At 38.8% G+C, this 144,179-nt stretch overlaps 3 protein-coding genes and 1 pseudogene across 5 annotated transcripts; all 4 read right to left on the minus strand.

The window, feature by feature from the left end:
* The window catches only part of LOC114455027 (serine/threonine-protein kinase 24-like), a 13,568-nt pseudogene extending 13,223 nt beyond the window's left edge, over positions 1-345 (minus strand).
* Positions 346-5,247: 4,902 nt separating this feature from the next.
* LOC114455026 (solute carrier family 15 member 1-like) lies at positions 5,248-14,254 on the minus strand. Its single transcript, XM_028436026.1, has 23 exons — positions 13,901-14,254; positions 13,667-13,707; positions 12,550-12,637; positions 12,180-12,321; positions 10,986-11,105; positions 10,789-10,888; positions 10,283-10,373; positions 10,100-10,183; positions 9,918-10,000; positions 9,747-9,833; positions 9,556-9,645; positions 9,425-9,469; positions 9,298-9,330; positions 9,123-9,211; positions 8,495-8,576; positions 8,203-8,322; positions 7,960-8,106; positions 7,801-7,847; positions 7,543-7,650; positions 7,322-7,433; positions 5,881-6,018; positions 5,686-5,793; positions 5,248-5,568 (listed from the first exon to the last, which is right to left on the minus strand). The coding sequence occupies exons 1-23, from the start codon at positions 13,905-13,907 to the stop codon at positions 5,338-5,340; spliced, it is 2,193 nt and encodes a 730-aa protein (XP_028291827.1). The 5' UTR covers positions 13,908-14,254; the 3' UTR covers positions 5,248-5,337.
* Positions 14,255-14,339: 85 nt separating this feature from the next.
* On the minus strand, positions 14,340-107,068 carry LOC114455025 (dedicator of cytokinesis protein 9-like). 3 transcript variants are annotated; one of them, XM_028436022.1, is made up of 54 exons: positions 106,687-107,068; positions 64,883-64,999; positions 57,123-57,212; positions 55,247-55,329; positions 53,857-53,926; positions 52,000-52,095; positions 51,333-51,467; positions 49,413-49,587; positions 37,479-37,531; positions 36,650-36,724; positions 36,425-36,565; positions 34,768-34,980; positions 34,560-34,682; positions 34,281-34,363; positions 33,204-33,326; positions 32,937-33,016; positions 32,629-32,816; positions 32,411-32,476; positions 32,219-32,311; positions 31,951-32,074; positions 31,681-31,799; positions 31,208-31,294; positions 31,007-31,096; positions 30,228-30,343; positions 30,021-30,090; positions 29,812-29,937; positions 29,636-29,707; positions 28,628-28,774; positions 28,405-28,488; positions 28,200-28,311; positions 27,535-27,561; positions 26,805-26,983; positions 26,602-26,718; positions 25,875-25,986; positions 25,647-25,780; positions 24,346-24,460; positions 24,200-24,266; positions 23,958-24,005; positions 23,242-23,378; positions 22,147-22,262; positions 21,900-22,037; positions 21,634-21,816; positions 21,129-21,242; positions 20,803-21,018; positions 20,605-20,662; positions 20,387-20,493; positions 19,947-20,069; positions 19,751-19,864; positions 18,396-18,542; positions 18,101-18,311; positions 16,793-16,983; positions 16,593-16,693; positions 16,373-16,511; positions 14,340-15,315 (listed from the first exon to the last, which is right to left on the minus strand). In XM_028436022.1, exons 1-54 carry the CDS (start codon positions 106,801-106,803, stop codon positions 15,190-15,192), a joined length of 6,288 nt encoding a protein of 2,095 aa, XP_028291823.1. In that variant the 5' UTR covers positions 106,804-107,068; the 3' UTR covers positions 14,340-15,189. The 3 variants fall into 3 exon arrangements, with proteins under 3 accessions (XP_028291823.1, XP_028291824.1, XP_028291826.1); XM_028436023.1 differs by lacking the exon at positions 27,535-27,561; XM_028436025.1 differs by lacking the exons at positions 27,535-27,561; positions 106,687-107,068 and adding an exon at positions 71,983-72,390.
* Positions 107,069-109,895: 2,827 nt separating this feature from the next.
* On the minus strand, positions 109,896-119,476 carry LOC114455128 (FERM, ARHGEF and pleckstrin domain-containing protein 1-like). Its single transcript, XM_028436170.1, has 12 exons — positions 119,456-119,476; positions 118,585-118,635; positions 118,280-118,517; positions 118,078-118,208; positions 117,878-117,946; positions 117,509-117,598; positions 117,275-117,357; positions 116,121-116,230; positions 115,739-115,899; positions 113,444-113,551; positions 111,245-111,396; positions 109,896-111,161 (listed from the first exon to the last, which is right to left on the minus strand). Exons 1-12 carry the CDS (start codon positions 119,474-119,476, stop codon positions 111,080-111,082), a joined length of 1,296 nt encoding a protein of 431 aa, XP_028291971.1. The 3' UTR covers positions 109,896-111,079.
* Positions 119,477-144,179: the final 24,703 nt, after the last annotated feature.

Genomic DNA, 144,179 nt, shown 5'->3' on the forward strand with positions numbered 1-144,179 from the left:
CGTGTCCGTCCCAAACTTGGCTGGGTTTGAAGAACTGGCTCGTTCAGACAGCTTCTACCTGGGTCCTCCTGCCTTCTGCTCGGTCTCCTCCCACAGTTGAAGTAACAGTACTAGCGACGCTAGCCACTTTAGCAGCTAGTTAGCAAACAGTTAGCCTGAGAACCGAAAGTTGCAACTTGTGGCGTCCGACCTGGTTCCTGGTTATAATGCAAATGTCTCCTGTGAAACGGAACAAACTTGTAAATATACGCCCACTGCTGCAGAGTTAATTTTCCTGTTCAGTTATTCTTTCACATCACTTTTCTCCGTCATCCGGCGCCATCTTGGTTAATGTCATAACGTTATCCCAACAGCCAATCACAGTGAAGCACAAGGAGCCGCGCGCACCGGTCGTCATACATTAACTAAAATACGTCACACAAGTTTATAATTACAGCTTTATTGCGTATTTCATACACAGGGAAATGCAATGTGCTTTACATGATTAAAAAGTGCAACAGAAAACGTTAAACAACTATTAAAAACATAACATTAAGCAGAGTTAAACAACAAACAAAGAAAGAAACATTGAATAATCATTTTACATCCTATACTCCTTATTTTATCACAATTTGCTTTGAATCTGAATTTGTTTTAAATAAGTTACAAGCTACTATCTACTTGAAATCCAAAACATACAAACACAAAAAAAACAACTATATGCTGGAGATACCTGGAAATTAGAAGAATACGATACCAAAGTTTGATAAAACTGGATTTTTATCAACAATGCCAAAGGAAAGATGGGAAAATTAATTAAAACAGAAATTTTCTCTCGTTATTGTAAATAAGCCTAACACAGCACCTTTAATGTAGTGTTTAGGCCCAGGTGAGTAAATAATAAATGTCTAGGCTCAATTTCATTTTTTTTTTCAAATGCTAAAATGTGGGGAAGCTTAATATGAAACATATTGTAGTAATGTGTAGAATTGTACGTAAAACGAACATTAGTTCGAGCTTGCGCATGAACATGGCAAAAACCAGACGTTAGACAGAGAGATAGATCTGAGGGGTATTCCATAAAGCGAGTTATGTTCAAACTCTGAGTATGTTCGGGCTCAAATGAGGGAAACTCTGAGTAACCCATTCCTAAACGCGAGGTATGTTCTTCTCTGAGTATGTTACCATGGCAACATTGTCCGTGAACTAAACCTGGCAGGTTTTATCAAAGAAACCCTGGGTTTCTACCTGGCTCCGCCCACCTGAACACCGTTTCTGAACACTTTAATGAACCTTAACTTTTCTCTGAAACACATTAGTAACATCACACACCACAGACGTGTTCACATCATTACTAATGTTGTGTTGCTTTACGTTTTTTTTTTCTTTATCAAACTGTAGTATTCTTTATAACACTGTGGATACAGAGCATTAAGTGAACGATACTGAGAGGTTGATCTGCATTAAAACCTCTACTGACGTCTGTAGTAAAGTTCCCTGGATACAAACCTGTGGAGAATGTAAAGGAGGAGATGTCCACCTACAAGGTATGATGGCGCAGTGAATTGAGACGCTACTCTTGGAAGCGATGGGTCACGGGTTTGCGTCCCGCTTCAGAAAATTTTTTATGACATTTTTTAGGACGTCGAGATGACTCTAGCGACAATATTACATTAAAAATCAATATAAATGATTCGATATCAAGCGGCAGTCATTGTCTTTATTCCCAGTGTAACGGGAGGGCTCTCTATGCAGTCATCCTATGCTGCTGCCACGTCTCCTCAAACACATTTCATTCATATTATTCACCGCTTGTCACGTCACTGAAGCAATAAAGTAATAAAGTGACCAAAAAGTGTAACTAATTACGGGTGATTTAAGCCACTATAGTCACTGAAGGCATGTTCAGTGTGAACACACCTTTAGAACAGGCTCATATTTCTCAAACACCGACTTACTTCACCCATTAAGGTGAATAAATCTCTCTCTCTCTTCCGGGTGGTTGCCATGGCAGCTCGAGTCATCTCTGATCCATTGATGATGGCTTTTTATCGCGCGTGTGCACGTAAGTAACCCAAAATTTACATACTCAGGGTTGATTAACCCACTTCAAACCAGCTGTAATGGAATCCGATACCCAGAGTTTTCCATTGCGAGCTATGTTAACCCAGAGTTTATGGATAGACTCAGAGTTTTTAAACCCTCATTTATGGAATACTTCTCTGGAGCGTTCCATTAAGCAGACAAGTTTTTCAAAATGCTACAAGGTAAAACACATTTTAATTATTCTCATAGGCCTAACTTATTTGATCATTTTAGCAGTATGATTATGCTGTGGGTCAGAGTTTCCCAAATGGGGCTACGCGATGGCACTACAGGGGGAAAAAAAGTGGAAAATGTACAAATAAAGTGTCAGTCTAAATAAAAAAACTATGAAAATCAATTTATTCAGGAGCTACTAAATCAGTGTTTTTCAACGTGGGGTCAAGCCCTCATGTAGGGTCACCTTAAATTTCTGAAAAATTAAAATAGATTTTTAATTTTTTTGTTTAATTATTATTCATTTTTTAAATGAAAATAGCACACAATCTTAAACAACTGTTTTTCTATACTTTCACTTTGTGAAATAATAATCTTTTTCAACAGTGACAGTGTATGTGCATAGGTGCAGCTGATGCGCATGCATGTGTGTGAGAGGGAACGCACCGAAGAGATTGAGAGAGTCCCACACGGCAACCAGAAATGCACAAAACTACACTAAAAAGATCAAGAATCACAGTACAATGGCAACAAAAAACAATAATTATACAAAAAATGCACAAAAATACAACAGAAAGACACAAAAATACACATGACGAGAGTTCTCCATTAAATTGTTGCCAGGATACAGACTAAACATCCTGAGGCACTTAAAATAATATCAGGTGACTTCAATCATGTGATCCTCTCCTCCCACCTGACTGGATTTATCATTCTAAACAACACGGATCATCCACTTCATAACATCGTGATGGGCCTTTTTCTTGACTGCAAGAGAGTGAGATATAGAAGATCTTTGTACCCACAGCCATCAGGCTTCATACAGTAATTCTATAGCAAGTAGCAAATGAATAAAGTAATCTGAATCTGAATCTTTATTGAAATTGAAAACAGCAGTACTCAATTTTTACTTACAATGACAATGAGTATTTCAGATAGCTGTAATAATGTTAACAATAACAATACAGTTAACATTCAAAGACAGCAAAAGCTATTCTAACATTATTATCATTATACAATCTGAACAGGCTTTTTTGAACATGGTCATTTCAAAAAATGTCTGTCAGTACGCAACATTCAATACTTTACAGTGTTGTGGCCCTGATGCAGCATTTGTTGATTAAGGCTTTTTTAACCTTACTTTTCTCCACCAGTGTACATCCATCCAGTGTACTACAGCGCATGATGTAAGCTGCAAGAAGAACAGAAAAACAAAAGCACAAATTACAAATGGTATATGAAACTGCAGTTACCATGACAGTATTAAGAGCTTTTTTCCAATATCACAAAATTCCCATCGAAATATGTCTATGGTTCACACAGGAGGATGTTCAGTGAGGACGCTGAAACGATCACGATGTGTAAATGTAGCTATGTGATACATGTGGTTCCAGCACTTCAGAAACTATGCCAAATTTGGCCAGATATGGTGATGAATGTTAGAAGGGGCAGAAGAAAGAGAGAAAAACTAGAATTAGAACAAATTCATTTTTGAAAATAATTTGTGCTTCACGTTGCTGCATCGCAACAAAGCTCGAGCGCTAAATTCAGATTGAGACCTTTTTTTTTAAAAACCCAAACAAACAAGGTGTTGTTGATTCCAAGCTCAGAGCACGGTAACGAAGGTTTAAACATGACTTGAAGGGTATTAAAAACCAAGAAGTGGGACTCTGGGTTTGTTTTTACCACATCATTGTTAAGCACAATGTCCGTGATGTAACTTTTGTCCATCAGCCCCAGTCGTACTTTTGATAACAGAGTAGCAATGGCTCTGTCGTTCCTTTGGCATGTGGTTTATTCATTTTAAAATGCATTGATAAACTGTGCTCTCCCAGGTCACAGTAAGGTCATCCCGACCCAGTATATTAGCTACTGCAACGCAAGCTGCAAAAATTCTTCACAGAGTGGAACCTCCTTAAAATTCTCACAGATAAAGTGAAAGGCCTCATATTGCAGTTGTCGAAAAATGGAAATATAACTGGCATTTGAAAAACTGCCGCAGCCCGTGCAGTTTTCTGGGCAGAGATTATTAATGTTTGTTCCAGGCTCTTTACATTGAAGTGATGCACTTCCATCATTAGATAAAACATATTGCTGTTGTTGAGTAAGTAAAGTCCAAGGAGTTGTGAAAAGTTTGCTCACTGTTGTGACAATGAAGATCATGTGAAGATGAAAGCAGCTTATAACCTAAAAGATGAACGCAGTTTATAACCTAGAACAGTGATTCTCAACGGGTGGTTCGGGACCCAGACGTGTACTGGGTCGTGGACAGCTGGTTAAAAATTAAGAAATACTTAATGTTTCTCAAGTTGGACTTTGTCTTTTATTTGAAAAGAACCTTTTCTTTTAGCAAGCATACTGTAAAATGCATGTTGCAAGGAAAAATATATGGATTTGTATTTAAAAAAAACATATATGTGTGTGTATGTTTTCAACAGGTATTTTTGAAAAACTAAAAAAAAAATGGTGGTGATTTAATGACCTGTGGGACCCAGGGTGAGACCAGTTGAGAACCCCTGACCTAGAAGATCAAAGCAGCTTAGAACCTGAAAGTTCCACAGTGTTACCATGGTTTCCAGCAGGAGAGCTTTTTCTGAGTGTTTTTAAGTTGATAATTTGTTAAATTCTTAAGTATTTTTTGTTATATTTCAGTTTAATTTTAGACACCCATCTGATATCATATTTGAGCATCAAGTGATTCATCATCAGTTAGAATTATTTATGTAAAGCTTATATCTAAGAATTATAATTGGGAACAATTTTCCTGCTTGGTTTCATCCAGGACATTGATGAGAGACAAAGTGATGGATAAAAACAAACAAAATACATTTATTTCTGTTGCACATTTTTATTTCACAGACACCATAAAGAGATAAATATAAAACACCAGTTACATCTATACATGTTGGTCATATGAATACTGTAGTCAGAAATGAAACCGATTTCATGGTATTTTATTATGAATATGATAATCAACACACATGCTGACTAAACTCACAGATGCACACAGTCCGTAACACACACACATATCTACACAAATAGTGTAGGCTACCTCTCTCCATGAGGACATGATCATATTTTGGATAAAGGAACAGATGTTTACAGTCTGGTTTGTTTCTTATCTTTGTTAAAATGATCTTTCTGATTAACAGAACCTTTCTTTAACATTTGAATCTCTCCGTTCTTATGCTTCTCGTCATCCTCATTTGTCATCGTCTTGAATTGGGCCTCGATTTCTGTCGGGTCAATGTAGGTGTAGAAATATGCCATGATGGAGAAGAGAACGCACATTGCAATCAAGAGAGAGGCAAACAGGACGTACTCTGCCCACTTTGAGGAGATAAGAAACAGAACAATGTATTTAAGTTCATTAGATTACAGTTTAGCATAAAATGTTAACACAGTCGCTGAAACAGAAAATTTGATTTTTTTTTTTTTTTTTTTTACCTTCAAAGGTATCTTAGCAGCCTCAGCCACTATCAGGACAATAAAGTTACCAATGGCAACAGTCAGCAGCCAACCAGCCTGCAACACTGCCTTCATGTTACTTGGTGCCTTGAAAGAAAAAGAAAGACTTGAGATATGCAAAAAGACAAAGCAATACATATAATCTTGTCCTTGAGATAATCAAGGCAAGCGAACCTGTGAGTACGAGAACTCCAGACCAGTAACAGAAAACATCACTTCACCAGCGGTTATGAAGAAGTACTGAGGGATCTGAAGGGCCATGTGGACCGAGTTGGGCTTAATCTCTTCAATCACTGTGATAGACTCCTGACACTGAGAACAACAAACACAGCAACAACAAAAAAAAGAGGTTAGATGGCTCACAAAGGTCTTTGACAGACTAACACAGGGGTTTTTCAACCTTGGGGTCATGACCACACGTGACAAGTCACCTGAAAATAACTACTGATCATTAAATTCATTAAATTGTTTTCTAATTAAAACACGACACACGACCTTGAACAACTGTATTCTATACTTTTCTCGTTTCTCAGATATAAATCTAGTCAAAATAAAATGCAGAATGAAAATGTTTCAGCTGGCACTGGGTTGTCACTTTGTGCACTAATCATGGCTACTCCATAATTGTAACATAGTGTAACAAACATTACCAACAACTAGAGAAAAAATGTCCTAGGGGTCACCAGAAAATAGTGGTATCAAAATAGGGTCACAAGTTACAACCCGATAAAGGTTGTAACTGAAGCACAGTAAATAAAGTCCATTTACACATTTTCGTTCATGTATTTCATGTTGAGACCAAACGTCACAAAAGGAGTGACTTTTATATCACAACTAACATACTGTAAATATATCAAAAGGGTTTTTGTTTTTGTCAGTCGAGTGTTTTTCTTTCTTATTATGAATTTTATATTTTGATAAGCTCATTGAGATGACTTTGTTGTAGTTTGCGCTATACAAATAAAATTGAATTGAAATTGAATCAGAGGAATTTGACAAAACACCATGTAGATGTAATAGAAATGTTATTAAAGAGTAGAAATAATATTGGAAATAATAGACAGTGGACAAAAATCCCCTCTTAGACCTTAAATATCACAACAAAATAATGTATTTAGATAATGTACCCACACAGTCAGAATATACAGATTATACAAAACACCACGATTTCCAACTGAGACGTGACATCAAACTAATGCATGAACTATTTTTCATTTTACATCTCAGACCCTGAAAGGCTGCACCTACAATCAATTGATAACTTATCACTGGACTTCAACACTTGATTATTATAGGGTCCAATCTCACTGCTGTTTAACAGTTTAAAGATCTATACCAAGCAGATAAACGATTAACAGTCTTTGCAAATCATTTTTTAAAAAACAACGAAATAATAATTATTAAATAAACGAACATAAGCCACGTCATCACACACACACACACACACACACACACACACACACACACACACACACACACACACACCCACGTTACATGACTACACAGTAACCTTGCAGGAATTATTTTATGATTTGTGATCAGCAGAAAACAGAAAGCCATTAGTTTGATGATCTTTAGATTTCAGAGATTAATTTATTGAAGTTTCCAAACTTACAGTTGGTCCAAAGACTAAAGTGCTAGGGATGAAGAAAGCATATGAACTTCCGTATCCAAACTCCTTGCTGAATTCACAGGACTGTGAGCCACTCCTCAGAGTGAACGTGGTCCTAAACATAAGCAATCAATGATTTTTTGAGAAGCCAAATATTTACATTTCAAACCACTGGTTTAACTCATTTGAGAGTAAATCATCAAGTTAATCCATTTATTTCTTACTTTCCATATTGCACCAAGGAGTAGGTGGTGTAATTAAGTGGTTGGATCAGGCCAAAGTCCACAGCAGGAGATGACACGTTGACTGCAGTCGCTAATCCATTTATAAACCTGAAAAGTTGTAAAATTAGGGAAATGATCATCTGCAATCATGTTACACTGTGAGAAATATGAACTGCTTTTTAATATGCAATGGGATCAAAGAGAAACAAATAATAGTGAATGAAAGCAGTTCTGATTAAATGAATGAAAGTGACTCGCCGGATTCCATTGTATCCCTGTTCAGGTTTGGAGATCAAATCCTCAGTCTGAGAAAATAAAACAGAGACTCATAGTGCCAATGATTCAAGTTCACATATTTTTCCCTTAAAAAAACAGTTCAATTTTAATGTTTCATGTTTTGTTTTTGTTTTAACTCACCAGAAGCCAAGTGTCGTTTATTACCGAGGGAATGAGAAGTGTGTGTCGCATTTGTTTGGTCAGTGAAACATCTTGGCTCACTGGATGATGGTTTTCTACTGTAACCAAGATCTGCTCTCCTTCAAAGGTGAAGTATTTTTCACTCACCTGCAAATTAAAATAATGTACCGGAGTTGATTCATCACTCGAGTTGTGAAAGATCAAAGCTACCTTTGCACAGAGTTTCTGAAAAAGGTCACCTACCTGAGCTGCAGGAACCGTGAAAGGGGGATAACTTGGTAAATTTACTGTAACTGGATTACTGTCCATGTTGAGTATTTTCAGCTGACTCTCAGAGGAGGATGGGAAGACGGGCAGCGTTTTCTACATGTGAGCACACAGCAAACATTTTTCAATTTTCCTCTTCACTGGGAGAAGGTTTGACAGTTTAGGTGAGTTCAGCTGCTTCATTTTCACGTTTAATTTAAATGAAAAACAAAAACAAAAAAATATGATCACCTACTTGGTGATCAATATGTTTCTGTTTTCTACTTACATCAATCTGAAGCTGGACGACAGCTGCACAGAAGAAAGCAATGGCTGCCATGACCATCCCCACTGTCATCCTTTTAAGAGGGCTGGTAAATAAATAAAAGAAATAAAGCATTTTAAATGACTGTGACTTAAGGAGCATTAAAGGAACAAATATAAAAAAAAAACTGTTTTCCCACTTTAAATCTTTAAATCCCACTTTAAAGCTTGCTAAATATATCATAATATAATGTATGGATGCTTTCTTTAGCATTATACAGTAATATGATGGGAGATGTGATGAAACTTCTTTGAATATCTACTAATGTGTAAAAACATTAGTTTAAAATTTCAAAATGAGCTGAAGACTGAATATTATAACAAATTTCAATCAAATATAATTCGTTTTTAATACCAATAATTGCTTTTGTCTCCATTTAGACTCACTGGCTCTCTACCATTTTCCAGTGGATGATACATTTAGTTTAAAATCTGCTAAACACATACAACATTATATTAAATTCTCCCCTTCAAAATTAAGTAAATACTGCGTCAAACCACATTGTTTCAACATATGAAAAAAACTTGTTAGACCTTTGAAATGCGTTTTTATAGTTTGTACTGACACATATCGATATGTTAAATACACTTACGTGAAATTGAGTCCACATTTTTTAATGAGAGGGTATACGACGCTGTCCATGATGGGAACCAGAGTCAGGATCAAGATGGGGTTTACAGTCTTTCAAGAAATAAACATTTCACAGTGAGCATCCTCTTAATACCACTTAATCGGCTCATCCATCCCAGACTCATTATTCAACGTACCTGCATCTGATCCGGCTGTATGACAAGCAAGCCCTGCAGGCACAGAGTATGTTGTATTGAAATATGCCCCCCATTACTTTAGTAAGAATATGTTTTGATGTGTTATTTATCAAATGAAATAACGTACAAAATTTCCGTCCATTGTAGTGGCCTGCAGAGTCCACCTTGAACCCTTTTGAAATGCCAAAGTTAGCATAATTTAATCAAAAAAACAGAAGATGTTCCTTTCTTTTTAAGAGGAAAACAAAGAGTTTGTACCTTTTGGTCAAATAAAGTCCAGAACACAGGCAGTGGAATGTATAAAAAGAGCACTTTCAGCACCATTTTGATTTGAGCGATTAGTAGTTTCTACATTAGGATTAGAGAACAAACAAATACATGTTATTCAAACAAAAAAACTAATAAAATATGCATAGAAATTATTGCTTTCCAAACAAATGAAAACTGACGTCATATTTTTCTTCTGCCCAGTCCATCCAGTGCTTCCTCTTTGGGAATTGTTTGCTTCTGTGTCTGTAGCGGTTTTTGATGGCAAACTGATTGAAATGAGAGTTTACATTTTTTTTTAGAAATATTTACATTATAGATGATTTAGAACCAGGCTGATATAAACAACTCACCCCGATACATTTAGAGACGTCCAGCATGATGTTCCCCTGTGGTTCAGCTTTGTAGTACATCCCACTCCCAGCAATGAACACCACTGTGAAGAGATCACAACACACACACGGATCTTCGCGTTCAAGTTTCACACTTAACTCCTACATTTGCACAGATTTATCCCCATTTATTTTACACGTACCAAGTGCAACAACCATGAGGGCAGCAGGGACACCAAAGGCCAGAGAGTAGCACTTCTGCTGGCTGTAGATGCCACATTCCTGAGCTGTGGACACAGACCAACAGCTTTAACTCAACTGTACTGGTAGTATATTTATAATTGAGACATTTGTCTTCATAGTCATGATGCTGCTCATGTGCGTACCTCTAAGTATTGGAGTTATAATGGTGGACAGGAGACTCCCGCCATTGATGCACAAGTAGAAGACGGAGAAAAAAGTTCTTCTTTGCTTTTCCTGCACAGATAGAGCAGGTGGTGACCGTTTTTGTTATGTATTGTATACATATTAGGATAATGTAACAGTAATTTTGTTTAAGCATAGCTTTGGGAGCCAAGGAGGTGAAAAAAAAAACGTCCAGCATTGTGATTAAATTAATTGCGTTTCATGGAAAGCCACATACATTTGATATTATCAGCCATAGTTAGACTCAAATCAAATCAAATTTGTAGTAGCTGTTTACTACTGGACAAGTTAATTTTACTAGTAAAGCAAAACGTGTCACTAGTAATCCTTATATAATATTAAGGGGGTGGGGAAAAGCAAAATCAGTCTTTTGAAAATATCACTATATATATATACTGTATATATATATATACTAATACTAGTTATTGATTAAAAACTAGGAGCTGAAGATCCCTGATAGTTCAACCTGATGATCTCCAAATTGGTCTCCACCAAAAGCAGCAACACAGGGTTTGATGCCTCCAGTGCCCAGAGCGATGAGGAAGAGGCCAACCATTGACATCACACTGAATGGAAGGAAGGACATGAATATCAGGTAGATAAAGAAATGCATGGAAAACATGATAATGAATCATCCAGTGTACCAGGTGTATAAAAACCCACACGTGAAAGATCATGTTGTCAGGTGTTCCATCTCTGTCCGTATCGGTGATGTCATGGATAGCACTTACTGCCATGGCCACCTGGCCAATCGCATAGACAATGGATAAGTAGATGATCGTCCTGAAAGGGGAGAGTTTAAGTACACTGTATTTATTTACTGTACATTATTATCTAAATCTCAATATAAACATTTCCCTCCATAACATAGGTCTCTATTCTGGAGGTGGTTTTGCTCAGAGCCGTATAGAGAGAGAGAGAGCTGGGACAACTCCGCTCACTCCAATGGTTCCTGCAGCAATGGCGGCTCATGGAGCCTCACAATTGTTCCCGGAAGTGATCAGTTTATTATTGTAGCTAATGGAGCTGGAGCGGATTAGACGGTTTGTGATGCACTGTTAAATGATAAGACATTGTTATTATTATTATTATTATTATTATTATTATTATCAGCGTATCTAAACCCATTAACGTGTGCATTAAGGCATGTTAGTTGATTATCCCCCGAAAAACTAGTACATTTTTATTTTTATTTTCATTTTTTGAGTTTTGTATTTATAACAAGTGGAGCATCCCCATACTGCACAGCAAACTGCATGACAAGTTATTAATGTTTCTGACTTTGTTAGACATTTATTTAATGAATTTATCTTGGTACATAAGTGCACAGTAAAAAAAAAAATCGAATGTCTATTTTTATATATGTACGAACATAATAAATATGTTTTCAATGTGTCCTGTCTGGATGTGGTGTTTTTTAATGACCCCTTTTTTAAAGAAAATTCAAAGCAATACGTCCTGTATACAATACATAAATTAACAAATTAATGTTGGCCTTAACTATGTCAAAAAAGCAGGTAAGCCGTTAACACTAATTATTAATACAAATTTACGTGAGGAAAAAAAAACTATTCATGGAACTACATAAACATATATTGTATATACACATACTTATGACGATGTACTGTATAAATATTGTCAATCAATGCAGTTATTGATGACAAATTACCAAAAATCACAGTTATGTCACTAAGGATCAATGGATTGGAATGGCCCGCCACTAACTTCTGGGAACAAATTCAGTCTTACATGAATCATGTGACGGTCAAGCATTTTGGACTTCCGTTGTCGCAACTCTCTCTATACGGCTCTGGTTTTGCTCTTTGTGCAGTATTTTATTTTGAAGCAGACACTCACTTAAATTTTCCCAACCAGGAATCTGCCACAATAGCCCCAAGGATAGGGGTCAAATAACAGAGAGCCACAAAGGTGTGGTAGATGGATGTAGACAAGTCATCATCCCAGCGTAAGAAGAACTTAAAGTACAGAACCAGTACGGCTGTAAACAAGAGGAGGAAAAAAACAGACTTGGTCTCACGTTGAGTCATCTCTACGTAAACTGCTGATTCAATGTAATGTTGATATAAGAAGAAGTTGTACTATTACATAGGTGCATGCTTCCATTTTGGCAATAAAATGCTAACACAGTAAAAAATGGTAAAGAGAAACATTGACTAAATGAAATCATTTAGTGCAGAATAAACACTATTTTAGGAAATGTTCTCACCTCGCATCCCATAGTAGGAGAACCGCTCACAAAACTCATTTACAACAATGAAAAAAATGCTGATTGGGTAGCCGCACACCTCTTTACTCTGAATGAAGAGACACAACACAAAAATAAAGGAAATAATGACAATACTATTTGCTCTCAATGGGTTTTTTTTTTTTTTTTTAATTTGATGTTATTTTATTCTGTTTTATTGTTAGTTTAAATAATTTGTTGCATAATGTTACAGATGTCGGGTGAATTCACAAAGTAAGTTTTTCATTTAAAAAAAAGAAGAAATTACAGTTTCAAAGCACATGTACGAGGTAAAGTCCTTTTACGGATTCTGCTGAGGTTTTGTTATACAGGCTTAGTTAAACATTAATATCTTTACAGAAATATAATTGAGCACAATTATATTATTGGATTGTTAGAAAATTGTTCAAATTAACATATCTTTAATATCACGTATCATATTCAGATTTCTATGTTGTTTTTTTGTTTTTGATTTTATATAACACTGTAGTCCTTAATGGATGATCATATTCAATGCACGCCGTTTATAGTTAGGGCTGCAGCTGTCATATATCTTGGTAATGGAGTATTCTGTTGGTTATTCCATTGATTAATCAATTTTTTTATTTTTTTTATTTATTCAGTTTATTTCCGACATGGTTACCTTCACTTTTTTTTTTTTTACATTTTTTTTTTTTTTTTGTACATGCCGAAAAAGGCATGTTTTTTCAATGAAAAAACATGTTTTTGCTCAACTAAAGCTGAATTTCAAAACAAAATAGAATCCATCAGTTCATAATACAAATCAATTTGTTTACTTTTTAAGAAAAAAACAAAACGTTTATTACATATGTACGCAAAGTAGAAAAAGAAAACAACCTAAGATGACAAATACAAATGTGGTAGGAAAAATAAATATATATTTTTTTTTAAAATTAAGAAGAAATTAAATCATTCTTTTTTAATTAAGTTATTCGATGACTTTGAGGAAGCACTGCAGCCCTACATGGTATACTGTACAACCAAAACCCAACGCATGACATTGTAAAAAAACACATGTTCGATATGGTTATAATTGTATGAAAGAAAACACTGTGTATATATTTTTATAGTTTTTTACCTTCCCTCTGTTCTTCCTCTCCTTCTTTGGATCTTCATTATCTGCATATAAATAAAAACTGTTTGGCTTCCACAAAAAAAATTCACATGAAACAAAACTACAAAAAGCACAACACAATCTTATTATATCAGCACAAGCACTAATGAAACATTTTCTCAGGATTTTTTTTCATTTTAATAATAATGTTGCAAATTAAAATGTCAATATTAAGATTGGTTTGCTTTTCCATCTCACCTGCCATGGCGCCTTGTCTTGTTGAAGTGTGTATTTGTTCCAGCAGGTAATAATAAATTCTCTGTGTGTTGAGCGGTGGGAATGAGAAGGTGTTTACATAGTGTTGCTCCTTATTAGCACTTAAGCAGTTGCCCACACTGCTGACTGAGTTACTTTTATGATGGGAGGGAACATGTGACGTAGAAGATATGAAAGCAGGTATTTTTCAGTTTCTTAAGCTTCAATAAAAAGATCCCACACAGTTTCCAGACCATCACAATATTCACAGACTTCAGCGAACACAGCTCAGTAGTTCAGGCTGTGTGTATTTTATTCAAAAGCATAAGCAATAATCTCTGTTTACAGTAAAGAACAGTGATTTTAGTGTTAAATAACAAAGACTAAAAAACATTGCTGCTCAAATATAAGACCTTTTTGGACATTTTTTTTTAAAACATTTTCATTAACACAAACTGGTAAAAGCTTCATCTTACGACCACAGTAGGCATACAGACTTTCCCCCACTCCTCGTCGCTTTGGCAAGACGGTGAACGTAATCTTTACAGTGTATGAGCCCACAGCAAAGTCTTTCAACAAATATTGCACACAGTCCATATTTATATACAATAATAAACAACTCAATATACTTTTTTTGTATTCAATGGCTTTAAATACTTTAAAAACTCTCCCATTCTAAGACATTGAAGTGAATTGATGTAGAATGTAAGTCATGGTCGACCCTTTTTTGCAAAGAATGCATTTTAGTAGAAATATATTTTTATTCACAGGGAGCTGACGGTCCTTGTCTGCAGCATATGTTTTTCATCAATACAGTGGTTTATAAAAGTGGAATACTGCACATACAAAAAAAAAAAAACACACACACAATGTGAAACATCTTGGATTGCTCACAGCCTGTGGATGAATTGTCATGAAGTGCATGAATAAAAAAATCCAAACAGGAATGTCTCCGGAGACAAAACGATGCTCATTCTTTGAGGAAAAATCCAGTGAAGACACCACAGCAGGAACAACGTCTATGTCTGACATCTCTCTGTGACCTTTTGTAGTGCTTGAAACTTTGTCCCATTGAAATAAAACTGCCCCACGTAGCACAGTCAACATGCCATGGGTCGATAATAAACAGGTCCTGTGCCTTGGGCATGTAAATAAAAAAAAAAGAAAAGAAAAAGCTTGGTTTCTGCTCTCTGTGGCCCTTATAGAAGACTGGAGTAAAGCAGGATAATGATATGGCATCGTTGGCTGGTGGGTAAAGGCAGCTCTGAGGTCAAGGCTAAGCCAGGTTAGCATCATACCACAGATGATGAGCTGGGGATTCCCTGGATAGTAGTGCTAGTTGGTGTGCCGCTAATGGCGTTAAAGATGTGGAGGGAGTCTGGGAGAATGCTCTTCATGCCATCTTCCACGGGACTTATCTGGAAAAGAGAGGAGGGCGTGGGAAAGCAGTCACAACACAGCTAGAGTCAATCAGAATCAGAATCAGAAATGTTTTTAATGACCATGTACAGTTTTAAGGACAGTACAAGGAATTTGTCTTGGTAGTTGGTGCACAAAACAAAAAAAAAAACAAAAAAATCATCATCATGGTGGGTGGAAACAAAATGGATTCCACTAAAGATAGTTTGAATTTCATTACATCCACAATTTCTGCTAAAACCAGTGAGAGGACACAAGCAAGCAAGTCCACAACAACACCAACAACACAATGCATGAAACACATTTGTGCATGTATACATACACAAATTTTAACACGCACTGTCAATTAACAACATATTTACATGCATACATATCGTATACATGCAAAATAAAATCCTTGCAAGCTGAACAAAATAAGCAGATGAGTAATTGTTGTTCCAGCCAGTTGACATGGAGATTGTTTTGATTTTTTCTGCTGTTTGTGCTGAACTGAGTGAGACAAAAATACAATAGCATGACAAACCAGGAAGTTTAGCAACCCCAGACGTTATGTCTGTCTGCTTAATAAGTGACATTTTAATGTTTTAAATTGGATTAAAAAATGCAATCAAAAGGACAGCTACTCCAATCTATTGAGTGTTTAAGATCAAGACATAATAAATGAGTTTCCCCTGTGTCTCTGTGTGTTTAGGTCTCTTTGTACAACACTATTGGGTTTTTATAAATGCAGCAAAGAGCAAGTTTTCTAATTGTTGACAGATGCACATTTCAGTGTTGATTAGACATCTTCATCTGGCTGGACCAACAAGTACCAACTCAGTCTTTATTGCATATCAGTGCTTCTTGCATTACCATCATATCTGCTCTTGTCAGCACAAAGAAAAAAACAGAGAACGGTGATATCAAAGAGTGCATCATCACTTTATTGAACATGTGATAAATGACAATTAATTTGCTTCACTTAAAAGGGTGCACCTGTGAGGTGTAGCATGATCAATCCTCAGTGATTACCCTTTCGTAGCAACAACAGATACAGTAGAGAAAGATCGTTTTTACCTGCTCGTGCATGATGATAGATAGCTCTCTAGCGAGGTCTCTATAATTGGCTTTCATCTCATCATGATACTCCTGCTGGTCCTCCTTGATCAGACGTTCATTGATGCCTAAGCCGTGGCCACACGCCTCGACAAAGTGCCTGCTCACAAAACAGTATCAGCAAGTGTCGGGGGGGAAATTTTACCAAAGGAAAGTAGCAAACGATAAAAAAAAAGCCCACCTGAACACTTCTTTCAGTTGTTTCACCTTGTTATCTGGATATTTTTTGGCAGTCGCTTCATCCAGAAAAGCTCTGGCGTAGGCCAGCGGTCCTGCATTCACCTGCAGAGACATGTTGAGAAGCTCATGAAGTTGTTCCTGGATGTTTAGGGTCGGTGTGTGTGTGTGTGTGTGTGTGTTAGCAAAGTCAGCGTGAAGCACCTGCACACTGATGCTGCCTTGCAGTTTGAGCTGCAGTCGGATCATGTCCACCTCGTTGGCCGAGCAGAGCTGTTTGATCTCTGCCACCTTCTTACTCATCTCATCAATGGCCACCTCGATGGGGCTCAGGTCAGTGTGGTGTTGATACATCACTGCGATACGCTTCTTTACGTAGGGAAAACAGTGCGTTGCTGTGGAGAGAAGGCACATTTTATGCACGTAAACAGGTTTCCTCTTCGCCCATGAAAATGCATACATGCCATTTCCCCAGTTTTATTGCTCAAGTTTGGCTCACATGTGAACTGTACTGTATGTCTTAGCGGAGGGCCAAAATAATAAAGATAATATTAAAGATAAGAGGAAACCATTGTGACCTTTTGGATCTTCGTCATCATAAAACACCACACAGCTGATTAGGATTGTGAAAAGTCTAAGACAAATAGCTGACAGGTGCAAAACCTTATCACCGTTTCCATTCACATGCTTAAATGTTTTGCTGTAAACAACAAGAAGAGTCAGCCTTTGATCATAAATAAATGCTTTGATTTGGCCGTTTTTTCTGAAATCATCAACAATGGCACCTTTAAAAACATACCTTGTTTTTAAGGAATAATGAGATGATTTAATGAAAAAGACAACATTTTCTAAATGTAATTACAGTATTTAAATAAATAATAACAAACTACTTGTGATAATAGATTAGAGATTGAATTACTGCAAAATTAGCTTCATTGACTCATCTTAAAGCTGCTGGAGATTGTAAGTTGTTTATCAGATAAAAACATAGTGTAGGCCTCATAGATCAATAAATAGAAGGTCAGAAGATGTAAAGGTAGAATTTGCCACTTAAAATGTTTTGATCTTCACTGTAGAGACTCGGTTTAGTGACACTGTCAAAAAAGTTTTGCACTTTGCATTATGGGATGTGGAGTCTCGTAGACGATGCATGAATTTGTTTTTACTTCATTCTTCATTCCATTATTTCTTGTGTTTGCCCCAAAAAGGTCTGATGAAATGATTTCCCAACACATTTCTGATGTTTTCACAAACTAATCACGGTAAGAATAAAGTCATAACATCCATCTCCAGGACTCCACATCCCACAATGCAACACACAAATTTTCCCGACAATGTCAAAAAACCGAGTGTTTAGTGTGGCAATAAAAACAAACTTTTGAGTGGCATTTCCATATCTGTGTTATATTTAGGTCGTTGTTTCCTGTTCCCCTTTGAGGTTGCTTGATTTCCTCCCAAAGCACAAAATAATGATTTTGTTTGAGGATGTGTGTGTGTAAAGAGATAATTTACTTGTTAGGATAGTCCTGCGTTTGCACTGCTCGTCCACGCCGCCCTGCTTTTTGCCTGATATGGTGAACGGCATCTCAAACACAAATCTACGGATGTTGTGGCTTTTTTCAAAGTCAGTTTTCCTGTCGGTGAGTTCCTTCTCCTCCAGGTAAGGCGTCACATGTGTCACTTGGATGTATGCATACTTTGAGTCCAGATCTTTAGGGTTGATCTGGAGAGAACATTAGATATTACAGGACGTAGCATAATAAAACACTGCCTTCCTCCTCATACACAATCAGCAATGACGACTTACCCGCCCAGAGTCCTGAATCATCTTTACGTTCTCCTGTCCGAACTTATCGGAGTACAACTTTAGGAGCCTCTGCGATATTTCTGAAAGAGGAGTGAATTTAGGTTCTTTATAGATGTACTCCTTTCCGTCCTCGTCCTCAAAGAAGCCCTGAAAGACAGAATGGTATTACAATGATTTCAAGTTTATCTAAGAAAATCCCACCAACGTAAGCAACCAATTTATAGGGGTTCTGGATTGGAGTCATTTAAAAATTGTCAATTAAATTAAAAAAACTTAGAAGAATAGTTTGACTCCAGGATACACAACCCTCGACCATATTGCCAAGCAGATTAACTAAACACTACAAAAAACAACCTACGGTTAGTTTTTTTTTTTAATATAACGGAGACTAAAAGTGGGAGGAGCAGGTGATTATTTTGTTTATAATTGATAATAAATTCCCACTTAATGGATGGGTGAGATCATGCACATTTTAAGACAAATCCTGAAACAAAGGCTTTCACAGATTTCCAACTATGGTGAGCACAACACTGAGATTAGGAGAGGAGTTAAGGAGCTAAAAGATAAGAGACAACACAGCACAGACTGCATTAGTGAAGGAGAACACCACAGCAGTCCCAATGGACATGTCGCCTTTACCTCTGCCTTTGAGTCAGTAAACTGGTACTGCTACAGGAGTGTAAACAACACAAAATATAATCATCGTTATTTCCTAGCTAACTCAACAGCATAGCATCGCATTTAAAAAAGGCATTACACTTCATACTCCAGCTTCAACCTTACCAAAACATTATCTGAAGATATTTGGATCCGTAGACCAAATAGATATTTCATAAAATACAGTTAGAGGCAATAAAAGTCAAGAAACACGAAGGGTTACTCCCATTTCTTTTGAAAACAACTCACACCACAAAGGTAGAAAAAGTTAAATGGGTGCTGATGTGAATGAGAGCCATGCAACACAGCTTCTGACAGAGAAAAGCAGCAGTGTTGGCTGATTATTAATATAATTTAAGGCAGCAAACTGTGGCTAATGAATACAGTGGAATAAACAGCAGCACCAACAACAGACAAAGACTCAGGCTCTTTGAAAGGGCTACAGCGTGACTTACCGCTGCCTTCATAGAAGATGTTTAAACAAACAACAAAAGTAAAAGTAAATGTGTGTTAGAGAGGATCACAAAAGATGTGGTCGCATGTCATTTGAAGTGACAGGAAATGCCCTCTGCAGCCATTCTGTGAATTCAGCCTGAGTTATTTTTCGATGAGAGCAAAACCATCACAGCCTCGGATGGTAGCGATACTAAAAACAACACCAGAGAGTTTCCCTGTAGCGGTTTTTGATTTGTACTCACCTGGCCAAAGAACGCCACACGGAAGTACGTTCCAAGTAACCTCTTTCCTGTGTGCATGACCTCTGTCACTTTGCTGTATGCACGATGCAGTGTGTCATACAGATGGGCCAGTTTCTACAAAAAGCATCAACATTTGAATGATAAAACCTTGATGTGCAGACCACAAAGTTGTTCTTCTGATGTGAAGAGTTTATACCCCAAAGTCCCTATGGGTCTCATAAATGGGGATAATGAGCTTGTAGATGTCGGAGATTAACTCGTAGCGCTCGGCTTTCCACAGTCCATCTGCGCACTCCTCCAAAAGCTCCATAAGGACATCCTTGGAGGGCAACAGAAACACTTAATATTTAAAAGGTCAACATCCAGGCAAATATGTGCTGACTTTTGCAACAAAAACGTCACAAATGTCACGAACATCAGCATAAATTTCACTCATTGTGATTGTGGTTTAATTTTAAGAGGTTTCGTTCCTAAATGTATATAAATATATGTACCGTATGTAGCACAGTGTCAACAGTTTAAAGATAAAAGCTTAAGAACAAAAAACAAACAAACCGTGAATTATTTTTTCATGCATTTAGATTTTATATCATCATAGCAAGTCTTGTCATTTGCATTCACTGTATATCTTTGTACCTCATTGAAATGGACATCCTGCATCCCAACATCCTCCATCATTGCTGCTTCTTCATCAATGTTTGGAGTGACGACTCGAAAAGCTGTGCAGCCCTGTTTAAACATGCCTGCACATATATAGAGAGGAAACACTATTATGCAATTGAAATGTAACTATTACGCCCCGTTCAAACAAACAAATAAGACAAAGACAGACATGATAAAGATCAATGAAGCACCTTTTCTTCGCAGGTATTCCGATACAAGAGCTGCAACGTGCACATAGCACATGGCCGCCTGTAAAAACAACGACAAACAACTGTTGTAAATGACTTTTTCTTTCAAAATGGACAACATTAATTCCTACAAAATAAACAAATAGGTCCACCATCACTCATATAGGCCCTCAACCAGCTGCACATATTGCAAACACGGACCTCTGATAGGTCTCCGTTCTTCACGTGGATTCGGGCCATGCTGTCCAGCCAGGTTTTGCGTAGCTCTGGTGTGCTGGCGTAGGACTTGGCGAGGCTGTATTGCAGATCCACCAACATCTCTGGGTCTCTTTCATGCTCCTTCATCTGAGCTGTGGCCATCAAAACAGTTCTGATGCGTTTGGTGAGATCTTTGACATCGGATGGAAACGCTGTGTTCTGTTAATCAGGATGCAGATAACAGAATGTCAGCTCTGGTTTATTTAACAATGATTATCTGATAAAACAAGAGTGAAAGAGCCTTAACCGGCCCCTTAAAGGTTTCCCACCTTGATAGTTTTATCACTGTTGGCACAGTTGTTGATTATAGACAGAGAATGCTGGAAGCGCGTACTTCCAATACTGATGACATCAGCGATCAACTGACTGACAGCAATCACAACCTAAAGAAAAGATAATACATATCTGAGACTTTATTCTCTTTGGTGTCATCTCAGGTGACAACATTCACAACAAAATTACAGCATTTTTAACTTTTAATTTTGTTCTGTTTGTTCTTTATCGCATGCATGTGATAATGCACAGATTAATGTACAATTCTTATTATTTTATCCTTTAAACCAGTGTGGAAACTAACAAAGATTTTTTATTATCTAAATTCATTGTGAAAGACATATTGGGATTAGAAAGATATAATATTCATCCCTAAATAAGAAAAGTTTTTATACCACATACAACATACTGTACTGTATGTGGAATAAAAACTGTATATGCAGAAATAATTAAATCATTGGACAATAGTGCATCACCCATACTGTAGATTAACCATCTCACCTGTAGGTGAGTACGGACAAATGATTTGCGGCCGGTGTAGTCAAAGTTACTCTTCATGAGGAAATAAAGCAGATGTGCTGCGTCGCTGCGGATGGAGCTCAGCTTGGAATTACAGCATTTTAGGATCTCGTAGCAGAACGCAGCACACATGTCTGCACGCCCTTCGAAAAAAGTGCACGGAAACTAGAAAAGAAGAAGACAACATCAGGGCTCGTCCAGTTACCAGCTGTGGTTATTCTCAGGTAGGATAGACAGGGCGTTCTCACCTTGTAAATAAAGGTGCGCAGTGATGTGAAAACCTGCTGAAGTGCTGTTTCAGACTGGTTGATGCGCAGGAAGCAGAGGTGGACTTCAAAGACTTTCTTCATGAGGGGACTGTGGCCGTGGTCGGAGCATAGCTGTGTCTGTAGAGAGAAAGGAAGTCACATCAGGAGAAGTATCTCGAGAGCAACAATACGTTGAGAAAAGCAGAGCTATCTATACAATCATTACATAAAACAGTAGAGAAGGTACCTTAAAACCTATGATGAAAATACTAAGCGTATCCAGGACAGTCAGGCACACCTCAGTGGCAATGTTGGCCTCCAGTAGGGACTGGTTTAACACGTCTGCATCGGAGTGACTGTAGGCTGAAGAGACACAATCAACAGCTGCAGTTTAGTCAGGCTCACCAGTGAACGCAATGCAACACTTGTTTCAGTATTTTATGCCCACTAATAGGGAACGAGAGCTGGTTTAGACAGGTTAGTTTTACCTCACTGATGCTGTGCTGTTGCAATAGTAATTTAAGTATAAAGAAAAATCCCCATTTTAAAGGCATTTTTTGCTTCACACAAACTTGCTGGTGTCAAAAATAACTAAGTGGAATTTTAAAGCCAAGTTTAGAGATAAAAAAAGATAATCGAGGCTGAATAATTAACAGCGCTGGTGACAAACTTTGTGCCATGCTGAAACATTCTTTCCATGGTCTACAGCAGTGTTTCTCAAATGGGGGTACGTGATGGCACTACAGGGGATACTTGAGAGAGGGTAAAAAATTACCAAATAAAAGCATGAAAAATATGGGGATTTTAAAATGTGTATTTTTGGTTGAAAATAATAATCATGAAAATACAATGGTCATTTCCTCAAACACCTTTTCCCACTTCGGAAATGACAAAAACTGTGGAGATAAATCTTTTCAGGAGGCACTAAATAGTAAATACTGTTTCATTACACTTTTTAGTTAGATACTTGAAAATGTGTGTTATCACTCATTCATTCCATCATTATGGTCAATAGTTGTTTTTTTTAATAGTATTCTGATCAAAATGGACAAAAGGGGGTACTTTGATTAAAAAAATAAGAGAATGGTGGTACTTGAGCCTATTAGTCTACAGAATTTCCAAGAACTTTTATTAAATTGAAAACACAGAAATACTTTATTTAAAAACTTCTGGTCATCTTTATGTAACACTGGCCTCAAGCAGCTAAACAGCTGAAAAAGGAGGTTTCTGACTGACATCATTCTTATTATGCCCTGAGTAGTCAGACTGCTGAAAGTGAGGCGCAGTAGGGTGATAATCCTCCACTGGATAAAGAAAGGTGGAGGAACTGAGAGACACTTACTGTGGTTAAACGTGTATGAGTTATCCAGGCTGCTGAGCTGCTGTAAGCGGGCGTGCATCATTCCCGCCCTGTTGCGGGACACAGGCAGAGTCTGAGACTTCCGCTCATGTGCTACGAGTCCTGCCCCGTCCTGGTTCCTGACGAGGGAACGAGACAATCATTAGATTCACACCTGATAACCAGCAGAGTCACATTAGCAAGCATCTCACTGTCAACAACTACCACTCAAAACAAAAAATGCAAAGTGAAAGTTTGCATGCTCAGCAGTAAGTGTAAAGTTACATCTTTTGATGAAAAATAAGCAACGACAATGAAGTGAGTACATCTGAAGCCATGCATGGAAAAGCAAGAATGACAGTGAAGCCACAGCACGCTGCTTTAAAGTGATGAGAAGATACTGTACATGCAATTACAGAGAGTCAGTTCAACCGTTCGGCTTACCCAAGCAGGAGAGGGCAGGAGCCCATTTTTATGTCATTATTTTAAACTTGCCAGCATTTAAGTGGATAGAGATAGAAACATTGGTGGGAGGTAAGAAAGACATAAAGCCTTCAGGGAGCCGAGGCCCGATCTCCCTATGTTTTGTGTTTGATTCCTGATGATACAGTACAGTCACATATATCCATCATACATCGCCTAACAATATTTGGGAACATGCTGTTTGGTCATCACTGCACTACATTTTAGATATTACATTTTTGGTTCAATTACGTTACCTGGCAATGTATCGCTTTCCCATGTATCTGAACTGATGAAGGCAGACTCTGTAATACAAAACCACAAAAACTATAATCCCAACACATTCAAGATTTTTAAAACGCCATAGAAAATGTTTTTTTTTATTTATTTTTAAAAAAAAAATTACTTTAAACATATGTTATTTGAATATCTAAAGAAAACACACATTTTAGAATGAATGTTTTTACACCTTCATGGTAGTATGTATACATTTTCTTACTCGACTAAAGTAAAGAAGTCCATCAGCTCTGCAGGCGAAGCCTTGTTCCAATATGTGAACAGAGCATCTGGAAAGAACAGAAACAGTGTTCAGTACTTCTTATGGTGGTTTGAGTTTAATGTTCCGTGACAGGGATGAGAATTTACCCTCAGACATGCTTTTGAGCACGTGTAAGAAGCACATGAGGAGACTCTTGATCTCAGCTTGGTCGAGCTTATCACACCGCAGCAGAGAGCTTCCCAGGGTGGATGCAGCCTGACTCTGTGGGATAAACAGGCACTGAGGGTCAAAGGCTTCTTTTTGGTGCTTAACGATAAACTAAACGTGCACAGAAATGGCAACACTTTTACTTATATATTAAGAATTTGTCAATGCTTGGGTGTTTGTCTGACATATAATACAAAAACCTCATTCTTTTTCAAATTAGAGTGCTTTCACATGATAATTATGGAAATTTCATGTTGTCTTGGATTCAGTGCTCACACAACACTGGTGAAATCCTTCACTCAGCTGTTGTTGGGTTTTTTATGTACGCTGGAAAATGTGGCTTCTCAGAAACAAACACCTTTTTCCTCCCAGTGAGACAGCGAGCAGTCAAAAAAGAGAACCAAACAGCTTTACCACAGAGTGTGTCTGGCAGTAAACCACAGCACTATCTGTGCCAGCTGTCTGGAGTCTAGACTGTCAAACTCTGGGAATGACTTCATGGAAAGCATGAGGCTACTGCCACTGTTTATTAGAGTATTTTTTTTGCAAAGTAGAGTGATTCACGGGTGAAATTGGATTTGCTTAGATGTGGACGTATAATTCGAGGTTGTAGTGTAATTAGAAATGTGTTGAGTTGCTGAGAGAGTGTTGTCGTTTTTTTTTCCTCCATGCTGTAACGCTGTTAAATCCCAGAATTTCAGTGTTAGCTTGAGGCTGTTTATGAAAGTAGGAGAAGAGATTACATCGCACACGCAATACAAACTTAGAGAAGGAAATGATTCTCAATCATGCATGCTATAAGGATAACAGGGGCCTCCAAGGGACAAACAACCCTAATCTCCATCATCTTGTGATGAAGATGAGGTTTAGGGTTTAGAGCCAACACACACATATTTGATCATTCCCAGATGGGACACGCCTTGAGAGGGACTGAGTGAGAAAGGTAGGAGGATTCTACTTGAAGTGAAATGGCGGATTGCCCAGTGCCATCAGTCACACAAGGGACAGTGAGCTGGGAGAAGTCTATGGTGGCACGCTTTGTGCTGACGGACAGCACGGGATCGTCTGTCTCCGTAAGAAAACGCAGGACATGTACAGAGTGTCTCCGTGGAAATTTCTCCTTCTGTCATGAGGCAGTGGCGTGGAATAAAAGCGGTGTTAAAAAGTCAGTAAGTTAGTGGCAAGAAACCCATTGAGGCATGTGTAACCACACGCAGATCTCGACGTGCATGGTCCATACCTTGTCCAGAGAGTTGGTTTTATCGTTGGTCCTCTCAGACAGGCTGTTCATAGAATCAGTGCTGACGAGAGAGCCGCGGGAATCTGCATGACGCACTGAGTTAATGTTGGGAGTGGACGATGTGTGAGGAGAAGCTGAAAAAAAAAAAAACAGATTTTTTATTTTTTTTATAATTAAAAAATACAACTGACTCCCTTTGAAATGTTTCTCTTATAACTTGTGTCTCACCGGTGCCAGAGATGACTCCAAACACATCTTTGTGCAGGCTTGTGTCCAGGAATGTGCTAGATCTTGGAGGAGTCGTCAAAGCATTGGTGAGGAGGGATTCATCTCTCCCATTCTGAAACCAAAATGAACATCACGTAAAAATCTACATTAAGAGCTGATTCATCTAATAATTAATCTAATGATCTATCCCCAGTACATCATGCTTCAGATACCGCATGCCCCAACATCATTAGCCTTAAATGCAGAGCTGCATGGAACACATTGATTAGTTTCAGATGTGCTGGACCAGTGAGAAAATAAAAATAAATGCTGGATTGAGTCCAGAAAAGAAAATCCTTGGAAAATAACTGAAACTTAGACCTCATGCGTCAGTTCAGTGACCGAGAGTTCAATAAAGTTAAATAATGTTCAAATTAACATAAAATATCCCAATTACATTAATGTGGTTTGCCATGCAAGTTAGCACAACAATATGTAATTAACAAAGCTTTATATCCTGACTACGAATATTTCATTATGTATAAATACCTATATCAAACACGAATATGCAGTATGTAGTACTGTTTAAGATCACGTCATATAAGAAAAGGAAAGAAAACAAATCATGCAAAGATACTGTAGATGTTCGTCCTTTACTTTATGCTATTTTTGTTGTAAAATGATGCTATTATGTCGATATAAAGATAACACTTAAGTAGTCCCACAATGGGGAAATTGTCTCCCTTACATTGTTGATGTGGTTGACTATGAATGGAGACACCTCCTTCACATTCAGCCTGTTGACGTTTTCTTGGAGGAGACCAAACAGAGGCAGGTACAGTGTGGCCAACCTGGCCTGCTGGCTCTAAGAAACCAATGCAATCTTGGTCAGAGCATCTTAAAGATCAGTGAAAGAGCAAAAGAGAGCAGCATTTTAAAGGCATTGTTTACCTTGGAGGTGTAGCGGTCATCATACGTGTGCTTTATCATAAGGTTCTTCAGCACGTGGATGGCTATCTGACGGACCTCTCTGAACTCATGTAGAGCTGCACTGACGTCCCGAAGCAGCAGCCCGACCAGGAAGTGGTTCTTACAGAAGTCATCTGTCAGCGCGTAATCCAGCTGGAGGTCTGGGAGGGAGAAAAAAAAAAAAAAGAAAGAAGATGAAGAGATCAGGGTTAGATCACAAAACACAGGGATTATCCATGTCAAAAAAAAAGGAGCCACAAAGTGAAGATAAATATTAATTTCAATAAAAGTTAGTGCTGTAAATCAATTTAAAAAAAAAAAAAAAAAAAAAAAAAAGAAATCAAGGATTTTTTCATAACTTTAATAATGAGGGAATCCTCATTCCTGTTGGATACTAACAGGTGATTAAAAAGCCGTAGAGTTTCCAACAGGAAACCCAAAGCTCTTTATTAACAAACACATTTTTCTTCATTCATTTTTTAAAGCATTGTGCATGCATTAAAAACAGCAGAAAATAACATTGTCGCATTCGCAATCAGACCTTCAAAAAATAAAGACCTCATCGCATCACAAAGTAGCATTTTGATTGTAATTTGGAAAGGAAGAGAAATGCTGCTTTTTCTGTTTGAAATGACCCATTCATGGCTGAAAAATCACATTTAAAGTTGGCCATAGTTGTAGACAACATGCAAGTGGCACACTTTGCACCTACCTATTAAAGAGTTAGTATTTGACTCCACTGTATCAGATTGAGAAGAGAAAAAAATACATTGTATAATGAAATAAGACTAAACCAACCCTAATATTGACTTAAAAAACCCAAAACATGACAACTTTTGCAGGGTTTACCACTGGCCACTAGGGGCCACTGTAGGCCTCTGCTTCGTTGGTGTCTGAGTTAGTCAGAATATGGCAAGCCCTTTTAACATTTAATAAGATATCTGAAATTCAATTTTTACATGTAACAATTGAATTGCAGATATCTGCAATTGTTCTCACATTGCAGATATCTGTAATCTAATTGTTACATGTAACAATTGAATTGCAGATATCTGCAATTCAATTGTTACACGTAACAATTGTATTACAGATATCTGCAATTGAGCTGTTCCACTTATTTCATGTGAGTTTGCTCATTTATATTTGTTCTCTATGTTCTTGTACATGCTTTATCTTTATATAAGTGTTATAAGCTCCTGCTTAGCTGCACTTTTGTATTTGCAGGTCTCATTCATCTCTGTCATTAAAGAAAACCATTTGACATAGAGGAGTGTGTTTCTTCAACTTTATTCAATATAGTGCATTTAAAAGTTAATTAGGCAATAATAACATTTCATCCATTGTCTCTGTACGAGCAAAACACAGTCATTTTCTTACCTTGGAACCTCGTTATCCTCCCTTTTCCAAAGGACATCGGCAAGTTTAAAGGGACATAATGCTCGTGGTTGCAAACGACACGCAGGAATTCAAACTTGAACTCAAAAAGAGTCTGGATTTAGAAGGAAATAAAGGTCAAGGGAGGATTATTGATAACACAAGACAAAAGTCTCAGAATCTTCCATAATAAATGCTGTTTTTGTACCTTTGGGTCTCCAGGCATGAAACAGTTACTGTAGTTGTTGATCTGTTTGAACACAAAGCCTCGATCCATCAGGTTGAAACAGCGCTGAAAAATGAAACAAATATAAAAAACATTTTAAAAAGAAATGTTTAAGTTGGTACAGTATGTTGCAGGAATTGTTCAGTTTCCACTAATCACACAGAATGCTTTCAAACACATCCGAGAATCAGGAGAGACTCTCCACCTTAATGAAAACAGCAAGGCTGTGGTTGGCATTCCGGGCGGCGTCCAGGTTGTCCTTATATTTCTGAGTGATGTGAGCAGTCATCATGTTGACCAAAGTCTCCACAGTGTGATGGAAGGATGCTGAGAAACGCTGATTCCTTGACAGCTGATGAGTCATGTTGGCAGAAATGGAACAAATGTTAACACGTAGAAAAATGCACCTACTTTAGGAAGACACGTATCAAAGATTAGTATTACTGTGCAAATCTACTCAATGTATGCAGTAAAACACCTTACTCAGTCATAAAACATTATTCACTTCTCATCATAATCCTTCCTTTAATTATGCCAGCAGTGTTTTCCTACATACGCCATCCTGACTGTAGAAAAACACAAACAGCTGGAACATTAGAGAAAATTGTGTAATTACCAATCTGTTTACCAATGTTTCAAACCTACAGTGTTCTTAATGTAATTACATAATGTATACAAGTTTACATTTGTGCTTTTTCTTTAGATACAAGCTCATTTAAGGTGTTAAAATTTATATTATATATACTTGTGTATATAAATACAATACACATCACCTAATCCAAGTGAATTTTAATCCCCAATTTATGATCAAATGAAGACTGGCTTTCACACCTGGATTGAAGGATTGAAGTGCAAATGAAAGAAAATGAAAGTTGCTGTGAAAGCTCTTTTTTCTCCAAGTGGAAGATGTATGTGAATTGTTTACTCATAAATTGTTACAAAATCAAATAAAAAAACATTTCAAGAATCCTAAAGTTGCATGTTCAGCACAAATAAAATGGCTGTGAAGTCGAAGAACACTCCAAGCTCGTGCTGACTTCTTTTATTGGCTCAAACTGTGGCCTCCGCATTGTGCCAGTGATGCTTAAACTCAGAGGATGTGGTTGTTTACGGGTTCTGGACAACTGCTGTGGCTCTCCACAAGACTTGGCACGTTGTGACTATAGTGAGAAGCATTGCCAGCAGACACCTACAGATGTGGAGGCAAACCTACCTTTACTTTACAGCTCTCAATCAAGTACTGAGCCATGGATTTGACAAAGGCTTCAAAGAAATACCAGGAGTACTGCAGGAGAGACAAACACCACTTAATGAACAATGGCGACAACATTTGTGTCATTTACTACACACTGTGCATAACTTTAAGAAAAAAAGCTAATGCAGCGTTACCTTGAGCAGCTTGTTACTTGTGAGGAAGTCAGTGGAAGGTTTCAGGATTGAAGTCATGGCTTTAGCCAACTCTTCGTGCACAGTTCGCGTGGTGGAGGATGAGAACGGCTCCGTCTTAAAGACAAACTATATCAAAATGCATTAAGACACTCGTGTAAGTTCACAAAAACAATACAGGTTCATGAATTTCAGACGTGTGTGAATGTGACCTTCACATAGGACCTCAGGTAGTGCTCCAAACCTTCTTCGTGACACTGAGCGACAATGTGAATCATGACTCTATAGGTAACAACAGAGAAAAGTATGCTTGAATTATTTCAATACGATCCAGACCTCAATAAAGAAGAATCCGATCAGTCATAAATTACTTGAATTTCAAGTTTTCAAGCTGAGAGAAAACATGACAGAATCTCTACCTTGTGACATTAACTGCTACGTCCTCCTGGGGGGCACTGGTTAGGACCCTAAAGAGCTGATTGAGGGTAGTGGGCAGGAACTTGATCATTACGTGGCTCTCCATTGCATGCAGACTCTGAGGAATAAAACACCTCGAGAATAAGTCATTACTGCGACTCCTTACTGGAGAATGAGAAGATAAAGTCAAGTTAAGAGGCATGTCATGAGGACAACCCTGTGCTAATCAGTCACTTTCTATTCTTTAGGGCCGGTCTCATTACAGAACAGAGTTATTGGTGCACTGATGCATGAAACTAAGCCAGTCAAGCAATTCAGTAAGCTGCCAGTCAGTGCAGCTGACCTGCTGTTTGACCCTCTGGCTATTCTTTGTGTTCACAAGATTACACGAGACCATCAGATCAAACATGGTTTTCCAGTTCTGTGTTCGTCATGAGAAGAGCAGACTGAGACCCAAAGGAACTGAGATATTTTTACAGGTAGAATGCATAACTGAGCTGCCTGTACCTTTGAATAAAAAAAGGAAAACACAGAATGTTCAGCTATGCACAAAATGTACAGAAGAGGGCGCTGTTGGAGAGGTATATCACAAAACCCTATGACTGACTTTGGCAAGAATGCACACTCGTACATCTTATACACCACATTTCTGATGGTAGTTTGTAGCAAAAACAGGTTATTGAAAATCTAATTCAAAAGTTGTGAATGCCTGTTCAGAAGAAATATGGTATTGAAAGTATCAATACAAAAGCAAAGTGGACATTAAAAGAGTGGGGTTTACCTTCAGGTATTTGACCAGCTCTCCTCCTGTTATCTGGGCTGCTGACACAGTGCTCTGACAGTGATGAAAGAAGTTGTGCAAATGTCGATCCTAAAATACAATGATAAATTATTAAAATAGAAGAAAAACATTTATTCTGAACAGTCTCACTTTTAACAGAATAAACCTAAACTATTTTACAACCGTTTTTGAAAAACCAACCTGAGTGTAGACTGTGGACACGAGGTGTGTGGACACCTTAAACAAGGGCTTCCCACCATCGACCCACTTCACTTCAGGGTTTAAATGCTGTCGTATTAAAAATGCACATTAGTTTTATTATTATGCAATTATTTTATTTTATTATTACAGTTTTTTTTCCAACAAAACTGGATTATAAATATGCTGTTTGATGTCAAATAAACTTGCTGCAATGGAAATAACAGTGTGATATTGATATGGCAGAAAGTCTTTCTTTTATTCTGAAAGGATTATCAATTTGTTGGATGATGAACTGCCCAATGATGTCACAGTTCCAATAGTTTTGAACGGAAAATTTGAAGAAAAATAATTAATGTAAGAGTCCTTAGTGTTCTAATCTGACTACAAGTGGGGGACGAGTTATCAGACAAAAATCTGTTCTCTTATAATAAAACAATACATTCTCATTAATTATACAATCATTCCACATTTACCTTGCTAGTTCCTTCCTGACAGCCGAGGTACCCAGGTGGCAGGTTAGCAGCCACAGGGATATGACTCTCATTCATGATCACTCGACCATCCTTCAGCAAGGGGAGCCAAGCATAACCCACTGAAAGAGGAGACAGACAGAGACATTAGCTAAGAGCATTGAGCTTCAAGAAAACAGCACAGAAATGCATTATCAAATTTCAAATGAAATCTGTCAAACATCTGGCATTAAAAAGTAGATGGAAATACGTTTAAGTGATTCTGTGATTTACCTTGAGTGTCTACCAAGTCTCTCTTTTTGGTGCTGGCCTTACTACTACTGTCACAGCTGACATGGTAGAAGGTGAAAAACAGGTGATGTTTTTCATGGAGCTGGGTTGGCAACTCAATCTTAAACTGGGCACAAACAGAACCAATATTATGTCACTATGACAACAACATTTTTTTAACCGAACAGCTTTTTTAATGCTCTTTTTAACCTAAACCTAATTTACCCTTGGTTCATCATATCTTTTGTAAAGAAAAATCATGGTTCCTTACTTCGTCGTAGAATTCAGGGTTGTGCTGGTGATGTAATACTGAGGTGAAGGCATTTTTGGTAAACATGTGTCCTCCAGGCCGACCATAGATGCACTGTGGATGCGAAGACAAAAGGTGATTAGTTGTAAAGCACAACTACACTCTTAAATGTACGCAAACTAAACATTCTTGGCAGTTCTACCTCATATTTACCTTAAGTGACGCAGAGTCCTCCTCATCGGAGTCCTTGAACTCTATGCAGACAGCTATGTTTCGAGCCTAGATGGAGTATGAAGATTGAAATGGATTGTAATTTCTGACTAAACTGAAAATGTTACAGGATGTGTCTACTGTTAGGAACAAAGAAGTTTCATATCTCCTCAGACAGCCACACAGAATAACTTCTCACGCATTACCAATGGTGACAATACCTTCGCAAAAGACTTCTGGTTGTCGTATTTCAAGTGCTTGGGGTAAACATAGAGGTGGTTGTTGTAGATGGTGAAAGGCTGAGAACATTTGGCAATGCATGGCACAAACTCCTCCACTTCAAAGAAGATGTTGGTCCTCTCGCTGACATTAAACTGCTTCACAGGAATGTAGGATGAGGTAACGCAATCTAAATACAGAAGCAGCGAAGAGAAAGAAGCAAATAAACAGCCAGAAGACAGACTAACTAGTGTGGTGTGAGCAGCAGCCGCTTTGCAGGCGGCTCAGAGTGAACTGAACTACAGCTTACTTGACAAGTCAGGGGCGACATTATCAATAGTAACATCGAGGTTTCCCAGGATCACAGGCAGCTTGGCCATCTTCTCTGGCCTTCGGGGGAAAAATAAATAAACTTAAGGTAAGAACTCAGCCTAAAAATGATGATTGAAGAGCACAAAGATTTACAAATGTGAGCAAATGTCCTACTAAAGATCAGCATATTACAAAAGTCCAACTTAAAAGCACACATTCTTCCCCTCCAGAATATCTACAAGACTGTGAGATGTCTCACACTCACTTTCTGAAATCAGCCAGCAGTTTCAGCATGTCGTCATTGGACAGCTTGTTGCTGTCCTGTCGATACAGAGCGGAGAAGCGAGCACTTTTGTCCAAAGTCCCTGAAGCATCTTTGAATAAAGGTCTGCAAGATAGACAAAAGAAAAATCAGGAACCTGACATTTTCATAACACTGAACACTGAAAGGATTGAGAACAATAAAAGTTATCAATGTTTTCAAGGGTTGTACTGGGTTGCCTTTTTAATGTATTTTATTTTCAGTTTTAACAATAGGACGGCAGGTTTTTCTCGTAAAAGTACGAGTTTATATCAATTCTACAGAAAGGGTACAATAAGCATTAATGGCACAAGCAGCAGCAAAAACTAGGAATAAAATGATTTAGCATAAACCAGCAATAACAAAAAAGGGCTAAACACCTTAGTGAAACAGTTTTGAGAGTTGTGTTTACAAAAAAATCTGTTCCCTTTAAGCAAAAGAAATGATTAGGTTTAGTCAATGTTTGAAACACGGAGCAGGAGGGATTTCCAGTTTAACACTATTACCTGTTTGGCAACAAACAGGCCATTTCTGAGTGTGTTTTTGAAAAGCTGAGGGTCTTGATCCAGGCCACGTTTAGGCGTTTAGGATTTGTTATCAATAAATGTTAACATTATCGTACATCTATCCCAGTTTATCTCTTTTATTTGTAAATTACTAGGAACAAATCCCTCACAGACTGGAAATAAACCATTTTTAATTAGTTGTTTGGTAAAAATCACGCTGTAGATTCCATAATGAATCCTCTGAACTTACAGTTGGCAAAAATTGTCAGGACATCATGTGACGTGCCCACAATGATCCAAAGGTTAAACAAAAATTTTGTGGACAGATTTTTGGAGGATAAAAAGGACTAGGAAATAGTTTATGCAATAGTTTTTTTTTCTTTTTTCAGTTACAATGGAAATACATTTCATTAGAAGGATGATAGTCCTCTTCCTAAAAGGAGGAGGATGAGAATTACAAATAGAGATAACCATTGTGTTTATTAATAATAATAATAATAATAATAATAATAATAATAATAATAATAATAAATACCTTGCTGCCCAGGCAAAGGGCATCTTGTACTGACCCAGGCGGCTACAGGCCAGCTTGGCATTTTTCAGGACCTTCTGTGCCACCTGAACAAATGCAGAATCAGAAGATTTTAGTTTAGGTTTAGGCATTTAGTAGCATTTTACTGCACCTTTATCAATATTTATCTCAGTCCATTAGCTCATCCTACACAACCTACTGATTATCTAGTATCAGTCTGAGTCTGGGGCCACATGTTTCCTTGTCAGAGGGCTGGTATTGTAATATGGGAGGTGTCTGTACCTTGGTGGAGTCCGAGCTTTTCATGTACGGCTCGGCACAGTGGTTGATTCCTCCCTGCAGAACCTTCTCTATCCGAGCCACCAAAAAGATATCTGGGTGTGGGCATGTGACAGAAAACACACCCTGTGGACGTAAACACGATGAAGGCAAATTTAAAAGTATTCACAGAGCTTCATAAACAGTGGGAAATCTGTTCTGAGTTATTCACCAGTCTGGGATACTGCACGGCTGCCTCTGGCACTCCATGAATTAGCCTTTGGGCCTCAAGTCGGAGGTCACCTCCACCATTCATATACTGACTGGTGTTATTGGGAAACAAGCCTCTGACCGATGGGTGGTTCAGGTCCACATGGAAGTCGGAGGAAATCTTTCTGCCATTCTGGATGTCAAACAGTGATAAGGTGACAAAGAAAGGCTCCACCTGAAGACACATCAGAAAAAAAGTTCAGTATACGACTATAAAGAAAATGCACTATTTTTACATTATATAATTAGATATGCAAATAGGAATAAAAGTGGACCATAAAAATGTAACAAACATGAACATATAAAATATTACATTACAATTTTATTTCAGCAGTCGTTGAAGTAACTCAAAGTTCTGAGTGAGTTTCCTTCAGACTTCGGCTTTAGTGAAGGCAGTCTATTCTCGTTTGAGTAAACATGCATCAATTAGGTTTCTTATGATGCTGTGCATCTGACTTTATGACATCTCCATCTTCTCTAGAAAAAAAACAATATAATTTTATATTTAATTTTATATTTTCTGTTGTTGTATTGTAGTGATAAAGCAAACCAAAATTTCATTTTAAAGTTACTAAAAAAGTAATTTTCATTAAACCTTGCCTTTATTTGAAGTTGGACTAATGCAAAACATTGATTTGAGAACAATGAAATTATGAAGTGTTGTGTTAATTAACTTATTAAAGGGCCCATGTTATGCTAAATTAACTTTTCTGTGCTTTAAACATGATAAAGTGCTATTTAGGCTTCATACACATGCCCAAAGTGTTTTTTTCATTGATTCCCTCAATCGTTAGAGGGTGATTTTGCTCCTTTCTTACTGCAGGGTGAGCTCAAACACCTCGCTCCAATATGATGACATGTTCCCACTTTGATGACGAATTTGACGCGGCACTGAGCTGGAGAAGCCGCGTCTCCAGGAAGCTCTCTACCGTGATTGACATGTAAACAGACACGCCCACAAAGGTGAGCATTTCAGCATCCTTCACGCAGTGCTATGTATGTATTTTCTACAGTCTATGTATGTACCGGCGAACGCCCCGCCCCCACGCTCTGTCTCATGTTTATAAAGCAGTATGAGCTCGGCTACGGAGTGGGTGGGAGGAGGGTGGGCCGTCCTCTAGCGCCCACTCATGAATATGCATAAGTAGGCCGCAAATCAGCCCGTTTGTGTAGAGTTGCTCAGAAAGTGACTTTTCAGAGGCTAAAACTCTGGAAAACAGGTGAGTTTGGGAAAATAAACCTCAAATACTATGTTTTTGGGGTTCTTAGAACAAATGGAAAAGGGTGAAAAATAGCTTGACATGGGACCGTTAAACAAATTTCAAAGAACTAATTTAGGTGTTACTAATTCAAACAATTCACTTCAAAGTGTAGTTATACAATTGTAATAGCATAGCATCATCATTATCCCATCATCAACAAATTGAAGCTCTCTCATGATTGTGGGACATTAGCTTCATTTCACAGACCGTTGAGCATTAATGAGCCCCGACTGAGGGCACTGTGTGCAAATTATCCATCAACATCTCCATCAGAAAATCTATCTTAACCTCAACCCTATAGGAGTAGGAGATAGACCTCTACATTGGATAATTGTGGGCAGAAATGACCAGTCTTACATTTGTGGTTGGTCCTTCTTCATTTTCGGCCACACAGCTTTGAAGGTTAAATGAGAGGTCATTGCAGTTGACCAGAACGCGCTTGCCAAACTTCTCTTCAAACTGCTTCACATCCGGCTCAATTCCTGAGAAATCTAGTTTCTGAACACAGTCCAGAGGAACAAATCAAATGATATCAGCATATGTTTGCTTGGTTTCTATTTCCTGAGCTTTAGGTTGAATTACCTGTGTGTCTGGGTCCAAGGTGAACAGCTTTAATCTGGTCTCACTCCTCATCCTGGACTCTATTTCTCTCGTGCTCTGGATAGGGAATAGCATTTCTTCATTTTAACCACAAAGTGTCTCAAATTTCAGCCGCACTGTCAAACAGATTCACTTCGTTTTATCAGGGAAACACTTCACAGCCATCTGGAAGTGATGCTAACATTTTACAGCAGGAAAGCTGGTCTCGGATCAGGAAAGTGCATGTAACCTGTCAATCATTTTCCATTCACGTTTTAAGTTACCATTACCAGACAATAGTGGTATCGATATGGAGTTGATTACAATTCCAGAACTCTGATGTAACAACTGTTATTCAGCTGTTGGACAGGGACTGAATTTATTTAAACTTTTTTTAACATATAGCATAAATCATTTTGAAATAATCTTACACACAAGTGGATCTCATGACCAAGTAAAGTATCTGCATTTATTATATTTGTATTTGAACTATGTTATATTTCATACTTTCAGATTCTTAGACAATTATTATAATCCATAATGATCCACTGCCGTATAGAGCGGATATCCTATGTGTACTTGCCTACAAACAATTAGGAAAATTCTAAATGGGGGTTACAAAATAAAGTGTCAAATGAGAGAACATTCAGACAGTTTGATCATGCCTGATATATTCCTGAAAAGTCATCATTGGTCCTTAAATGAGTTAATTTAAGTGTCTAATACTTTTCTTAAGCTTCGTCCTGATGGAGAAGAAAGTTCCTCTAACTCTCACTGCTTCTATTTAAAGCAGGGATTTAGCTCCATTTGATGCTGATTGAGCAGTACAAACCTGAAAGCTGTCCATACTGCCAGAAGAACTGTCAGATTTTCCTAGATCATCATCTAAAAAAAATAAAAAAAAAAAACAGCATCAGGGATGTTGTGAAAGACAGTTAAAGCTCAAACACTCCCTGACATTAAATGCTGTTTAAACAGAATCAATGCTGTGCAGGAACACGCAGGGATTTGGAGTAAAATCCTGCACATCTCAGGGGTGTAGTTTAGATGTATAGTCAGATGATGTAATTTGTTTAGGTTTTCTCATGCAAAGAGATGATAAAAGCTTCATTTGGAAAGATTAACAAAGCCTTTTACAAAGCAACAATAAGTCTCAACTTCCAAGCTAAACGTCCTCTGAGACAGGAGGTGAGTATTGAAAGCCTGGGTGGTCTGGTACCACAAATCCACAGCCTGCATCAGAAAAGCAAAAGAGCCAATGATAATGCTGCAGAACGCTGTGAATGAATACCATTAGGAATAGACCAATATGGATTTTTTAGGGCGATACCAATTTTTTTCCATCAGCCTTAGCCGATGACCGATACGGACTACCGATTTTCTTGAGCCAATATTTGGAGCAGATACTACTCTTGCGCCCTCAATTTAAATGGTACAAATCTCAATTTTTAAACAATCAACATTTATTGAAATTAAAAAAGGTGAGGTAGAACGACAAGTAAAAAATATTTAACAGATATTAAAAACAGGTGATGTAGAACAAATATTTTTGCTCTGTAAATAATGCGGATCGGCAAACGCAGCAGCCCGCATCGGACAATGCCGATACACGTAAAAAACGAAAAAAACGGCTGATAATATCGGCCTATCACTAAATTATATCCATTCATCCATCATCCAGCATATGAATCTTTCTTCCAAGTTACAAGGGTCTCCAGCTTTCTTCAGGAATGGAATTGGGAATGTGTGTTTTAATTTTTTTGGATGGTGGGAGGAAACCGGAGTTCCCAGGCAAAACCAGCACAGGGATTAAAATGAAAACTAAACACAGAAAGGAGAAGTGCCGGCCTCAGGGCTTGAACACAAGACCTTCTTGCTGTGAAGCAGATATGCTAGCTACCGTACCACCCAAGATGCTGTCTAAATTTATTTTTATTTTTATTTTTTTTAAGGTATTTTTAACTCTGGGCTTTGTTTTTTGTTTTTTTTAACCTTGTTTGCACATGCTGTCAAAGGTCAACACTACTTGTAGTGCAATCTTTTTATGACAGCTAAGCATGTTTTAATATTGATAAAATAAACATTTAATTTAATTGTATAATTGTGACCATCACCAGCCCTCCCCAAGGAAGGGTAAGAAAAACTCCATTAAAGGAAGAATGTATAAAGAGAGGGCATTGTTGCACCTTGGTGGGGGGGAAAAGAAGAAAGAGTTAGGGTGGGACAATATAAGGGGTGGGTAAGAGTCAATTATTTTGATTGTGCTGAGAGTGTAATGTAATGCTACAGTTGTGCATAATGTGTTGTAGGGTGTAATCTATTAAGCTAGTCTGGTGACAAAATGTGCCCTTCAGGGGCCTCATTTATCAAACTGCGCATAGGTAAAAATAACTTCAGCTGGCGTATGCTAAAAACCAGGTAGTGCATACGCAAAAAAAACTTTTAGATGTGTAACAGATCCTTCATATACACCATATGGGGAATTTACAGTAAACACCTGGCAAAAAAGTTGCCAATAATGTATTGTAAACATCACATTTAATTACTGTAAAAACAATCAGTATATTACAGTATAACTTTCACATGTTTTTGTTGTATATGAATTACAGCAATGAATTGTATTTTTACAGAAAAGTGGTATTTTGATGTATACATGTTTTATCTTGTAATTAAAATTATAAAATTTAACTGGCAACTAAAATTGCTGTTTGCAAAAAGCTGCAACTTCACAATACACTATTGTGTAGATCATTTTTACATTTAATTACATTTTTTACATCTTTCTTTACATCAGCAGCTTTTAAAATGTATGCATATTATGAAACATTCTGTATGTATTAGATTCTCTTTACCTGTAAAATAAAACCAGAGTCAGAGCTATAAAAAACATAATATTTATTGAAACATAATTTTACTGTAAACCTTTAGAAACTGAGGTGCCTTGTTTGAGTTTTTTTCTGAACTCCTAAAATCAGAGCCCGGACACACAGCTCAGCCTGATTGGCTGTAGGCTGTGAGGTCAGACTGGAGACGGTGCGCTTTGGTTGGCAGGCTTGGTCTTCAAGCTGTGGGAGCAGGTGTGCCACCACGAGTGGTTCCACTGGGGAGAGGGGCTGCTGTGCTTTCCCCATCCTCCTCCCAAGAGGCCACAGAAGCGGCAGGCAGTGCAGCCCGGGCCGGAGTGATGAAACCGTCATCCTCCTCTTCCTCTCCAGATACAAGGAGGTCAGAGGAGCCGTCGTCGTCATCATCCCCGCAGTTCAACACGAGGACCTCCTCCTCGTGTTTGGGGATAGCGGCCGGTTGAGTTGGGAGCCCCAGCTGGAGCCGTGTGCCACCGCGGTATCCATGAGGGTCTCCGTCTCTTCTCCTGCTGCGACTGCTCTGTTGTGAGGGGGGAGATGGGGTCCTGCTCAGACAGGCGAGCTTGGAGTGCTAGTCTTCTGTGGAGGCTTTTGACTGTGGACGCCGCACAGTGATGAATGAGTGGATGAAATCTGTTCCCTCTTCAAATCGCCTTGTGTGGAAGGAGGTCCCACATAAACACTAATAAACTGTAATACACACTCTACAGATAGAACACAGATTGCCTGTAGTTTTACAATATCTAATAATAATAATACATTTTATTTGTAATTCAGCGCCTTTCACGTCACCCAAGGTCACTTAACAGTACATGATAAAACGAAAGTTACATGTGTAACTACGGTTCTATTTCATCTCTACTGACCGCCAGAGGGTGGTGATGAAAACACTGTAATATATCTCTGCGTCACCCGTGACGCTGTTCCTACAGAATCTTCTCGCGGAAACACAAGGATTCTGAGTGACAGAGAAACTCTGGCGGTCATCCGGGATTCATAGAACCGTAGTTACACATGTAACTTTTGTTCTATTTCTGAAAGCACTGAATGACTAATAACGACGATGTCACCAAGAATCCTCAGTACATACCTCACTGAGATGATCCAGGAGTTCCTTGCAGCAGAACTTGGCCAAGGGGAGAAGGAGTGGCCACGTTGACGTTGTAGTATCTGGTGAATGTGCATGGCGAAGCCCACGATGCAGCAGCACAGATATCCTCCAAAGGAACTCCCCTCAAAACCGCCCATGAAGTGGAAACGCCCCTAGCAGAATGGGCTTTAAGACCGGACGGAGGATCACGACCTCCCGACAGATAGGCGTTGCGAATGATCTCCACAATCCAATGAGACAGACGCTGTTTGGAAAGAGGACACCCAATCGTGGGGCCACCATAACATAAAAAAAGCTGGTCTGAGCGGCGCATACTGTGGGTAGCCTCAATGTATGCCTGCAATATCAGCACAGGACACAATGCCGACCTGTCTCCACCCTCCTACGGAGGAAGATGAAACCGGACCAAGTGCAATGGTCGATTACCGTGAGATCGGGACAACACCTTGGGCACAAATGTTGTGTTAGGCCACAAAGTGACACCAGGACCGCCCGGACACCACTTAAGACATGAGGGACTGACAGAGTAGGCATGCAACTCACCAACCCTTTTGGCAGAAACAATAGCCAATAAAAAAGCAGTCTTACATGAAAACCACTTAAGCTCCTCCTGCACCAAAGGCTCAAAAGGGGGGCCGCATAGGGACTCGGGAACTAAAGACAAATCCCACACTGGAGCCCGTGGTGCCATCTGCGGGCGCAACTGAAGAGCACCCTGCAAAAAAAGAGAAATCGCAGCACGGGCCCTCCAGCGGCCAGAGCCACAGCTGAAGGTGGTGGGGAGAGGGGTGCCAAATCCGACCTCTCAATTGTGACAGCAGTTGGCAACGGCAACCATATCTGCCCCGGCCAGTACGGGGCCATCAAGAACAACCGGTGACCCTCCTGGAGAACCCTCTGAAGAGTTGGCCAAATCAGAGGAAGGGGGGTAAAAGCATACAAGAGGCACTGAGGCCACGGATGTGCCAACGCATCCCAGCCCAGAGGACCTGGCACCCCCTCGAGGAAGAACCACAGAGGGCGATGAGTGGACTCCACTGAGGCAAACAAATCCACCTCCGTCCAACCGAACAAATATCAAATGGTGTGCACCAATGGGTGTAGAGACCACTCCCCTGGCGGGAACTTCCGGCGGGAAAGGGAGTCTGCAACCTCATTGCGGTCTCCTGGTAGATACACCACATGGGGGAGCAACTGGTGCGTGTCCCTGGTTACACTCCCCTTTGATGGAGCGCAAACTAGCCAGTCGACCAGATACGGTAGAATCTTTACCACACTGGACTACAAGGGAGCCAGGGCCGCCTTCACACAGCGGGTGAACACTCTCGGGGAGTGGGAAAGCCCAAAGGGGAGCACCCTGAACTGCCAATGAAGGACTCGATAAGCAAACTTGAGGAAGCATCGATGGTCTGGGGCAATTGGTACATGAAAGTATGCGTCCTTCAATAAGACATAACCTGTCCAAGCTCCCTCGTCAAAAGAGCAAAAGCCTGCAGGGCTGCGTCATTGAACCCACTAGCAGCGGCTGCCCCAGTAGCATCTTCCAGGGAGGCAGATGTTGCAAACATAAGGCGCGCCAATGAGTTGCTTTGGCGACCAGCACGAGCACCAGAGTTATAAGCTCTGCTGAGAAGGTCATCAGTAACACAGCATTGTGGCCGAGGACACCTAACATCTCGGTGTAAGGCTTCCTCGGGCGACACAATGAGGGATGCAACAGCAGGTTCCACAGGAGGCATGCAATCCAACTCCGCAGACAGCTGCTCGACCCTAGAAGACAGATCTTTGCTCCCCTTGGTTCTTTTTGGCTTAGGAGGGACCGTCGTTGTAGCAGACTCGTAAAGCCGTTTAGTTTTGCCCAACGGTACCTGCCCTGAGGGTGAAAGGTCAGCCACACTTGCCGCTGGGGACACGGCACCATTCTAGCCACCCTGACCGCCCGTGGCATAAAGCTGCAATTCATGCACGAGTTGTCTAATAATGCCTCCCTCAGATGGTCAGGCCCGAGGCAAGCGGAACAGAGGTTGTGTCCGTCGTCGGCTTGAAGTGCAGCCCCACAAGCCGCACAGCAGTGGGAGCCGTCCATAACACTCCCTCAATTGGAACCACTGACAACAGCAGACACACTGCAGGCTATACGCCACAGTCGTCCAGTGACCAATCTAAGGCAAAAGATGGGAGTGGTGCGAATGCCGCCCCACCAGCTTGGACCAAAATTAACGAAAAGAAAGGAGTGTCGGTTATATGGACCGATGTACTCAGTATAAAGCAAAAGGCTTCAATTCGCCAGCCGGAGAAAAGAAAAGAATCAAAAGACACTGTACCAGTGTAGCACATGCAAAAAACTAATACTGGGAGAGGGGCCTCGAACGAAACCTTCACTAAGCACCAACTGAGAGAAGCTAACACCGTTAGCAAAAGCACCGTTAGGTACGATCTTTTGATGCGTTATTATTATAATTTTTTTCATGTTTGAATTATCATTCAAATTAAATAATCTTTACTTATATACTGTATATATAGAGATATGTATATATTTTTTTAATTAATTAATTAATTAATTAATTAATAATTATTTATTTATTATTTTAGTACATTTAAAACAAAAATTTCAATTGCAACAAATATGAAAGAAGCCAAACTCAAACAAACCTGGGAGAGGGAGCGCGAACGCAGCCGTCACCAGAAGACTGAGCTAACACCGTTAGCACAACACTTGGCAAAGTACTTGCTAGTAGCAATACTGGAACAAAGACAGCAGCTATAGCAATACACGTACAGATCCAGCTAAGAGCCAAGCTTCAGGAGAGGGGACGTGTATGCTGCCATCACTAACAAAAGACTCAAGTCTGGTCAAATACCTGCGTCATAAATCCTCAGACAGAGACTATCCTGTTGCAGCCCTTGGAGGGCGAAGTCCGCTGCTCCAACCAATATGGTGAAAGGAAAAACACAGTTCCAAGTTAGCAGTGGTTTATCCACCATGCAAGTCAAACCGCACGTGAGAAGAAATGAGGAACAGAGTCACGGGTGACGCGGAGATGTATTACTTCTGGGGCGTCATCCCGGGTCACAGGTGTGACTTTGTTTGTATTATTACTCAAACTGTGCATGCTCGAAGGGAACATTCAGTGCTTTCAGCACCGCCCTCTGGCGGTCAGTAGGGATGAAATAGAACCACACTAAAATTTAAGCAAAAACAGTAAATAAGCAACAGTAAGAATGAAGCTAAAACAAGCTGAGAACCAGAGATAGTGAGTTCCAGAGCCGGGGATCAGAGCGGCTGAAAGCTTTGTTCCCCATGGTGGTAAGGCGGGCTGTGGGAGTGGACAGATGAATGGAAGAAGATGATCTGAGGGAACGAGATGGAGTGTGGACGTGAATGAGATCACTCAGGTAAGGGGGGCAGTGTGGTGGATGGCCTTAAAAGTTAACAGAAGGATCTGAAGAAAATTGATGCTAACTACTTAATTATTTTTTACCCATGATTCACTGCAGTACACAGTTAGACTTTGTAAAAGACAAAAACAACCAGTTACATTACGTTATATTCTTACTGTAGAAACTACAGCACTCGGTTACAGTGTACAATAGGTGTTGTGAAATGTGCAATGTTCAATTATTTCACACAAATGCATCAATTTCACAGAGTCGTCTTTAATTTCATCTTTCTCCTGTTGGGGTCGGAGTTTCCCATTTCTTATGATTTTGTGTGCGTATGGCAGGGTCAGCGCTGCCATGGAGGTTCCTGTTGCTTCAGGGCTTTAATCTCCTCCCTAATACCATTGTTCTCCTCCGTCAGCTTGGCAATACGATCTTTCAAAGTTTGGATGTGTTCTTTCTGCTTTCCTCGATACATACGGGCAGCCTCTTTGTTTTTCTCTAAGCGTTGTTTTTTCCTCTCTGGAGTTTCCTCCGTTGGCCTCTGGTTGCGCCTCTTATTTTGTTTCCGTTTAGATGGAGCCGAGGCAGCGACAGAGCCAGGATCCCAAAGTGATAAAGTTCCATCAACTCGTGAATTTCCAGCTTCTGGTGCCATTACCTGTGCATTCACAAGTTTGTAAGCTTTGTGGCTGTTTTGGTTTGCTGGTATCGCTGGTAAATAGATGGTACTGGGTCCAGCTTCTGATGCCAACACGTTAGGTTGGTCAGGACGTAGGAGCAAATCAAGCATTGACCATTCTTGAAATACTTCCTCTCGTGCAACTGTCAGTGCATTCCCAGGTTGGTAAGCACCATTGATGGTGCTTAGTCCTTGAGCAGGGTCCTCCCAGTTTAAAGTTTCTTGTTGATGCTGAACTTCAGAATGACCTTGTGAAGCGTGTTCAGCAACAGCATCTTTCTGTATTCCCTTCTCCATCCCCACATCTGTGTTGTGATGAGCTCCTTCAGACTGCATGTTGGGTGTTTCTTCTTCTTCTTCAGTGTATTTTTACCAATGTTGGGTATTTGTCTGATAACAAGCTTCTGTGTACTGCTGTTCTATTCAAATGAAAGTCAGATATGCTGGTTCCACTTCAGACTGCTGGGTTCTTTCATGCGCTCGGCAACCAAAGGTTCTATTTAGCAGCCAATCAGATTCAAGTTCAGTTTCTGTGCTCAGCAGCCAATCAGGAGCAGGCATTTTTTCAGGAAATTTAGTTTTCTAATTAGTGAGGATGCAAGAAATTTGAAATTTATTTGAGGAAAACCCCTTGAGATGTAGCATCTCGTTTTCGAGGGGGACCCAAAAAACAAAACAATTCACATACAGCACAATACGAAAGTAAAACAACTAATAAGGACAAATAACACAATATTGCTCACAACCAACAACCCCACATCTCAGGATAAACATATACAGAGATATACAACTACATTTGCATTATATAGATCCACATTCATAATATATCCAAATAGAGCATACATATACATACACAGCAATACACATACATAAGCATAGCTATACACACAAAGGCACATATAGCTTATGAACATAGCTATACATTACACATCAATCTCCTTCTTTCTATTGACTGTGTTGACAATCTGTTTTTAAGTACCTATATAGAGCTGTTCTAAAGGAGCCTAAGGTGGTCAGTGACCTGAGTGATGGGGCAGATGGTTCCAGTCTGAGGTAGCTTTAAAACAGAAGGATCTCCGACCAACCTCTTTACGGACGGGTGGAACAATAGAAGTTAAATACTGGGAGAGTCTCAATTGATAAGTTGGGGAAAATTGAACAAAATAACATTTTAAATATGGTGGTAAGGAAAAATTGATACATTTAAAAATAAACTGAAACCAGTGATATTGCTGTCTTTTGCTGGGCTGTAGCCAGTTAAGCTTATCATAGAGCTCACAGTGATGAGTTCTGTATGGACATTTTAAATTAAATCTACACAAAGAGTTGAACATAACATTAAGTGAATTTAGATGGATGTTATATGTATTTTGATAAACTATATCGGCATAGTCAATTATGGGTATAATAAGTTGAGAGATTATTTTCTTTTTTACTTGTAAAGTAAAACAGTTTGAGGACCGAAAGAGACGCATTAAACAAGAATAAATGCATTTTAATACATAATCAATATGTTGTTTGAAGTTTAACTGGGGTCCAGCCACAATCCAAGATACTTGCCAGAGGTCTCCTTTGTCATTGAGGAGCCATTTTCAAAATTGATATTTAACTCATCAACTTGGAGTAAATGGCGAGTCCCAAAAAGCATACAAAATGCTTTTCTCATATTGAGTTTTAGGAAATTAATTTTTAGCCAGTATAGGATTGAGTTGAAATCTGTCTGTAATTTGATTTGAAGTTGACACAAGTTAGAATCTGAAAAATAGTGCAGTATCATCTGCATATAAATGAACTTGACAATTTTTACATACTCATTTATCATTAATAAAGATGGAAAATAAAAGAGGACCAAGAGTAGAACCCTGTGGCACACCTTTTTCCACGAGACACTGACCAGATTGTGAATCTTTAAAAACTACAAATTGACGTCTGTTATGGAGATAAGCATGAAAACATAAGAGGGCATTACTGTTAAGACCTATTGCATTACGTTTATCCAATAGTAAGTTGTGGTCTACCAGATCAAAGGCTTTTGACAGGTCAAGAAATATAGCTCCTGTGTATTGGTTATGATCAAAGGAGGAGATCACATCATTAGTAAATTTAACTAAAGCTGTTGTTGTGGAGTATCCAGAGCGGAAGCCTGATTGAAAAGGAGATAAAATATTGAAATGATTGAGATATTCATATAATTGTTCAACCCAGTCAAAGGGATCCTTCGATTTGTTATGTTTTTCCCAAGCTTGGTCCCGCTTTTTAAAAAGATTAATTAAATCTGGACTGATCCATGGGAGATGCCTGCCCTTTACACGAATTGTTTTGAATGGAGCATGTTTGTCAATTACATTGGAAACTTCAGAGTGAAAAAAGTCCCAAGCATATTCAACATCAGGAATCAGGTGAAATCTAGACCAGTTAATACTGGCCAAGTCATTTAGAAATTGTTCAGTATTTATATTATTGCTTTGTCTAATTCACTAAAACTATCAGACAATACACCAGATGCGGTTTTTCTATTTGGGTTAGAAACGAGTATCCAGTCTATCAAAGATGAGGAATGGTTGTCAACTCTGGTTGGGTCTTTTATTAGTTGTATAAGGTTGATACTTGCTCCTAAATTTCTGTCATTAGAGGAGGAACGGTGGAGCCAGTTACTATTAAAATCGCCCAAAACTATCATTTCACTGTTTTTCTTTATTGAGTTAATTGTGTTGATAACTGAGTTCATTGAGTTAGAGGGAGAAGATGGGGGCCTATAAATCTATACTATAATTCAAGTGAGGTCTGTGTGTGTGTGTGTGTGTGTGTGTGTGTGTGTGTGTGTGTGTGTGTGTGTGTGTGTGTGTGTGTGTGTGTGTGTGTGTGGAGCAAATATCTCCCCGACGCGGTGCCAGTTCTACCTGAAACTCGGTCGACGGGTTCCAAATACCCCGAGTGCGTTTATCTGTTATTTTGGAGTAATTTGGTCATTTCAAAATGTTTATTTTAATTTCATTTCACTTCTGGACGGCCCCGAAATGAAACCTATTCAACTTTTGATCTCAGGGTGTGAGGGGGCGCTAGCGCACCATGTGTTGAGAGACGACTTCCGGCATCCATTTTGAAGCCTTGCATCTGTTATTTTGGAGTCATTTGGTCCATTATTCAAATTTTGACCTCAGGGTGTGAGGGGGCGCTAGACGGACCTCACCTGGAAGTTGTATAACGGACCACCATTTAGTCCGGTTACAGTCTGTGTCACGACACACGTCCGTAGCGTGGTAGTGAGCTCCCCTGGACTTCTCTTTTGAGGAAACATACTTTTTACTGTTCCTTATTTGGTGATAATGTTTCAAAACGTTTATTTTCATGTTAGTTTGACCTTTTGCTATTTAGACCTGACAGAGCTCACCCGGAAGTTATTGACGGCAATGGCTGCTGTGTGGAAAGCTGCACATTTTTTCGCGGTGCGTGTGTGTGAGAACATTAGACATTAGAGTCTCAGGTAGAGTCACACACACACACACACACACATCGATCAGTTGGGCTTCACTATCGATCACCGTCTACGTGACATGCGTGCAGGTATGTGTGTGTTGAGCTCGGCTCATCACTGCTCCTCGCCCCCTACGGCCATCGAGGAAGACGCCTGCCCCAACACCTCTGTTGTCGGCTTGGCGTTGATACCGCCCTCGTCACCCCACATGGTCGCCAGGTGTTGGCTGTCGCCCTCCGCTAGCTTAGCGGCTAGCCCCCACGTGGGGGGATAGAGGAGAAGGCTCCATGCAAGACTGGACGGGCTAGGAGCTCGGAAGCTCGGCTCTGCAGGTGCGGGAATTTCATTTCCGAGCGGGACACGCACCAGGTTTGCTCCAGGTGTCTCGGGCTGGAACACGCCCAGCAGCCCCTGGAAGCTCCCGGTGCCTGCCAACACTGCGTCGGCTTCACAATGAAGAAAATCCGTAGACAGCTGGCGCGCCAGCTGAACCTGTCAGAGGAGGCCATCCCTCCCAGGCGGGTTCCGCACTCAGCTGGCGAGCACCCCCTGCCAACTGAGCCCAGCTGGCGGGGGTGCTCGTCTCTATTTTGAAATTATGTTAATATCAACCATATTTTTTATATACCGATTTTTTTTTCCCATCAGCCTTAGCCAATGATCGATACGGACTGCCGATTTTTTTTGGACGGATATTTGGAGCCGATACTACTTTTGCTCCCTCAATTTACATAAAAATACATTCATAAAAATTACACAATGATGATAACAAATGGTACGACTCTCAATTTTTAAAATAGGAACATTTATTGAAAAGAACAAAGGTGAGGTAGAACGACAAGTAAAAAAATTTAACAAATATTAAATAATGCGAATCGGCGAACGCAGCAGCCCGCGTCGGCCGATACCGATACACGTAAAAACCGATGTATCGGTCTATCACTAAATACCATGCTATTAATACCACCAGTTGATATACAGAATTTACAAGTAATAAACTGGGCTGGAGTCGAGACTACACATTAGTAAAAATGTACAACAGCTGGATTAGTTCAAGTTTACAGTCATTATTTGACTTAATATATAAGTATAAATGATTAGTCACAGGTTAACTAAAGATGTAAAGATGTTTTACTAACTTTGCTCTTCATTCTGTCATTTATCCTTTAATTTCCAAAACATGGATCATACTTAAAAACATAACTGTAATACTTGTATACATGTAGACAATCCATAGATGGACACAAACTCACCATCATGAACGTCTCCATTTCTCTTCTCCTGCACGGCGACCTCAAAGCTGCTGTGCAGGATCTTGTTGAGCGTGTTGATCCAGTCCTCCATCTCTGCTTCGCTGTCAGCAGCCAGGAGATAGGTGCTCTTATCCTGCATCTTCAGCTCAAAGGCAAACCTGCGCACCTTGTTGTTCTGCAAAGACAACATGAAGACACAAACGTCTAAAACACGACCACCGAGATTTTGTGTTTGCTCTATTGCAACCATGACTGAGCTGAGGGAATGTTTTATTTGCTTTGTTTGATCATCAAACAGCTGTTTGCTCTTTACAGTGCAGCAGATGTTTGAATTTAATGATTTAAACCGGGACTCGTAATTTTTGCCACAGCTTTGAAGATGATTTACCTAGAAATGATTATTAACAGTAATTTTCCTTTGACCTGAGACCTACTAAAATAAAAAAGTAAAGGAAAGTTGGCAGACAGGAAAAAGACAATGCCAATGCCTTATTTGGATATTCTGTCTGATGCTCAATAAGAAGAAATGATTTCTATTCCTATCCTCCTGACAGAACTGAGCTTTTTTCAAGCTGGCAGAGTGGACAATGGCAGATGTTTCTTTTTCCTGCACATCTTACTATATGAAGACTGAATACGGCAACACAAATAAGCAAAACCAAAGGCTTAAAATAATGGACACAAGCATTTTCAACTTAGAGGGTAAACAAACTTCCATGGGATGTTTGCATCTGCAACCAAAACTCAACAAAGAGAGAAAGTGGGCACACATAATAACTCATGTATTTGAGTTATATCTAAGCAAAGCTGCCAGTGACGTAATGAAAATGTGATAAAAGCCGTGCGAGCTGGAACACACGTGAGCACGATGGCAAAGAGCAGCTTGGAGCACTCGGTGACATCACTCCACATGAGCCAACATCTGCAGATCTCCTTTTAAAGCAGGTTTTACTGCTGATGAGGTGGAGATTAAGTCATACAGAGGTAAAAATAGTTAAAAAAAAAAAAAATACACATGTTGCAAATGGATGATGAGCAGCATGCCACTGAGGAACTGCTGATTGCAAATTAGCAGTTTACTTGTAAATAAGTGTTGGATTATTCATTATCATTGGCTGGCATTCACACAGGACGAGAAGACAGAATAGAAACCATGATTTCCATAAAGTCAATAAAGGTGAATCATCAAATAAATATGTGTCGGGGGAAATGAAAGACATAGCTCACTGTTAGGATTGCTTAAGAGTAGCATTAATTCATTTTTTTAATTTTTTCTTTTTTTAAAAAAAGAAGAAAAAAATAATTGAAACAAAAAAGTGTATTTGTTTTCTAAATTGAGCAGAGGGACTTCTCTGCTTATCTTTAATGAACAAAAAGGGTAGGAGGTTTTATGGAGGTTTATCTATTTCTCCTAATTGTTGCCTTTCAGGTGTTTCACATCCGATTATTTCCATCTAGTTGAACGTCGGATAATGATGCACTCAGTGAGTATTGAACTACAGCTCAGTGCATGCCCGTGGCATCGATTGCGAGGTTGGAGACGAGTGCTCGGGAAGTACGACCTCAGCATTTGGCCTGTTTCTCCAGCTGAGAGTCAGCAGAAACACTCGACCTTGGGAAGAAAAGGGAGCTCAGGTTTCAGGGAGGTGCAGAGGAGAGGGTGTCGCAGATATTCCTCAGCAACAGTCCATCACTGTCAGAGCAAATTTGTGTTAAAACTATCCCCATCATAGCTGCCAAACACCTTAAGATGTTTTTGTAAAGAGGAAGCTGCTGTGTTCGCAGTGTTGGTTTATTCTTAAGGAAAAAAAGGCATTTTATATTCCATCAGAGAGCAGGCTGCACAGGATATCCCGTTTTGCAAAGCAGGTAGGGGTTCATCCAGGGTCATGGACAGTTAACAATGACTAAAACAATTACCTGAACTACTCCCATACAGGAGTCCAGGAAAATGGTTCCCTTGGGTTCTTTAGAAATCTTCTCGTCCTTGTGGAAGTTCAAATTGTAAGAGCCGTCCCCGAGCTGGGTTAAGTGGAAATACCTCCTTTTGAAAGACTGGAAAAAACATCACATCAATGAGACAAGGAGAAACACAAGTTAGTTAGTAGTTATTAAATGAAGTAAATCTAATACATCTCATGAATGAAGTGATGTACAACCATGTAGTTAAGTAAATGAGTAAAAAAGGAGAAGATAGTTTACAAGTGAAATAATTAAGTAACCATTTAAAGTTGTACAACCCCTCTGTGCCTCACAGTATAGCATTTATTTATTTGTTTATTAAAAGAAAGTCAGTTTAAATTTTCTCATAAAAAGCTTGATTGACTTTGAAGCTCAAACAGCTATAGTAATAAACATTAGAAAAAAAAAAAAGATTAGTCCAATACAATTTCAAGAAAAAGAAAACTGTACAGGACAGATATACATAAAAGTCTACAAACTATTTCACACAGAAGATCCCTCAATCTGAGATTAACTAAACAAAATTAAATACAAATACACACATAATGCAAATTAAATGACTACATATTAAAATGTGGATACAAATATTTGAAAATGATGCTAAATGCTACAGAATGTGTCTCACCCTCATGGTGACGCTGATAGCGCTGTTCATGTTTCCTTTATACAGCCAGCCGTGTTTGGTGATTCCACCTTTCTGGGATCCCAAGGAGGCTGTATCCTGTGGGAGAAGCATGGATTACAATGAGCTTTGAAATATAATACTGCTTAAGAAGTGCCAACATTTCACACTTGACTACATTCCACAGAAATACCACACTTTGAAATCTATCTTCAAAAAGACCAGAAGCTATATTTTTTTGAAGGATCTAATTTGAGATATTGAACTTTGAAATTATTCCTTCCATCAATCTATTTCATCAAAATGTTGTAAAATTTCCCTAAAAGAAACAATAAACAGGTATTTATCATAAAACCGTCCTCCTCAGCTTTGGTGCTTTGAAGTGAGCCTTTGATCTTGTGGTCTGAGATGAGACAGAGCTCAGTCTGTAGGGCTACTTCAATCTAAACAGACCTTCAGAGGAACATAAAACAAACCACCACTGTTCAACTAAATAGTCAGCAGATTTATGACGTAGGCTCATCCATATCACACATCTAAAGGTATAGAACACGCCTTTTGAAAACACATAACTAAATTTGTCAAAATATACAGATTAATAAAGTAATAAAGGAGACAGAAATGGGAGATTTTATTCACAGCTTGGACCCGTTTTAAATCAACCCCGAAGCAAAAGTAAATTTTCCATTTATCAGCTTCAATAGTGATATCTGTATTTTTACACTATTGCACACAATGAGTGAAGAAAATGAGTTTTCAAGATGTCGTCATTGAGGCCAAGCATTACCCATTCCCATTTACTCATTCATATTAAAGCAAGTAAGCCAATAATTATATCATTTTCCCTGTTGAGAATGCAGAGAGAGCTAAAAAGCACCTGGAGAAGTTTCCAAAATAAGAGTCCCAAGAGAAGCTGAGCAGCGACTGGCTTCACCAACTCTGAACCCCAATTTATTACAGGAATCTTTGTCAAGGGGCCCTAATTAAAATCATCCTCATTAAAACTAAACCAGACAGGAATCCCTATTGTCTTTCTTTTTTAGAAGCTGATTTAAATGTGGCTGACGACATTGGGTTATGAGCCATTAAGGTATGAGTATGATCACCTTGAATAGATTCATCCTGTCCTTCTTCAGCCATAATGATGCTTTAATGACATTAAATTTAATTTAATCTCCACTCATGTTTATTAAACATATTTCCTGTAGGTGGTGTAGTTTGACGTTTCTAGTGAGGGGCAGTTTAAGGAAAGCATATTTTTCATATGATTAAAAAATGTAAATGAACCCCCCACCCAGCCCCACATTTCTTTGTAACAACATGCTGTTCACTATATACTTCTTTAACACTCCCTTTTATTGTCCATGCTGTAAGCCACAATGTTGTTATTACAACACCAAATAAATGTGCATTTAATCAGAACAGCACTACACACACCCACGCGTGTCCCACATGAATCAGCAGATTGTGTAAAGATCCACATGCTGCATGCGGTTTTTAATCCCACTGTGTGACATATATTAGATCATTCCCTGATGAAGTCTAATCACTCATAATTATTTCAGATAATCACAACTTTAAAAGCAGAAACCTTTAGTATTTTATCAAGGACTAATAAAAACAACACAAAAGTGAGCATTGGAGTAAAACAGAACGTAAAAGTGTGATATTAGGCGTAAATGCTCCAGTCATAGGGGTTTCTGTCTCAGGTTACTAGGTTGATAGACACCCACGGAACGCCAATCTGTCACAGGGCTGGTGCACACCCACAACCCGGATTCAAACCCACAGTATATATTAAGAGGCTGTGATGCCAGCATGATGCTGTAATAAAAAGTAAGGCACGAAACAAACACTCACCTCATCTTTGTCGACATCCTCATCCACCTCAAACACATGGACAGCCAGTTTATCAGGCCTGGAGACTTTACTGTGAAATAAGCACAGGGCATCGTTAAGAGTCAACCAAAAAATCACAACAAATTAATGACGGTCTCAAAAGTTACGGTAAATATCTTAGCCATTGCATTTTTTCTCTTTGGTTGTTTTACACTGACACCTCACTGCTGGTTTATTTAAACAAAAACCGATAAATTAATTTACTTCATACTTTTATAAGCGTTTTTAATTTTACTTGACATTGTGTAGTGTGCTTGAAATGTGCACACTACAAATACTATCTAAGTGTTTGACTTACTGTTGCCATTCTATATCATAAATAGATGATAGTCAGTCACTGTCATGGGTTCTCAAAAGGTGAAGTTTAAAGTGCAGCTACTCACACGTCTAACAGTCAGTGAATGCTTTGTGCCAAGGTTTTAAAGCAAAAAAGTATCAATATAGGATCTATTTTGTGTGGTTTTTAATGTTTAAATGGCACTTTTTCAACAACAACAAAAAATCAAGGCTTTAAAGCAAAAAACAACTTTTTTTTGTGGTTTTTAAAATTTAAAGAGCACATTTTCAACCAAAAAACAAACAAACAAAAAAAGTTCAATGAATTTCTGGCCTTACGACTTTCTGAAGAGTTTTGCTTTGAAGCCCTTTACAGTTAATGTACAGTTTGTACTGTATGTCATATTTTAGGATACATTTAGCATCTTTCTTTAAAAAAAAAGTCCACACATTTAGTCAGGATAAAAGCACCTACAAGAATACTAAATATCTGATACAACTTTTGGGAATTGTTGATGTGTCCACAACATGAAGTTAGCATTGACTCAGCACCCTTTAAACTCAATGTGAAGTTAGTCTTTTACCAGACCTAATACTGACTTTTTTAATTGCCTGTTCAAAAAATCTTTGCCAGTCATAATGTCGCCAAGATTCCCGACATCTGATTTGTCAACAAGCTTGTGCATAATACAGGTTCTCTTTCCAAGAGGTTCAAGCTGATGACACAATGTGTGGACAATGTGGGTGTTTTCTACATGGCTGCATACAGGACTCATCTATTGATTCATAACTAAACCCAGCTACACAGAAATATGATGTATTTGCTTTTTTAAAACTATAACTATGTTTCACCAATGTGTCAGAGGTAGAAACACATATTTGTGCGACTGAGTCATGATATTCCAAAAACCTGCACAGGTGGGTGTTCAAAGCATACTTAGGTTTAAGATCTCTGGCATTAGTGTATTGCAGAGTAGCTGCCTCTACTTGCCCAACGTAACAATGTGTTGGCACACAACCAAAACACATCTGTGAGGACAGCGGAGTAGAGGAGCCGCTGCTTGTTTAGACTTACTGCGGAAGCTGCCGAAAGTCCCCGGAGTAGTCCTCATACTTGTAGTTGACCACATGCCAGTCCGATTTGTAGGTTTTAATGCACTGAGGAGACAGAAAATAAAAATAAAATCTCCCAAAAAACAAAAATAAATCAGTCACCTCAACAGAGTCATGGCACAGGTGAAGAATGATCACTTTGGAGGTTAAAAAGATGGTCGGAATATGTACTCCTCAAACTGTCAGTGTGATTAATTGATAAGTTCTGAAAGGTTAAGAAGCAGCCAAATCTTTTTTGGGATGTTAAACTTTACTTTATATATCTTACTTTTTTGAAGCCTTAATCATCCAACCTCGTACAAAATGGCATGATTGAAAAACAGAAAGATGAAGTGTAAACTCCTGCAATTAAAGCTAAACCGTTTGGTCAAATATGCCTGAGAAATTAAATAAGCCCTGAAGTAACAAATTCAATGGAAAAAAAAGGAGTGTAAAGGAATGTATTTGCTGACTTAGTTCAGCAGGGAGTGTATCTCCTCTCTCCTTCATCACTGGGTACAGAAAACATCTGTTCATTGTTAGGGATTGGAGAAGCTTGCAGGTACAGTATCTGTTCCACTGAAATAAGTAACCTTTACAAACACTGGGATTACCAATAGATTGAAAACAACCTGTTTGGGAGGTGAGTTACAAAAAAAAAAAAAGAGCTCCTAGTGAAATAGCTAAACTACAGCCACCCTAGTGAGGGCACAAAAAACACTTAACCGAGTGTGTTAGCATTTTCACAATATTAGAAAACATTGCCATTTTATCTGAAAGATCTGGAACATAGATTAAATTGTGCTTAGACATAGAGATGGGCAAAAAAAAAATTGACATTTTTTTTAATGTTTTTTTTTCCACCACAGTTTTTCCGGACTTTTTCGAGTTCCGATGTGAGCAAAGAGGGGTTGCCCTCCTTGTTTACCCTTTGAGTAGGCTATATGTGGCATGTTACATTTTTTATTTGCATGCATGCTGAGATACTAAGGGAGGAGTTTATTATTTTTTCAATTGTAATGTTATATGTTGTAAAATATGTAGTTATCTGATTTCCTAATCAGAAAATGTAAGCGACTGTGAAGTTGCTGTTGCACTTTTGCTTAAACCTGGGTTAAAGCTTGAAATAGTTGAATGACAGAGCCTCATTTACTTTTTATTTTGGGATTGTTCTACGCATCTTAACGCTTCAATCACAGCAGTAAAGTTGCACTTTTGACAATATATCTGATGTCTGTAGTCATTTTTAAGTGCATTTAAAAAAAAAAATTCGAAAAATCAAATTGAAACTCGAATTTTTCTCTGTGGTTTTTTCTTTAGGCAAAATCGCCCAGCCCTAATTATAGGAAGAACCTGAAATCAAGTATTTCTTTATTTACCAAAGCTCAATATTTGGAATCTTTGGAAGGGAAACCAAAAAAAATCAGATATGAAATAGATAAACACAAAGAAGGTTAAAAAATCATTATTCCATTGTCCACTGACACCGGATAAAATTCTTTAATAAATAAATGAATAAATGTAGCTACATTATTTACTTGTCTCTTTTGTTTGTAGCGTTTGTTCATACCTACCAGGTTATGATTGAAATATAACTACTGCTAGCTTTAACGGGGTCTCTAACTTTACCGTGGGAGTAAATGTGTGTGAACCTGTAGCTGACTTTGTGCTCCTACACTGTATAGAGAGGCAACCTGCACAGGTCACATAGTTAGTTGGGATAGGCTAAAACAGCAATAACAAACACACACACGCATGGATTGTACTTGGGAACATTTAATCCTTTTTTTCTCCAAAGATCAGCTGAAAAGTGTGCGTCTCTGTGTAATGCGAGTATGTGTTCTTGCAAATCTGCTTACCTCTTGGACAAACAGACTCTGGGCCTCCCTCTCTGCATTTTCAGGAACTGTGGGGTACAGAGTCCTCCCATGTCGCCTCAATGTTGAAATCTGTTGAACAAAAGTAAATTTTTTCATGGTTTTTATTTAACTTGCACCTTTATCAAAATAAAATCGCTGATTAATACAAAGCCATGTGATTCCCTCTTTAATATACCTATTAGCTAACTTTAAACATTAGTATGTAAACTTGTCAAAATACAGTAACATGTCTATTGATGAGGCTGTAAAATCACAAACAAACTGAAAAATGGAGCAATGAAAGTGTTGGGAAATATTTGTAAAACACTAATTTGTCGTGTTCCCGCTTGTTTTGTCTCATTTAATAAGGTACCGGTAAGTGTCAGGACCTAGGGCGTCATGATGATTTGCGGCTCATGTTTTTTCATGTAGCTGTTTAAGTCATGTTTAAGTCAGATTCCTGTTGGCTTTTATTTTTTTCTTCAGTTGAAATGTGTTTTTTTCAGTAAGTGGGTGTCGGTTTAGGCATCTTTCATTCTGTGAGTGTTTCTTTTTCTTCCTGTGTCTGTGCGCATGCACAGGTGACTGGGTAATAAGGTTATCCACACAGGTGATTCCCTGCATGTGTACCCTGCACTACTTAAAGGTCCCATGTCATGCTATTTTTCACCCATCTCCATTTGTTCTAGAACCCCAAAAACATAGTATTTGAGGTTTATTTTCCCAAACACGCCTGTTTTCCACAGTTTTAGCCTCTGAAAAGTGACTTTCTGAGCAACTCTACACAAACAGGCTGATTTGCGGTCTACTTATGCATATTCATGAGTGGGCGTGTCTATAGACACTGACTTCCTCCTCACTGCACGGTGACGTAGGGTCAGAGGACGGCCCAACCTCCTCCCACCCACTCTGTAGCCGAGCTCATGCTGCTTTATAAACACAAGACAGAGCACGGAGGAGGGGCGTTCACTGATATATAGATAGACTGTAGAAAATACATACATAGCACTGCGCGAAGGACGCTGAAATGCTCACTTTCGTGGGCGTATCTGTTTACATGACAATCATGGCAGAGAGCTTCCTGGAGGCGTGCAGCTCAGTGCCGCTTCAAATTAGTCATCAAAGTGGGAAGGCGTCATCAAATTGGAGCGAGGTGTTTAGGCTCGCCTTACAGTAAGAAAAGAGCAAATCACCATCTAACTAATGATTGAGGGAATCAATGAAAAAACACTTTGGGCATGTGTATGAAGCCCAACTAGCACTTTTATGATGCTCAAAGCACAGAAAAGTTGATTTAGTGTAACATGGGCCCTTTAAGGAGTGGCTTTTCACTATGTGCTTAGTGGTTCTTCTGCAAACTTCTCTTACTTTGCAGTGCTTTTATTCTTAGTGTACTGACTAAAACTAGGAGAAGAGATCACATTACTCCTGTATTAGCCTCTCTGCATTGGCTTCCCATAAAATATAGAATAGAATTCAAGATTCTTCTTCTCACTTATAAAGCCCTAAATGGACAGGCACCAGTCTATCTCAAGGAGCTTGTAGTGCCATACAATCCCCCCAGAACACTACGCTCTCAAAATGCTGGACTACTCGTTGTTCCATTCATCTCTAAAAGTAGTATAGGAGGAAGAGCTTTCAGTTATCAGGCCCCACTTCTCTGGAACCATCTACCAACCACGGTTCGGGGGGCAGACACCCTCTCTACCTTTAAGGTTAGGCTCAAAACATTCCTCTTTGATAAAGCTTTTAGTTAGGAACCAGCTCATAGCTCATAATTAAGATGCAATAGGCATAGACTGCCGGGGGGGGGGGTCTGGCATGCTCGGTTGGAGAGAGGTTGGAGAGGGCGTTAAGAGAGAGGTCATTTAGGTTAGAGAGGGACCGGAGAGGGTCCCATTCCTCTTTCAAACACTCCCTCTATGTCTGCTTACTCCCTTGTGTGTTTGCTCCTGTACTCCTTCTGGCTTTTGTCTTGCAGGTCCGTGGGATCCTCAGTGTGGAGTTACAGAGACTCAGCGGCTCTGTCTCCACCCTTTTCTCTGCACACACCCAACACAGCATAACGTGGATGGCTGTTCATCATAGGAATGGGATCCACACAAGGTTCCTGCTGCTTAACAGAAGGTTTTCCTTGCCGCCATGATGAATTCATGTTGGGTGTGGGATACATATGTATGTGTATATACGTATATATGCATATGTGTGTATCCATAAAATGAAGAGTCCGTCCTTAAGACTGCTCTACTGTAAAGTGCCTTGAGATACCATTGGTTATGATTTGGCGCTATACAAATAAAGATTGATTGATTGATTGATTGATTGATTTTTAACTGCCTGCCCTTTTCAATTTTTTTGAAGAGTGAGGTTTTGTTCAGTTTAGTTTGTTTGACTGTCTCTAGTTTTTTAACCTGCTTTTTTATTCTGCAACTATTATCTCTGATCTCTGCGACAGGGTCCCTATTTCTACCACCAATCACAGTGTGACTTTATGTTGAGTTTTAAGATCACTGCAGTAGTTTGAATACCGGAGATCAACTGCTACGAGATACAATGTGTCTGTCATGTTGGCAGCAGGATTAACGTAGTGAAAATAAAGTGCATTGGTTTCTAATTCCTGTCAACTGCTAAGTGAGCAGTTGTAATAGATTGTGAATTCTGGCTTAGTGAGAATTAAATACATTTCAGCCAGAAATGGCAAGAACAGATGTTTTCCATGAAAATAAAGGATTCAGCTTTTAATTTTTGACATTGAAACTAAGGTACTTTGAGTACAAAATGCCTCCCAAGCTTGATCTTATTATGTATTTCACTGTTACTGATGTTAACTTCATAACATATGCATTTTTTGAAAATTCACGTCAGTCTTAGTGCAATCTTAGTGAATCAAAAGCCAATGAGAAGCTATAAAGCTTCTGGTGGCTTTCACTAAGATATGTAAAGATGCCACTACCTTAGTTCTAATCTAGTCTGGTCCACAATAGGGCAGTGGGTGCTAGTCTGATCACCAACTTTTGGAAACTACAAAAAAACTCCACACCCCAACTCATGGAAACTTAAGTTTCCTTTTCCTGTCTCTCCTCAGGTTTCCTGCAGAGAAGATCATAATCTTTACAATCCAAGCAGCAGAAATAAACATTCATGGCAGTAAATGGAGCCAGGAAGGAGGCAGAGGAAGTGTTTCATTTGATTACACATTGCCAAAGAGGATCATGGGACATCAGATTGTAAGTGTGGAGATTACATATAAGCAAGAGATTGTTCAAGTCACATAAAACTCATTATCAATAAATGTCAAAATAGTCAAACTTTGATTATGAATGGACGTTAAGTAGTCTGAAATGTTTAACGCTTTTGCTTTGCAGGTATTAAATTAACTCTTTGGTGATTGAAATAAAGCCAATCAGCATTTTGCTATCATAGAGGTGGTGATCCAGTGTGTGGGAAATATAAACGGATGATGTCTTTTGAGGTTGACTTTAATATGCAGAGTAGAAATGACATCTTGAAGCCTGAAAAAGCGTAGTGGTCTGTTTATTTTTTGTTTATCTCTATAAAAGCAAGGAATCTCTGTCTGTCTGTCTGTGTGTGTGTGTTCCTCAAATATATCTGCGGATCAGGTTCAGACTGACCTGAGAGTTTCAACATGGCTGCTGCTTGGTTCAGGGGTGTGCAACGTCAGATTTGTTTGGACGCCATAAGCCCCTCCTCCTTAAGGATCATCTCTGCCCAGAAAACTGCATCCGGCTGTGGCAGTTTACAAATGCCTGTTATGTTCCCATTTTTCAAGAACTGCAGTATGAGGCCTTTCACTTTATCTGTGAGAATTTTGAAGAGGTTTCAAGAATTTTTGCAGCTTGCGGTGCAGTAGCTGGCTGATATACTGGGCCGATATGACCTTACTGTGACCCTGGCGAGCACAGTTTATCAATCATTTTAAGGTGGATAAACCACATGCCGGAGGAACGACAGGGAGCCATTGCCACCCTGTTACCAAAAGTACGACTGAGGCTGATGGACAAAAGTTACATCACGGACATTGTGCTTAACAATGATGTGGTAAAAACAAACCCAGAGTCCCACTTCTTGGTTTTTAATACCCTTCAAGTCATGTTTAAACCGTCGTTACTGTGCTATGAGCCTTTGATCATTGTTTTGCCCTCGCTTGCCAAACACCGCCTTACTGATGGTTAAATGTTTTAATACTATAAAGGCCTTTGACTACAGCACTAACAGCTGGATCACAGTTCACACTCATCACAGTCTGGAGGATCTCATGACTGAATTTTTCAGCTGCATACCTGTCTTTCTTGGTGAATATCTCTATCTCATTGTTGGTAGTGTTTGAAATGAGTCTGTTGATCTCTCTAACAGAGTGTTGAGGTTTAACCTAGTCACACACACTTGGCAGGAGATTTCACCAATGCAGGAGTCACTAAATTTAATTAGAGTTAATGTAGTGATTTGCACGTCTGCCTCACAGCTAGGACATGGACACATAAGAGTTTGCAAGTTTTACCCATGCTTGTGTGGGTTTTCTTCTGAACCGCCAAAAGTATTTGTACCAGGGGCAGATCTATAAAAAAAAGACTATTGGGGTGGAAAAAGGGGGCGGTTGTAACAAATAGTAGACGTGTACATTTTAGTGGCGACAACATATACAGGGTTCTCACCAGGAACTGGAGCTTAACATTTTGAAATGTATAACTCTTTGAGGGCCAAAATTAGTGAAGTAAAGTTAAAGTTGTTTTTTTAATCTTTGTTATTGCCTTACTTTTAGAGGTGTGCCATCTAAGGGACCTCACGATTCATTTTGATTCAGGGTGCTACAATTTGATTAATCAACAATTATTGCAATATTAACCATTATCACAATTTTTTATGCATCTTTTTTTCTTTTCCACACTATTTCAACACATGTATCCCTATTATCTTTATTTATAGTAAATCACCAAATCCAACAGTAATCATATTACAAAAGAAATACATCTATTGAGCAAAAATCGTCTGTCTGTGTGCGTGTGGAGAGAATATCTCCCCGACGCAAAGTCTGTTCAAGCTGAAACTTTTTCAACAGCTTCCACATACCCCAAGTGTGTGCATATTTCACTGACATGGTGTTTGATCGCGTTGAAACTGTTGTAGCGGCTTGCACATAGTCCGTGTGTGTGTACACCGAGCCGGCAAGGGACGGAGAAGCAGCGGGGAACCGAGCCGGTCCGCTGTAGTTGGACTCTGCTTTTAACGTTCCTTCATGCTTCTCTAACGTCACCTTTAACCCATTTATTCGCTATGAACATTATTACTGTAATGACATGTAAAAAATAGAGTTTAAACCTCCTAAACTCGCCCTTAAACAGTGTTAATGAGCTTTTCCCTTCATTTATTTGATTCAAACTTAACTATCGATGAAACTCACTGAATGTTGATTATAAATTGAATTAAATCATGTTGCTGTCGCTTTTCAAACGCATAGAGGCCTTTGACTACAGCAATAACAGCTGGCTCATAATTTACACTCATCCCTGTCTGGAGGATCTCATGACTCACTTATTTTTCTACAGCACTTTCTTCCTTGGTAGATATCTCTACATTGTGGGTGGTGTTAAGTGTGTGTAAGTAGGTTTGGTCCCTTTAACAGATTGGAGGTTTCACCTAGTTAAAAATAACACCTGAACCGTTTGAAAAAAGCATGTGTGCCAGCACATTTACCACAAAGCTAATTGTTGAAAATTCCTATTGCTAGGGGTATCTAAAGGAACACAAAACAACTTCTAACCAAAGGACACTGGTGATACACTAAACTAAACTTGACTTGGTTTAACCCAATTACAAAAGAAATGTGATCTAATAATGTAAAAGATGTTTCTCGTCTCAAAGAGTTTGTGTCATTGTGGTGGTTTGAAATAAAACTGGATAATGCTATAAACAGCATTATAGAGCATTCATTCATTCAATTCTTTCATAACATTAGTAGAAACATTGATGCCTTAAACTAGCCCTAAGGGAAAATTCAAGTAGTTCTACAAATTTCTCATAGAAGCTCACACAGAGTCACTGACATTCAACCCCAGTTTAACAGCAGCTTTCAGATTAATAACAGATGGAGATGATATTAACACTGCCTCACAAGGAACAGCACATGACTGTGGATGCGTCACATTAAGATAAGGTGGAAACCTGACAGTGATGTCTAAGTGATTGTCCTGGGAAAAACATCTCACTTTCTGCATGTTTGGTCTTTCACTGGCTGTCACTACTTAAGGTACTTGGTGTTTTCTTTTTGGACACATAACATCAAAAACTGACAAAAATACTGTCTGAACACAAATTCAAGTGGGCAGAAACAGATGTTAGGTTCAATCATAGGATCTCTAGTATTTTTTTTTGCCCTTCCATCAGAATCACCTTTCAGATGCAAACAGTGTACTATGTTTGTGCTAAGCTCGTATGCTCCGTTTATAACAGCAGACTAAAAGAAGATAGATAAAATGTCTAGGCTACCCGTCTGTTACTGAGCACCTAGCAACAAAACTAACAACCACTTTGTGTTTAAACACTAAATACATTTCTATCTCTTTTCTACACATAAAACTAAAAATATACTTTGTTTAAGATGGATATACATGTCAACAATGTTGAGAAAATTCCGTTGAAGGAGGAAAAACAACTATTGAAATTAAAAACTGTCAAACCCTTCAGATCAAGCCAATAAGCCTGAACATTACATTCTGTCTAATGAAATTCATCTAATTCTAATCCAGAATCTGTTAAAAAGAAGTTTATGATCCATTGAGACTCCACTTTGCAATTTAGAATCCATCACCAAAGGGTTTTCTAAGGAAATCCAACCTTGACGGGAAATGGCCAAAAATGTACGTATCAAGCTAATTGGTTCAAACAAAAATATACACAATTAGCAAGTCAAATCATTATTAGCTCAGCTCATTATAATATTTTCTCTAGAAGAACTTTATATAAACTTGGATCACAGGCAACTGAAGGTTAAGTCAGCTCATAAGGGCGTGCTGCAGGCTGCTATGCTAACATAGATTTGTCAAAATCAGTAATAGTTTGCACATGGCCAAGGTTTGTCAAATATGGTCACAGCAGCCAATCACCATCACATACAAAAACAGAGTGGATAGTTGTAATATAACGTGCATTATAACAGTGTCCTGGTGCTCCTGGTGAAGACTGCCTTTAAAGAAGTTGTAGCACTGGGCTAGATTTCTATTGCAAATTTTCCAAGTGCAGCGTGGAACGAGCGAGTTTAAGTACGTCCTGCACAATGTTGCTGGAGATAACACTTGGTCTGTCACAACATCAGAGGCAGAATGAGTCAATTAAACAGATGGCCCCTGACCCCCTCTCACGCTGCAGCGAGGCAGGATATAAACAAAAGGAAAGCCTGAATGAACAACCTCGCCTGGTATTCCCAACAGTGGCCACGCCTGGACCAAAGGAAAGGACAGCAAAGAGCAAACAAACACTGCAGAAAACACACACACGTGGAAGTAAACACTAATGTTGAATAGATGGTAGGTGGGTTCCCACACTTTTGTTACTCACACAATAAGTCCACAATGTTCTACATCCTATATTAGGAAAAAAGTTGCACTGCCAAAGTGACTTTCCACAAAACAGTAAAGCGATATTTGACATCACAGACCTTTGAGTGAGAGGGATTTGGAAAAATTAGGTACATTTTTCAAGTATTAAATAGTAGTAACTGAGTGGGTTTTCCTTCTATATCTTACCTCAAAGTCTTCCAGGGGGAACTGCAGCATGTCCCGGAGGACATCACTGAGGATCTGAGTCTTCTTCTGCACCAGCACATTTTCATAATCCAGTGGTTCGATCACTTTTGGTTTCACCTGGAGAATATATGAGAATGTCAGTCCCAAACATTAAACAAAAAGATGTGTGACTTTAGCAGAAACATATTTCACATTATTTGACAACATCCAACTGATGATACGCAACCATGACAAACCAACATATACGTTAAATAGAAAGTGACCCATGAAAGATTCACATTGTTACATTTTCACATTGTTATCTATCTGAGAGTCCCCATAAATACACAGATCGCTTAAAAACTTCTGTTAGACAGGTTTGCCTGCATGGAGTCACCTACCTGCATAAGCATAAACCACAAAGAGATAATATCTTAGGAAACAAACCAGACTGATCTCCTACATACTCTATGAACATGCCTGAGAAAGAGCAACGTGTGACAAGTTTATCAGAACTCCATTAGCCCAAAGAAAATGCTTCTGCCACAACCGTACACAGGTTTTAATGAGATTATCTATTTGTTCTACCTGTAAGACACATAGCTACCACATGATGGAAAGATAAATGCATAGCAAGGTGAAAAGATGACCAGTAACATACTGTATCGACCTCTTTCAGGGCTGAGCGACAGTACGGCTCACTGACAAACCTCTACATCTGGGACTGATAAAACTCACATGATCTCAGAGGAAGAGTCACGGATATTGACCTTAAATACGTGTTTGTCGGAAACCTCAGGTAATAACAGAGTACGGCGAGGACGTAGCCAGCGTACTTGTATTATTTTCAATGGCATGGAGGGAAGACTAGAGCTGAGATGGTGCCACTGGGTCTGAGGCAGGTTGTGACACTATCAGACACGTTTCTTACCCGTCAGTCAAAGTGTTATCTTGACATGACACATGACACTCACGATTAGGCCACAATACAGGAAACTAATAGATCAGGTAGGCAAGCTGGCAATAAATATATATAATCTGAATAAGATGTTCACTTCTGTCCTAGTCGTATTCATATCCTGTATTTCAACATAGATCATCAGACAGTTGTATTGCACATTTGTTTTTCATTACATTTTAAAGCCTTCCCTTTGTGACATGATTCATCATCAGGTGTCAAATGTACTGAAGTCTATTTTTAGATTCAGTTACCCAGCAACATATTACAATATACGAGCATAAATGACTAATATTTGTAGTAAAAGGTATCCCATTGTTTAATTAGTCCTCCATGTCAATAGGTGGCAGAAGGTTTACGATAATGCTGTAACATTATAACTTGTACATCTGTCATTGTGCCTCAAGACCAATGTACAGTATAAGCCATATGTGACTCGCTAAACCCTAAAAAACACTGGTTTAAAGTATGTTTTCCTTGCTGACTTTAGAGTGTAATAATACAGCAGTGCTTTGGTTAGATTGTAAAGACTTTAACTACTTTCACACACTTCAAAAGGCACAGCAGGGAGCCTATTACTAACATCTTATCATCATCCTCTAAACCACAAATATGTCCTGCTACTGACGTTTGTCTTGCCTGAAACCTCTCTGGGCCTATTTACAGTGCTTTGTCAGGAGGATAAACATGATCACATGATACACTCAGCCATGTGCAAGACAAGTGGGAATAATAAGCAAGACCTCCGTTACAGGCTGAGCCCACAGAGTCAAACGTAGGCATTTGGCCAACTCCCAACATGACATTTTTTGTCCCATCAGTCCTTGTAGCAGACGCTAACACCAATTAGCCAAAACATTATAACAATAGGCCTATTATTATGTATCAGAATTTGGTTGACAACACAGGCCTGATCTTTAAGGCATGGACAGTGCTAGACCTTGGACGGTGTTTCATTTTGGGTTTGTGTGGATTAGACTTCTTTGTCTACCAACTTTCTCAAATTCTTTATTAAGAAACCTAAAACTTATTTATTTCTTATACAAATTCCTTTCTTGGTACTTGTGTTGCCCTGTTCTGTTTTTGTAGTATTACTATTTAATGTCCTGTGTTATGCGACTGACAGTGTTGGGAATAATGCGCTACTGTAATATTATCACAGGTATACAGAAGAACTCAAATGCAACGCAGGAAGGAGTAGGAAGAAACTGAAATATCTAACAGATTGAATAAACTGGCCCCAAACAAAACAAGGAGGAAAACTGAAATATTCCCCAATCGGATTTGTTTATTAAAGGAACACAGATTCCCCACTTTGCAATCAGAATCAGGAACTCTCAATAATTTCAATGAGCTTGAAAGTCTCTCTTCACAGGTTGACAATCTAGCAAGAGACTGACTGAACTGAGGGAGTATATATAACCTCCTCCGACTTGACGAGGGAATGAGGAGCAGCTGTGGAGAGCAGGAAAACTGGGCAGGCAGGAAAACATGGACAGGAACAGGCAAAATTAAGGAGCAGGGAGTGACTAAATAAGCAGACTCATGACAGAACCCCCCTCTCAAGGGACGGCTCCTGCCGTCCCAACAGCAACCACCACACCGGGAGGGAGGAGGGGAACACGATGGAGGGTCAGAACTCCTCAGAATGCCCCGAACCACCCTCCGAACAGACAGAAGAACCACCACTCGATTCCTCCACAGAACCACTGTTGTCCAGCTGGTCATCCAAGGCCGCAGGAGGAAGGACAGAAGGCACCCCAGAACCAGATCGGCCAGAAGCAGTGACGGCCGCCGAAGGTTGATCCGGATGCTGCTCATGGAAGGCTCGAATGAGACGCGGGTCCAAGATAAACCTGGCAGGTACCCAACATCGCTCCTCAGGACCATACCCCTCCCAGTCGATTAGGTATTGGAGTCCTCTGGAACGGAGAAGGCGTCGAACCGTGTATGCAGGTTCCCCATCAATCAGACGCGTTGGTGGTGGAGGAGGTAGGGCGGGAGCAAGAGGACTTTCATGGACAGGTTTAACCTTCGAGACATGGAAAGTGGCATTTATACACATGGCCCTGGGTAACTTGAGGCGTACAGCCACAGGGTTGACCACCTTCTCGATTTCAAAAAGACCAATGAACCTTGGAGCGAGTTTCTTGGACTCAACTCTAAGAGGGAGATTCTTTGTGGAAAGCCAAACCATCTGGCCTACTTGGTATACAGGAGCCTCAGAGCGGCGGCGATTAGCAGAAACAGAGTAACAATGTGCTGAACGGAGCAGGGCTTTTCATGCCTGTTTCCAGGTCCTGTAGCAGCGTTTGATGAAGGCCTGAACAGATGGACAAGATGCTTCTTTCTCTTGGGATCGAAATAAGGGTGGCTGATACCCATACGCACATTGAAATGGTGAAAGGCCTGTGGCCGTACTTTGCAGAGTGTTATGCGAGTACTCGACCCACAGTAACTGTTGGGACCAGGAGGACGGACTTCTGGAAGCTATACAACGCAAAATGGTTTCCATCTGTTGGTTAATTCTTTCGGTTTGGCCATTTGATTGAGGATGGTATCCTGATGACAAGCTGACAGTGGCGCCTAGAAGCAAACAGAACTCCCGCCAGAAAATGGAGGTGAATTGTGGGCGCCGATCCGAGACAATATCAGTAGGTAGTCCGTGCAGACAAAAAACATTTAGCAACATAAGTTGGGCGGTCTCCTTCGCCGATGGAAGTTTAGGAAGAGGAATGAAATGAGCCATCTTACTAAAACGATCAACGACTGTCAGGGTGGTGGTGTGTCCGTCAGAAGCAGGAAAGCCGGTAACAAAGTCAAGGGATATATGGGACCAAGGTCGATGAGGAACAGGTAGGGAATGAAGATGTCCAGCAGGTGCTTGGTGTGTAGGTTTTGACTGATTGCATACAGGACAGGAATTGACAAAATCTCTGGTGTCTTCATCCAGGGAAGCCCACCAAAACCTTTGCCGCAGGAACTCCTTAGTCCGCTGGATACCAGGGTGACGTGAGTTTAGAACTGTGGGCCCATTGCAGAACATCCGACCGGAGATGTTGAGGAACAAAGAAGGTTGTCAGGGCAGGTGCGGGGTCCAGGACTGTCCTCCAGAGCAGCTTTGACCCGTTCCTCCACGTCCCATGTGAGGATGGCAACCATGTGGGAGTTGGACAGGATTGTCTCGGGTTCTGCAGTGGAGACTTCCGAGGTGGAGAACTGGCGGGACAGCGAATCCGGCTTAGTGTTGCGAGAACCAGGTCGATAGGAGTGAAATTGAACCTAGTGAGAAACAGAGCCCACCGGGCCTGCCGAGAGTTGAGGCGTTTTGCAGACTGAAGATATTCCAGATTCTTGTGATCTGTCCATATCAGAAAGGGCACCTTGCTGCCTTCGAGCCAGTGTCTCCACTCCTCCAAGGCCAATTTAACTGCCAGCAGTTCCCGATTACCAATGTCGTAGTTCCTCTCTGCCGATGTTAACTGTCGAGAGTAGAAGGCGCAGGGGTGCAGCTTCTGATCATCAGGTGCTCGTTGAGACAAAACCGCCCCCACACCTACATCAGAAGCGTCGACTTCCACCACAAACTGCCCTTCATGATCCGGAACCCTAAGAATGGGGGCAGAGGTGAAACGCTTCTTTAGTGACTTAAAGGCCTCCTCCGCCTCTGAAGACCACCTGTAGGGTACTTTGGAGGAGGTAAGTGCTGTGAGTGGAGCAGCAACCGAACTGTAACCCCGGATGAACTTCCGGTAAAAGTTTGCAAACCCAAGGAAGCGCTGTAACATCTTACGGGACTCAGGAACAGGCCAGGACGCAACTGCTTCTACCTTGGAGGGGTCCATGGAAATGCTTCCCTGACCAATGACATAACCAAGAAAAGCAACAGATGGGGTATGGAACTCACACTTTTCTGCCTTGACAAAGAGTGAGTTTGCAAGCAGGCGTTGCAGGACGGATTGGACTAAATTAGCAGCCTCATGACAAATATATTCTTTTTTTAAGTAACGCAGTAATATAACGCATTACTGAAACAAAAATCAGCAATATAATACTCGTTACAATCTCAGTAACTCAAGTTACATTGAGACTTTAATGAATTCCACTGATATTCTAATGAAAACGGAAAAAAAAATAATAGTCAAAACAGTGTTGAAGATACCACTGTAAATTCTGCCCCTATCTGCAGCGTAGAAGAAGAACCTCCGCAACGACTTCCTTCCTGCAGAGCGGACTGTTGCAAATCATAACACATGGCCATGGAAACGAACTGTAAGGTGGAATTACTCCCACAATTATATATTCATTCATTCATAACCTAATGGTACCTGAATATTAAGGCTTTATTTTGTGTTTTTAATAGATACATTTTTGTTTGTATATTTTTATTTAGAAGAAAAGGAAAGTGTTTTGTGGTGTCACATTTGTAGAAATTGATCTTAATGGTATCGATGTCATAGGATTAGTTTTTTAAAATGGCTTCACATAACATAAATGTGCAATTAGCTAAAAGTAACTTAAAGTAGCATAACTCAGTTACATTTTGGAGGTGGTATTATTGTATTAAAAATATGTTACGTTTTTATGCCTGTAACTAGTAATATAAAATGTATTACAGTTTTAGAGTAACTTGCTCAACACTGGAGACCGACTTGTTTTTACCTCTGCCAATATTTGTTTGTTTGTCTGGTTGCAAGATTGTTTTAAAAGTACTTTACGGGTTTTGACAACATTTTAACCAAAGATAAACCTTATGCCATGGTAGATTCCATTACATTCTGTAAGAGATCAGGATCAATATACTGATTCTGGATCAGTTTCGGAAATTTTAAAATCCCTATCTCATCATTGGTGAAATTTCAAAAAGTAATAACTGACTAAAAGACTGATCTTTATAAAATGTGACTACATTATGTCAGGTTTGTTCTTATCACCCTATCGAGTTTAATCCAGATCGCAACCAAATTTTGCATTTCACTGAGATTTTTTGCCCATACATTTGAACCTACTGTTTCATTATTAATGACGACAGAAATGTTGTCCAAGCCTCTTTTATTCACAGCGACTGTTTAGCTAGTTGATTTACCTGCCAACATGCTGTACTTGTATTTACTGCATTGCTACATGAAAAAGCAACATCCAGATGAACAGAAAGACCCAATGACTCCCAGCAGATCATCGTCTAAAGCATTTCATCGCTAGACCACTTTCTTCTACAGCTATGAGATGGTACTATAATGGACAGGACTTTGGAAGATTTCCAGCCACAACTTGAACTGCAGTGAACTTGAATGAACAGATTCAATCAGAACCAGATCAGACCACACTAGCCAGCCTTTTGTTTTCATGTGCATCAGAGAACTTGCTGCCAATCACCTGTTTCACAGCCCTTTATTCCTGGCACCATTTTTGAATGTCTCTGGGCAGTGCAGACTGAAGGGAAAAAACCTCAATAATAATAACATCTTCTAAAGTATTTAAACAATAATAGTTTTTAAATACACACGTTTTCTATAAACCAACATCAATACAGGAAAACTGTACATCCAGGTAAAACTCAGCTTCTAAGCAAAGAATGTATAAACTTAAGTCAACAAGCTAGTCCTACAAAATAACCTGACACTCCTTCTCTCCTATGCTCAAGCAGATGTTTCAGTACAGCTCCCACTCCTCCCAGTTCTCCCAGTCCCATCACTGCAGCCTATCTAAGCCTAAAAGTGTCCACTTCACTTACTGATGCACTTTATCTCACGGCTCCTCTAATGATTCGGGGGAGTCACGACCATGAGTGAACATTGACTTTTGAGCTAAATAAAAATCTTTTACAAGCCAAGCAGATCCTAAAGATGATTGGATCTGAGAACCATCAGGTGCTGTTTACTCATCCAGGTAGTAAAGTCCTGGTAAACTTTAACATTCCTCAACACTTGTGCTAGCGCTGCAGTTTTCCAATGTGAGCTGGAAATAGTTCATATAACAAAGAGATGTGAAGTCAAGACCACCCGGATAATCATATCATATGCTACATGAAATGAAGATTGTACAACTGAGGATAATAAATACACAATATTTTATGATTGTCATTTTGTTCTAATAATATATCACAAGTTTTTATCCAATATGCACTAAGTTTTACTAATGTCCGTGTCCATGCACCACTTACCACAACCTGTGGCACTGAGTCTACTTCAGCCTCAGATGCTGCCAGCCTCTTCTTATACTGCTGTGGACTCTCAATGACCAACTCCTTCTTTGGAGTCCTACCGGCCCGGCCCTGCATTGTCAACAGCAGTGAGAAAATATCTCCAAAGTTGATGCCAATGAAAAGTAGACCTCCAACATATCAAGATGTAGAAATATTCTTCCGCTTGGAAAAGGTTTCCTCTCTGTCCGACTCAAACTCAGTCTCAACCCAGACGGCTCTGACTGGAAGCAAGGAGCTCACACTCCGGTGGGAGAGATGGCCCCTCCCACACTCAGCTGTTCAGCCTGGGGGAGTTAAACACCCACTCACAATGAAGCTATCTGACCCCACGCTATCCACCTGCAATGTGACACAGGCTTGACAAAAGAAAAACAAAAGAAACATTCCTTAGGTATTACAGTGTGGTCTGAGACCGTCCACGCCTTCTGTGGAACAGCTGAGATAAGAGCGGCTTTAAAATCCACCACGAAGAACAAGCTGGGCTTTACTTTAATGACAATGAAGTACAACAGGGGTATTTGTACAGTGACCCTCTGAGAACCCACTGAGGATACAACGCATACAGTAAAAGATGATCCAAAAAACAACTGTTAGTGTTTGGGATTAGCCATTCTTTCCTGCATTAAAGGCTGAGCAGTAGAGAGTGAAGGTATCAAGTCAGTGGTGAAACATATCAAAACACTAATCCTGAAGACATTAGTCACAGTGGCCTAAGTGGTAGACAACTCACACAGATGCAGTAGTAGCCATAATCACACGCAGTGGAGATAAGATTGTGTTCGTGTAAAGGCGTGTTGGTGCAACTGTTTGAGGGGCATTCCGACTTTGGACCCCCCCCCTCCCCCCCCCCCCCCCAACTACCAAGGAGTCAGCCCGACCTGCAGATTCCTCTGGTGGGCCACTGCGGGGAGGGGGATGTTTTCTTTTCACGCCTATGTCTAGTTTAGTGAATGGGAGGACTGCTGCTCCTTCTCCAACCATAACATGGCCACACACAGGTAGGTGGTAATGCACTGAAAATCAAAACTGAAAAACTCTAAATGAAACAGTTATAACACAAACAGTCAATGTTTAGAAAGATGATGGAAGAACTATCCCAATTTTGGGAGTCTGATAATGACTAAACCAGTAAAGTCACCAAATTATTTAAAAATAAACTGTTTCGGCAATAGCAGCTGCTCAGTGGAGCACAGGGTGATGACACTGCCCTTAAACAAGAGAAAAGCTTTTTCAATCCCAGGCATTTTCTGACCGTAGGTCCCCTTCTTCCTTTTGTACTTTCAAATGTATTTCACTGGAGTTTATGCCGGTATTTTCACCATGGTATAGTGTCTATGTACATTAGCATTACAAAGAAGTCAACAAAAAGGTAAATGACGTTGCCATGGGCCGATATATGGCCTGTGTTTATTTCAGACTTCTTTTTGGAGATGTGGTATGTGTGTATGCAGCAATTGCACTTGTGTTAGTATGCTCACACACTACTAATTGCATTCAGTAGCAAACAATCCAAATTTTTTGCAGCTTATAATTAATAATCAATTGTCCAACATAGAATGTAATACAAATAATAAATAACGATTGGGTTTATATAGTGCTTTTTTCAAAGAGACTTAAAGTGCTTCACAGAAACCATTATTCATTCATACCAATGTAGCTTACATGGTGAGCTATTATGTAGCCACAACTGCCTTGGGGAACACTGACAGAAGCATGGCTGCCATTTTGCACCTACAGCCACTCTGAACACCACCAACATTCATGCACAATTTACACCCATTCATACAAGCACAAGGACACAACAACAATGGCTTGGATAGAGCGGGATTCAAACCCCCGACCCTTCGTTTATTGGACACCCCACTCTACCACTGAGCCACGGTTGCCCCATGTAAGTACGTTGTGTTGAATTTAGAGCATTAGTCCATTTTAGTCTTAATCTAAAGCATTCTCTGCATAAACTTTTGGGTTTGTTAAATCATAAATTTATTTACAGGCATAATTCAAGTCAAGTACAATTTTTCTTTTTCGTTCCCTGTGGCACGTCAGTGATGATATTAGAATACACCAAATTTGAATCGGCAAACTTTGACCAACAGTATGCAGCGAGTGGATCTATGTAAGAATAACAGGTACACATAATTTAAGTTAGCTATAAAAATGCCAATTGATACAAAGTTAATCTGACATCTTTATGGATAACATGCATTTGTGTTTTAAATGTCTGTATTTTATTGTTTCTGTGTAAGTATGTCGTAATCTGAGTTTCAGATGCTCACCACAGATAGTGCTGTAAACTTATTGGCTTCCGAAACTCACAATCCTGGTACGGGCTTTATCAGACCTGCCTGTTTCTGTTTACATCCTTGGTCCAATGCTGATCTTATCTCACCTTTTATTTACTGCTGTTTAATTGCTATGTTGGTATAAATGTACGGGAACTTAAAAATCTGTGGTGTGCAATAAATGTACATTCTCCCTTTAACTGATAGAGATTTATTGTTAAATCGTGATTAGAGCATTAGTCAAAGAGCAGGTGCTAATAATCTTCGCAGAGGGGGAAGATGGTTGTATGTTTACATTACAGTGAAAACTTATCTTAAGTTAGGACATAAAAGCCCTTGGACGCAGAGTGAACTAAAGAGCCTTAAATGCTCACTTTTTATCTCTCCTGACTCCCCAAGCAGTACTTTTATATGTAGGCTTACTTGGTGAAAGCATTTCATTAATAATTAATATTGCAGAAAACGTGTTGTCATGGTCCCACAAACCATATTTCTTTCTATTGATAGAGAAAAGGGAACTCTTAATTATCTTTTGGCTTCAGGTTTGTTTGCTTTCTGCACAGTTTTATTGCAAGTTATGACAATATCATGAAGATATTGAAAGCATTCGCTAAACCATATCATCGTGTACAACAACTAGGGGTGGGACCCTCTGGGTACCTCACGATACGATACGATACAAAGCTCACGGTAACGATTATCTCACGATATGATGATACTGCGATTATCAATATATTGGTCAGAAATCAATCTACGATAATCTATGACATAACAAGAAAAAAAAAGACGAAGTGAAAAGATACAATTTTTATTTTATATTTCTGAAAGACAATACATTGAAAAAGTGTCCTATGAGCAGTGACACTATTTTAGTGCAACATTTCTGTAAATAATTGTCAACATACCAATGTAAACGAATAAGTATCTCCAATAGTGCTTTCTGTGGACATAAAATAGGGTCTTTCTTACCAGTGACACCATTATAGTGCAATAAAAAAGCAGAAAAGGTTTGTTAAAGGTTTTTTAACAAAAAAAAAAAGATTAAAAAAAAAAATCGATCGTGCGGAAAAAATATCGCGATATATCGCCCTATCGAGACATCGTCACACTCCTAACGACAATGCAAAGATTATAATTTATATGTGTGATGTTTAATAACCCTGCAGCATTTCATGTGGGGACAGCTCTTTAAAAATGTATAACAAGCACATAGTGGTTGGTTGGGCTTTGTTCTTTACTCGTATGTGTGTGTAATGTGACAACATATATTCATAATTACACTCAGGAAATATCTTCCTGTTTGATTAAAAAGACACCATTACTGAATCAACTTTATGTAAATGTTTACACTAAAAAGCTTGATACAACGAAGGAAAAAGAGGATGTAGCCTGGAACAAAGCCTTCAGCTTAAGAAACAAACACTTCCAGTCTTGTTATTTGATAGCACTGAAGTGGGATGTGAGAATGAGTTGAATGGTAAAACCTGTGTAATAATAGGACTGCACTCTGGCAATAGTCTCATTGTAGGGCGTGGGGTGCATCGGCATAAAAAATAACAAGATGAAAATAGGAGTCACAGTTCATCATCCCACAAAATAGAGAATGACTGCTACAAATCACACTTTATAATAATGAAACATCAAAGGCTCAAAAAAAACAGACACTCTCATTAAGAAACAAACTTTTGATTCTCAGCATTTAATATAAATTATGTGAAAGGATGTTTTTGAGCCTAAGTGCACGTGTACACTTATCATATGTAACATATGTCGTTTAACTCTATAACGCCTCCCTAAGATAGTCAGGCACCACCCCTTCTGTAAATTTTGCTCTTTGTGCACTTTCTGCACATAATTAAACTGTACAGTTGACATTTTATATATGTATAGTTATATTTATATTGTTTTTAATAGATGTGGCTTGTATAATATATATTGTTTGTATATCTGGAGCTGTAATGAAAATTATTTCCCCCTGGGATTATTAAAGTATTTCTGATTCACACAGAGGTATAAAAGTAGCAGAATAAAATAAGACATCTCTATAAAACACTATGTAATGTATCCTGTAAGTTGATGAAAATGTCAATGACTATGTTGGATAGTAACTTAAAAACAGGATTTTTCTGTGTCTGCAGAAGAAAAAAAAGACCACTTTGATAAATGAATCTGTTTCAAGGGCCTCTTCTTCCTCTAATTGATTGTTGCGACCTTTAATCTCAAACTCCCAACAATGGAAACTCGACTTACACTCATTTAAACCATAACAGATCCGAGCTCAGAGAAGCACTCCCACAACAACACAGGAGGAGGAAAACACTTTGATCTGTTACCCAGTCGGAGTCCCTCCTTTTTGTTTCTTTGCACAAACATTCCACTGATAAAGCCTGTGGACTCCTCAGCACTTCTGTTACAGTAACCCAGCAGGCTTCAGCTGTTTCAGAGAAATGATGGGAAGAAACGGAATCTTTGTGAGAGAAAAACATCAACAATATCCTAATAGTGTTTTAAACAAAGGAGAAATACACTAAATACCAACAGCACTCTCACTTTTGTCTAGAAAACTAGATCTAATCACCCACTGGGAACAAAATATAAGTGATGACAAGGAAGGAAAAGGGAGAGTTGCTGTAATTACAGAGAGCAACACATACACAGAGCCGTAAACTGTTAAAACAGCTTAACAACACTGCTTTCCACTACTTTCCTTTACGCTGCTACTGTGATCATGACCAAAAAACCTGCTGTAATGAAAAATGAAAAAGAGGGTTTATAGTTCTATTACCTGTCCTAATTAGAGGTGTCCCAATCCAATATCGATATCGGTCCGATATCAGCCTGAAAACAAATATCGGATATAAATTTCCGATTTTTAAAAAATTTTTTGTTATTTTATCTAACTGCAGAATACTGTAGATATTATGTTGACGGTTAAAAATTATGTAACTAATTGATTAATAATAAATGGGTCATTTTTCTCATACCTACTGTTGCTGACTATTGTTCTCTGAGTAACATCACTTGATCAAGCCTTTTGTAACATTCCACACTACAAAATAAGTAATAAAAGTATGTATGATTCAGGCTGATATCATATCAGATCAATATCGGTATCGGCCGATACGCAAGGCTGCAATATTGGCATTATATCGGAAATGAAAAAGTTGTATCGGGACATCCCTAGTCCTTATGTTTGCCTGTTGAAGTGCTAACACAGGGAAACCATCAAAGGTCTTACACAGTCCAACTGACTGAGACATTAGTGAATTGTTTTAGCCTTAAAAAGCTTTTTATTTTCATATTTTAAATCTACGACCTAGTTGTTAGTACATCATTCGCTGCTTTTAACTCAAAGTTGTGGTCACCGTGCAGCATTTCAGGGTTAAGGGCTTAATTATGATCATTGACCTGTTTCTCTCCATCTTAGGTTACTTTTAGAAAATATATAATCAGTAGTTGTAAAACAAACCGATGCTTGGTCCGTTCTGCTTGCCAGTGTGGAGGGAGGGGCTTGGGTGGTAGAGCAGGTTGCCTCCTGATCAGAAGTTGCGTGTTTAATTTCCAGGCTATGCCTTGTATTCCCCAACTGCTTTAGTCATCTTCCATTAGTAAGGACGATGAAATTAATTATATGTTTTAGACAGTTTAATAGTTTCTTTTGATTGGCTGTGTGTCATGTGTGCATTTGTTAACAGGAAGAGAGGATAGGGGGGGGGGGGGAAGTGATTCAGGGATGGACTCTGAACAAGGGAGCTACTGGCAGTCTGCAGGAGGCAGATCAGACACTCACTCTGTACTGTAGCAGCTGAGAGTAAAGACTCCAGCTGTGTACCTTACGTTTGAACCCATACTTGTTCAAAAGACCTGTCACACTGATGTTTACTGTTCAACACTTTACCACCAGATCCAATGTAGATAGAGTTGTTGGTTTACACCCAATAACTAAATTCTTGTTTCCCACCATTTTCCTTTGCCCTTTACCCTTTTTGGCAATTGCTTATCACAAGTTGAAGCACTTGCCACAAATTAATTCAATTAAATTGAATTCAGCTCTATTTATATAGTGCAAAATACAACAAAAGTCATCTCAAAGCGCGATCAAGATATAAAAGTTTAATCAAATATGATAATCATAATAATGATAGTAGAAATGATCTTGATTAGAACATGAACTGAAAATACAAGGTTCAGTTTTGGTCCCACACTAGGCGGGAGTGACTGAAAATGATAAAAACTATAGAAACAACTCTATTAAGGAGGCACTAAAACTGTTTCATTCCACTTATGTACAAAATGAGATTATTTATAACATGCTGTATCAGTCTTTCATTCCATCACTATGCTCTATAGTTGTTTTTTCATAGTATTCTGGACAAACGTTGCAGTCGGACAACGGGGGTACTTGGGTCAAAAGGTTCGACAACCACTGGCCTAATCCAGCAGCTACCTGCTAGATAATTTACCTACCACATCAGGAACTGCTGTCACTATGACAGTCTTTTGTTTTATGCGTGAAATTCATGCATGAAACAAAACTAGGTTTAGCATCACTTACCATGACTTTTTACTCTTTTTAAATAAAGTTTCCTACAATAAAAGCTGCCACTGCAGTGACTGACACTATGTGCCACTAACTGCAGTCCCTGCACACATTCACCTATTGATTTGAAATGACTGCTAAATGCTGACAGAGGATTAACTGAACCCGTCTGGATGATAAGACCGTCCCTGAGCCTGGAGAGCCAACCATGCCCTTGACCCAATTCCCTTCCTTTTGCCCTGGCCACTGTCACTCCGCTGCCTGCTTGCATTGTGATGAACCCAGGCTAGAAAGGAGATGTCACAGTGGTGAGCAAACACAAACATTAAGGAGAAGACATGCTGGTACGAGCTGCCCAGTCTGCTGATTCACAGATGAAGAGCAGTGATTGATGTCCTGCAGACACAGAGCTTACTGTCCCCTCTTACCCTCCTCACCCCCATCGCAGGCTTTAACTCATGCAGTACTTAGCAAGAGGCTGCACCCATCCCTCCTACTGCCCTACTTTTTTATACCGTAAACACTCGAGGATACATTTGCACACACTGAAATAAACAGCAGTGCTGATTATTTCTGCTCTGAATGCATGCATGCAAAGAAATCTGTCAGACAACAGAGCAGTGGCACACGTGCAAGGAACTCAAGCAGCCATCAACTTGCACAAGGATATCTTAATATTACTATCATATAAATAATGTATCCTTAACTTCCAGCGTTTGGCTCTCCTATTGTTCAATTGTTGATCAAAAAGGAAAAGAAAGAACCGTCAGATGTTTTGCCTATAAATGTTATAAATGTTGAGTGGTTCCAGAATCTTATTTTTGGGAACATGATAGTATAGACATATTATCATTACTAATTCAAATAGACTTTCTAAATAATTTACTTCTAAAGCATTTTCTTAAAGCAGTGGCAAAGTTCTGTGTAGTTTTTTTTTTCAGGATTATTTAAGTGTGGAGGTTAAAACGACAATGAAACCATTGTTTATCTGGCTTTTGCAAAAACCAATGTTGTGCGAATGTATATTGAAAAAAAAACAGAGCATAACATTTTTAAGATTGAACAAAGACAAGAAATGGTATAAAAGTTAAACAATAAGAATTAAAGCCTCAAGAGAACAATTTCTCCCAATTTTATGCATAAAATTAGTTGTAGAAATGTAACTAACACACACACACACACACACACACACACACCTTAAGTACTCTCGGCGTGGGCACAACACGAGACTCTCTCCGACTCAGCGCTCGCTCAGCTTCTGATGGCCCTGTAGGTTCAGCTGCTTCCTTACAGTTGTAGCCACTACAGTTCCTCTCTAGGACGGTACGAAACCCATCGAACACAACTGCACTCGTGGTGCACCCCATCCCTCCAGATCCTCACAGGCATCAGTCAGGAAAGCCCGACAGTGACCCGGTTTTCTTAAGCATCCCGTGCTTCTTCATGATCCATGATCATACAATCACACACCAGCTTCTCACAGAGCATCAAAGGAAGTTGAAAAAAAAACATCCAAAGACTCTGGTGCTTTCTACTTTATTCCAGGCTGGCTCTGCCTGTGTTTGCAGGAATCCCTCATACAGTAGAAGAGATACAGTGAGTGAGTGAGGTGGAGCAGAGAGCGAGGGATGGGGGATGAAGGATGCTGTGCACGCAAACACTGCTGCAGCTCCAGCCAATGCTGAACGTTGCTGAAAAACACATTTGTCTCATTCCTTCAGACACACTCTTGTTTTCCTCAAAGCGGCTCATAAATGTCAAATTTCCTCCTTTCCTTTTCGACTTTTGTTCTCATTCAGACAAAAAAAATGATGAATCTACTTCAGTTTTACTTGATTGAATTAAACTTCTGTAGAAGATCAGATGACTGATTTTAGGAGTTACAACTGATGTAGATTCTCATATCCAGAGGGAGAGTCTGATTCCACGGTCAGACAGGCAACAGTATGGCTCAGTGCTTATTTAGTTCAGATGCCAACAGAGAAACAAGTGCATGAATGGCCATAAAGAGGGAAGGCAATCACGCTGAACATAATTTTGCAGTATAAACACGAAAAATATATTCTTTCAAGTACTGTTCAAGTAACTAAGACAGAAATCCATAGCAGTACAAAGTGTTGATGAAAGAGTGAGATCTGAAGATGAAGCAATGGTGGAAAAATCCTCCAATTTCCCTCAAGCCTTAAAAAGTCACTGGATAAAACCGACCAAGAACATGGGAGGATTTAGAGTTTTTGGGGCCAAGACATTAAATAGGTTTTTTTTTTTTTTCCTGATAAGCTGCACTTGACCACAAGCCATAGCCCTCCTTACATCAGTGTGGATGGACAACATTTAATAACACGCAGGCTTTTTGAAATGCCAGAGAATGATTCATCATCCAGGTTGACCTTTAATTACAACGTGTTGTAATGTTAAAAGCAGAGAAACACAAAACGATTATTTTTAAAGTTCAAATCTTGCCAGCTGGAAAACTAAACTAAAATTTCACAAACTATATTTATTATTCATGCCTTTATTAACAACGACACGTGTAGGGAAGCCAGGCAGACTTGAACTTGGTCTGTGTCCTTCTCCATGAGGAGACCATCTTATGCTGCAGTGACGAGTGTCAAATAAGATCACAGTCACCACATCTGCTTATTCTGCAGTGACTAAAAAGCTTTCACACCATTGAAAGGAAGAAGCTTTGTCTATTTAAAATAGTGTTTTTATTCTATTGTTGATTGTAAGTAACATCTACGCACACGGACTGACCAATACACGCCTGCACGTGAGGAGAAAGCAAAGCGTTTCCTTACATCATAGATAGAGCATCGAGGCTCCATTTCGCACTCTCACTGCTACTTGCTGCCGTGTTAATATTTCAGTAGTGCTTGACACACTGAACTACATTTGTGGGTCGGAGCAGACAAACTCCATGGAAAAGAAGCTGAGTGGGAAGTAGAGAAGCTCATTGGTGGAAGAAATACCCTAATGTGTCTGTTTAAGGAGGTACAACCACTGTTTGTTTATCCCTTTACTCACATTTTAGATTCAGTGTCCTTCCACCTTGTTGCTACAAGGAAGGATTTCTGGATTACAACACGGATTAACAAGAAGCAATTGGGTGTAAAGCCAAGTCCAAAACGTCCTTTGAGGCAGTGAAGGAAAGGAATAATACAGTTTTTTGTGTAAAACATTTCCTGCTCATCATCTTACATACAAAGTAACACATCATATCTCTATACATATTCTGCTCTGACCACAAAGTATTCTTTTTATGGTCTTATACATGTATAGAGGAACTTGCTGCTGTGACTGTGTGTAAAGGATCTCAGAAAATACACCCCGCAGTGCTGACATAACACCATGTGACGCCATGACATTTTCCCTATAGTGCCTCAAAACTAAATATTTAATTCAACGCGACAACGCTGTGATTGCCGACGTAAGAAATGACTTCATATATAAATTTATGTGATAATTGAAGGAGGGTCAGCAACATAAATGGAAAGACAAACTAATTAATGACAAATATGTCAAAATCATAAAAACTCATATACAGTATTTAACTTCTGATAAACATCTTTTGTACTTTGATGAATGTAGTATGCAAGTACCAACTAGGGCTATCCCAATACAACTTTTTCACTTTAGATACGACTCGATATTGTTACTTTGATCATTGCCAATACCGATACGCAAAAAAAAAAATCATACATACTTTTATTAGTTTGAAGTGTGGAATGTTAAACGTGATCAAGTGATATTACTCAAAGAGAGAACAATAGTCAGCAACAATAGGCATGAAAAAAAAACTGAGCTATTTATTATAAACTAATGGGTTATATAGATTTTAACACTAAATATAACAACTGGAAAAAAATAAAAATAAACATGAAGACCCTAAGAAATAACTTGTTTAAAATGTTATATCTTAAAGTGCAAAATACCCACTAGTTTGACTTCTACAATTAAATAGAATAAATAAAATAATACAATAGAAGACCCTGAAAAGTAACCTAAACAAATTATGCTTATAGCGGAGAAACAGGCCGATATAATCCGATTCTCGGTTTTTTGCTGATATCGGATTGATATCAGCGATATCACTGATCGTGACTACGCAGATAGAAAGCTTTGTATTACTGTGACGGACAGCACAGAAGGTGCTCGAGCTGTGACACCGTTGTGCAGCAGTGCAGTGAATAGTCCCAGGTGATGAATTATTTAGGTCAGACAGGGGGCTCCTGAGTCATTACATGTGATAAGGTTTCTCTCAGCAGCTTCCGTGTCAGGTTTACTCTGTCAGTAGCCAGTTGGACTGACTCAAACACACAAGACCCTGATGCTAGTGTCTCTGGTCTTCTGTATACAGAATTATCCAAGCTTCACTACGAGCCTGCTCACATCGGCAGCTGCTGAACAAGAGATAAGAACCTCCAGTGTTTCAATATTAATACATACAAGAGTACTATGCAAATAAATGTTTGTAATTTCAATGTTTTTTGCACTAATTAGTATTGTATTCGTTCCCCTTTATTATTATATGTTATTATTCTTCCGTCCTCTCAAACTCGTCCTACAGATTTCAACCAATTTCAACAGGTATCAAACTTTTCAGAAAATTCTGCACTTCTCTGCTATGTTCCAGCTTTTTCAAAACTTTTCAACTTTTTGAGTTATTTCTCGTGGAACTTTTTGCTCTCTTCCACTTACATTGAAAGTTCGAACCTTTTTGACCCTCTTGTGCCCTTTGACCCTCTTCATCGTCGGCCATTTTGAAACTGATCCAAACCATTCAACTTTATCAACCTTTTTCAACTGTTTCAACCTTTTTCAAACATCTCAAACGTTTTCAAACTTTTTCAAACTTTTCAACCTTTTCAAACTTTTTCAACCTCTTCAACCTTTTCAACCTATTTCAATCTTTTTCAACCTATTTCAAATTTTTCAAACTTTTTCAACCTTTTTCAAACTTTTCAACCTTTTTCAAACTTTTCAACCTTTTTCAACCTTTTCAACCTTTTTCAACCTTTTCAAACTTTTGAACCTTTTCAAACTTTTGAACCTTTTTCAACCATTTCAAACTCTTAAACCTTTTTCAACCTCTTCAAACTTTTTCAACCTTTTCAAACTTTTTGAATGCTAAAACAATGCTATTGCTAACTCTATGCCAATGCTAACCCGATGCTAATGCTAGCGCAATATTAATGCTAGCGCAATGCTAATGCTGGCACAATGCTAATGCTCGCGCAAATCAAATATTAGCGCAATGCTAATGCTCGCGCAATACTAATGCTAGCACAATGTTGATGCTAGCACAATGCTAATGTTAGCGCAATGCGAACGCAATGCTAATGCTAGCGCAATGCTAATGCTAGCACAATGCTAATGCTAGCACAATGCTAATGCTTGCGCAATGCTAATGCTAGCGCAATGCTAATGCTAGCGCAATGTTAATGTTAGCACAATGCTAATGTTAGCGCAACGCTTATACTAGCACAATGCTAATGTTGGCGAAATGCAAATGTTAGCGCAATGCTATTGCTAACACAATGTTAACGCTGACGCTAACGCAATGCTAACTTTTTCAAACTTTTTCAACCTTTTCAAACTTTTTCAACCCATTTTAACCTTTTTCAACCTTTTTCATACTTTTTCAATCTTTTTCAACCTTTAAAGCGTTTTTTGCTAAGTTATTACAACGTTAAGGCTATTGCTAGGTTAATGCTATGCTAATGTAGTGCGACGCGGGCCAGCACATGCATCCTCACTTGCATTTTCTTCAGGAAATGCAAAAATTCTAGTTATCTTTGCACTACCTTTTTTTTCCCTTCCTTTTTCTGCTGTTCACACTTTTTTACGAGAGGTGCTATTTTTTTTAATTTCGTCGTGCTTCTAAAGAGTAACAATGACAATAAAAGAATTTCTGATTCTGATTCTGAAGTGGAGCGAAGCTCTGCTGGATAATTGAGTGAAATTCACCTGCATTCACATTATCCAACACTTTCAAAAGTCATAAGCTCTCAGATTTGTGCAACAATGTCACATGTACTTAAATAAGCAGTGTGTTGCCATAGCAGTCCCAACGTCTGCTACATGTGAACACTAGCTGTGTTTCCATTAACCTTGGAAATGCACAAAATCTAAATAGCGCAATAAAAACTGGTAATGGAAACACTTGAATTTCGAAAAAAAAAAAAAAACACTCAAAGATCGCAAAAAAAAAGGTACGCTTTCATGAGAAAGAATTTCAGACATTCCGATATTGAAATGTGTCGCAAAAGCACCATGGAAACACTTTTTCCGCAAAATACACGTCACGGAATGTGGCGTACCTGGTCACATGACCACGTCTCCCTGAGAAAACATGGCACGGTATGTGTAGACAGAAGAGGAGACCGAGACATTTCTTAGGAGGTTTGGAGCGTCCCTCTTCCTGCTGCGAAGTCTCACGGGATGAGATTTCATGGGAGTTACGAGGCTCCTCCCCAAAACAACCTTCAATAGAAACACGTTCAAAGAGCAATTATACTTTGTCGACATTTAGAAACAACGCTTTTATTTTGCAAAAATCTGTAATGGAATCCCAGCTACAGTCACTGGCCTCCAAGTAACACCACTTGTACTCAAACAGCAATTTCAAGCTGTTAATGCTGCAGTCAGTGCTGCTGGCTGGAGTCACATTAGTAACATCAAAGCATCACATGTGGACAGAGAACGCAGCAGGTTCTCACTCCCCACGAAAGACCGGACAAGCGTACAGCTCACAGGGACAAAGGTGCGCGGAGTGGAACCGAGAAAAAAAAGGGGGAGTTGGCGTCTCATCTGAAGAGCCTCAAGGGGCAAAGGTCAAGACCACAGCTGCTCATGTTTTCATGCCCATGGCCTGCAGGGATGCGTGTGTGTGTGTGTGTGTGTGTGTTGTTTTATGTGTGTCTGTCCGGTAAAGAGGTCACAATGTGGCGGACCACAGTGACATCACCCACACATCCAGCAGGACGGAGCGGATAAAACAAAGTGGCTCCCAGCTGCAGGCCTCCAGGGACTCCAACACGGAAGTGGCTGTTTCCTGCTGATGCGTGCGTAAACCCTGTCAAAACAAAGCCAGCTCTCAATGCCCACTGTCCTTCAAAGTCAGACAAAACTTCACAGAATCAAGACCAATGGTGGAACATTTCCAAAAAAGTACAAAACAAAAGTGGAAAGCCATCCGGAGGAGCAACAGAGAGTGTTTTACTTTGTTTATGAGGCATGTTAAAAGCACTGTGTGTACATTGGAATCAGTTTCTCGTGGGGTTTCATTAGAAAGCCAAGTTGTGGGTTAAGCCCAACAGTTGCACATGTGGGAGTGACACAAAGGCAGGCTTGGAATTTCAATAACCCAAATGCCTCATATTTCAGAGACCAAGTTTACTTTGCAGCGCTAAAGTAGTTGATGCAACGGAGAGCAGATAGGTCTTAAATCACTGAATCAACTGTTTGTTTCATCTGTTTCCTATTAGAACAGGAAGGTTAATATTACTTTTAAATACTACACAGATGTAATTAAACATCCACTTTTTTGGGGGCCAGCAGCTGACTCAGAGGTCGCCCTCACTGAACTAAAAATACCAACAGATAAACCTAACAGGATCACATCCCTTCCTGTCAGTATTTTTGGAGAGTTTATGACCCATTTTCCTGAATCGTTGCCATTTCAGAGAAGTTGGCGTTAGCTGTGCCAGACAGTTTTTTTTGCCAATTAAAAGATAAACTAATAAAGCCTCTGTTACATGGTTGTAAAAATACAAACAAAGTAACACAGGCTTTTTTGTTGAAGAGGTGCATCATATTTAAGAAAACAAAAGATGAAAAAGTTCCTTATCTGTTTACTGTTGACAAATATATAATTAGTTTGTAAAAACTTACATCTCAGGGTAAGAAAAAAACGTAAATATTAAGTGTATTTATCAAATAGTCTGCACATATACAAACACACTGCATACATGCCTCAGCGGCAAAAGGTCAAATACATTGGGTGTAAGAATGATTATAGTGTCACCTACAGGCAAACGTTAAAACTACACCCTAAATAACAATGGGATGAATATAATTTTCATACAACAAAAGGGACACACATGTAAACCAAAATACATTTTCTTTAAATTTATTGAATCTCTGTGTTTTTAATTTAGCAATATTTTCCGTCCCCGCGACCCTGATAAACGGGAATGAAGATGGATGGATGGAATATTTTCCGTCCCTAACTACGTAAATCTATTGTCTTATTATCAGTGTTGGGAGTAACTAGTTATTTTTGTAATATATTCCTTTTTGAAGTAACTCAGTAGCGTATCTCATTACAAAAGTGAGGAGTGGTAATATATTACTAGTTACAATTAAAGTAACTCAAGTTACATGCATATTTAATTTAAGTACATATTTGCTTTGTTTTCTCACTGTTTGCAACTATTTGAGGAAAAAAAGATTATATTTATTATAGTTAAATAAATAACTTATGGGGAACAAAAAAAGAGCTTTCTGCTCCTGAAACAGCAGAAGTATTTGAAACAAAACTTAGACCGATGTCATTCGAACACTATTAGCGTGATATAATTAGTGCTCTGGAACAAAAGTAACGTAGAGAAAAAACAGTATATTGTAATACAAATATATTACATAACGAGTATTATAAATATATTACAAGTTTAGGGTAACTTACCCAACACTGTTTATTATTACATACCTTATAGCAGTGTACCTGGTGCTGGAAAGTCAATATTCAACATGTTTTCTCATCTACGTAGTGCAACGCAGGGAGATTACAGTAGCTTCCCAAGACCAGGAATAAATAAATAAATAAATAAATAATGCCTCACAGAAACGGCTTTGACCATTTTCAATAGTGTTTCAATGTGACATCACTGGAGTCTGTATACAGGGAATACATGGTCGGATAGAGGTAGCCAGGGTCGGAGTCAATTATAATTGTCATTTTAAAAATCTGTTGCTGTCGTAATCGTAGTTAAATTGTAATTGAGATCAGATAATTGACTTTGTCATTGCCATAGAAATTCTATAAAAATTGTCAAAGATAATTTAACGCGAGACTGGGGAACCCTGTTACAGTTCTATGTACAGTTCTACACATATGTAATAAACAATTATTAAAATATGTTTCATATCAAGCTTTCCCACATTTTACCATTAAAAAATAAATAAATGAAGGGGTATACTAACACAAAAAGGCTCAGACTCCCACACCAAAAATATTAAAACCTATATTTTTATTGATTAGGAAGCCTAACAAGATAACCAATAGATTAATAAATTAGATAAATATGTGTTTTTACTGTATTTTACAGCTGATTTAGGACCTGTTATCATAAGTGATGCTTTTATTAGGTTATTTATTTCAGGCTCAGTAGATATTATTTGTAATTGAACTTTAGTAATTGAGAACATAATTGTAATTGACTTTATGAGGATAAAAATAATTGTAATTGACTTTGAGGATAAAAAATAATTGTAATTGACTTCATGAGGCTAAAAAATAATTGTAATTGATTTCATGAGGATAAAAAATAATTGTAATTGACTTTCTGAGGATAATAAATTATTGTAATTGACTTTATGAGGATAAAAAATATTGTAATTGACTTTAATATAAAATAATTGTAATTGACTTTATGAGGATAAAACAATTATTGTTAATGACTTTGAGGATAAAAAAGCTGTGTGTAGATGAAAATCCTATCTTTATTATTTCCAGTTAAAATGATTCAAAGTTGAGGACAGAAAAGTTCAAATCTATGACTAAATGTGTTTCTATGGTGATCTAAAACTAAAATATACATGTGTATTTATTATTTCTGTCTTCGTTAGTTTCTGGTGATTATCATTCAGCAAAGGGAATGTTGTAACAGCCTTTTTAGGATCAGTACACAGAGCCGAGTGTGAAGTGGATGTTAGAATGAGTGATGTCATCATCATGGCCAGGCTGGAACATGCAGTGGAAGCTGAGAGTGGGCTGAATATGAACAAGTCTGTACTGGTCTGTAATTAGGCCACCACATTAAGGAAATGGAAATAAGGTTTTGTCACTACTGATCGAGCTGAGCACACCCAGAGAATGGATTATAAAGTTCTCAGTTCACATTAAGGAATAACCTCTACCCAAAGGCAGATTCACACACCACATGTTCACAGACTGTAGGAAGAAGCTGGACTGCTCAGAGAGAACAAGCACAGGGAGAACATGCAAACTCAACACAAAGAGCTTATATACACTCTGAGATACTCAGCAGGGGCCATAAAATGTGATTGTCTGATCTGAGGGCCACATTATCAACATTCATGTCAGCATTCAGAATAATGACCAAACTGAAACAGAAAGAAACAAATACAGGTCATTTTTGCTCAAATTGTTGTATATCTTTCAGAGTGTTTTTGTGTACTTAAAATAAAACGTGTTTTGTATTTTTTTTAAATTAAAAGGAAGTTGGACTTTGAAAATGTACGTCCATATTTACGCAAATATACTTTTGTCTGATATTTTTGTATTATTTTGGTGTATTATTAATGTTTCCTGTGATTTTGTATGGTTTTTAGTGTCGTTTTGTGTATTTTTATGTCACTTTACAGCTTTTGTGTATTGCGGTTAAAATGATTAGATTGTTGTTTGTGTTTTAGTGGTTGTTACATGTGTTTCGGTAGTAAATTTTGTGTATTTTTGCTGTTTGCTTGTCATTTTGTACATTCATGTTGGGGGCAGCAAAAAATTAGACTAAGGGCCAAATGGGCCCCCAAACCGCCAGTTGACCACGTCTGCCTTAGATACACAAGGAAGGTAATTAAGAATCTAAACTGATCACACAATGTTATTGTTATTAGAGACAAACGACCCATCGGCACACCAAGCTGTTCCTTATCAATAATATTAATAAATAAAAAATATGATTTTTTTTTTTTTTAAATCAAACCAATCACAACCCAACAATACAGAGAAACAATATCCTTCTATCAACAGAAGCCAAACTTGGAGCTTTATACATAGTTTTCTGAGCGAAAACATGCTGAGATTACAGATTAACCTGATAGACCTACAGTATAGGTTAAACAGCAGGAGAGAGGATTTAATGTGAAAGTGGAGCCAAAAGCAGGTCCCACCAAACATTGAGTGTCTACAATACATGAAAATTTGAGGATTTAAAGTAATTGAATCTAAAGATGAAGGCTGAATCTGTTCTGCAGGGGGACAGGGTGGGGATCAACCTTAAGGATCAGATAATCTCACTTGGCTCTTTGTTAGTAATCAGTGGAAATCCTCTTGAGCCAGGTTCACTGAGCACTTCTGACAATCAAGGGAAGCAGAAGCTGGAGGAGGAGCTGAGTGCATGTCCGCGCACCTGCAACCTGCAACTGAAAGACTTAACGCACAAAGCTCTCCAGGGGAATGTCACAGACAGCTGCTACAGGCCTGTCATAGCAACCAGTTTACAATAGGCACTGGTTTGGTCTTTAGTCATGATACCAGGGGATATCACACTGGATTCAATATTATTTTAGGCATCAAGTAGGAAAATGTTTGATGTTTTTATAGAGCGTGCTATAATATGTAACTGATGCATTAACTTTGTTGCTGTGTGTGAATTCTGTGGCTCTGCTTTCTGCATTATAAGCTGCCACTTATGAATCGGCACTAATGAAATGCACTAGTTCATTGTTTATAGTTACATTTTCCCTTTTAAAAAAATAAATCATTTTTACTACTTTATTTTTGAATAATTCCAGCAATTTTTTCTTTGTTTTTAATCTTTTTTTTTTTTTTTTTTTAGAAAAATACGTCAAGATTTAATTTATTCAGACAAATGTTTTTCAGGAAATTTACTTTGATCTCCTGACATGTTTCGACTGACCACTGCCAGTCTTCTTCAACGGCGTCTGCTAATCGCTTTAATGTTTCCTTGACTTCTGCGTAATTTTTCACGAAATAAGACTACTTGATAAATATACTGATTATTTAGGGGTTTTTATCCTGAGATGTAATTTGTTACAAACTAATATATATTTGTTATTTATTTTTTAATATTAAATCATATTTTTTAATATTATAGTATATTTTTATATATAATATATAAAGTGCAGACTACTTGATAAATACACTGATTATTTAAGGTTTTCTTTCTAACCCTGATATGTAATTTGTTAAACTAATATATATTTGTTACTTAGTTTTTGAATATTTTTATTATATCATATTTATTTATATTATTGTAGTATATTCTTATATATAATATATAAAGTGCAGACTACTTATTTAGGGTTTTTTTCAAACCCTGAGATGTAATTTGTTAATTTGTAACTAATATATATTTGTTATTTAGTTTTGAATATTCTTTTTTACATTGTATGGAAGTAGTTTGCACATATTTGCCTTTTCTTATTTATCAGTGGCTTTACAGTCCTGATATTGACAGTGTTACTAATTAAAGTTCCTTATTTTAATTTAGTAGTTTTATATTTTAACTTTTTTTGTCTTGAATCATATTTTGGGTATTATAAAAAAATGTGTTCATGTACAGTATATACAGTATATATCCTGCGTACATCAATGTTCTTATTTCCTATACGGGTTAACAGGAGATTTTTATTGTTAAAACCTGAAAATGTGGCTTTGTTCTTGTCACACAGTGATAATGAATTACTAATTTACTGCTCTCTCCCTAATGTAGGAAACGACCAGGCCTCAGTGCGTCGTTTCCTTCCTGATAGGAAACAATGCACTGTTCTCGCTCAACTGGAAAAATCAATAGTTAAAAAATCCTTTTTTTTTTTTTCAAACAAATTAAAGCACGACAGTCGATCAAGACAAATCATATTATTTGCTTCTCTACATTTTCAACATTTAACCTCCCTTGATGAGGATATTGGAAGCAGAAGGAGTTGCGTAGCTATAGTGACTAATACTGTTTAGACGTTGTGAGACAATTTGAGCCTCAAAGCTCGAAAAAAAAACAAAAAAACAATGTAAATCTACAAAACAAAAATTGTGCAATATCTCCACAAAAGCGCAGCTCATCATGGCGTTGGTTAACAACAGTTCTACATGTGGTTCTGTGAGTGGGGAATGTTGTTGACCTTAAATGACTCTAAAGTAAGCTTAAGAGACCAATCAGGGACACTGAGCTGTTTATGTGCACACTGAAGGTGGGGGTGTGATCCTGCACGTTTACAGTTTAATACACTTTCAGCTGAAAAAGTGCCTATGTGATCAGTCACAGGCCATCAGGCACCATAAACACCACAAAGCTAACTTTATTTATACGTCCAAGCAGAAAAACGCTGCCACAACAATGTGCACACTCACTGAAACCCAGCCAACTAATACTAAGCACACAGAAAACAAACAATAGCAGAGCTTGGAGACCAGAAAAAACTCTACACACTGCATCAAGGTCACATGATTTCCCACCGAGTGAGACTTGGGATTAAATATACAAACTAATGTGTTGATGTCGTACTCAGCTGCTCCGATATGTCACTGTAGCAAACAGAGTTCTTTTATTGGTTAACGTATCAAACACACTTATTTGACCCCTTTCTGGGTTTTTGTTTAAATCTAAAGACTCCATAGCAGACTGCATGTCTAAAATAAACTGTAACTAAATGACTACAAGGTTAGATAGCAGGCAGATTAATGGGGCACTAAAGTCATAAATTAGATCAAACAATTCATTACTTGATTATTATCATGTCTTGACTTGCTTATGTGTGTTGACAATGGCCTTAATGCCTTTAGGACTTAAAATGCTTTTTATTTGGGCAAACTAGTAGTTCCACTTATGGCTCATTTCCATTGGCGGTACCGGCTCTACACTCCTAATACTGTTTTTCTGGAGCGTTTCCATTGAGCACCAACCTGACGCAAAACTGCCAGACTCCACAGATTGCACTTTTATTGCTGCCATCCTCACAAGATCGCGAACAAAAATCAATGGCGGCCAAATGCTTCCTCTCTGTGTGTGAGTTGATGACTCTACGCTGTAATGATTCTCTGAACCAATCAGTGTCTGCTTTGAACCTGCGTCACACTTTCAGACCGGAGGGCTGATTTTGTTTTTGGAACCTCAACAAAGGAGGTACCGTACACACACACACATACACACAAACAGCACCAGGTACCACGGAGGAGGTGCTTTTTTTCCAGTGGAAACTGAAAACGCACAAAAAGAGTAGAGCGGAGCTGATAGAGCCGATACCGCCAGTGGAAACGCAACATTACAGCCTAACTGGTGGCACAGAAGTCAGAACTGGTCCATCAACCAACAATTATCCAGCCTGTTTCTCAACTTCCCATAATATTTATTAAATAATTTAATAGCTACTGAAATATACTGTTCGTACAGTCATTCACATACTGCTGCTGTCTACAAGTAGCTAGATTATTAATATAAATACATAGATGTGCCATTGCCTGCCTCAGCCCGTATCAGCCATAGATACAAGTATGTTTTCATATTAATGACTAACTCTTATGGAAACTTGACAAGATCAAAAGAAAAGCGACATAAAGTAGACAATGAAAATAGAAAGTGTGTACACAGGTTGCAACATGCCATGGAAAGTGCTACTATACAGATACAGTATGTGTTTTAGTTAATAAAAGTATCTCATTGGTGGCCACAACACATCATTACACAGCACTGTGTATACATTGATGTGGTTTACAACAAGTCTGCAGAGTGATCGACACCAATGCCTCAATAATGTACTGGTTAGGCCACTGTTAAGATCTGCTCTGTGAGTAAAAATAGAATATGCAGAGTTTACGACGTGGTGACAGATGGCAAATTGAAAGAATAATTTTAACACTGATTACAACAGTTGCAAAAAGGCAGGATGTGCATTAGTGAGAGGTTCTGTTCACTTCCCATCTCTCCCTTTGTCTGTTAATCCTTTCAGATTCAGCACACACACACAGACAGACACACAGACACACACAAAGCAGATTTTTTTGTTACTTAGTCACAGACAAACTAATTCAGTTGTAGATATCTCCAAAATAATACAAACATTCAATGAAACTCCACAATATTATCAGGGCCACATTTTCCCCACGTTTATATCACATGATAGCAGTCATTTTAAACCTCAAATTGTTAAAAGAACTCTCAATTTTTTTTTTTTTTTTCAAATTATTCCACAAAATTTCTCCAAATGACAAAAATGTCCAAAGAATATATAAAAAAAATGTAGAGTGAAGATCCTGTCACTTATTGCTTTGACATTATCAGTGCTGGAGATATTTTATAATTTATTTATACGTGAAGTGCAAACTAGAACACAATAATATTAAATCACTCCTTTTCCTGCCTAAAATATGTGTATTGTAGAGTTTTCTTGGCCCGGGAGAAAATATAGTTGAATAGCCCTGGTATATAAACTGCTGTCCCATCTGGAGCCTGAAAATGAAATGTACTTGGATGCCTCTTCTGTTTTTTGTGTACATTTGTGTAGCAGTGATGGATGAATGGTTGAAAGGATTATTGGATGGATGATTGATTGATCACAATTTAAAAATGAAAACAACCCTAAAGCTTTTTTTTGTTGTTTTTTTCCATCTTCTTGATGCCAAATCCATGTGTGAATAGAAAGGTAGAATGCATCCCCGCCTCCCTGTTCTGATCTCTGATCTTTGTTGCAGGCCGTGCCCCCCACCCATCCTTCTGGCCCACAGCGTGTCACAGTGAGGAATGCCAGCTATGCAGTCGGCCTGGTGAAAGTTATTAGTTTATTCCCCTCTGGCTGCGTCAGGTCCCATCCACACTGTTCGTTCACAAACCAATCAGAGCAAACGCTGACAGACCTCCGGAGATTTCAGACTTGGTTAAATGAAACGGACAACCTGCAGCGTGGGAAAGATGTGAGCACGCTTTACCCTTTTGGCTTCACCTAATTAAACTAAAGTAACAGTGCTTTTAGACCCCACCCGAGATGTTTGAGGGATTTTCCCCCGGCTGAACGATAACATCAGCAACAGCTCGGAACGCTTCCCATCCTCACGTCACATCATAGCTGCACAAACAAAACGAAAGACTTTTAAAATAATTCCTCCGATGCACTCAAACTGTAAACAGCAAGACGATTATTTTGAATAATAGATCATACAGAGACTGGTAGCAGCTGTAACACAGTGTGGATAATTGTGCACTAATCCATGAACCCCCATCTCTTGGTGAACATATTCAATCAATACTGGTACAGACATTTTAGGAAGTCTTAAATTTGGTGTTTGCCTTAAACTCTTTCTATACTGAAAACCACACAATTCCAATTAAGCCTAAATGGTAATAGTCCAATATATGTATTTAAATGGAAGGAACAAAATAATGTGATTGATTTCAGTAAAAAAAAAAACCTACAAAATATCACTTTTTAGGGTTAAACGTTAATAAATGTATGATTCATATCTCTTTGCTTGCATCAGTAGTCTCCTTGCATCGTTTTCTTTCCCTTCATGCATAATTAATAGGAGTGACGTGGAATGATGGAGCAAAAGCCAAAGAATGAAGACAAGTTGCTCAGATGTCCAACTTAAATCCCTCTAATGGTTTGAGCTAACAAATAGGAGCATCGTCTACAACAGTGTTTCTCAAATGGGGGTCTGTGTACCCCCTAAGGATACGTGATGGCACTACACGGGTACTTGAGAGAAAGTAAGTGGAAAATTAATAAATAACGTCAGTCTTGGTCTCAACCCAGGTGTGAGATGACTAGAAATGATTAAAAACATTATAGAAATAAATCTATTCAAGAGCCACTAAATCAGTGTTTTTCAACCTTTGGGTCGGGAACCCATGTGGGTTCACTTGGAGTTTAAATAGGGTCGCCTGAAATTTCTGAAAAATATATATACATTTTTGTCTTTTTTTATTTATTCTTCTTATTTTTTTTAAAGAAAACAACACAATCTTAAACAAATGTATTTCTATAATTTCACTTTTTGAAATATAAATCTAGTTCAACCGAAATGCAGTAAAAAAATATACATATCTGAGCTCTTTTCTAGAAAAAAATGTCTATTCGTACAGTTGCCGTAGGGACAACCATCGGTGGTGCTATTGATACGTTTACTGAAGTACACGTACGTAGCGTCTTAGGGTTAGGTAAAGGTTTCCGGTTAGGTTTAGTCTTAGTCACGTGACCTAAACTGGCCAATGAGGGGCGCTGCGTACGGATAGAATGTTGGTTTATTGATACAGCAACCTTACATATAGCCACTGCCAATTGAAAAAGGGGTCACAATCTCAAAAAGGTTAGAAACCACTGCACTAAATACTGTTTCTTTCCACGTATTTATGTGTAACTCATTCATTCCATCATTTAATATGTTCTATATTTGTTTTTAAATAGTTTTCGGAGCAAAATGTTGTAGTCGGACAAATGTTGTAGTCGGACAAAGTAAGAGCTACTGTCTACTCACACTGTACAAATAAGGTAAGAGAGAGACATTATCTCTACAGGCCAATGAAAAGAAGCTAAATGAGAAAATGCAGAGTAAGAACAAACACACATTCTTGAAACAACATGTGCTGACCATTACTCTCCTCTTTCTAGACATTTCCTCCTCGGTGTCGTGGGTGTAGTTCAGGCTCTAGCCAGGGGTGCTGTGCTACTTAATCCAATGAGCTTAATCTGTAAACCAGTGCACGTGTGCAGAGCAACAATTTGGCCTCTGGGACTTGAGGGTTTTAACACGTGGTCAGCTGCTTGAACAAAAAAAAAAAAAAAAGATAAACTGGTGATTGAGGCAAAGCTGCGGACACCCACTGGTGAAGTGTTTCTCTTATTCATGCAGCGCTGTGTGGGCGGGGCCATGTAGAGATGGATTGTAATGGTCCCATTCATTGGACTGTTGGGAACAACCAGAGGCAAATGAAGACTCTGTTATAAGGTCATAATGAAGGTGGGCTCAACAATGTGGCATCTTCTTAAAAGTATAAATAACATAAATGTTAGTTTATGATGATAAAAGTTTTATGGCAATCCATCACAAGCTAAAGATTAGTTTTAAAAATGGGGTTCAGGCACACCGTGGGGTCTACGAGCCCAACATGGGGGCTATTTGCTGTAAAATGTAGAATAGAATTTAAAATTCTCCTGTTAACATAAAGAGCAAACAAGCTCCAGTATCTTAAAGACTTGTGAGTTAACTCTGTGTTTTCCATAGGAAAATTAAAAAACATGAATTGTATATAAGCGCAATAGGGTAACTTTAACCCTTTATATCTAATACTTTAATATTCAGAGCTGTATCTATTTTTTTTAGTATTTTACAGATAATACAAAAATAAATGTTAGAGAAGTTTGATATTAGCTTTTTACCACTATCCCATATGCAGATATTGTCCAACACTTAATTTCCAATTTCCGATAGTGATCGATATCGATGTATTAACAGTAGGGATGTCCCGATACAACTTTTTCACTTCCGATATGATACCAATATTGCAGCCTTGCATATCGGCCAATACCAATATTGATGCGATACGATATCAGCACAAATCATACATACTTTTATTACGTATTTTGTGGAATGTTAGAAAAGGCTTGATCAAGTGATCAAGTCACTCAAACAGAGAACAACAGTCAGCAACAGTAGGTTACTTTGTTGGAGTGTGAACCACAGTCACCTATGGATAGAAGTGCTGGAGCTTATATCGGTGATTTTAGATGCAGTCCGATAAAATCCGATATTCGTTTTATGGCTAATAGCGAACCAGTATCCGATATCAATATCAGATCGGGACACCTAATACACAGATCCCCCTACCCGCCAATCTCATTTTAAATCACATTCTATACAGTACAATAAAAGGTTGTTAACCCTACTTTTAATATGATGTATTTTACATAAAACAATCTGTACAAAATGAAACAAATTCCACTTTAGTAATGGAAAAATTCCAATATTTATTTCCACATATTGGTGTATCAATATCAGTGGAAAAACTGATACCAATGTCAACCAATATTACATTTTAAGGCAAATATCGACCGATGATACTGCTCATCACAAGTAGGTGAAAACCACTCTTTCTTTCTTATCATTTCAACTCAGTTCCTTATTAGATCAGAGATGATGATATTAGACTTGATTACTGTGGAAAGGGAAATCGATTAAGCACAGAAAACATTAAATATAGGAACCCTAATGAGCAGCAGGAAGGAGGAAAAGCCAAACCTGATTGCTAAACACTGATGAACATTTGCAATCGTGTCTCCATGGCAGGAAGTGCGTCTCCAGTCTTGACACAGAGATGTGAGCAGTAGTTTGAAATGCACAGAAGAACCTGAAAGGCAGCGTTAGAGACAAAATCCCATGACTGCGAGAACCCAGCAGCGCTATTCTTCCACGCTAATCTCCTTTAGGTTGGATAACAGCAGTGAAATTAAACAAACTGTTGCAATTGTTGTGGGAACGCTCCAACCTTCATCCAAACAAACCTCAGAAGCATGCAACGACTTAACAAATGCTTCAAATAAGGAACTTCAGGAACAGGAAAGCATTATGCTTTATGAATACTGCAGGAGGCTTTAGAGACTTTAAAGACATGGAGTATAACAACAGTGTAAAACATTTCCCAGAGCACTGTCAGGCACTTGCTAACAGGAAAGCACCCACCCGTTATGCTCTTCAACACATTCTCTGTTATGGTAACCTCTCCTGTTCTCCACAACAGCTCTGCTCTATCAGGCAGAACGCTCGGTCAGAGTGGGCGGTTCAACTCCGAGCCATGCCCAGGACACAGGAAGCAGCTCTGTCTGGGTAAAGACCGGCCGCTGCTCTCTCACACAGCGATGAAGGACAAACCGTTTCAGGTACTTCCTCTCAAAGCAGGATGGAAACTGGCACTGCAGAGTCACATTGGTTTTAAGTCATTGTTGAAGACCTCACGAAGAACAGAAAACACCACGATGGCTGTGTTTCAATAATCAAAGAGTATCAACCATTCACTGAAAGCTTTTTAAAGGCTGCCTGTTGGACAAAGAGCACAAATTTACGGTTTTTGCGAGTATTAAAAAATACAAACGTGGGTTAAAAAGTAAGAGTTGCATAATTAGACTTATTGATGCTGGTTCATACTAAAAAAGACTAATACAGTATATTTCTATTCAATATTATTTTCTTTAAAAACAAGTTCATTATTATTAAATATTGTTGTTCAGAGCCACTCACACATTTTTTGGTAATACTTTACTTAAAGGTTTATACATAAAGCTGACATTACGCTGTCATTGGCATGCACAAGGTGTCATGAAGGCAGTCATTAAGTGTCATTGGCTAAATTATGACACCTTTGGAGCTATGTTGTCATTTTTTGGGTTAAGTGGAAGGATCTAGAGGGGTTAGGTAGGGTTGGGGTTCGGGGTTTGGGTGATGAGCGACACTTAAAGCTGCTATTCGGAGTTTCTGAGAAACGTCTGGATGTCCCGCCCTAAACAGCCTCACTTCCTCCCACTGCCTCTACCAATCTACCAGAAGCCACACCTCTACTTTTTCGCACTCGCATCGCATAACATAACAAGGTCGCAACGTGTTGCATTGATATAGGTCTATGAGTCAGGTAAGAGCCAAAGTCATATTTACCTGTTTGCTGTTGTGACGCGCGACCTTGTTTTAGTGCACAGTTCTGCATTCACTTTGATTGACAGTCTTAAAAACAGGAAGTCAAAGCCTATTGGCTGGACGATCATGGAGATTGTTTCTATTTGTATAGGGGTCTATAGGACGAAGGCGGGACTTATATACATTAATGTGTATGAATGACCACCAGCAGTAGACCACAGTAAAAGACTATTTAGGTATTTTTTCACATTTCAAAAGAATGATACATAAACATAGATTTCTCAGAAACTATGGATATCAGCTTTAATGACAGCCTTCATGACACTGTATTCATGCTAATGATAAATGTCTTGTCATAATAATGACAGTATAATGTCAGCCTTTATGTATAAAACTTCAAGTAAAGTGTCCAACTATATACATTCATTTAGTTCATTAATTAGTTAAAACCCTTTTGCTTCTCTGTCACAGTCTAAACAGTGATGGTTTAAAACTCTCTGTCCAATAGAACACAAAGTCTGAAATAGGTAATTTACATTGAAACCTAGTGTATGCATATCAACAAGAGCTTAATAAAGAAATAGAGAAGAAAGAATAAATATGAGTGATGTTGATTGGTTTTCATCATTGATCAATGCTTATTACCAGTAATTACGGCCCCAGGATATTAGATATTATCCATACATCCATCTTCAAACCCACTTGCTCCTGTTTAACAGGGCCGCGGAGGTCTGCCGGTGCCAATCTCCGGCTCTCATTGGGCGATGGGCGGGGGTACACCCTGGACAGGGCGCCAGTCCATCGCAGGGCAACACAGACAACCACTCACTTTCATTCACTCCTATGGGCAATTTTAGAGACCCCAATCAACCTTACAGTCATGTTTTTGGATTGTGGGAGGAAGCCGGAGTACCCGAAGGAAACCCACGCAGCACGTCGAGAACATGCAAACTCCACACAGAAAGGACCCAGGTGTCCACCCCAGGGCTTGAACCCAGAATATTAGATATTATAATCTGTGTTAATCTTAAAAATTGACTTTTTCTGGACCTCCAAGCAAAAGTTGAAAATAGGTTCCTTGGGGTGACTTAACAACAAAATAAAATGTATTCCCTTTTCTTTTATCAAAGCTATCAATTGACTAATGCATGTGATAATGCCTGGGTGAAAGCAGGGTTTTTGCCTCATGTAGAAGACGTGTTGAAAAATGACGATTTTTCTCATTCAAAATAGTTTCATTGTTAGAAAAATCTAGATTTTTGTGTGCAGTTTAGTTGCAAAGTTAAATTCTGCCCAGGTTTTTTTTTTTTTTTTTTTTTTTTAAATAGAAGTTGGCTCATTGATGAAGACTGATGGTTTTAATAGTGAGGTTGAGCGAAGAAGTCTCCTAATTGAATAACTGCTGAGTAACGTAGCCCCATGCATTAGTGACTATACTGAGCTCTCCCATCTTTACTTCACTGGGTGTTTTTTTTTACACACTTTTATGTTACAACCAACGGGCCTCATCATAACAGAAGATAGAGGGTCAAACAGCTTAAAGGCCTTACACTGGTATACTTGTAATCCTCTGACTCGCTCAAAAAACTTCATCCAAAAGCTCACTTTTCAAATCTGAATTCTTCTCGATGAAACCAGCGGGCAAATAATTGAGGAGGATTTCCAAACTCAAGCGTCTTTACATGACAGAACAAGACATTATCATGGAAAAGAAGAAAATTCTCCCACACTGGGGATATTTGATGATAGCCCAGAGAGTAAACGCCCAGTTAGAGCATTTCTGGGATTCCCACATCTAAGAAAATTCCAGAGGGGAGTTTCAAGCAGACACAGGAGTAAAGGTGAGCAGGCGTGGCTGATAGGGTCAAGAAAAGGAAACAAAAAGTAGTTAGAATGTGTCATGTAAAGCAGGCGGATGTGCTGTTGCTTTATTAGATGCACTAAACACTGATAAGGCACGGACTAAATGTGTTTACTTAAAACCAACACAATCTAAAGGACGACTTGTTATAGGATTAGATTTATTGTCATTGAGATGAGATAATACAATCACAGAAAATGAAATGCTTGAGACAACTTCTAGCTTAGAATATAAGGTCAGAAAATCCCTCCATCCATCCATCCATCTATCATCCCTCTATCCATCATCCATCTTTACTAAACATCCATCCTAGCCAACAAGGAGATTGAGGCGGGGTACACATCAGACAGGTTACCCTTCTATTGCAAAGCCGACACACACAGAGACAGACAATAACACATTTCCTCACAAGGTCAAGTTAAAGACTACTAACCTAACAAAGATGTTTTTGACTCTGGGAAAAAAAACTGGAGTGCCCAGAAGAACCCAATAAACAATCGGTGAGAACATGCAAAACTATTTAAAAAGCATTCTGGGTGGCAACAGTTTTGGTTTCTGGAATACAAACCATCTGACTAGAATGTAGCTTAATTTGAGTCAAATTCTAGTCATGAGGACTACTCCAGCTATAGCCTAGTTCTAGTCAACTGGATGACAATAACATTTTGGTCGACTAAATCTGTTACACATATAATTAACAAAAACATAAAGCAAAATATTAAGAGTTTATGCATTTTTTAAAGCTTTAATTACCATTTATCAACCTGATATGGGTTGGTATTAGGGCTTGTCCTGCCTTCCACATAATAAAAGTAGTTTTGATTGGATACCTTCCAAAAACAGGCCAATTTATCCTTCTCCACCAACTGCAGCACTTCATTGGCATTACTGGTTCAGCTTTCTAGTGGTTTACATCCTACCTAGATTCCAATACATATCCTACTGCACATCCCACACCGTCCCAGTAATCCCTCAAGGCTTGGTGCTTGGTCTCCTCTTCCTCTCGACATGTTACCCCTCAGAAACATAATTTGCCACCATGGACTCCAGTTTCATTGCTATGACACACAACTCTACCTATAAATGGAAACAATCACCCTAGCACAGTCTCCCCCCTAACAAACTGCCTCTCTGCAATTCAATCATGGATGAGTACCAACTTTCTCAAACTCAACGGCAATAAAACTGAAATTATAATTGTTGGTCCCAAATTGCTCCTCCCTGTCAATGGCCACACAATCACTCCCTCCCAACAGATCAGAATTCTCGGATTCATCTTTGACCCCACGATCTCCTCCCTGTCTTAGTTCCACCCTCTCAAAATCTGAATAATGCCTTCATCTCCTCCAGACTTGACTAACGCACTAGCCTCCTTTATGGTCTTCCTTTCAATCACCTACAAAAACTCCAACATATACAGAACTTGGTAGCCCAGCTACTCACCCACACCCGCTCCAGAGACTACATCACCCCTGTGCTCCAACAACTTTACTGGCTCTCGATAAAACAGCACATCTGCCTCAAATTCCTTCTTATCACCTACAAATCCCTTAATAACCTGCCCCCACCCCATACCTCTCTGACCTTCTGTAGGACTACCACCTTGCCCCTCCCACTGCCTCTGGTCTTCTGACTCCAACCTCCTCACTCCCATCACCGTACCTTGGGGCACAGGGCCTTCACCCAACCTGTGGAAGTGTCTTCTCCCAAACATCCGTCACCACATTCATTCAAACAACAGTTAAACCTACGTCTTCAAACTTGCATTTAACATCACACCTGCTCTTTCTCTCTCCTTTGTAAAGCACTGAGTTTTTTCAAAAAGCTTTGAAAAAATTTGACGTATTATTATAAAAGAAACTTACTTGTGATTGGATTTAATTTTCATTCCATGTGAACATTATAGTTTAGGTTTTTTGGTTGAGGAAAAATAATATATTTTGATTTAGTTTTTGTTCACAGTTTTTTTTTTAAAATTAGTCATAGTCTAGTTAGTCATGACAAAATATGACAAAAACTTTCAGACTATTTGAATCCAAAAAATGTGTTATCTTTCAATATAAACTGAAAGATGGGGAATATATTCCTACTTCTTAGAAATGTCCTATTTTGCTATAATTTTCTTTTCATTTTTCCACCATTTCGATGTTTTCAACCACAATGTTTCGATGTTGATCACATTCTAACGCCTTAGAAAAGTTACTGTGCACTTATATACTGTATCACCAACATCGTGAGCTGTAACATGAGCTGTATGTGAGCAGCATGAGTTCATGTACGGCTAATGCTAACATTGTCCCAAAAGGACACCAATGCAGTGAACAGCAGAGTCATGCAGGCAGTGGGAACGCTGGTTCTGTGCGTCTATAACTCCATTAGTTGGCAGTGCAGTTAGGACTATTGATTAGAATTATGTAACTGCCTCTCCTGCTGCTTTATGCACCAACTAAACAATCAGTGATCCTATAGGCTGAAATGATACAATACATGACCTTGGCAGTAACTAGGTGCAACATTACCCAAACAAACATGGAGGTGATGACAGCCATCATGGAGCTAAGGGCGCGTTAAACATGTTTGACGTTTGAAGAAAACAGAGAAAGTTCAACTAAAGTCGAACTGTTAACTCCGATTAGAGCGATACTGTAATAAGAGAAATGAAATCAGTGCACGGACTTTGGATAAGATTGTAAAAAAATAACATGAACATCTTAACAAGGAACACCGCGCTGGTATAGAATGCAAGACAACAGCCACAATCTGTCCTTTATGTCGCTGGAACAGATCCCTTTCTTCCTGCTGTGGTATTTACATGTTTCATGGAGGAATTCATTACATTCTGCGTGGAACGCCGTTCTGTGTGCAGTCACATTCTTGACCCACTGAGAAGCTTTTGCAAACACACAGCTGATACACACACACACACAGGGACGAGGGCTAAAGGACGGCCAAAGGTTGACACATCTTACATGTTTCTATCACAATGAATGAAACTGTACGCACCAGGGATTTCAGTTCAGCTCAACTCTAAAGCTATTCTACTTTGATTTACAATGACTATGAATGTTTTGTTTAATCAATATGTAAACTTTTAGAGCTTTTCCCAACCTTACAGCACTCCTTAATCATGCAGATTTCCCAACATGCATTGTATCCATCCCGCTCTCCTCCCACAGGCGCCTCTGGCGTAGCACCAGAATAAGAATGAATAAATAATATAAAGGTGTGGTTGGAGGTCTTGGATCCTGACTCAGGATTCCATTTCCCTGACGGACGGCCTACACGGTGTCCGTTTCGGTTGCCTAGCAACTTTTTCCAGGAAAGCGGCAAACAACGCAACTCAGCACTAACAAGTTAAAGCATTCGGAGGATGACAAGAGAGGCAAAGTTTTTCTCCTCTGTGGAAAGATGATACCCAGGAAGGATCCTCGTCCCCCAGATGTTGTCCAACAAAGTGGAGGCTTAAACTCGCCATCCTGTCACTGTCACTTTGTAACTGAAGCCTGGTGCTTTCCTCACTGAGAAGGTGTTATGTCATCTCAGCGTATCCCAGAGACAAGTGAGTCACACGCACACGCACACACGCACGCACAAAATAAAGCCTAGAACAGAGATGGGAGACTTTTTTCACAGAGCAGCCACAAACTGTGATTGTCTGATCTGAGGACAACATTATAACGATTTATGTCAGATTTTAGAATAATGAAAAATCTGAGCATTAATACAGGAAGGAACAAAGTGTTTGATTTTGTTTGATTTTGTTTTTGAGTCAATTTGAGTATTTATGTCATTGTTTTATTTACCTTTGTTATTTTTGTAATCTTATGTGTTTTAGACCAATTTTGTTCTAGTTTTTTGTGCAGTTTCAGTTATCTTGTGCAACTTTTGGTAAATTGTGTGTATTTCTGTTGTCAATTTATTTATTTGTGTTATTTTTGTATATTTCTGTCAACCTGTTGTGTTTCTCTATATTTTTGTAAGTTTTTTTTTTATTTTAGTCATTCTATTTTCATTGTCATTTTTGTAGATTTCTCAGGTATTTCTGCATATCTTCAGCCATCTTGTCTGTTTTTGGATAATTTTAGTGTATTTCTTTTTTGTGCATTTCTTTTAATATACATATTTCTCAGATGATTTTTGTTGTATATTTCTGTAAATTTCAATGATGTTTTTGTTTGTTTTGTTACTTTTTTCATTCACATCAGGGGTCACACAAAGTTAGACCGAGGGCCGCATGTGGCCCCCGAGCCACTTGTTGAACAAGACTGGTCTAAAAAGTAATAAACATAGGATGAATTCAAAATCCTGAATATAGCATATCAACAAATACACACTAACCAGCCATGACATTATGATCAATAACAGGTAAAAATGTCTGATTATGGTGGAAAATCACTAAAAACTTTAATATATTTTCCTTGAAACTTTGTTTGAGTTCATTCCATCTTGATACTAACCTTAGTTCGTATATATGAATAGCACAACACACAAATAAAATAAAAAATAAAATTGGAAACTAATATATGGAAAAAATGTTCTAAAATTGCTACATTTTACAGTTCAATGTGCATCCATTTTTCTTCTATGCTCCCATTTTTCTGATCATTTTAAGATTCTGAAACTGGTATGATTCCAGTGTATAGCCCATGTTTAGTCAGCCTATTCCAAGAGTTATTGTAATTTCATACCTAATAAGGGTGTAGGAAAATATCTATTCGGCGATATATCACAATATTTCACATATTGGTCACATTTACAGATTTATTTTTTTTTAAAATGAACTTAGAATCAGAATCTGTTGTCGAAGCAAAAGTGAAACTTTTTTGAAAACATTTATTTGACTGTTTTATAAACAAACCACTTGTTTTTGATATTGGTACATGAATTACAGTTAGCATTACCTAGTTCTCAAAATTAAAAAGAATATTAAATAAATTGTATTTAATACCATTTTGTTCTTGTAAAAGTGACATTTGTAATTATGGATATTGCGATGTATATTGTGGCAGGCAAATCGTGAAATGTATTGTATTGTCACATTCATGGCCATGCTCACCCCTATTACCCCACAACCTCCATCCATGGTGAGATGTTTTTCTCATAGTTTCTATTTTGAAAATGAAAAGTCCTTGTTATTATAGGCACTTTCTGTACCACAGTCATTCACCACAAGTCACATACATTTCCAGCCTGGTTTGACACACACACACACACACACACACACACACGCCCAGTGGGTCTGCAGTCAGCTGCTGGAGTGGGACGGTGACCGTGCGTAAAAAGCAGCTGATTTCACAGTGCGCGCACAGAGCTCTGTTACTCTGAACACAAACTGTGTCCACAAGCAGAGATGACAGGAGATCAGCAGGTCACTTACAATCAACACGGACGTCCTCACCACCTCTGAGACACTTTGCCGGAGTTCAGCCGCCGTGCCGGGTTTCCCCAAGCCGCGCGTAAATTTCCTGGTCTCCTGATGCGCTGGAGTGGCCATCACTGCGCACCGCGTTAAGTCCACATAAAATGTAACCACAGAGTTTTAAAACACACCCATGGTCACTGAGGGTTAGGCAGGGTCTGAGATCCGTGCCGCTTGAGACACTTCAGGGTCTGATCGCATCTTGACTCATTCAGACTCGGAGCCTAAAAGAAGAAGAAGAAAAAGACTAAACGTGTTGCGCCTCCGTCCACAGCTCTGCTTTTTTCCATCCGATGTTTTGTTGTTACTACAAAGTCTCACTGTATGGTTTCATTGGCCGTTCAGCGCCAGACGGGCGGTGTTTAATCTGTTTTCTCCTCCTCTGTGCACTCCGCCCCTCACCGGCTTAAAGGCCTTCCCACTGTGTGTGTGTGTGTGTGTGTGTGTGTGTGTGTGTGTGTGTGTGTGTGTGTGTGTGTGTGTGTGTGTGTGTGTGTGTGTGTGTGTGTGTGTGTGTGTGTGTGTGTCCTGGACTTTGAACTAAGGCTAAATGAATGAGTAAACCCATGCTTTCCATTGGCTTTGACAGCCACATCAGACAGAAACAAGCACGTGGGATTGAAAAACTTCAAACCGACTTTAACCAAACTCACTGAATAAATAATAAAACCATTTTATAATATTGTCTTAAAAAAGATTAACATGAGATAATTGCAGATTTTTGTCAATTGTAATATCCCATGATTTTGCAAAAGAGTTTGACATTATTGGACATTATTTCGAGCCAGAACCAAAAAGGACGTCAACCAGACAAAGTGCTAAACATTAGGGAAGGGGTGTCAAGAGGTCAAATACGGACCAGTTTGATCTCAAGCAGGTAGCACATTTCTTTACAATATCCAATCTTTAAATTCCCTTGAGTTTGTGATACATTTCTTTTCAATTTGGGAAAAATTTGTGAAACATTTAATAAAATTGCAGGATTTTGGGGAAAAAAGTAATGATTTATTTTTCCACAATTAACTATTAAAAATGACTGCTGTAATGTGATGAAAGCGTGTGGATATTAATTGAATGTATGTATTTGGAAGGGCTGAGATATTTACATCTTAATTACTTGGTTTTTTTACACAATGATTCATGTTTTCTGTAATTTGGACTTTTTTTCCTGCGTGACAAATTTGATGCTCAAAAGGGCCCGATTTGGTCCCCGGGCCTTGAGTTTAACACATGTGCACTAGGGCTTTCTAGATAAATATTTGTTTAAAATATTTAAAAATGACCATTTTGCTTAATTAACATCGAGAAATGTCCAGTAATGTATTTTCCACTAAGAATTGTTAATGCACACTGTTCTGGTTCATAGGATTTCTATCAGGTAGAGTTTACTATCTATTGACCAGTTGACCTACTCCATGTTGAACTGGACCAACCATGTGCACAGTCATGTTTGAATCAGGAGGGGGCCATTGCCAAACATTTCCCACAAAGTTTAAAGCATTAAATTGAATTTCTTGGTTTGGTGAATCAGTTTGTTTTACTGGGACTAGTTTGTCAAACCCAGTTTGCACAGTCATAGTAAAGGGGTGTATTATTGTTTAGTCATAGGTACTGTGTATATTTTAGGGTTAGGGTTACATGCAGATTAGCTTTAACCAATAATTGACATTAAATAAGGGTGGCAGCCGAGGAAATATGTCAGTGCATTTTTTCAACCAGTGGTTCCCAACGTTTTTTGGGTCGTGACCCTTCTCTAATCTTAGTTTTTTTTTTTTTTTTTTTTTTTTTTTTAAATGTTTGTTACACAGGATAAGAGCACAAAGTGATAATATGCACCAGCCCAGCTATTCTTACACTGCATTTATTTTATTTGAACTAGATTTATATTTGACAACGTGAAAATATATAGAAAACAGTCTTTTGAGATTGTTTGTGGTGTTTTATTTTGAAAAATAATCAAGCTCCTTGAGCTTCCTGCTCTATTTCTGTGGTGTTGTGTTTTTTAATTGTGCAAAATAGATACATACAAATGAATAAATCAATACAATTAGCAAAACAAACAATAAATTAAATAAAAAATATAATTTCAATGAGTATTTTTTTTTATTGTTATTACTGGACATTTCAGGTGACCCCATTTTATTTCCAGGCAATCCCAAGGTTAAAAAACCCTGCCTTGAACCCTTCGGAATTATATACATCTTTAAAACACAGACTATATCTTATTTGTACTCACATTCTTTTTTTTTAGAGATTATTTGAAAATAGAATGTAACATTGTTATTGTAATTTATCTTTTAAAGGACAAGTTTATAATTGCAATGCATTGTGTAACACATTTTGACAGCGCATCCTGACCTCTAGGGTTCGCTCAAATCCAGGCTCCGAACCATTGTCATAGTTTAACCAAACAAGAAGTCATTGGTACAAATAAATTCACTACACACAATTTAGACTTTGCAAAAGCTGAAGTACCTGAAGTGGACACACAGACACAGAGAGACACAGACACAGAGAGACAAAGACAGAGAGAGAGAGAGAGAACAAAAAGACTGGTCACACACAGCTCCACCAAGTGAATCCAAAACATCACCTTAAAGCAGGGGTGTCAAACTCATTTTAGTTCAGGGGCCGTTTACAGACCAGTTTAATCTCGAGTGGACCACAGGTTTTTGTGCTCTATTTTGCAATAAATTCCACAAAGTACATGAGACTGACAATGTCCAAGCATTAAATGACCTAAAACTTACATTAACTTATATTCCCTTGATATTATGAATTGTTATTTAATTTTGTAGAATAATTTGAAGAAATATTGAATTGAAATGACCAGGATCGTTATCAGGCTTCTGCAGAGCTTGATGATGAGTTATTCATTTGAATCAGGTGTGTTGGAAGAGGGAAACATCTAACACATGCTGGATAGTGGCTCTTGAGGACCAGGATTGGCCAGCCCTGCTATACACTATGGCACAAATAATATTAAACTTCCTGGATAACAGTGGATATTAGTCAAACAAATGAATACATAATTGTGGTTATCACTAATTCATAAAACAATGGACCATCATGTTAATGACTTTATGGATGGGCCCTAAAAAGCTCCCCCCTTTATTCCCCGTCTCCACATGACTGTTCTTCAATGTTCATGTCTGTGTTCAACCACCTTCAGGTACAGTGGGGGTCCCCGGTCTCTGGCACCTTCATTTTGGGGGTCGTGGGCTGAAAAGGTTCAGAGCCACTGGTTTACTGAAGTAGCTTTCTTGACCAATGGCGCCCTCTGTTGGTAACAGCTGTAAAGACACTGGTAAGATTCATCAAACCACTGAAAACGACCCATTTCTAAGCATGAAAAGTCAGAAAATTTGATTTTTGTTTAGTCTGATTTTTATTGCTTCCATTTCCAAAGAGCTCTCTGTATTTTTTGTGAAGAAATAGCCGCAGTCCAGGGCAGAACTGAGGGATTTCCATCTGAAACTACTCAGCAAAATCCAATCCAATGCATATGTCCATTCATTTAGAGCCATAAAAGGATCTGTGTAGAGGAGGCAGCCTAGTTCAGTGAGGGCTACAGCACTTGGAACTGAAAGTTTCTCTTGTTTTTAAACAGAATTCTTAAAGCTTTCATTACATGTACCTTCATAATACAATATTTATGAATATGTCCCACGCAGCACAATAAAAAAAAAGAGCTCTAGGAGAGCTTTCGTACAACAGATCAGCAAAAAAAACACATCTCATTTATTTGAAATAGCATTGGTGGTGATGGCAGCTATAGCTACACTATGATCAATTCTAGACCTGTGTTTAGGATAAAACAAAACAATACGATTGTTCTTTACCTCATGGCACTGGGCCAAGTGGGAAGGGACAAACCAAGTCTTCATTTAACACAACATTAAAAAAAAAAAAAAAAAAACAGTTTGGCACTAGAGTATTTTCAAAGCAATCACTTTCACTTGAAATGTAGGAGTAGAAAAAAAGTTGCTGATGATTTAGATAAAAAAAAAAAAAAGAAGTCTGAATGTTCCTGCTGCACAGTTTAACACGTGAGGGAAAGCAGAAAATGTAGGAAGTGGCTCGGAGCATTAGAAAACAGTAAAAAAATTACATCCTTAAAAAGAGGTTTCAGAGTTGAGAGTAAAAATGCCAAAAAACGAGTCTCTGATGCAGTCAAAACCAGCAGACGTGTCACCATTAAAGCCTTAAAAAGCACCAAATGTGCATGGACACATGGACAAATGTCCAAGAAATGCGTAGAAAAGAAAAAGCACAGTCCATGAGGGCAGGGTGGAAGGAGGGGGGGGGGGGGGCTGATGCCACTAAAAGGAGACGGAGTTTAGAGCAAACTTCAGTGAGGGTGGGGCTCCTTGTTGTTCAGGGCCCGAGTGTGACTGGAAGGAACCGTAGCGCTGCGGATGACCTCCATCCACCTGCAGAGAGACGCAACTATCACACCTCCCACATTTGAGGAGCATAAAACTTTATTTGAACTTTACACAGAGAAGCTGCTCACCGCTCAAACGTGTATTCACTCTCCGATCTGAAGTAGTAGATGTGGGACTTGAAATGCAGTTTGAACACGTAGTCCTTGTGGATGTTTTCCGACTCAGTGGGGATGGTGACTGAGTAACCCAGCAGAGGGAGGCTGGCCAGAGGGTAATCGTCCTGCAAATGGTGGAGAGAATTTAGTAAAGGTCACTGAATCATTTCATTGCTCTCTGATCATAAGACAAAGACTTTTTTCAAACACCATGCAGCTAAAAAAAAAAAAAAAAACTAGTAGGTTTTCCTACCAAAATAAATGGTAAATGTGGGGGGAAAAACGTAACTTTGATTTAAAAAAAAAAATATTTAATTCTATTTTTATTAATTAAAAAATAAATTTTACCCATTTTAAAAAATAAAAAAAAATTATTTGTTCGATTGGTTTAGCCTTTAAAGTTCTGCTTGAACAAACTATCCATTAGTGCAGTGGTTTTCAACCTTTGGGTCGCCCGGAATATCTAATAAATGATTAAAAAATATTTATGTTTAAGAAATTATATTTTTGTAATTTTGTAGATTATTCTTTTTCAAAATAAAACACCACAAGCAATGTCAAACAACTTTATTCTATACTTTCACTCCTCAAATATTAATCTAGTTAAAATAAAATACAGTATAAAAATGGTAGTGCTACACGTAACACTACATCACAAACATGATCAAAAAGTAATGTTTTTTTTTTTTTTTAAAGTGTCTGGATTCACAGATATTTGTGATAAAAAGGTTACAAGTGACATTTTAACTGCGGTGCATATTTGAACAAGTCTTTATGCCTTATGTTTTTATTTTTAACTCAAACATTACTGGCATAAAGCACATTAAACTTTATCTGCTGGTTGACCTACTCTGACATTTGGTTAGCTCAGTATTCTATACTGACTAATCCTTATAAAGCACTCCTTAAATATTCAGTAGGAGTAGAGCTGATTAGCTGTGGGATTGGATAAAGCAGTAGTTTTCAACTTGTGGGTTATTGACCAATTCTTTATGGGTTGCGAGAGATTTTTTGGACTTGAAGTAAAAAAAAAAAAAAAAAAAAATTGGTTCTATTTTAATTTTAAAGGTACATATTTATGCAGCAGAGTGCAGACTTTATAAAGGTAAAAACAGGTATCTCTTTTTGTACATTTTTTTTTTTTACTTTGAAATGTCTTTTTTAGAGCAACATGTAGATAGAACCTACTGCCAAAGTTGTGCTTCAAATGTGCATGTTGCAGTTATGGATTAAAGGCAGTTCATCAGGAATAAAGGGAACAATTTATCCTCTGGCATCATTAGCTGTTTGACACTAACTTCCTGTTTAAATGCTGACTCACAGTTATACCCTGTATTACTACAGGTTTAACTACGAGAGTTTCCTGGGTTGAACTCTCAACTACTTATTAAAGCTGTGGGTAGTATTGGCCTCATCGATACAAAAATCAAAGGCATTTTTCTGAAAAACCAGGAAAATGTACCCAAAGGTTGAAATTGGCGCTTGGAGGTTTTTTTTTTTAAAATTGATTCCACAGTAAAAAAAATGGGTTTGTTGTGAAATCGTTATCCGACTTAAACTTTGGAAAAGTTTTGCGCAATGCATGTTGGGATTTGAAGTCCTGTAGAAGAATACTAAGAATGTAAACGTTTCTTTAGGAAGTGTTTTTACTTCCTTCTTACCATGATTTCTTGTGTTTTTTCGACAAACATTTTCTTTATAATGTGTCTTGTTACATGCGGTCACTTTGATTTCAGCTGAATTTGGGTTTTTTGGAATAAGACAAAAATTAAAAATCAACATCTGCCATTGTTTTGTCAACTTTCAAAGTGGGAAATGTTGCTTTCACATTGTTTTTGGCATCACACTGGGATCAGTAGTGGATGACAACTTTGGGATGAAATACATAGCTACAGATTAAAAAATGTTAATTTTAGCATCGTCGAGAAATAGTATAAACAGATTGGCTCGCATTGAGTATGTAGGTAGCTGATTGAATAATTCTTAGTAGATTTATTATTCAATTTAAAAGCAACACTTGTTAAAGTGATGAAGAGCGTGTCTGGGAATGTGTTTGTCTCACGCAACACACACACAGTTGGTATTTAACACTAACATGTGACGCTCCGCAGCTCCGTGGAAAAGCTGTGGCGGTTTGAGGAAGACAGCAGAGTGTGAGTGTTATGGACTCACCTGGTAGGACTTGTAGAAAAACAGGCTGAAGATGGTGAAAACCACCCAGAGCTTCTGCCAACCATTGCTGTTCTTAAACTTCCTCAGCAGGTTTCCTGACAGCTGGTTCTGCAAAGACAAAACAAGCCTGAATCTCAAGATTTCACACAACAATGGCAGAATTTGTCACTCATTCCTAAATGTTAACAAACGCACTACTAAGTGTGCTTTAAATAATGAGATACATCATTATACTACATTTTTAAAGCACTTAATCACTGATAAAATTTACAAGATTACACCAACTTTAATTTACATTTCAATGTGGATAATATTACAATATAAAATGATCTACTCAGTGACTATTTTGCCCAATAATATACCATAGAAAAATCACTAACTGACAACAGCTTGGATTTGTTTTGGTGCATTCATATAATAATCTACTTATTAGAATATTTTATCCTATTATAATACTCTTTTTTTAAATTAATATCTAAAAAATTTAAACATTCCTCAAAGCAGGTTTTTTTTTATTTTTTCTGAGTGCAGACATCTTTTCAATGGAAATTCATTATATGAGGAGATTCTGCCAGTGGTTGATATTTAAGGATTTTTAAAAATATTTTTTAATTCACTATTACTGTTTTTTTTTCTTTTTTTTAGCTATGGTGATGAGTGATGCAAGGATGGATTGCGACTGGTTTGCCAGAATATTAAGCATCAAGCTTTTACAATACTGCACTCTAATATTTGGAATAAACTTCCTGCGGTGCAGTTTATTAATAATAATCATGGCTTATGGCTCCTCTCCTGTCTGCCTGGCCAATTTACCTCTAGATTCCTGCAGGATTCACTAAAGGAGAAGCTCTGAACACGGTACCAGCAGATTATAGACAGAGGCACTGGTCCCTGGCCACTCGGGGCCCCCACCACAGGGGCTTTATTCTCCCTGACTGGACTAGGCTCTTCTAGCACGCAGGAAGTCACAGACGTGTGAAAGAGAGAAGAAACAGACAGGGAGGACAGAAACACAGAGACTGAGCAGGTGAAACACAGGCATGCAGTGACCGGGGTAAACGCGTGCGTGTGTGTGCGTGTGTGTCCAGGCAGGGCTGTGAAGAGGACAGAGTTACAAACAGAGAGGAAAAGCAGAACTAGATCAGGACAGAGCTGGGCTGTGGAGACGCTACATTTGTTCTGTTAGAGCACACGTGTCAAACCCAAGGCCCAGGGGCCAAATCCGACCCTTTGGAGTTTCCAATGCAGCCCGCAGGAAAACGACTGAGATGACTGAGAAAACAATAATCATTGTGTAAAACACCAAATAATTCAGTTGTAGATATGTCAGCCTCTCCAAACTCTCAAATTTAATTAAACTCCACAATATTTACAGAATTTACAGTTTTCCCATGCTTTCATAAAATAATTAGTCCAGCGTTCTTCAACCTTGGGGTCCTCTGGAATATATAGTAATCGATACTAAATTACTGATTAAAAATATATTTTTGTATTTTTTAAATTATTATTTAACTATTATTATTTAATTGTTATTCTTTACCACACGCAATCTCAAAGAAAAGTATTCTATATGTTCACTTTCTCAATCAAAAACTAATGTTCAAATAAAATGCAGTATAAGCTGGAACATCTTTGTGCACTAACTCTGTATTTGTAACACAATATAACAGTCATGAACAAAAACTAGTTCTAGAGAAAAAATGTCTCTGGGGTGACCAAAAAAATATGATATAAAAATGGGGTCACGACCTGAAAGAGGTTAAGAACCACTGGATTAGTAATTTTTAATTGCAAATTGTGGATTCAAAAAATTTTTTAAAAAATGCCATCCTGCAAATTCCGATGCCAACATTAGTCAAAAAAAATCAAGGCAATTTAAAGTGAAGTTCCTGCAGGGGCTATTACCTGTCACTTATTGCTTGGATTTTATTTATTTATTTATTTATTTTACATATCATTGCTACGTAGAAGTGGAAACTAAAAGGAACATTAATGTTGGAAATTATTTGCGGCCCAATTGAGTTCAAACTGGTCCGTATTTGGCCCCTGAATTAAAATGAGTTTGACACCCCTGTGTCAGAGTGAGATGAAGACATTTGGTTCATCTTGGTGCTGCTCTCTCACAGAACAGGACAGACTGCAAAGTGTTGGAGGGACAGCAGATACAAGTGGGAGGAGAACGTGTGGAGGATTCTGTTCCCAGTGAGAAACCATCACAGAGAGTCAAAGTACAGCACACACTTAGAAGAACAGAGAGGAGAGCAGAGGGGGGCAGGTTGTAGGTATGGCTGATACCTCCACAGATACACTAAAGTCCACCATGGACACGCTGGCGTTCCTGTGCCAGCACACATGCACCATGGTGTTACCACGGTGAGCCGCGGCCTTCTCCATTGAGCCCAGCGACGCCATCTCGTCCTCGGAATCTGCTTCCGCTGAGCCGTCGTCTGGGCATTCTGGGAAAGTCAGGAGGTGGTTACTGCTACATAGTGAGTGGGATAGTGAGGACAGGACAGGCGGGGCAGGAGCTGAAGCACAAACAGCGTTAAATCACTCACGAGTCTGAGCGTTACTGCGGTTTCAGCCGGTGGGAATATCAACGTCTCCACAAGTTACTGAGTAACAAACTGAAGCCAGCTGTTTCACGCTGAGCGCTGCGTTCAAGCATTTCACTTACTGTCTGTCAACGTGCTGCTCAGCAGGTCACAGGAAGGCCCGTTGCTGGTTTTGATCATTTCTATTGCCATCTTTATGTCCCTGATCCATTTCTCCATCTCACACAAAGAGCTGGAGACAAAACCATATACCAGTGTAGGAAATGAGAACGTTAACGCTTGTAATGCCAACCGGTTAGAATGTGGTAGCAGTGCAACAGCATGTCTTTAGCTTGTTAATACTAACTGACCTCCCAAGGCTCAGGTTTCCTATTCATTAGTGTAAAATGCAATGCTTGGTGACTTCTGATTTACAATGATAAACATCACAGATGCATCACCTGCATTTGTTTTGTAACAAAACAATAAAAAGTTGTCTGTAATCTGCCCAAGTATAATGTAATGAGACTTTTCTTCATTTTCACTTTTCTTTTTGACACCAGCGTTTATTGTTTGTCTGTTATGATTACATCAAAAGTACTAAACGGACTTTGACAACATTTTAACCAACAATAAATCTTACGCCATGGAATATTCCTTTACATTTTGGAGGGGATCTGGATCAATATACTGATTCTAGATCTGTTTCAACCTCTCTCTCATCATTGGCAAAAAATTCTTATCTCAGTTCGTAATTGACTGATCTTTATGAAATTTCACTCCCTTATTTTGGGTTGGTTCAAGTTCCTCAGAGTTTCATCTGGATCTGATCAGGATTGCATGTTTCATTGTGATTTTTCAAATAATTAGAGGTGCCCATACATTTGGACCTATTGTATCGGTATTTAATGGGGATAAAAATGTTTTTAAGTCTTTAACGTGTGAATGATCACGGTACCATGATCAGGATATTTGGCGCTTGGTGGAGGTTTGCACTCTGAGTGCTCTTGCTTAAAATAATGATCAACATATTTGCCGTTTACTTATTTTAGATCAAAGACATTTAGAATATTTAAGGGTAAATGGCCTTGCTTAATGACCCTTTATCTACAAATAGTCCATATTCCAATCACAAAGTATCTTTTGGTTCCTTGGAAGTTTGGCTCCATGGTCCAAACTTCCGAATAATAGAACACTGCTCATTTAAAAGCTTTTTGAAAAATGCAACAAAAGTAACTGAGAGAAAACAATGAATGGAGTTTGTTGTTGGAGCTTCAGGCTGTACACATGCACTCACCTCGCGGCTACAACCACCGACTGCTGTTGTCCGACCAATGTAAAGGCATGAGGTACACCCCACTCATCCTCACTCTCCCTGATCTGCACACACACACAGAAGATCCATCACATTGCTGCGTCATGTTAGACAGACTGAGATGTAAATGGAGTGAGTGTAGGTTCATTCATTCAGTTCATTTTAGTAATAATGACCAGTTGGTGACAGCAGATTGGAAACCAATAAGACACTTACTGTCATGCCACGGAGCGAGAGCTGTCCGTGCACTTTGAACTGATTAGTCGGCGTCATCCCCCGACTTGTGTACAAAATGATGTCATTAAACTGTCCCAAAACAAGAACAAAGAAAGTGAATTAACCTCTCAGTAAAGCTTAAAACTTATGTATCCAATAAACAAGCTGTCAATGCAGATGCACTGGAGTATCCAAAGCAAACACCACATTTAAAAAGCTTGGTCAAAGTCTAAAGCATAGAAGTAATCATTGCTCAATGTATTGCTCAATATCTGCCAACACCTGTGATGCAAAGCTGGAAATAACAAAAGGATGAAGTGTTCCCTCATTGATTGGTCTGTTCTGCTGAAGTCCAGTGTAAGGTCTTACCAAGAAAAACATTCGCTGCTGCAGGCCTTTCCCTGACAGTTTGCTTAGACAGCCTAACCTGATGAACTCCTGAAAGACAAGGAAATGAGCCTCAATTTGCTGAACTACAATAGAAAGTGAAACATTTTAATGAATAAAAAAAAAAAAACTGCCAACAAATAGTTTAAATCCAACTCCTTGGAATTCTTTTGGAAACATACCCGACCAGGAACAACTAGATTGTCAACGCCAATCAAATCTTTCTTGAGCTCCAGAAGTTTCTGAAAGTTCTCTATCTTGGTCAGCACACCCTGGAGCTGCTCCACCACCTCTGACACGTCCGCCAGAGCAGCTGAACAATGACAGTGGGTGAGAAATGCTCTGGAAAAGCAGTGAAATATCCCTGAGCCAGTCCGATAATACCTCTGCAGTCCCTGAAATCCTCGTGAGTAGCTTGGTAGTGTTTGCACAGGCGCTCCAGGATCTGCTTGTAGTGGACGAGGCGATGAAGGGGACGCAGGATGAAGACGTTGAACGGGATGTAGCAAACCTTCTGCAGCTCAAAGTCTCTGCACAAGCCTTCCACCCTGCGGGACGCCCGGCACGCCTTTTCCAGCTCCAGCAGGACTTCAGACTGCCTGTTCAGGTTTGTGGTCAGAGGCTGCAGACACACAATTGATACATGTGTGAATTTATACTCAACGGGAATGAAAGTTTTCACACCTTACCTTCAGTGCTTGTAGGTTTTTCAGCAGGACATATATTTGCAATCTAGATTTCTGCAAGAACCATTCCAATAATCCTTCTTTTGTGACTTTTCAAACAAATACATTTTCTTTGATCTCATTTTGAGGGGGAAACAAACAGCTGGTATTCTTCCAACATCCTGAGTGACCTTTGGGGGTGATAAAATCCCCTGGGCTCCGCAGGGGGTCGGAGCCCAGAGTTTGAAAACTTAGCAAGTAAACATTGATTGATTGTTTAATGTAACAAAGAGGTGATAACAGGAACGAACCTGTTCTTTGATTCTACTGTTCCTTTGCTTGGCCAGGAAGGGGAAAGGGTCCCCCCTTGGTCCACATTTGCACTTCACAGAGGGAGACAGACCTTCTGACCCCAATGCTGAGGCTAGTACAGTATCTCAGACAAAGTTCAATTTAGATGATTTAATTTCCTACACATGCACGAAGCAGTCAATACACCTCATTCCCCCCTTTTCGAGGTCCATCAACCTCGAAAAAACAAAGATAACAAAGCATGTTATAAATAGTCTCAAAAGTTATGGCAACCCCTTATCATGTTTAGCCTTAATCATACTGTAAAATTTCCAAATGTGAAAAGGATCCTTTCAAATATCATCCTCTGCCAATTTTAATAAATCTCTAACCAATAAAAATGAGAAAACTAGTATTATTTAGTTAATGCCTTATTTTATCTTATATTTATCAGTCTTTAACTCCAAGTCTATAGACTTACTTAACTGTAATTTAGTTGATTTGTTTTTACTTGAAAAGAAAAACATAAATGTCTAAATGTCTACATGCATCTACATAAAGTACACACATTGAGAACCTCAGAAACAAACAAAAGGTTGCCCACTGTGAGGTCTGGTCGACCCATCGCACCTTACAGTAAGCCTTTCCTTGCCTAAGCCCCACTGGCCCTGCAAATAAAAACCGGAAAAAATCACAATACCTGAGGTCCCAACATAAGCACTTTAAACTATCTAGCTAAATCTAAAATGTGTATTCGTTAAAATATCTAGTATAAAGTAGAAATCATTAATGAGGTAGAATACATTGTAATAAACATATTCCAATACAATAAACATCACAAACATGTAGGACACATATGAAAACATTGGACAATTGTTGTTGTTGATATTCCTTTGGCAGCATCAACTTATCGTTCAGTATCACAGTTCATGACGGCTTCGTTGTGGATTGCCATCCATGTTTTTGTCCTTCAGTGTCCATGACTGGAGTGTCCATGTTTGAGGTGTCCATGTTCATATAGGCAGGTAGAATCATCTAGCCCCATCACTCCCACACTTGTTCTGGAAGGTAAAAAACATCTGACCAGTATCTTGCACCAACATTAAACACCACATGATAGCTAAATTCTAATTTTTCTTTGTTGTTTTTTTTTTTTTCCTCTATCTTTTTTCGATTAATATTTAACACTCAACGCCTAATTAATGCATTATTAATACGTGATTCCATTTTTCCTTTTCGTTCCCCCCTTTAACCAAGAAACCACTTGGTTAAAATATCATTCAGGGAATGGTGTAATCAATCAAAATGGATGTCTCCACTATCTCATCATCCACTACTGTCTCCTCCTCATCTGTATCATTGCTTTAGCAAAGGTCAGTACCAATGTACAACAACAGAAAATCACACAAAGTGATAAAATAGCAGCTCCCAGAACCTACAGTATCTTCATAATATTCAAGAATATTCAAAAACTGTCATTCCACTCGCGAAGAAAAACTGTAGTGATGTGAATTTTTGCATGTGAACAGGCGATCAGCTATTTCCACCAAATTATCAGAATTGTGTTTGCTTTGTAAGAACCCGCAGCCATCCCACCAATCGTGATTGGCAATATGCCAGCAAAGGTTCAGGTATTAATCGTAAATTGAATTCCACGTGCTTGGAGTTGGAATTTTCACTAAACCGGACCCTTTATCCCAGTAATTTCTCTAATGGAGTGTGTTATTTGCTGATACCACATATTTATGCTTGCCCATGTATCTAAAATTTGCAACACTGAGGCATCAAACCCCAGGATTTCCCACTTTTTCCGCTATCTTATGGCACGAAAATTCTGAGACATTTTTTCTGGTGTCAAATCTCCGTCCGAATACTCATCTGGTGATATAGTCACACTATCTATCTCACCGCAGTCGTCATCAGTCTCCTCATTTAATGTCTCTTTAAAACTGTCCTCAATATTATTCAACCTAAAGTTCAATTGTTCAATAGCCTGTTGAGTTGTATTTATAGACGTTGTACTAAATTGGGATGTAATGTCTGGTGGTGGTATTGTACCTTCAGGCTCTGTAGGCAATGAAGAAGTTGCCATTGAGTTATTTGTTGTGGAACTCATTTCCACAGCTGCACTTGTATGATTATCAGAAATTATAGAATTAGCTGTTGTCATCACTGTTATTGAAACATTCTTATCTATCACTGTTGTATTTGTAGGAACTATATTTGATGCAATAATACCACTAGCTATAGTCCCAGCTAGAATAGTGGACATTTTTTCTGTTCTACCGTCATTATTGATCTAACTAATTGCTATTGACCTTTTTGCTTTGGAATTCACTTAAACGACATATCACTAATGCTAGTGGAAGTACCTCAACTCAATTAAAACCTGTGTGCGAACAGATTTTAACAATGCAACTTTTTAGCACACCATTCATTTTTTCACACCTTGGCTTTGTGGGTGATAGACAGCTCCTAAACGTTATTTGATTCCTAATTTTTTCCTAAAATTAACCATACTGTTTTATCCACAAATTCTTTCCTGTTGTCTGAAGATATGCGATCGGGTAAACCCCATCTACTTTTAATTTCGCAACACAAAAACTTAGCAACAGACTGAGCATCTTTACGTTTGCTTGGACATGCTTCAGGCCATTGTGAAAATCTATTCACAACTGCTTTTATCATGTCAACATAATCTATAACCAAAACCCCACACTCTTTTGCAATCTTTCTCCTAACTTCTCCCTTTGCCACATGGGCTAACCCATGGGCTTCCTGAATGATTAGGCCCAGTAGGTCTGAAGGCACTACCATCAGTCCTTCCTGATTTCTTAACATGTCCTGTTTGTGAGCTGCACACTTAGCTATAGCTATTTCTTTTGGTTTTATCATTGCATGCAATAATTTCAGTACCTGTGTATGATGTTGGATCTGAGAACCATCTGTTTTCTTAAACCCGCAATTTTCCACACAATCATGTGGTTCCCCATCTTCTGGAGTTGGCAAATTTTCAGCCGAATTTACCGTAGCGCATCTCACTAAGGTAATATCTTCCTGCTCTAAAAGTCTGTGATATCAATAAATGTCATCATTTCCCTGACTGTTCTAGGTTTTAGTGCTATATATAACTTTCAGAGATGTTTCTGTGTACATGAGTTATCATCTGACCTAGACAAACTACTAATCGTTAATGTTTATCTTCACAGCTGCTCCCTGTGGTCCCAATAATATACAATACAAAGTCAGCTCAACATGTTTGGGTTGATTACTCAATCATTGTTCTGGATTTGCTTGGTCTGTGTTCTTGAAATATTTGAGTGTGCAATGATGTGGATACTCTGGTAGCTTTGTGTTAGGCATGTTTGCCACGATGGACTTTTCCCACATAGTAGCTGATTGTAGCAGTTCTGGATCTGGATCTCTAATCCAGTATACTGACGAGGTCTCTGATTTTTGTAGCAGAGCTTGATTGGGTTTTGTGAGAGGAATCAGCTGTTTCACGTCCTCATACCACTATTGTCCTACTAGTTGTCCAGACATGGGAAGATGTATAGTGACCTTGGGCCGAATACAGGTGAAAGCAGCTTCACAATCAGTCATAACTTCCAATGGTTGATTGTTTATTTTCACCTCTATTGTTGATTGTTGCTTCGGCCCTGACACTACCAGCTGGCACCTTTAGAAACCAGGTACCGGACCCCTATATGGGTTTACCGGTCCCCTGATTTGCTGCTGTTGACCTCTGTAGCCTCCTCTGAAGCTATTCCTGAAACCTCCTCTGAAGTTTCCTCTGAAGCTTCCTCTGGAGCTGTAGCAATCACGAGCAAAGTGGCCCATCTATCCACAATTATGACATGGTCCTTGTAGCTGAGGGAAGTTTCCTCCTCTTCCTCTTCCAAAGTTTGCTTGGCCTCTTCCTCTCCCTATTTGTGGTTGATCACACGATGGCTGTTGGTAAGAGGCAATGGGAACCTCAGGTGGCTGTTGCTGAAACTGTTGTTGGGGTTGTGGTTGCACTTAAGTAGGTTGTGGCTGACTCTGCATGACAACTGCTTGGTTCTCTTCTTTCTTCTTATCATCGATCAACTGTATTTGGGTGAGTTTTCGGAGAGTATCTTGATCTTGTTCCTTTTTCCGATACACTTCCACCTGATGTGCGATGTGATCTGTATATATTCCTTTGGTCTGGTTTCCAAGACCAAACACTTCAGCCAATTTGCTCCTCACTGTCAGGGGTAGTCCTTTCTGGATTTTGGCTCTTAAAATTGATTTCTCCATCTGGTTCAATTCCGGATCATTTCCCGTGACGTTTCTCCACATTCGATGAGCTCTCGACACATATGCTCTCGGGTTCTCTTGGTGGCCAAGTGCCTCAATGAAGATGTTGTTAGGATGCACGTTTGTTGGAAAAAGTCCTCTTAAGGTTCTCCACACCCGTCCTCGACTTGCAGCAAACCGTTCTTGATCATTGACAGACGTCTCCACATCTCTCTTTAGGCCTGCTGTTTGCAGAATCTCTTTCATTGCTGGAACTCCAATAAGACTGGCCAAAAGTCTCTTTATATCTCCCATCGCTGGCTGTGTTCCCACCAGAACCTCTTCCAGCTTTGAGATCCAGGGGTGTGCACCATCTTGAAGCGTCGGTAATTTTCCGAGTATGTCAGACATGTCAGTATTCTGCCAAGGCTTGTACTCCAGACTTTTTTCTTCACTTCGTTTCTTTCCCTTTTTTCCTTTCCTCTGACTTGCTCTATAAGTAGACGCTAGGACTTGTAAGGTGTTAACTACATCTGGATTAAAAGTACCCTCAACTGACCATGGCTGTGTAATGTAAGGACTCAACATTATAAGGAAATTCTCTTAATTTTTCCTTTACTATAAATCTAATGTCGAACGAAAAATTGTGTGCTATACAAAATCTATGGTCACCGAACTTTGCCAACTGCAGAAGAAGTGATGTGAGAATAAATCCACTCGAATCGTAATGATATAATTGATCAAACCTTAAATCGTCTCCAAAACTGGAATGATATCAATATCCCCAATTAAAGTAAAGTTAAGCACAGATACTGAAATTATTATTCACCATATTCACTTGATAGTTTGAACAGATTAGCGAACTTGCAGATAACCAATTAAATTAGTCTCAATAAAGTAAACAAGTATTCAGTCCACTGCCAAGTCTTTTCATGTATCATATATACCACTGTGAAGCCATATATAAGTGAAAAAATTGTGTTATTATTGTTTGTGTAAGGTAATGTGTCGCTATAAATGTGTAAAAAATAAACAAAAACAAATGTTCTATTTGAGTAATTTCATGAATAAACGCACCAGTTTCTCTCGACTGGAATTCGAGTATCGTGTCACCCACAAAGTCAAAACCACCAGGTGTGTTTCAGTGCTTTAGGAGTTGCTATTCAAACACTCCTCTTCTCAACTCATGTAAAAAAATAAAAACAAAAATTCAGTTTCATAACAAGTCATCATTTTTAAAGCTGTAAATCCAAAACTAAAAAATAAAACCTTGAAAAGTTTCTGTAAATCTTAATCATGGCTCAATTTTGTGGAACAATTCTAATTATGATTAATTATAATACGTAAATATTAAAGAATAAACTGTATTTAAATGAACGAGTAATTTCTATATAAGTGTTAACTTCATGTTACCAGCAGAGAGCAACATTGCTTCCACTAAAGCATGCAGTTTCCCATATGTACCGCTAGAGGCAGTATTTATCTTTAGAGTAAAAATTGTGCAGTTCACCATCTCTTTAGCTAGATGGCGCCACAACTGATCATCCTCCCCCCTTTGGGTGGACCACAGTCCGTCCACTCCATGACGTAACTTGTAGCTCCGCCTCTCAAAAACAAACAAACGTCCAGTAGCAACGTTAACGACGAAGAGTTAACATCACGGGAACTCAAACAGACGCCAAAAACAACCGGGACACAAATCGACACAACACATTCACATTATACCGGAGTGAACTTACAACGTAATTACAACACTAACCAGGACAGCTCAACAGAAGACACAGTTATTGTAAACATAGAACACAAATAAAGTCCCAATAATCAAAAGTCACGAACCCGGCGTCCCAGGCCGTTCATATCCAGGCATAGTGACACACAGCTAGCTGACAAAAACACACGAATACGAGACAGTTAAAACAAAAACAAAACAAACTTGACATGTTCAAAATTATCTTTACGTTAACGAATATTCTAATGGTCACATTCAAACACTTAACCAAGATTTCTTGTCCGCCGGAAAATACGGACCACAACATGTTCCTAACACCAAATACACAGTTTACCACTTCATTCACAATCCCCGCAACCTACACAGCGGAACCAAATAAACCTAAACAACTTACACATAAACACACATGACAAACAGAGGCACAAATCACGGAATCACAAAAAGAAAGTGATCCGAGACAGATCACACCGGACCCCTGCAGCGGAACGCCGTAAACAAGTCCGAAACCGTAAAATACACGTCAGTGGAATAAGGAAATGACAACGGAGAAAACGGATCCACGAACACATAAAACACTGCTGAACAATAACATTATTCAGCAAACAATGCCATCAAATGGCAAAGCAAATAAGCGATCACATAATTGAGAAAAGCCACACGTTAATCCAACCAGATTGCTATTTAATAATCAAAAGCAGCATCAAACATTATCATTATCATCATTGTTATCATTATCATTATCATTATTGTTATCATTACTATTATTGTTATCATTATTATATTTAAACCAGGCCTTTGGCCGGAACGTATTTCACCACAACCAAATGAATGCTGATATTGTATTTAATTTAATTCATTATAATAAATTAATCCAGTAATATAACGCTGTAACACCAACAGCAACACTGAATAAAAGAATGCATGTTACCGCGGCTGATGCTGGCTTCATGTATCAGACAATGCTAGAAGTGTAAAATCTAAATTAAAACCAAGGCGTCTACATTCAGCACAACGCTATTTATTTATTAAGAACTTTAAACCAGAGCGTCAATCGTGGCAACAGTCAAAATCCAAACACAAACACGCAGCGCTGTCAAACACTGAATAGTAACTTCACCAAGTCACAAATTATATTAAAATCAGTTATAACAGCTATTTCACTACCATTCATTCAACGCATGACAGGGAGCGAAGACACACACACACGCATTCGCACACACATACACAGATCCTCCCCCTGTGGTGCGCAGGAGGACACAGAAGCATCCACAGCGGACTGCAGACAAACATAGGGCAAGCGGCCCCAAACATGTACAACTACACTAAAAAAAGATACAAAATGACTCCAGAATCGCAACAAAAAACAATAATTATACAAAAAAATGCACAAATGACGTAAAACAAAAAACTAAACAATATTTATACAGGAGGTACACAAAACGACAATAGAAATGCACAAAAATATACAAAGGGCTCCAAAAACACACAAAATGACTCCAAAAAACATATATTACAGAAAAAAAACACCAAACAACAAAAATATGAAAATAACTGAATATACACAAAACTAAATATATATACAAAAAATACACTAAAATGACAACAGAAATGCACAAAACTACATTAAAAAAAATGACTCCAGAATAACTACAATGGCAACAACAAACAATAATTAACACAAAAGTAAAAAGTGAGTAAGAAAAACCAACACATTCATCATGCGCATGTCTCATAGAATTAAACCAGGGAAAGTGCACACGTTATTTTACTTTGCACCTGCAAATATACCCCTTAATAATGCTACAGAGTATATTATTATGCCCGTAATTGACAACTCTCCTTAAGCGCCCACTATATGAATGCATACTTCCAACGGGCACTGTACTAGTATTACTAATTATTATATGTTTATTTTCATTAAAACTTTTTTTCGTAAATAGTGATTCAAAGTTTACAGGCTCAATTATTGGTATAAGGAGTTCACATGTAAGATTTCTAGAGACATATGTCACTAGCTTCCAGGCGAGATAATGTGCGCACCTCATCAAAAATCATGAGAAACGGGAACCTGAAATTAAAGACAGCTCTGTGAGATTGATACATTTGTGTGAAATAATTGAACATTGCACATTTCACTACACCTATCATATATAAAGGATCTTTTATACATCTGAAAGTTTTTTTGCATATGCACTTCCTGGTTTTTAACGTACGCCAGCTGAAGTGATTTTTACCTATGCACAGTTTGGTAACATGGTGACCACGGGTCCTTAAAAAGTCTTAAATATTTTTTTACAAATAAAAGTTTTTAAAAACTCTTAAATTGCCTTAAATTCACATTAGATAGGTCTTCAATGTGCTTTAATCACATCACCACGAGAATTTCTGGTGAGCACGGACTGAACGCACTGATCGTGTGATTATGTTTCACTGACTGACGTGCAGCCATTTGCTTCACCTACAGAGTTTAGTCGAAGTTTTTGTTTTAAAAAAAAAAAAAAAAAAAACCTCCCGCTGCCAAGGAGCTAGTCAACAGATCGAGTTGGATGCAGAGCGGAGGTGGAGACCAAAGTGAATGCAGGAGCTCCACAACAGGTAAATCACTACAACATCCTAATATTGTTCTGTTTGGAAGAAACAAAACGTATCGTTAGCCACTCTGGTAGCTAGCCTGATGCTTGTGTGTGCAAACAAGTGTTTGTGTGATTTGCGTCTGTTTGTGTGAGAGATACTTTTTAATTTTAGTTTTATCAGCTTAAGCAAGATTTAAATGTGCTTTATATATAGACGTGTACACAAGGGTTGTAATAGTTTAAAGATAAAGTCTGGTCTGTAATGGAGTGAGGCTGGATTAATTACATTTAGACTGGGGTTAAAGTAATTGAACACATCTACTCACAATTGTTTGATTTTTTTTTTTTAATGGGGACATATCATGGTTTTAAATCCTTCCTTTTTACATATAAATCATACAGTTATGGTCTATATAAAGCGGAACTGCAATGCTTGGGTCTGAATTCCTCATTATTATAGCTCCACAGACCCCTTTTCTACCCCTTTTCTGATGTGCGTCTGAGAGCAACTCGTTTTGGTGCAGTCTCTTTAAATGCAAATGAGACACTCCATACCCCGCCCCCTCTTCAGGTGACACTCGGTTCAACTCCACTCTGCTCGGCCATTTTTGTAGTTTGATAGAAGAGATACGGCTATGTAGCGGCGCATAAACTTTTTATTCAGAGGTTATTTACAAAATGTCGCCGAGCCGACAACAAAGGTGTTGGGGCAGCCATGGGGGGCTTCGGAGCAGTGTAACTTCCAAGTGTGAGGGCAAGGAAGGCACTGCGCACCAAAAAGCGGAAAGAATACACAACAGCGCCCGGCGGCGGAATCCAAACACGAGGATCCACCTGTGGACGGTTGAGCTGCTTAGTAGAAAGCTTCCAGAAGAGGTGTAAGAATGCTGATGTATCCTCCGCCTCCCCTACTTATAGTAGGTGGGACTAACACGGTGTATGAATACATCTTTCATCAGCTAATCAGATTGGCGAAATGAGAAAGGTCTTCTGGATTTGACCCAGGGGTCGTATATCCCATAGTGTGATGTTGAAATGGAACTTAATATTTTAAAGATTGAATGGTTGAAATTGGTTGAAGAGTGAACATTTGAACTTCAAAGTTGAAGCAAAATGAGGCTAAAAATTGCAGAAGTGGCTGAGGAAATTAATGGGAAAATTTTAAATGAAAAATTAATTATTAATTATTTAAAGTCTAAAAGGTATTTCTGCACAAAAATGTGCTGAATGTTTTGATACCTTACTTGTCCAATTGTTGCTTTACATCTTTACCAATTAGAAAACTGAATGCCTTGCTCCTGATTGGCTGCTGAGCACAGAAACTGAACTTGAATCTGATTGGCTGCTAAATAGAACCTTTGGCTGCCGAGCTCATGAAAGAATATAAAGGAACCCAGCAGTCTGAACTGGAACCAGCATATGTGACGCTCGTTATCATACAAATAACCAACATTGGGCGGTAATCAACATGCAGTCTGAAGGAGCTCATCACAACACAGATGTGGGAATGGAGAAGGAAATTCAGAAAGATGCTATTGCTGAACATGCTTCACAAAGTCATTCTGACGTTCAGCATCAACAAGAATTGTCCTATGAGACACTTGAAACTTTTAACTGGGAGGACCCTGCTCAAGGACTAAGCACCATCAATGGTGCTTACCAACCTGGGAGTTTACTGCCAGTTGCACAAGAGGAAGTATTTCAAGAATGGTCAATGCTTGATTTGCTCCTATGTCCTGACCAACCTGAAGTGCTGGCATCAGTAGCTGGACCAAGCTACATCAATGGTGCTTACCAACCTTGGAATTTACAGCCAGTTGCACGAGAGGAAGTATTTCAAGACTGGGCACTGCTTGATTTGCACCAATGTCCTGACATACCAAACGTAGTGGCTACAGAAGCCCACAACCCTTATCAACCTGTGATTGCACAGCTAATGGCTCCAGAAGCTGGAAATTCACTCGTTGATGGAACTTCATCACTTCGGTATCCAGGCTCTGTCGCTGCCTCGGCTCCATCTAAACAGAAACAAAATAAGAGGGGCAACCAGAGGCCAACGGAGGAAATTCCAGAGAGGAAAAAACAACGCTTAGAGAAAAACAAAGAGGCTGCCCGTATAAATCGAGGAAAGCAGAAAGAACACATCCGAACTTTGAAAGATCGTATTGCCAAGCTGACAGAGGAGAACAATAGTATTAGGGAGGAGATTAAAGCCCTGAAGCAACATTTACAAATGCTGCGTACGTACAAAAGAAAGCGTACATCACTTAGAAGCAACTTTTGGGACTTATAAAAAACAAACTTGGCGAGATAATGTGCGCACCTCATCAAAAATCATGAGAAACGGGAAACTGAAATTAAAGACGGCTCTGTGAGATTGATACATTTGTGTGAAATAATTGAACATTGCACATTTCACTACACCTATCATATATAAAGGATCTTTTATACATCTGAAAGTTTTTTTGCATATGCACTTCCTGGTTTTTAACGTACGCCAGCTGAAGTGATTTTTACCTATGCACAGTTTGGTAACATGGTGACCACGGGTCCTTAAAAAGTCTTAAATATTTTTTTACAAATAAAAGTCCTTAAAAACTCTTAAATTGCCTTAAATTCACATTAGATAGGTCTTCAATGTGCTTTAATCACATCACCACGAGAATTTCTGGTGAGCACGGACTGAACGCACTGATCGTGTGATTATGTTTCACTGACTGACGTGCAGCCATTTGCTTCACCTACAGAGTTTAGTCGAAGTTTTTGTTTTAAAAAAAAAAAAAAAAAAAAAACCTCCCCCTGCCGAGGAGCTAGTCAACAGATCGAGTTGGATGCAGAGCGGAGGTGGAGACCAAAGTGAATGCAGGAGCTCCACAACAGGTAAATCACTACAACATCCTAATATTGTTCTGTTTGGAAGAAACAAAACGTATCGTTAGCCACTCTGGTAGCTAGCCTGATGCTTGTGTGTGCAAACAAGTGTTTGTGTGATTTGCGTCTGTTTGTGTGAGAGATACTTTTTAATTTTAGTTTTATCAGCTTAAGCAAGATTTAAATGTGCTTTATATATAGACGTGTACACAAGGGTGGTAATAGTTTAAAGATAAAGTCTGGTCTGTAATGGAGTGAGGCTGGATTAATTACATTTAGACTGGGGTTAAAGTAATTTAACACATCTACTCACAATTGTTTGATTTTTTTTTTTTAATGGGGACATATCATGGTTTTAAATCCTTCCTTTTTACATATAAATCATACAGTTATGGTCTATATAAAGCGGAACTGCAATGCTTGGGTCTGAATTCCTCATTATTATAGCTCCACAGACCCCTTTTCTACCCCTTTTCTGATGTGCGTCTGAGAGCAACTCGTTTTGGTGCAGTCTCTTTAAATGCAAATGAGACACTCCATACCCCGCCCCCTCTTCAGGTGACACTCGGTTCAACTCCACTCTGCTCGGCCATTTTTGTAGTTTGATAGAAGAGATACGGCTATGTAGCGGCGCATAAACTTTTTATTCAGAGGTTATTTACAAAATGTCGCCGAGCCGACAACAAAGGTGTTGGGGCAGCCATGGGGGGCTTCGGAGCAGTGTAACTTCCAAGTGTGAGGGCAAGGAAGGCACTGCGCACCAAAAAGCGGAAAGAATACACAACAGCGCCCGGCGGCGGAATCCAAACACGAGGATCCACCTGTGGACGGTTGAGCTGCTTAGTAGAAAGCTTCCAGAAGAGGTGTAAGAATGCTGATGTATCCTCCGCCTCCCCTACTTATAGTAGGTGGGACTAACACGGTGTATGAATACATCTTTCATCAGCTAATCAGATTGGCGAAATGAGAAAGGTCTTCTGGATTTGACCCAGGGGTCGTATATCCCATAGTGTGATGTTGAAATGGAACTTAATATTTTAAAGATTGAATGGTTGAAATTGGTTGAAGAGTGAACATTTGAACTTCAAAGTTGAAGCAAAATGAGGCTAAAAATTGCAGAAGTGGATGAGGAAATTAATGGGAAAATTTTAAATGAAAAATTAATTATTAATTATTTAAAGTCTAAAAGGTATTTCTGCACAAAAATGTGCTGAATGTTTTGATACCTTACTTGTCCAATTGTTGCTTTACATCTTTACCAATTAGAAAACTGAATGCCTTGCTCCTGATTGGCTGCTGAGCACAGAACCTGAACTTGAATCTGATTGGCTGCTAAATAGAACCTTTGGCTGCCGAGCTCATGAAAGAATGTAAAGGAACCCAGCAGTCTGAACTGGAACCAGCATATGTGACGCTCGTTATCATACAAATAACCAACATTGGGCGGTAATCAACATGCAGTCTGAAGGAGCTCATCACAACACAGATGTGGGAATGGAGAAGGAAATTCAGAAAGATGCTATTGCTGAACATGCTTCACAAAGTCATTCTGACGTTCAGCATCAACAAGAATTGTCCTATGAGACACTTGAAACTTTTAACTGGGAGGACCCTGCTCAAGGACTAAGCACCATCAATGGTGCTTACCAACCTGGGAGTTTACTGCCAGTTGCACAAGAGGAAGTATTTCAAGAATGGTCAATGCTTGATTTGCTCCTATGTCCTGACCAACCTGAAGTGCTGGCATCAGTAGCTGGACCAAGCTACGTCAATGGTGCTTACCAACCTTGGAATTTACAGCCAGTTGCACGAGAGGAAGTATTTCAAGACTGGTCACTGCTTGATTTGCACCAATGTCCTGACATACCAAACGTAGTGGCTACAGAAGCCCACAACCCTTATCAACCTGTGATTGCACAGCTAATGGCTCCAGAAGCTGGAAATTCACTCGTTGATGGAACTTCATCACTTCGGTATCCAGGCTCTGTCGCTGCCTCGGCTCCATCTAAACAGAAACAAAATAAGAGGGGCAACCAGAGGCCAACGGAGGAAATTCCAGAGAGGAAAAAACAACGCTTAGAGAAAAACAAAGAGGCTGCCCGTATAAATCGAGGAAAGCAGAAAGAACACATCCGAACTTTGAAAGATCGTATTGCCAAGCTGACAGAGGAGAACAATAGTATTAGGGAGGAGATTAAAGCCCTGAAGCAACATTTACAAATGCTGCGTACGTACAAAAGAAAGCGTACATCACTTAGAAGCAACTTTTGGGACTTATAAAAAACAAACTTGGCGAGATAATGTGCGCACCTCATCAAAAATCATGAGAAACGGGAAACTGAAATTAAAGACGGCTCTGTGAGATTGATACATTTGTGTGAAATAATTGAACATTGCACATTTCACTACACCTATCATATATAAAGGATCTTTTATACATCTGAAAGTTTTTTTGCATATGCACTTCCTGGTTTTTAACGTACGCCAGCTGAAGTGATTTTTACCTATGCACAGTTTGGTAACATGGTGACCACGGGTCCTTAAAAAGTCTTAAATATTTTTTTACAAATAAAAGTCCTTAAAAACTCTTAAATTGCCTTAAATTCACATTAGATAGGTCTTCAATGTGCTTTAATCACATCACCACGAGAATTTCTGGTGAGCACGGACTGAACGCACTGATCGTGTGATTATGTTTCACTGACTGACGTGCAGCCATTTGCTTCACCTACAGAGTTTAGTCGAAGTTTTTGTTTTAAAAAAAAAAAAAAAAAAAAAAAACCTCCCCCTGCCGAGGAGCTAGTCAACAGATCGAGTTGGATGCAGAGCGGAGGTGGAGACCAAAGTGAATGCAGGAGCTCCACAACAGGTAAATCACTACAACATCCTAATATTGTTCTGTTTGGAAGAAACAAAACGTATCGTTAGCCACTCTGGTAGCTAGCCTGATGCTTGTGTGTGCAAACAAGTGTTTGTGTGATTTGCGGCTGTTTGTGTGAGAGATACTTTTTAATTTTAGTTTTATCAGCTTAAGCAAGATTTAAATGTGCTTTATATATAGACGTGTACACAAGGGTGGTAATAGTTTAAAGATAAAGTCTGGTCTGTAATGGAGTGAGGCTGGATTAATTACATTTAGACTGGGGTTAAAGTAATTTAACACATCTACTCACAATTGTTTGATTTTTTTTTTTTAATGGGGACATATCATGGTTTTAAATCCTTCCTTTTTACATATAAATCATACAGTTATGGTCTATATAAAGCGGAACTGCAATGCTTGGGTCTGAATTCCTCATTATTATAGCTCCACAGACCCCTTTTCTACCCCTTTTCTGATGTGCGTCTGAGAGCAACTCGTTTTGGTGCAGTCTCTTTAAATGCAAATGAGACACTCCATACCCTGCCCCCTCTTCAGGTGACACTCGGTTCAACACCACCCTGCTCGGCCATTTTTGTAGTTTGATAGAAGAGATACGGCTATGTAGCGGCGCATAAACTTTTTATTCAGAGGTTATTTACAAAATGTCGCCGAGCCGACAACAAAGGTGTTGGGGTAGCCATGGGGGGCTTCGGAGCAGTGTAACTTCCAAGTGTGAGGGCAAGGAAGGCACTGCGCACCAAAAAGTGGAAAGAATACACAACAGTGCCCGGCGGCGGAATCCAAACACGAGGATCCACCTGTGGACGGTTGAGCTGCTTAGTAGAAAGCTTCCAGAAGAGGTGCAAGAATGCTGATGTATCCTCCGCCTCCCCTACTTATAGTAGGTGGGACTAACATGGTGTATGAATACATCTTTCATCAGCTAATCAGATTGGCGAAATGAGAAAGGTCTTCTGGATTTGACCCAGGGGTCGTATATCCCATAGTGTGATGTTGAAATGGAACTTAATATTTTAAAGATTGAATGGTTGAAATTGGTTGAAGAGTGAACATTTGAACTTCAAAGTTGAAGCAAAATGAGGCTAAAAATTGCAGAAGTGGATGAGGAAATTAATGGGAAAATTTTAAATGAAAAATTAATTATTAATTATTTAAAGTCTAAAAGGTATTTCTGCACAAAAATGTGCTGAATGTTTTGATACCTTACTTGTCCAATTGTTGCTTTACATCTTTACCAATTAGAAAACTGAATGCCTTGCTCCTGATTGGCTGCTGAGCACAGAACCTGAACTTGAATCTGATTGGCTGCTAAATAGAACCTTTGGCTGCCGAGCTCATGAAAGAATGTAAAGGAACCCAGCAGTCTGAACTGGAACCAGCATATGTGACGCTCGTTATCATACAAATAACCAACATTGGGCGGTAATCAACATGCAGTCTGAAGGAGCTCATCACAACACAGATGTGGGAATGGAGAAGGAAATTCAGAAAGATGCTATTGCTGAACATGCTTCACAAAGTCATTCTGACGTTCAGCATCAACAAGAATTGTCCTATGAGACACTTGAAACTTTTAACTGGGAGGACCCTGCTCAAGGACTAAGCACCATCAATGGTGCTTACCAACCTGGGAGTTTACTGCCAGTTGCACAAGAGGAAGTATTTCAAGAATGGTCAATGCTTGATTTGCTCCTATGTCCTGACCAACCTGAAGTGCTGGCATCAGTAGCTGGACCAAGCTACGTCAATGGTGCTTACCAACCTTGGAATTTACAGCCAGTTGCACGAGAGGAAGTATTTCAAGACTGGTCACTGCTTGATTTGCACCAATGTCCTGACATACCAAACGTAGTGGCTACAGAAGCCCACAACCCTTATCAACCTGTGATTGCACAGCTAATGGCTCCAGAAGCTGGAAATTCACTCGTTGATGGAACTTCATCACTTCGGTATCCAGGCTCTGTCGCTGCCTCGGCTCCATCTAAACAGAAACAAAATAAGAGGAGCAACCAGAGGCCAACGGAGGAAACTCCAGGGAGGAAAAAACAACGCTTAGAGAAAAACAAAGAGGCTGCCCGTATAAATCGAGGAAAGCAGAAAGAACATATCCGAACTTTGAAAGATCGTATTGCCAAGCTGACAGAGGAGAACAATAGTATTAGGGAGGAGATTAAAGCCCTGAAGCAACATTTATAAATGCTGTATGCAGTATCGAACTAACTTCACGTTTCATGAAACATGGAAACATTTGGACTGTACTTCTTAAACACTGTCTGAAATTAACAGGACATGAAAATAATGAAAATGGACTGAAAAAGTTAAAAAAATGGGTTGAAAAAGTAGAAAAAAGTTGGAAAAAGGTTGAAAGAAGTTTAAAAATTCCAGTATGAAAGGAAAACCAGTTAGAAGTCCAGTTTATACAGTATTATGTGTTAAAATCCCAGTAGGAAAGCAAAAACCATTCAAACCAGCTAGAAGTCCAGTTTATACAGTATTAAGTAGTAAAAAGTTGAAAAAGGTTGAAAAAGTTGAAATTGTTGAAATGTGTTAAAATGTGTTGGAAAGGTTGAAAAAAGTTGTAATGGTTGGAGGCAGTAGCTGAACATGTTAAAGGTTCATTTGAATCAGTTACAAAATGGCTGAAGGGGTTAAAAGTTCCAATAAGGGGAGAAAAGCACTGGGAGAACATGTAAATCACACAGAAAGGTGGATTTAAAAGATTAGGTCATAGGTGAAAGGTTAAATAATGGTCTGGAAGATACAAGTTTGATAAAAAGGCACTGGGAGAACATGTAAATCACACAGAAAGGTGGATTCATCATCAGGGCTGTCAGTTACCTAGTTACCATGGTAACAGCACTAATCACATGCACCTGTGGGGAGAATGTGTGTGCAGGATGACGAGGCAGAAATTAGCCTGTTACAGCCAGGGGGAACCTGTGTAAAACACATCACAACTGGAAAACTGTATAATTTACAGAAAAACTGAGCAGTTTGTGAGAATCACAAGGCTTTAGGCTACAAATGAGTTCAATTGTATGTTTTTAGGACAAAAGATGAGGCCAGGAGGATGACGGAAAGACCATGGATTTTAAGCAGTGACCTGACGGTTCTCCAATGCAAACAAGCCTGTAGATTTGTAGGATTATGTCCACTTCAGGCTTAATAAATCAAAAACTGCTGAACTTATGGCAAAAAATGTGGTGTTGTGAGTGGCTCAACACACATTTCTACTACTTTTGAGAAAATTAGGTCTTTGTGTTCAATATTTTGGAAGTTGTGACAATTTGTTTGCAGATTTTTTAGGATTAAAATAAGGGCTGCTACACTTCACTCTAATTTCAGGAATGTGAAGAGTTGGTGGGTGTGCTTGAAGCTTCATAGGTCAAAAACAGTTAAAGACAGAGAAAATGTGAAGATAGAAGTTAAAAGACAACAGATTTGTGAACATTTCAGAAGTTGAATGGTTTAAATCGGTTAAAAAATGGCTGAACAGTGGAACTTCAAAGTTGGAGGGTTGAAAGTTGAATTTTCTCAAAAGTGGATGGGAAAATGCATGGGAAAGTGAAAAGTGGAAAAAGTTAAATAGTTAAAAAAGTTACTAAAAAGTTGAAACATAGCAGAAGAGGGAAAAATTAGCTGAACGTTTTGACACCAAACTTGTTAAAATCGGTTGAAAACTGTTGGAGTTACTTGCGATGGCGGAAGAATAACTACTATAATAATAAAGTTTGTGGACCTATTATTATTATTATTATTATTATTATAATTACTTCAGCCACTGCTTGTAACAGAAAAAATTAACATTGACGCTAAAACATTTTGCAAATATATCTCTGTCAATCTTTACTTCATACAAACATATAAATGACTTGACTTCTCCAGCGTGAGATGCTCTGCTCCGGAGTAAAAGCCTTACGTTCTTTTGTTTTGCTTATGTGGTGAAAATATGAGCATTTATAATGCTGTGTTCACGGATAAACATGCATGTTTACTTACCAGAATAGTACGTCCAGCAACAATAATCATAGTGGAGCCGTGTTGTGGACCCTTCCGCTCACAAAAACGTTACATTCCTCTGAATGTTTTCTCAGCACAGCCTCCGTCCACAGTCGTGGAGACGAAGGAGGAAGTGAGTTTGTGACCCGAGATTTAAAGGAAGTTTGGAATCACGGGAATAATATTGTGGCGATCGATGCAGAGGCACGAGACACTGACGACTGGTCACTTTTCACACACACTCAAAACTGCAGCTGGTGCTATTTTTAATCACCCTTCTGTACGTGCACAGTGCGCAGAGTCACTGCTGCGCACACAGACCTGACACACGGTGCAAACACAACGCACCTTCTTCATTACATAACATGAAGACACAACTTATATTTAACAGCCACTTCAGAACAAGGCTAAACAAAGTGCACAATTCCACTCTAAAGTGCTAAACAGAACACCACTGTGCACTCCCACAATCCTTTGCAGACGGCTTCCCCTCCATGGCTGCCACAATATTAAATAACCATGCAATATTAACTTAAATGACTTTTAGCGGTACAAAAACGTTTTTAATATTGACCCTTTTTTTTTTTTTTTTGTTAACCCAAACAAACTGCGACACGGTGACATCATGAACATATTATTGCTGAGCAGTTTTGAAAGGCATCACATACACACCCATCACATCCAGGCTGCTGATGAATCTTCCTAACTAAATACTTTCAATGTTTGAAATGACATGGTGAAATGGTGTGTCATGAAAATACACAGTCACTAAGCTAGCTTCACTTTATTATCTAATATCTAATACAGTTGCCCTAAGCCGTTCACCATCTACGACCGCTTTTTTCTATCCGAAGAATCCGTGCACCCTTCATTCTTTGGTTATTTCGTTTTAAAACCAAATCAAAATGACAAGTAAACAGTGTGGTTATTTTGTTTTTCTGATTTAAAACCAAAACAGAAATAGAGAAAAACCAGATTCCGACGCCAATCTGCTCTATTTGAGTCCACAAACAAATCATAGCATAGTTATGTTTTAAATGACACTAAACAAAAACTCTCTTTTTTCTTTAAATCCAAAATCAAGTTTTCACGATGAGTCTCTTGCATAATCCATGACTTTGTAAATGTAAATTATTTTGAGGGGAGAAAAAAAAAACCTGTGAAAAAAGTAAAAATTACTTAACTAAATAATGGATGGATAAGTCTACTAAAACAACAACAAAAATGTGTTGACTAGAATATACTTTTAATCCACTTTATTTATTTGCACTTTACTGTTGTCAGAAGGAGGAAACTAAGACTAAGTTGTAGTTTAAAGTAGTGAACATTTATATGTATATATTGTACTTGTTGATGGTCTCCTAAATGTACATATTGAATTTGCACTGCTGTGTTCTGACCTGTAGATGGCAGCAGAGATTCAGGGTTAGCTTCACTTCTCCAACCTGCTTATCCTCAGTCACGATGCTCATTGTTGATAACTCTAATCATTGCTCCTCACATCAGTCACAGGTAATTAATGCATCGTATCCATGGTGATACAGCTGTTTTGATGTTGAGGCCTGCAAATAGGAGCATATGGACGTCTTAGGAACACTTTGCATTGAAAAATGTAGCTTTAATTTAAATGCAAAATGATCCTAGTTCAGTTTTCTTTATTCTGGTGTGTAAATGTAGCCTCTGTTTTCCATACTTTATTCTCTCTCTGTTTTTCATCCACACGTGCCAAATGGTCAGCAATCCATGTCAACTATAGATGGCCAATATAATTAGCCCACCGATATTATCGGCTGATATTAGCAACAAAATATAATCACGTTTGACATTAGTATCTTTTTTTTCCTCACCGATATTGAAAAACCGATATGTGCTGTGGTTTCAGACAATATAATAAAAATCAACATTTTCCAAAAACAGTGAATACATTTTGGGTTTTTGTATAGATATTTTTTTATTTGTGAAATAGATCCAGTAGTGCATCGTAATAAAAATAGCCTTAACCTGTTACCGTATTTCTATTGAAATTCATATCATGTGACCAGTGTTGTGTTCAAGACCACAATATCCGAGACCAAGACTTGCCCGAGACCAGAATGCACCGAGACCAAGACAAGACCAACACTTTCGGGAGCCGAGACCGAGACCAAGACCAAGACCATAAACATTTTTTTTTAATAAATAAAATTATGGCAAGGTTCAACAGTTAAATAACATTCTCTCTTTAATTTCAGTTTATTTTAAATACATTTGATGGACAAAAAAGGTGCCTGCAAAAAATTAACTAAAATATTAAAACTACTACTGCTACTGATAAATTCACAATTATTCTACATATTTGAAAACAAGATTTTTATGTCAGCTGAATGTACAGCAAGTGTTTAAAAGTATTTCTGCCAAGAAATAATGATTCTTGATTCTGATTCTTTCAGTTGTGCAGGTCAACAGGTCACAGAGTTCACAAGATAATTTTTTAGTTTGAAAAAGCCTTTACACAGGCCATTTTTATTAATTCACTTAGTTGATATAGTTTAATTTGGTTGCTGTAATGTAACTAGGATATTCAATTAACAAAGGTTTCCAACTGTAACTGTAAAAGTGAAACTTTCTGAAATAAAACTACAAACAAGTTGTCATCAGTCTAAAAAACAAAGAGCTACAGGTAGATGTGAAACTAAATAAAACAAACTCAAACCCTGCAACAGTCATGTAACAAATCAATCAATAGTTCTTGTTGAGAATTATTATTATTCTGGATACAGTGGAAACAGAAACTAGAAAAAATAATTATATTGTGAACCTGTTTATATTGTGGGGAACATATTATATACATACATGTAATTGGAGTCTAAAGACACAAAAAACACCACTTTAAAAAGAAAATAGACTAATATAAGACCTCTTTACAGTTATTTGAGTCACTCTGGGCTACTGCAACTCTGCGGCGATGACGCGCTGGTGACGACATAAACCAAGATGGCGGCGGCCCGGACTACAGCCGACATTATGTAATAAAGCCGTAAAAGACATGGATATAATGAAAAGAGTGGATGGACAGAGGCATAAACATGCAGACTTTCACACGGACACACACGGAGTTATTAAACACACACGGACCTCAGTACACACGGTAAACGGAACAGGCTTCACCGCTCGGCTGGCACTAGGACCCAGAAGCAGAGTAAGTGCGTCCCCTATCCAGCCTTCACAGGCTGTAATATCATCAGTTTATCATTTTACCAGTTGTTAGAGCTACTGTCTTTACCAGGGAGATAATATTTATTCATGGTGATTGTTTTATGGAGTTTTACTGGGATTTTTACCGGTGATTAGTTCATATCTCCCTTGCGCACCGCGGTCCAAACTGACACCGTAGTCACACACGTATGAGTGTGTCACACACGTCACTCAGTCACATTAAGGAAGGTTGTGGTCATTATATGGTGTGGATTAAATAATGAATAAAGGATTGTTTTATCCCGTTCTTCTCCGTGTTATCATCACATTATAAAAAAGTTGAAAAATAGCAGGAATTAGAGCTGGTCTCGAACGGTCTTGACGGAAAATCCCGAGTCCGGGCAGCCCGAGTCCGAGACAAGACCGAGTCAAGCTGCTTCAGAGTCCGAGACAAGACCAAGACCTTTAAAGTTTGGTCTCGAGACCAAGACCGGTCTTGACCACCACAACACTAGTGTATAGCTATGCTTATGTATGTGTATTGCTGTGTATGTATATGTATGCTCTATTTGGATATATTATGAATGTGGATCTATATAATGTAAATGTAGTTGTATATCTATGTATATGTTTATCCTGAGATGTGGGGTTGTTGGTTGTGAGCAATATTGTGTTATTTGTCCTTATTAGTTGTTTTACTTTCGTATTGTGCTGTATGTGAATTGTTGTGTTTTTTGGGTCCCCCTTGAAAACGAGATGCTACATCTCAAGGGGTTTTCCTCAAATAAATTTCAAATTTCTTGCATCCTCACTAATTAGAAAACTAAATTTCCTGAAAAAATGCCTGCTCCTGATTGGCTGCTGAGCATAGAAACTGAACTTGAATCTGATTGGCTGCTAAATAGAACCTTTGGTTGCCGAGCGCATGAAAGAACCCAGCAGTCTGAAGTGGAACCAGCATATCTGACTTTCATTTGAATAGAACAGCAGTACACAGAAGCTTGTTATCAGACAAATACCCAACATTGGTAAAAATACACTGAAGAAGAAGAAGAAATACCCAACATGCAGTCTGAAGGAGCTCATCACAACACAGATGTGGGGATGAAGAAGGGAAAACAGAAATATACTATTGCTGAACACGCTTCACAAGGTCATTCTGAAGTTCAGCATCAACAAGAATTGTCCTATGAGACACGTGAAACTTTAAACTGGGAGGACCCTGCTCAAGGACCAAGCACCATCAATGGTGCTTACCAACCTGGGAATGCACTGACAGTTGCACGAGAGGAAGTATTTCAAGAATGGTCAATGCTTGATTTGCTCCTATGTCCTGACCAACCTGAAGCTTTGGCATCATTAGCTGGACCAAGCAACATCAATGGTGCTTACCAACCTGGGAATTTACAGCCAGTTGCACAAGAGGAAGCATTTCAAAAATGGTCAGTGCTTGATTTGCACCAATGTCCTGACCTACCTAACGTGTTGGCATCAGAAGCTGGACCCAGTACCATCTATTTACCAGCGATACCAGCAAACCAAAACAGCCACAATGCTTACAAACTTGTGAATGCACAGGTAATGGCACCAGAAGCTGGAAATTCACGAGTTGATGGAACTTCATCACTTCGGTGTCCAGGCTCTGTCGCTGCCTCGGCTCCATCTAAACAGAAACAAAATAAGAGGAGCAACCAGAGGCCAACGGAGGAAACTCCAGAGAGGAAAAAACAACGCTTAGAGAAAAACAAAGAGGCTGCCCGTATGTATCGAGGAAAGCAGAAAGAACACATCCAAACTTTGAAAGATCGTATTGCCAAGCTGACAGAGGAGAACAATGGTATTAGGGAGGAGATTAAAGCCCTGAAGCAACAGGCACCTCCATGGCAGCGCTGACCCTGCCATACCCACACAAAATCATAAGAAATGGGAAACTCCGACCCCAACAGGAGAAAGATGAAATTAAAGACGACTCTGTGAAATTGATACATTTGTGTGAAATAATTGAACATTGCACATTTCACAACACCTATTGTACACTGTAACCGAGTGCTGTAGTTTCTACAGTAAGAATATAACGTTGTTTATAGATGTTGTTTATAGAGCTGACAGAGCTTCCAGGGGTGGAGGATTAGTGACATATGCCTCTAGAAATCTTACATGTGAACTCCTTATGCCAATAATTGAGCCTGTAAACTTTGAATCACTATTTATAAACATATAATAATTAGTAATACTAGTACAGTGCCCGTTGGAAGTATGCATTCATATAGTGGGCGCTTAAGGAGAGTTGTCAATTACGGGCATAATAATATACTCTGTAGCATTATTAAGGGGTATATTTGCAGGTGCAAAGTAAAATAACGTGTGCACTTTCCCTGGTTTAATTCTATGAGACATGCGCATGATGAATGTGTTGGTTTTTTTTACTCACTTACTTTTTACTTTTGTGTTAATTATTGTCTGTTGTTGCCATTGTAGTTATTCTGGAGTCATTTTTTTAATGTAGTTTTGTGCATTTCTGTTGTCATTTTTTGTATATATATTTAGTTTTGTGTATATTGAGTTATTTTTATATTTTTGTTGTTGTTTGTAGTTTTTTTCTGTAATATATGTTTTTTGGAGTCATTTTGTGTGTTTTTGGAGCCCTTTGTATATTTTTGTGCATTTCTGTTGTCGTTTTGTGTACTTCCTGTATAAATATTGTTTAGTTTTTTGTTTTACGTCATTTGTGCATTTTTTTGTATAATTATTGTTTTTTGTTGCGATTCTGGAGTCATTTTGTATCTTTTTTTAGTGTCGTTTTTTGCATTTCTGTTGTGTTTTGTGTATTTTTTGTTTAAATATTTAGTTTTGTGTATTTTGAGTCATTTTCATATTTTTGTTGTTTGGTGTGTGTTGGGGGGGGGGGTTCCATTCTAAATTCATGCGCACCAGTCCATCCACGTGTACCTGCCTAACTTTCACTAAACTTCTCTATTGTCAGTAGTTAGATGTAGTGGCAGGTGTGTCGTCAGAGAAGCTGCAGCAATCAGGTGACCTTCACTATGTAACATGTAAACACTTAGATCTGACTCAGAGCATAACACTACAGTCAATACCACCCTATGGACGGGTGTCGTGACACAGACTGTAACCGGATTAAATGGTGGTCCGTTATTCACTCAACACACACATACCTGCACGCATGTCACGTAGACGGTGATCGATAGTGAAGCCCACCTGATCGATGTGTGTGTGTGTGACTCTACCTGAGACTCTAATGTCTAATGTTCTCACACACACGCACCGCGAAAAAATGTGCAGCTTTCCACACAGCAGCCATTGCCGTCAATAACTTCCGGGTGAGCTCTGTCAGGTCTAAATAGCAAAAGGTCAAACTAACATGAAAATAAACGTTTTGAAACATTATCACCAAATAAGGAACAGTAAAAAGTATGTTTCCTCAAAAGAGAAGTTCAGGGGAGCTCACTACCACGCTACGGACGTGTGTCGTGACACAGACTGTAACCGGACTAAATGGTGGTCCGTTATACAACTTCCAGGTGAGGTTCGTCTAGCGCCCCCTCACACTCTGAGGTCAAAAGTTGAATAGGTTTCATTTCGGGGCCGCCCAGAAGTGAAATGAAATTAAAATAAACATTTTGAAATGACCAAATGACTCCAAAATAACAGATGCACGCAATCTGGGTATTTGGAACCCGTCGACCGAGTTTCAGGTCGAACTGGCACCGCGTCGGGGAGATATTTGCTCCACACACACACACATTTAACTTCTATTGTTCCACCCGTCCGTAAAGAGGTTGGTCGGAGATCCTTCTGTTTTAAAGCTACCTCAGAC

This window comes from Gouania willdenowi, chromosome 21 (assembly GCF_900634775.1).
Source record: "Gouania willdenowi chromosome 21, fGouWil2.1, whole genome shotgun sequence".
NCBI lineage: Eukaryota > Metazoa > Chordata > Actinopteri > Blenniiformes > Gobiesocidae > Gouania > Gouania willdenowi.

What these genes read in the sequence shown, in the direction of transcription:
- LOC114455026 (XM_028436026.1), bottom strand. An exon ending in ACGTCTCTAAATGTATCGGG is followed by an intron (nt 9,834 to 9,917) that starts GTGAGTTGTTTA and finishes CATTTCAATCAG; the next exon opens with TTTGCCATCAAAAACCGCTA. An exon ending in AAATGTGGACTCAATTTCAC is followed by an intron (nt 8,577 to 9,122) that starts GTAAGTGTATTT and finishes TTTATTTACCAG; the next exon opens with CCCTCTTAAAAGGATGACAG.
- LOC114455025 (XM_028436022.1), bottom strand. Translation starts at nt 106,803, where the DNA reads ATGGCCACTCCAGCGCATCAGGAGACCAGGAAATTTACGCGCGGCTTG. An exon ending in ACCCTGAATTCTACGACGAA is followed by an intron (nt 32,075 to 32,218) that starts GTAAGGAACCAT and finishes GTTTGTGCCCAG; the next exon opens with TTTAAGATTGAGTTGCCAAC. An exon ending in TAGTCAACCACATCAACAAT is followed by an intron (nt 25,987 to 26,601) that starts GTAAGGGAGACA and finishes TTTTGGTTTCAG; the next exon opens with AATGGGAGAGATGAATCCCT.
- LOC114455128 (XM_028436170.1), bottom strand. Translation starts at nt 119,476, where the DNA reads ATGGGTCGACCAGACCTCACA. An exon ending in TCTCGCTCCGTGGCATGACA is followed by an intron (nt 117,358 to 117,508) that starts GTAAGTGTCTTA and finishes GTGTGTGTGCAG; the next exon opens with ATCAGGGAGAGTGAGGATGA. An exon ending in ACTTTAGTGTATCTGTGGAG is followed by an intron (nt 113,552 to 115,738) that starts GTATCAGCCATA and finishes TTGTCTTTGCAG; the next exon opens with AACCAGCTGTCAGGAAACCT.